Source organism: Staurois parvus, unplaced genomic scaffold (assembly GCF_062004578.1).
Source record: "Staurois parvus isolate SC_StPar_1 unplaced genomic scaffold, SC_StPar_1.0 ptg000003l, whole genome shotgun sequence".
Taxonomy (NCBI): domain Eukaryota; kingdom Metazoa; phylum Chordata; class Amphibia; order Anura; family Ranidae; genus Staurois; species Staurois parvus.
The window spans coordinates 1,125,157-1,264,833 of NW_028317799.1; the positions used below are offsets into that span (position 1 = coordinate 1,125,157).

A 139,677-nucleotide genomic window follows, 5' to 3' on the forward strand; every position below is an offset into this window, starting at 1 on the left:
ATGGAACAGCCGCCCATTCAAGGTGTGCGGAGGTGGGCGTTCCCTGACCAATCAGCAGATATGTGTGGGTGTTGCTAGGAGATAGGGTGATGTGATGACTGAGCAGAAGTGGGCGGGCTCCAGGCAGCCCAGCGATGATGCAAGCCGAGCATCTCCCCACCGAGTCCTATTCCAGGTCATTCACCTCCCCCGTGTTCACAGCCCCGCGGGGTTACTACAGTTCACTTCTTACCCAAAAGTGCAATGCAGATTTTTTTTTTTATTGCTCAGATTCGCCGGCCAGGGAAATGGAATGGGCTGAATCTGCGGGATTGGTCACTGGGTGCTCCATCCTTGTGGGGGGGGATACAGAGAGCCTTTGTTTGGGGGGGCCCTGATCTTGTTAGGGGTGGTAATGGACGTTGATGGTGGGAAGCGATCACTTGTCCTGTATGGGTCATCGATCGACCATGAGAAGAAATATCACACATGGTCCTAGATGAGATCGGTGAATGTGCCAGGACCTGAAAGCTGTCCATTCACTGTACAATCTGATTGTATGATCAATGAACGTAAGGCTAGGTTCACATGTATGCGTGTGTGGCTGATGCATTTTGGCAGCACGGTTTCAGGAACATTTTGAGGGTTTTTTATGTGCATTTTTGATTTTTTTTTTATACTCAATAGTTAGCACTTCTGCCTGGCAGTACTAGGGTCGTTGGTTCAAGTCCCAACCACGCCATCACCTGCCTGGAGTTTGCATGTTCTCTCTGTGCCTGCGTGGGTTTCCTCCCAGCGGTTCAAATCCCAACCACGGCCTCACCTGCCTGGAGTTTGAATGTGCTCCCTGTGCCTGTGTGGGTTTCCTCCTGGCGGTTGAAATCGCAACCACTGCACCACCCGCCTGGAGTTTGCATGTTTTCCCTGTGCCCGCATGGGTTTCCTCCCGGCAGTTGAAATCCTAACCACGACAACACCTGCCTGGAGTTTGCGTCTTCTCCCTGTGCCTGTGTGGGTTTCCTCCTGGCGGTTGAAATCGCAACCACGGCACCACCCGCCTGGAGTTTGCATGTTTTCCCTGTGCCCGCATGGGTTTCCTCCCGGCAGTTGAAATCCTAACCACAACAACACCTGCCTGGAGTTTGCGTCTTCTCCCTGTGCCTGTGTGGGTTTCCTCGCAGACACAAGAAGAACAGTGCCATTGATGGTGTCGGCGGGAAGAATAGTGCAATTGATGGCGTCAGTGGAATAGTGCAATTGATGGCGTCGGTGGGAGGAATAGTGCAATTGATGGCGTCAGTGGAATAGTGCAATTGATGGCGTCGGTGGGAGGAATAGTGCAATTGATGGCGTCAGTGGGCGGAATAGTGCCATTGGTGGTGTCGGTGGGAAGAATAGTGCCATTGATGGCGTCGGTGGGAGGAATAGTGTCATTGATGGCGTTGGTGGGCGGAATAGTCCCATTGATGGCGTCAGTGGGAGGAATAGTGCCATTGGTGGTGTCGGTGGGAAGAATAGTGTCACTGATGGCGTCGGTGGGAGGAAGTGCCATTGATGGCGTCAGCGGGGGGAATAGTGCCATTGATGGCATCGGCGGGAAGAATAGTGCCATTGATGGTGTCGGCGGGAGGAATAGTGTCCCATCATTGATGTCAGTTGATTAAATCGTGCCCCAAGGGCCAGATTGAGGCTAGTTAAAGGGCCACATCTGGTCCCCAGGCTGCATTTTGGAGACCACTGCATAGCAGAGCTATACAAAGCAGTGTGCCTACAGTGGAAAGCACAGACACAGCACAATGTGAAACAGCACAGTTAACCCTTTGATCGCTCCACATGTTAACCACTTCCTGCGCAGTGCCATTAGTACAGTGTCGGTGCTTTTTATTAGCACTGAGCACTGTATTGGTGTCACGGGGGATGTCAGTGACACCAAGTCAGTCCCCCCCCCCCCCCAGTGTCAGAATGCCTGCTGCAGTCCCACAGTCCCGATATAAGCCGCTGATCCCCGCCATTACTAGTATAAAAAAAAAAACCCAGTATATATACCGCCATTTGTAAACGCTATAACTTTCACGTAAACCAATTAATTTGCACATATTGGGATTTTTTTTTAGCAGACATGGAGCAGAATACATTTTACCCTAAATTTATGACGAAATTTGATTTTTAAATTTTTTTAATGGACATGTTTAATAACAAAAAGTCAAAAATATTGCGGTGAATCCTCTGGAGGGCAAGGGGTTAAGGAAGGGGCAGTGGGACAGGTGAGTATTTAGAGTTTTATGCTGCAGAATGTGATTATTTTGTTTCTCCTGCCAGTATTACATTAGTAAAATCCACTGAGTACAACCATTTATTACTAGAGATTATTACAGGAATACATTGTGGAGAGTCCAGCTACACAAAGCCAAGAGCGCCTCCTTGTTTAGTCCATGGGAACTGCAGAAAGACTCACCTATGTCTTGTTCTCGGTATCCAAGCAGCCGCCCATCTGTCTCATAAACCGTTTCTGGTTATCAAATATCACACAGGGAGAGGCTGCAAGGAGGACACGGGAGGTAATATGGAGTGTGCGGGTGAAAGAGAACAAAGCAGGAGGTTAGCAATGAATATCCCATAATACTAGGAAATAGGATTACTGGGGATTATTTACTGCAAACAATCACAATATTATACCCAACTTTTTTTTCTGAAATAAAAAAGAATACCAAACATGTCAAACCTTCAAGTTGTGCACGCCTGTGAAATCGCAAAAGATTGTGAAGCCTAAAATTGTCCACAGGCAACACTTTACCTTCACAGTTTATCCTTTTGGATCTTAAAGCGGAGTTCCAGACATTTTTGTGTTTATTAAAAGTCATCAACTACAAAAAGTGTGGCTGTTGGCCTTCACCCCCCGGTTCACATCTGTGTGGGTGGTGCCGCTGCGGATCCGCACGAAAATCCGTGCATCCGCACCACCCACACAGAAAATTGCAGACCCGTGGGCGGGTTCCATTAGATCTAACGACACGCCACCGGCACTGGGAAACGCAACCGTACTGGGAACCTCGGTTCCCATGCGGGCTGTGTTTTGCAAAGTAGTGCAGGGACTTCTTTCCCTGCATATCACGGGCATGGGAGTCCATTCAAATGAATGGGCTCTCGTGCCCGAGCAAAACGCGGCCCGCATGGTCACATAGGTGCATGGGCGGACTGACAACTTATGGGGCCCCCGGGCAATAGGGGATCATGGGGCCCCTGTGTCCTTGCCCAAACTCAAAAAAGCCTATGAAAAAGGTAGCAGGGGCATCTCATGGGGCCCCCTACTGACCCTGGGCCCTCGGGCAGTGCCCGAGTTTCCAAATAGTCAGTCCGCCCCTGCATAGGTGTGAACCGGGGGTTAATAAACACTCACATGTTCCGGAGTTCAGTGAAGTTCTCACCCGCACTGTCCCTTCTTTCCTTCTCTCCTCCACGGCACCGGCATCTCAACTCTGGGCACCAGGCAGTGTGACAGCTTGCGGCTTCACAGCCGGGTGCCCACTGCGCATGAATGAGTCGCGCCAAGCATCCTGATTGGTCCAGCAGTCTTCTGGGACCTGTGAAAGTTCCCAGGAGACTGCAGGAGGGAGGAGGGGGCCAAACTTCCGGCTCACTTCGCCGCAGCGAACTGAGCCGGCAGTGGGAGAGGGTACCTGTCAAAAACAGGTACCCGCTCCCCCCGAAAAGGTGCAAAAAATGGCAGTGGAGGGGGGGGAGGCAAATAAGTGTAGCTTCCGCTTTTGAGTGGAACTCCACTTTAACTATAAATTATGGCCCTAGAATTGTTGCTCCCGTTCTGCAGTCCTGTTTGTCCCACATACAAACTCCTAGGGTGGAAGCCCTAAGACTCACACCAAGGAAGGTATGCTGATGATGACAAACCTCGCAGGAATTATAATAATTTATTATATACAGTGGGGCAAAAAAGTATTTAGTCAGCCACCAATTGTGCAAGTTCTCCCACTTAAAAAGATGAGAGAGGCCTGTAATTGGCATCATAGGTAGACCTCAACTATGAGAGACAAAATGAGTAAAAAAATCCAGACAATCACATTGGCTGATTTGGAAAGAATTTATTTGCAAATTATGGTGGAAAATAAGTATTTGGTCAATATCAAAAGTTCATCTCAATACTTTGTTATAAATCCTTTGTTGGCAATGACAGAGGTCAGACGTTTCCTGTAAGTCTTCACAAGGTTGGCACACACTGTTGCTGGTATGTTGGCCCATCCTCCATGCAGATCTCCTCTAGAGCAGTGATGTTTTGGGGCTGTCGCTGGGCAACACGGACTTTCAACTCCCTCCAAAGGTTTTCTATGGGGTTGAGATCTGGAGACTAGCAGACTGGTGTACCACATTCACCTGCGCCACCCTGGAGCAGTGAGCATCACCAGAATGCCCTCCATCTTGATCCTGTAAAGCGGATGAGTAAGAAGCGTCAGGTGAGGAAAGGCAGTTTAGGGTGTACTGATTCCACTGAGCCACCAGATCATTCATTGCTTCTGCTAGGATGATCCCTGCACCTAGATACAAACCTAATTTTTTTGTTGAACCTGGAGGTCAGGAGGTTCACATCCAGGTTCCCACAACTATGACACTGATGCAGAAATGCCTCTTTTCTTATGGACTGCTCCCTGAGTCCAGAAACTGTCAGCTGAGGAAGCCTACCTGCCAATTGTCTAGGCCTGGGATGTACACCAAGGACATGGTGGAGATATGGAGTTCTGCTGATGGTTGATGTACGCCACAGCCATATTATGCAACTGAATCTAGATCACATGACCCTTCTGCAGGATGTATCAAAAAATGAAAATAGTAGGGTGGTCCAATGCTGCAAAGACAACCAAATCACCTACGTCCCAAGATGTTGATCAGGGGAGGGGAATCCTGCGGTGACCCAGTTCCCTGCACTGACAGGGTGCCCGGGAGTCTTAACCAGCTTGATGGGCCTGCATCTGTCATGAGGATCTTCCAGAAGACAGAAAAGAAAGACTCCCTTGATTCTAGAGCCTGAGTATCTGGGCCAGGCACAACCTGGTCCTCAGTGCCAAATGAGCTGGTTTGTCCATAGTTGATTGACTTCTCCCGTGGCAATAGAATGTTTTGTTGTATAGGGATGGGGTAAAACTGGGTAAATATAAGCACCTCAAAGAAGGCTATCATCAGGCCCAGGGGATCCTTCACCGTCCATCTGCCGGGACTGACCTCTGCACTGCGCGCTCCTCACTTCACCAGATAACCCTATAGACGCTACAGGGACCCGCATCGCGGTGTACACGGCTATTCCACAGGCACCACAGGAGAGTTACATACGTACTAGTGGCTGGAGGCGCAACAAGTATAAGGAGGAAAAGAGTACCACCATCATTACTAAGACCACCCAGGACTGGGAGGATCGTGTTTTTTGAGTGATTCATAAGGCTCATTGATCCTGTGGGGCCTGGGCAGGAAGGTGAGGGGGCACTCCAGCTACTGAGGACTGGCATGCTACCAGCAAAAGCACAAGAATTTACTTGCATGTGGATTAACTATACTACGGCATCCATGTTACAATATAGGATAGAGTACAATAGTATTGTCCAGTAGTGTTTTGCACGGTTCACTGTGTTACCACCTCATCCCCCAGGGGATGCACACTGTTTTGCACTTACTTATGATCCCTCAGTTGAGGATCCAGGAGGGGGAGTGTGTCCTTATTAGCACTTACCTACTTTTTACTGTGTGGAATTGGTATCGATAATATTATTTATGTGACCAGTTCTTGCCATTTTATTCTTCATATTGGTTTGACATCTCATGAATTATATGTAGTGCCGCACTACCTTGGTTTATATTGCTATCATCAGGCCCAATACTCTCATGCAAAAGCAGAGTGTAAGATGACTCCTGGACTGGAGAGTTTGAATCTTAGATCGGGGAGTCTGAGGTTTCGGTATCCAGGACTAGGCTCAGCTATATTGAAAAGTTCATGGGATGAAAGAGATATTTACATGTTAATGCTTAAATTACATTTTAATGATTGGGTTATAGTCCTTTAAGATGAAAAGCTAGATCTAGTGACAGGTCTACATTGAAGGTTACAAAACGGCTAACATATCAGCTTGTGCAGAGAGTTTATGTGATACATTCTGTTAAAACACTTTGAAGAAAAAGCCACAGCTACAGTACACAACTGAACAAAATAGAAGTCATATGCCATGACACGAGTAATGATCATTGCATGAAAAATACAATTTGAATTCATAATTTTTACTGTAGTATATGCTAAAAGCAGGGTGGATAAAAATCAATGATTTTTAAAAAAAAAAAAAAAAAAAAATCGTATTTTTTAAATTTAAATCTGATTTTTTTTTTATTTAAATTGGATTTTTTTAAAATAAAATGCTTTTTGAGGAAAATATATTACCACCCAAAGGTTATTCCATCATGAAATAAAGATTAGTTTTTTAATTATGTAGAATAAGGCTGTATATGTTTCATTTTTTTGGTAAATAAATTCCATGAATCCATTCACAATGTCATGCTCTTCCAGAGGTTTTTGTAAGATTATTGGGCAGTTTCTCTGCCTACAAGATATTATCACAGATGATTGGTTTACTTTTGCAGTTCTCAAAACTGAATTTGACTCAGCGGAGATCACATGCCTCTTCTTCACAGCAAAAATGTTATAACATGAACAGAGTTCAGAAAAAGACCTTCATCCTAACTTCTACAAACCTATGAATACAGAATCAACCCCTTCAGTGCTAAGTTTCAAGAAGTTCAGTGAATAGAATAGAAACAATATTTTTCTGATTGTTTGGAGTGGAATAGATCTGCACAAGAAGAAAGTGAAACTAAGTGTGAGGAGGAAGGGGCTGACAGTCTAAGTTTCTTCAAATATATATATTTTGTTTAGCCAAATTAGTTACCAAACATGGATGTTTAAGCAAATCACATATGCTGGAATGTTATTGTTTCAGTTGAATAAATCTATTTAAATTGTTATTATTAAGGTAATGATTATTTTTCTCCTTCCTAAGTACAACAGAAAAGTTGTCCAAATATGAATGTTTAACCTATTAAACTGGGGATAAAAAAACTAATATGAAAAGTTGTTATTCTAAAAATCTTCATCTACTTGCATATTAAAGTTATACCAGCAAGAATTAGTCTTTATGTAGAAAACTAGGATTTACATCAAGCCTTACTGACTAGTGATTTAAATCGTGATTTAAATCATGATTTAAATCAGTCTGATTTAAATCAAATCCACCCTGGTGACAGGTCTACATTAAAGGTTACAAAACAGCTAACAGATCAGCTTGTGTGGAGAGTTTATGTGATACATTCTGTTAAAAAAGTTTGAAGAAAATGCCACAGCTACAGTACACAACTGAACAAAATAGAAGTCATATGCCATGACACGAGTAATTATCATTGCATGAAAAATACAATTTGAATTCCTAATTTTTACTGTAGTATATGCTAAAAGTATATAAAAGTTAAATCCACACAGCACTGAGACCCTCTTATTCAACAGCCATTTAATGTAGTCAGTCCAAGGCGCCACAACCCCGTCTAAGCCGACAAGCAGTGAAACAGGGGAGCTTCCTTTGAATTGGGTTACAGTCAGTGGGAACATAGAGCCTCCTGGCAGGATTCCCAGAACTCCACTGAACAGAAGAGCTGCTCTGATAATGTCCACATTCTGAGAGAGGAAAATGAACTTTTCCAGCCTGTAGCACCTAAACAAAGCTGTGATTTCCTTCACAAGTTTAACGACCCCCATGTTCCATATTACCCTTTAGGGGGTTAGAGAGGAATCTGGACATTGTACTTTCTCTGCAATTCGTTTTTTTTTTTTTTTTTTTATCAAGTAGCTGAATGCATAATGGTCTCTATGTACAATGAGTTGAGCAGACCCAAGCACTGTAATAGTCTATCCAAGCATGTATTGGGTGGGAAAAAAGAGAGAAGGAAAGAGGAAAAAGAACTGACAGAGGGAGGAATAGAGAAAATAAAGGGAAAAAAGAGACAGAGGGAGATGGAAGGGATAAAAGGATGGAGAGAGAGCAAGTGAGTGGAAGGAGAGGGAGTGATTGGAGGGGAGAAAACAGAGAGAGAGGAAGAAAAGAAGACAGGAAAAGAAAATGGGAGGAAAAATAGGGAGAAGGAAAAAGAGAGAGGGAGAGAGGAAATGAAGAATGAACTGGAGAGGGACAGCAAGATTGTGGTTCTGCCATTACCTGGGAAAGCACTGAAGAGACGGCTCCCATTTCGAGGAGATGAAGGAATCTTTGAAGAGTCATTAATTGAAGAGCAACAACAAGGCTTGGAGCAATTTATAAAGAAGATCGCAGGACACCCGCTTGCCCAGAACGAGCGTTGCCTCCATATGTTGTTACAGGACGAAACGATCTAAAGGAGACTAAATGTCAAATATAAAATACACTATAGTTTAAAATGAACCTATCAAGGCAAAAAAATAATGAGTTTGCCATTGGTGAGTTGTTTTTGAAATATGAAGGGGATTCAGGACTGTGAATGGAAAGAGAGAGGAAGGAGGGAAAGAAAGAAAAAGAAAAAAGGGAAATAAGAAAGGGAGAAGGAAAGTGCTCATACAAAATGTAAGAAAAAGAGAGTGAATAGGAAAGTAGAAAAAGGTGGAGAAAGAATGGAGGAAAAGAGAAATAAAGGTGACGAAATGTCAAATGTAAATACTAAACCTGTGAGGACAGAAATAGAAAGGCTTCCATTGGTGACTTGAGTTTAAAGGATACGTTCACTCTAAAAACAAAATATTTGCTGTTAAAAAAAAAAATGTGCATTTATTATTTTTTCTTAGGAGCCTGCAGAGCATTGCACCCACAATCTGCAATGCCAGACTCCTGCAGACTCTCTGTCAGCTGTCTGCCCATACCTCCTATACAGGCAGGCAGTTACTGAAGTCCAGAAAGATCAATGAATTAAGGCGCTCACCAGCACCTTTGCAGTTCATTGAGAAGTACAATCCCTCAGCTGCATGTAACTGTGAATGAATGATGTGGTTGTGTGGGTGGTATTATGACAGAGGGCATGGGGAGAAGATCCCCTGCCCACTCTCACAATGGGGGATCAGGCCTGGGTGTTAGCAGGTGCTTTAGTAACATGTTACTCCCTGAATATGGGTGTAACATGTAAAATTTTACTAAAGGAGAACTTATTCTGTAAATATGAAGGCTCTAGAACTCACCATCTAGGCTGTTATTGACCTGGAACAAGCACACAAGCAGTGTAGTGGAAAAAGTCTGTCTCAATCCTACATACTTGTTAGGCAGTGAAAACAGAAACAGGATTGCAACCACAGAGCCTGAAATTGTAATAGCAAATCAGCAATAACAGCTTCCATAGTTATACCCCTTTAAGGGAATTAATATATGACTGATTTATTAAAGGCAAATATACTGTGCACTGCAAGTGTACCTTCTCCAGAGCTTAGTAAATGAGGTAAAGCTTCACTTTGCAATGAATACCCAATCAAATTAAAGGAATATAAAAAAAAACAGCATTTTTGCTTGCACACGATTGGACGATAGAAATCAGCAGAGCTTTCCCTCAGATCTAGAGCAAGTGCATATGCAGTGCACAGACTATTTACCTTCAGTAAATCAACCCCTATGTGTATTGAAATCAATACTAGAAACATATTTCTTTTAACAAAAAAACCTTTAATGAAACATGAACGTTACAAAAACTTTACAAAACTATCCATTGGATAAACAAAGTGCCATTCTCTGGGAGGATCTGCTCAATCTCTTATATTGTAGTTGCGGATTTTGGGGGTGCCTCTGCCCCTTGTTTGCTTTGCATTCCCTGGTCGTCCTGTCTTGTCTACATTTTTCTTAATTGCAGACGAAGGGACCTTCTTGTGATTGCCCATCTGAGCCTTACCAGGGAGTGCTGTGGGTTAAATGCAGTCAAATTAGCACACATCATTATGAAACAGTAAAAAAAAAAAAAAAGACTTCTGCTCTGATTACAAGATCAGTATAAATGCAACTTGATAAAATGTTTAAATATGAATAGCGCTTTATAAGTGTAAAAAACAGGATTCACTGAAATACTCACCTAATGACAGACAGACAGACAGACAGACAGACAGACAGACAGACAGACAGACAGACAGACAGACAGACAGACAGACAGACAGACAGACAGACAGACAGACAGACAGACAGACAGACAGACAGACACTTTTCTTTGCAAACAGTTTTTAGAAGGTTTATTTTAAACAATCTATTTAACCCCTTGCCTACAGGGCACTTATAACCCCTTCCTGCCCAGGCCAATTTTCAGCACTGTCGCACTTTGAATGAAAATTGCGCGGTCATGCAACACTGTACCCATATGACATTTGTATCTTTTTTTGAGACAGAGCTTTATTTTGGTGATTTTTAATCACCTCTGGGTTTTTTATTTTTTGCTAAACAAACCAAAAACCACTGAAATTTTTGAAAAAAAAAATTTTTTCTTAGTACCTGTTCTAAAATTTTGTAAATAAGTGATTTTTCTCCTTCACTCATGTGCGCTAATGAGGCTGCACTGATGGGCATTGACAGGCATCACTGATGGGTACTGAAAGGCAGCACTCATATATGGCACTGTTAGGAGGCACTGACTGGCACCGTAGGCAGCACTGATGGGCACTGTTAGGTGGCACTATTAGGCGGCACTGACTGGCATTGATAGGTGGCACTGAAAGGCAGCACAGAGAGCCACTGATATGTGGCATTGATGTGGCACTGACAGGTGGCATTGATGAGCAATGACAGGTGGCACTGCTGGGGCTACACTGATCATCAGGGAACACTGATCTTCAGTGCAATGAGGATCAGTGTAGATGTCCCCTCTGAGTAATGCCAATTACCGACTCTCATCACAAGCTGTCAGCGTGACAGCTTGTGAGGAGAGAAATGCCAATAACCGGCATTTCCTTATTTACATGCGATCGGCTGTGATTAGACACAGCTGATCACATGACAGAGCCAACGTCTTCGGCTCTTTCCATTGATCCGCTGTGTCCCAGGGACACAACACACCACCAATTGGCACGCACTTGTGGGTAGAGTGGGAGGACGTCATATGACGTCCTCCCAGAATGAGAGAACCGCCTTGCGCCCGTCATTACCTTGTATTGCGGGTGGGAGGCGGTTAAATAATACCTAAAATATGCATTTATTTGCCTTTTTCCATTTCTATATATTTTTTGTATACCTCTGTGTTTGTCTAATAGCTCTGAAGAAGTGGGAGTCTTTGTTCCCCTGAAAACAATTTGAATTGTCATACTTGTTGCTATTTCTAACAAACACCTTCAAACTCACCTTCCATCTTGCATTCACTGGACACCAGGTGCACCTTTTTACCTACTCTTCTTAGTCCTGTACTGACAGATGAAAGCTGCAGAGAACAACACTCAGGTCATTATGTTGTGCCATTGTCTGCAGCATTCAAGAACAGCCCACATTTGGAGGAAGACCCAAGGGGGTTTATTTACTAAAGCTGGAGAGTCCAAAATCAGACGCCCTTCTGCATAGAAACCAATCAGCTTCCAGGTTTCATTGCCAAAGCTTCATTGAACAAGCTGAGCTTAGAAGCTGATTGGTTTCTATGCAGAAGGGAGTCTGATTTTGGACTCTCCAGCTTTAGTAAATAAACCACATGGTGTCCCCTGTGATCAGACCATAGACCTACATCTTCAAATATCAACACCTGTTCTATGGACAACTAAGGGGAATTCCCATTACTTTGGAAATATTTTTTATTATTATTCCTTGTTGAATTTCCATGGCATGAAGTAAAGGGAAATTTCCCCATTGGAAAGCAATCAGCAAAAAAAAAAAAAAAATATTGAACAAGGTTATAACCTTTACTGGTGCTATCCTATTTGGTTCCAAAAGAGAGACAGCCCCTCCAAATGAGGAACAGCTGAGAGCCATTTTGGTGTCGGTTTTAAAGTTGCGGTAATGCTGAATATTCTGTGACAGGTTCTCTTTAATGATAAACACTTCCTATCTGACCACCATGCACAAGTCAGTCTATACACAGCAGATGCTGAGCAACCAGTGCAAACAGACGGCTGATTTACCAGTACTCAGCAATGTGTAGCATTTCACCCAGACAGATAACTCATAATAGCCCAATAGCCTGATGGGAACACTGTTGACATTGTGTCTGATGGGGAAGTGCACAGATAACCGAGGACAGCCCCATGCTGGGTGAGGAAATAATATAACAAACAGATGACCCTCCCGGCTTCTGCAATACTATTTTACTCTTTCAACACACAGGTGTGCTGGGTCAAAGCTGAAATCACAGAGCAGCAGGTAGGTAAGCTACCAGGCAGAGATTCAACTTAACCCCTCGCCTACTGGGCACTTCTACCCCCTTCCTGCCCAGGCCAGCTTTCAGCTTTAAGCATTGTCGCACTTTGAATGACAATTGCGCGGTCATGCGACACTGTACCCATATGACATTTTTATTTTTTTCACACAAATAGAGCGTTGTTTTGGTGGTATTTGATCCCCACTGGGGAAAAATTTTGAAAAATAAAACCTTCTTTGTTGCCATTATAAAATTTTGCAAACAGGTAATTTTTCTCATTCACTGATGTATATTGATGAGGCTGCACTGATGGGCACTAATAGGCGGCACTTCTGGACACAGGTGGGTGGCACTGTTGGGCACAGGTGGGTGGCACTGATGTGTACAAGTGGGCACCACTGCTGGACACAAGTGGGTGGCATTGTTGGGCACAGGTGGGTGGCACTATTGAGCACCACTGCTGGGCACAGGTGGGTGGCACTGCTGGGCACAGGTGGGTGGCACTATTGAGCACAAGTGGGCACCACTGCTGGGCACAGGTGGGTGGCACTGCTGGGCACAGGTGGGTGGCACTGATGGGTACAAGTGGACACCACTTCTGGACACAGGTGGGTGGCATTGTTGGGCACAGGTGGGTGGCACTGTTGGGCACAGATGGGTGGCACTGATGGGTACAAGTGGGCACCACTGCTGGGCACAGGTGGGTGGCACTGATGGGTACAAGTGGGCACCACTTCTGGACACAGGTGGGTGGCATTGTTGGGCACAGGTGGGTGGCACTGTTGGGCACAGATGGGTGGCACTGATGGGTACAAGTGGGCACCACTGCTGGGCACAGGTGGTTGGCACTGCTGGGCACAGGTGAGTGGCACTGATGGGTACAAGTGGGCACCACTGCTGGGCACAGGTGGGTGGCACTGCTGGGCACTGATCATCAGTGCCGATCACTTCTCTGACAATTGCTGGTTATCGGCAGTACTTTCCTCATGCTGTGACAGTGTGTGCAAAGTGCAGCCGATAACCGGCAACTGCATTTACCGGTGATCTGAGGTGTCATTGGACACAGCTGATCACATGGCAAAAGGCCACCGTGATTGGCCGTTTACCGTATCCCGTGATCAGCTGTGTCCGTAGGACATGGTGGCACTGGGGGGTGTTCTGGAATGATGTCCATGGACGTCGTCCCAGAGCCAGACAACTGAGCTGTAGCCATCTTTCGGCTATAGCACGGTAGAGAACTGGTTAAAAACCACAAGGCCTTATTTCAAAATACTAGCCCCCCCCCCCCCCCCCCACCATATACAATTTTTGGACAAACCTTAAAAATGGTTGTAAGCTTCTGAAATAGAAAATGTTTCTCTTCAGTGTACAAGCATCAATACAAAGCAACAAGTGTGATTTCTGTCTTCCCCCTGCTACCTGCATTAGTCATTTCTAACAGATTATCCTGACACTGCAGAATCTTGGAAGACGCACCCCCCCCCCCTCCAGCAAACCAAAGGTGATTGACAGCCTCAGCTATGCATGTTTCCCAATGACACTGGAGTCGTACAAATGTGAAGGAAGCCTGAACAAGCATTACAACACAGGTATATATGTATTGTGGGGCACTGCATTCATTTCAAATAGCACATATACAGTAAATAAAAACAAAAATGCGTTGTCCGTACAACAAAAAGATGTGAATTTGAAGCACACTGCTCCCCCCAAAAGATGTCTGCTGGCTGGTTTCCTTGCTTTGTCAAGGAGACACTTTATTAATATATCTTTTCCCTCGGATTCGAATTTCATTATTTTCCCTTTTAAATTTTGAGTAGCAATTGTTCTCATTTTTGAGTGTCACTATGATATTTACAATCTACACTGATCACATTTGTGCCCACTTGTACCTCTCAGAATGAAAGAAAAATTATTGTAATCTAGGGCGATTTTTAAGGCGCCAGTCCACCCAAAAGGGACTATTCATTTTTTAGTAGAAGCTGGAAAGTAAACCTGTCTCTAGATGGACCGAATCTCGGCCAGTTCAGCAGAGAATGTTGGATATTCAATACATCTATGGGCAGACTGGTTGTACTAAAGTCTGTCTATCGATTGACTTCAGTACAACCAGCCTGTTGGATTTTTTGCATGCGATTACTGTCGGCGCCTATAGCTGCCAGCAGGGATCACTGTGTTCTGCCTTCCCTGCCGGTGGTGCCCAACAGCTCTGGGGAAAGAATTCCCCCATCAATACTGACTGTATTGATTGGGGTATCAAGCAATTTTCTTTCCTTCCACTCATGGTGGAAGGAAATAAAATGGTCTGGTTCATGGCTTGCTTTAAGTTTCTTTTATCAATGAGGCACTCCATTAGTGAGATCTCTGCACTGAGATCCTGGGTCTGCACACCTATTGTCCCCCATTATGAGGGGTTCCCACCATCCCTGCTAGACTTGTATTTATATCATATAATGGAGGAAAGTAATGGGATCCGTAAGAACACACAAAGGTGGGGGGATAACTCATGACCCCCAAGAAGAGTGTCAGGAATTATCTCCGTGCTTTCGATCTCCTGCAGCCTGGCTTCCTGTCTACATGCACTCGCTCCAGTATCAGCTGCACATCATTGCTCGGGACAATTATTATATCAGTTGTTTAAAGCGGTTCTAAAGGCAGAAGGTTTATTATTTTAATACAATCTCTGCATTATGGTAAAAAACCTTCTGTGTGCAGCTCCCCCCTGAGCCTATTGCGATCCAGCGCTGGCCATGAGAGCAGCGGCTCTCTATGCTTTCTCCCTTTTTTGCCTCACTGATCATGGAAGCAGCAGCAGGATCCACTGTCAATCATAGCCTGTCAGGAGATCTCAGGTGTGCTTCAATGGACACCCCCAGCGTGGCTTGGGATCGAGCTTGCACGAGTGCCCTCATAGCAAGCGGCTTCCTATGGGAGCTCTTGGAAGGGTGGAGGAGCCAGGAGCATCATCAGGGGAACTGAGAAGAGCAGGATCAGGGATGCTCTGGACAAAACCATTGCACAGAGCGGGCAAGCAAGATCTGTTTGTTATTTTAAAAAAATAACTTTCAGAATCATTTTAATTCTAACTCAAAACATTTACTATTGTTTCTTCACCAATGATTAGTCCATTAATGTAAAAATACTAAACAGTTCATTCGAAGAAAAATCAGTCCTCTAAACCAATGTTTCTCAACCTTTTTTCAGTCAAGGTACCCTTTAAAATTATGGACAGTCCCGAGGCACCCTTTAGAACTATAAACAGTCTTGAGGCACCCCATTCTAAAATGTGAAAAACTATTCTAATAGTTTTATATAATGCAGCAACATCCACACATGTAGGACACCCAACATTACAGGTGATTTGTTCTTCCACTGGTACTGACTAGTATTCCAATGTTTCTCTTCTCCTTCAGTTTTTCTCCTATACTGAGCTAATGTGACCCCAGCACTGATGGAGAGGGGCGGGGGAGGATCAAACTAGGATGCTGTGCAGGCAGGTGACATCCTCCTTATCAACTGATGATGCCATTTGTCAGCATGCCATTGGCTAGAAGGTCGTAATGTTGCACAATGAAAACCTGTGGCTTTGTGTAACTAAAAGGTAGGCTTGTTCCACCTGCTGGATTGTATACAAGTTTTGGGAAATTTGTAGACATTTTGCCAAGGCACCACTGAAGAAACCTCAAGGCACCCCAGGGTACCTGGGCACCCTGGTTGAGAAAGGCTGCTCCAAACTTCGATTTGAAAAAAATAAATCCCATGCTGCTTGTATATGTTTTGCATTTTGTGTCTGCAGTGACATGAATTAGGACATTGATTTTGTCAGAAAGCCAAATGGGGAGGAAGGGATTGCAGCTCACACAGCTCTTGTACACAGATAACGCAAGTAATTTGTGTAATACAGTCCACAAAACCCTTAAAATAAACACAACTCATGAACTGAAGGCAACGACCTGCAGTAACACCTCTGGTCTGATCAGCTAGACATGCTCAGCAGTAAATAAAAGCAATTATAGTTACATAGTTAGTGTGGCTGAAAAAAGACAAAAGTCCATCCACTTCAACCGTAAAAAAAAAAAAATTATAATCCTATGCCCATAGTTGATCCAGAGGAAGGCAAAAAAAAACCCAGCAAAGCACGATCCAATTTGCTCCTGCATAGGGAAAAAATTCCTTCCTGATCCCCCGAGAGGCAATCAGATATTCCCTGGATCAACATTACCTATAAATGTTATATCCAGTTATATTCTGTGTATCCAAGAAAGAATCCAGGACTTTTATAAAGCAATCCAGAGCTGGCCAGAACCAACTCGAGGGAATCTATTTCACTATTCCACATTTGCATAGCTCTTACTGTGAAGAAATCTTTCCGTATCGACCCTTATGTATTATACATGGAGATCATATCCCCCTTATGTATTATACATGGTGATCATATCCCCCCCTTATGTATTATACATGGAGATCACATCCCCCCTTATGTATTATACATGGAGATCATATCCCCCCTTATGTATTATACATGGAGATCATATCCCCCTTATGTATTATACATGGAGATCATATCCCCCCCTTATGTATTATACATGGAGATCATATCCCCCCTTATGTATTATACATGGAGATCATATTCCCCCTTAATCTCCTCTTCTCAAGAGAGAATAAATTCAGTTCCTCTAATCTTTCCTCATAGCTGAGCTCCTCCATACCTCTTATCAGTTTGGTTGCCCTTCTCTGTACTTTCTCCATTTCCCGAATGTTCTTTTTGTGAATTGGTGCCAAAAACTGAACTGCATATTCCAGATGAGATTTTACTAATGATTTGTACCGGGGGAAATTATATACCTCTTTTAGTACAAGAGAGGATTTTGCTCGATTTTGAACCCGTAGCTTGGCATTGCATGCCATTATTAAGCTTGTGACCTACCAGAACCCCCAGATCCTTCTCCACCATTGACCCCCCCAGTTGTACCCCCCCATGTATGATGCATGCATATTCTTAGCCCCCAAGTCCATAACCTTACATTGATCAACATTAAACCTCATTTGCCACATAGTTGCCCAATTAAACAGTGCATTGAGGTCGGCTTGTAAGTTGGAGACATCCTGTAAGGACGTTATTCCACTGCACAGCTTGGTGTCATCTGCAAAGACTGAAATGGGATTTGTAATCTCAGACCCTATATTGTTTATAAATATATTAAAAAGTAAGAGTCCCAACCTTGGGGTACACCACTGACAACCCTAGACCATTCAGAGTATGAATCATTAACCACTACTTTTTGAACACGATCTTTTAGTCAGTTTTCTATCCATTTACATACAGATTTTTCCAAGCCCGTAGACTTTACCTTACACATTAGCCGTGTGTGGGGAACTGTGTCAAACGCTTTTGCCAAAACCAAGTAAAGTCAAGCATGTCCACCTCCACCCTCACTGACTTAGCACAAGCGTATGGCCAGTAAAGCGTTAAGTCCCACCAGTTAATCTGCATACTTGAGAGAGTCAGACAACTTGAACTTTCAGAAAGGTGTGTTCACACATTTTGAAAAACTGGTTTTAGCCTTGAAATGTAAATGGTGCTGGATCTCAATATCTACTCTGTAGCAGCCTTGAAACATCTAGCACAGTATCTGGATTCTCACCTTGTTCAATTCCTTCCTGGGAGCTAAGGAGTGACACACTTGACCCCATGTCCAATATCTTCCAAACTTCCTGCAAAGATGAATCACCCTCCGTCAGTGAGGCTGCTGAGCGCAAGGATCGGGCGCTGCTCACGTAATTTACACGGGGTGAAAACAGGTTCTCTTTCTGCATTGGTAGTGTGTCTTCGGTAGTCTGTGAAGCATTAACCTGTTCAATAAACAAGAAATACAATTTTGCTTACTGACAAAAAGAAAACAACAGCAATTTTAATACATTCATGTCAATGTAAGACCTGTGTGAGACTACACTGAGTTTGGATCGTTTAACCAGAGTCCCCATCAGAGCCCTGCTAACGATCTTCCTAATATGTTATAACCCTCACATTAGGCCTACAGTGCATCTAAATCCTGAAAGAGTGGTGAGGGGTTACACTCCCTTCCAGGTTCTTATTACCCTCTGTGTGCTGTTTTACATAATGTGCTGCGTGTGTTTTACTATTGAGACATGAAGCTTTGTATTTCTCTGATGTGTTGAGAAATACAAAGCAGCATGCCATTGCCGACAGAAGAGAGACCCGTGTTGTTTACACACAGGTCCCTCCTGTCGGTTTTCCCCGACGATCGCAGGGTGCCGGCGGGGAATCTCTGGTCGGTACCCTGTGATTGACAGCCCTAGCCGCCAATAGCGGCATGGGTAGGGCATGCGCCCCCCACCCAGAAATGCAAAATCATATATATACGCGTGATTTTGAGCAGTCCTGCCAGCCTTTAGCAGTACTTCTGCTGTAGGGCGGCGGGGAACTGGTTTATAAATATCAAGACATACATTTAGAGCTCTTATATTTCCTCTGTAAACTCACAAATATAAAAACATTTAAAATTACCTAGTCACATATGAGACTTGCATCCAAAAAAACAAACAAGAAATCAGGCCAACCGTCTGGGTGTAGGGATCACTCCCCTAGGACCAGTTGCTGCCAACTAAGGAACACTGTAAGCCAAATGTCTATGCCTGGAATGTACTGAGAAGGCTGGAATATAACATTCTCTCCAGGACAGGCTCCAATCTACCTTTCTTGACACAGTGAAATGTCCGGTTCCTCCTTGATGACTGATGTACGCCACCAACATGACTTTGTCCAACTAAATCCAGATCTGATGCTTCTCTAGCTGAATGGTCTACTGCTGCAGAAACAGGCAAATTGGCCAAAGTTCCAGGATGTCAATCAGGTGATTAGATTCCTTATCCGTGTCCCCTGTACTGAGTGCCCAGGACTCTTGCCAAGCTCTAGGGGCCAGCCCCCAAAAGATGGGAAAGAAAGGACTTCCCCCAACTTCAGAGCCTGAATCCCGGGCCATAAGGCCAGGTACAAGTGATAGACAAAGAAACAGTTGTTTTGTTTTTCTCTCTACAAGGAGAGAGAGAGATACAATGTATCTCTCTCCTCCATTCAGAAAAAAAAAAAAAAAAAAAACAGAGGCTGGCTTCACAGTGACTGATCACTGTGATAGCCAATCAGAGGCTATCACAGCGATCATGTGACCTGGAGTCGCGCGTCCCGGGTCTCGATCGTTTTAACGGGACCCGGGGCTCTCAGTGACACCCTGGTGTCAGGAATGGACTCACCATTAGTGGTGGGACTCATCTGCCGTGTGGGCTGCAGTACCAGGGCTGGCCAGCGGGTGCTCTCAGCAACCAGAAGCTCACTCCTGCAGTCGGCCATCACCTGAGGCTAATTGCAGGAGGCGTATTTAAGGAATGGCCAGACCTGCAGTCAGTGCCTTGGTGTATGTTTCCCATGAGCCCCTGTACCTGCATCCTGTCTGCTTCCTGCCCGATTCCTGATTCTGCTTTGATCCTGACTCTGAATGAACTCCGCCTATCCTGACCCCGGCTTTTCCTGACCACTCTCCAGCCTGCTCCTTTGGTACCTTGTCTGCCTGATTGTTCCGGACCCGGCCCGTCTGACTACGCTCTGCCTGCTCCTTTGTGTCTTGTCTGCCCGATGGTTCCTGACCCGGCCTGCCTGACCACTCCACCTCACCAGCCCTGACTGCTCTTGTCTGTGTACATTCCGTTATCAGTTGGAGGTTTGGTTTTGTTATATTGTGCGTTTTACATTTGTGTATAACCTTTAGGAAATTATATTGTTACACCATACTTGAGCCTGCGTTTCCCCGTGTCAGTTCACACATCTCTGGTCTTACCGGGAGCCCTGACACCTGGTCTTTGTGCTGGGAGCGCACTGTGCGGCACACTCCCAGCACAAAGACAGGTACGCAAATATGCAGCCCCACAGAAAAAGCCCAGTTCTGTGAGGCAGCATATTTGTGTGATGTCGGCGTCAAGGGGTTAAGTTCCAGGACTTGCAGGTGGACAGGGACCTCAGCTTGGGGATCTTCACACAGAAGTTGAAAAAATGAAGAAACAAAAGGAACGTTTCTTAACAGATAAAGATGGAGAAGACTTAGCAGCCTCTCCTTTAGGTTTCTTTTGCTGAGAAGAATGGGAGCTCTTGCCACCAGTAGCAGACAAGAAGGAGAACACAAGATGCAATACTCCACCCAACTGTTGAGTTCAGCGGTCAGTTCCACAATGCTAACACCTTCTGCGGTACAACCAGCAGGAACATAGAACAAGGGCATCCAGCAGCTTAAATAATGGAGGTAGCACTGACTGACTTCCACACCAAGTCAGTCTTCAGAGACAAGGCAAGTGCTAAGGCAATGTCAATGGACCTGGAAAGTGCTCCACAGCTAACTTTTACCAGAACAGAACCGGGAAAGCGCTCTAGGTGGAACACATTGCCCGAAGCTTACTACCATGCTATCTCTGCACCTCCTGTCCAGTAAAGTATGGATGTAGTACTGCAAAAGCCATGCTAAAGACGACTATGCCAGAAAGCTGCAATTGAAGAGGTGAAGTGCCAGCAGCAATGTAGAAAAGAGCCTTGATTGAAGAAAAAAAGAAAAAGGATGTAGCAAAAAAATGAGTCTTAACACAACAGAGTTGCAGGAAAGACATTCATCCTACTGGGATACAAGCTGAAAAATGAGGAATGCTAGTAATGGGAGGAGTTATGCTGGGCTAAACTACTGCTTTTTTTGTTTGCCAGTGTCCAATCCTCCTGTAGGTGGCAGCATAACCCAAAGGTTTAAAAACGTCCTGTGTCCCTGGATGAACAAGAAAGAAAATATAGACATATAATGCAAGTCCCTTGCAGCCGGTTTAAGTATCTTACTTGTCATTTAGGCTACCTTCACACTGCTCCATTGCAAAAACGTGAAACTGAATACATTGAATACATTTTTGCAGCATTTCTGGTGTATTTTGCACTTGTGAAAAAAAGGACACGTGACCAGGGGCGGACTGACCATTTGGAAACTCGGACACTGCCCGAGGGCCCGGGGTCAGTAGAGGGCCCCATGAGATGCCCCTGGTACCTTTTTCATAGGCTTTTTTGAGTTTGGGCAAGGACACAGGGGCCCCATGATCCCCTATTGCCCGGGGGCCACATGAGTTGTCAGTCCGCCCCTGCATGTGACTCAAAAAATGCAACTGCAGGTGCTTTTGGATGCGTTTTTCATTCATTTCAATGTGGGTTGAGTTTTTGGTGCATTGTTTTTTTTACAGCACCAAACATGCATCAAAACTGCAGTTTGCAGGACTTTCAAAAATGTAACGAACACCGCAACTGACCAGTGTGAAGAGTTCCATAGGATTTAATGGTCATGTGTTTGTCTTCTGCTTTTTTTAAATCAAAAACGGAAGAAAAAATGATCAGTGTGAAAGGAGCCTAATCTCAAAGTGAGCCCAATATGTCGAAAATCCTGTTACTTTCTTCATGGAGAGCAGTATGGTCTATGGAATGCCCCCAAGTGTAAATGCAATATTTTAAAGGGGCCCAGGGTATCAGAAATGGTTTTGAAACTCCAAGAATATGTTTCCCAGTAACCTTTGCAATAAATATCAAGTCTATCATCTTGGAGACCCTCCGGATTTGGGGTCTCTGTTCAAAGGTTATAAGCTTAGGGCCTAAACGGATTATAAGACTGATTATAACACAGACAGCAGTGTGGCAGTATTATAAAGACAGCACAGACTGTTCTAACTGCCAGGCCTTACACCACAGAACATGGAAATTTGTAGGTCAAGGTTTGAGGCAAAATAAGGAATCAGAGCTGCAATCAGAAGATCTTAGTATAGAGGAAGTATATGGGGTACTCTTGTCACAGTTGTGATAGTCGACCTTGTCAGACACTTGCAGTCTGTGCCAAGAAGAACAGAGGCGTTCCTGTAAATTCTGAATGAACAATCATACAATAGGCTCTTGGCTCCTCTATAGAAGTGGGAGACGGTGACACTGGAGACAAGGAGAATCTTACAGAATACTTAAAGTGTATGTAAACCCAACATCTTTTTTTTCATTATGGTTGGCATCATGCCTCTAAAACTGTATACAGTTTTAGCAATCTAATCAATTTGTTTTTGTGAATCTGTTTCTAACCTGGAGATCCTGACAGTAAAGAGCACTTCCTGTTGCAGGATGACAGCACTAAACCACTGCCTCACCAATAACAGCGGCGTTGTCAGCCTGCCATGTGTACTCCTTTAGTTATTCATTGGGATGCCTATTAGGTCTATTGTTTAGGGAGCCCAATGGTTCACATGGCAGGCTGACAACACGAATACTAAGAGGCAGAGCTGTTACTAGCAGGATCTCCAGGTAAGAAACTTCACAACAAATACCCTATTGTAACTGTACCTTATGAAAAACAGCTAAATTCAGCTTTACATATTTAAAGCTACATGTGAAAACCACAGTTGTAATGGTGTTTGCAATTATGGGCAAAAGCATCTTTTTATTTTAGTTAAGTGTTTCTAAAGGCTAAAGGTTTTTTACCTTCATGTATTGTATGCATGAAGGTAAAAAACCTTCTGTGTGCAGCCCCCCCCTTCCTCCTTACTTGAACCCCCTCCGATCCAGTGACTTTCCACTGTAAGTAGAATCTCCCTCCTCATTGGATGAGACACCATTGGCTCCCACTGCTGTCAATCACAGCCAGTGAGCCAATAAAGAGAGCAGAGGGGCAGGGCCAAGCTGCGCCTCTATGGGGTAGATTTACTAAAACTGGAGAATGCAAAATCTGGGGCAGCTCTGCATGGTAGCCAATCAGCTTCTAAGTTCAGCTCAGTCAGTTAAGCTTTGGCAATAAAACCTGGAAGCTGATTGGTTTCTATGCAGAGCTGCACCAGATTTTGCACTCTCCACTGTTAGTAAATAACCCCTTATGTGTCTTATTGATGTATAGCACAGAGGCTCGGAGACAAGTAGGCAGTGGTGCCCCCAGGGTGAGTGGCTTTCCCTGGGGGCACTGCTTGAGGGGGAGGAGCCAGGAGTGCTGGTGGGTACCCGAAAAGAAGAGGATCAGAGCTCCACAAAGCAGGCAAGTATAGATGTTTGTTATTTTAAAAAAAAAAAAAAAAAAAAAAGAAGCTTTAGTGTCAGTTTAATTTTGATACCTGAAGATCCAAAAAGAAAAAAAATACATTTTTTCCAATTCTACATTTACAGACGTGGTACTAGGGTGATGTATCCCTTTCTGGTTTTACACATGAAACTCATACTTTAAAATCTTAAATATACAGTCAAATTTAGAAGTGGAGTCATATCTCTGTATCGATCATCTACCTGCACTGCAAAGCTGTCACTGCATCCACGGGGTTTGGCTTTGGTAGTACTATGATCCTCTGTAGACAGTCTAGGAGATTTCTGGTACTGAGCAAACTGCAACTCCTGTAAAAAATGGGAAAATAATGACAACGCAAGCATATTGCTGCAAAGATGCTATATCAATTAATTAGCAAACTTACCTACTTAAGCCCGGGTTCACATACGGTGCGGTATATCGCATGTGATTCGCACAGGAACCGCACCGCATTCCTGTGCAGATCACATGTGATTTGTGTGCGGTGCGATTGGAGTCATACATTTTGTATGGCTCTAATTGCACCGCACCCGCACCAAAAACGTACAGGACCCTTTTTTGGGTCCGCGCTAGAATCAGATCACATGGGTACTCACACCTATGCAATCTGATTCTGCACATGGCACTGCGTTTTTCGGATCACTTTTGGGGTGTTGTTAACATACACACCCGCAGCGGTTCGCATGAACGGGGTGCAATTCTGATGCGGTGCAGAATTCGCACTGAAAACGCTGTGAATTCCGCACCACATCAGTGTGAACCTGGGCTTAATGGAGCAAATATAAAAAAAAAGACTTCTTAAAAAGCATTTGTATCTTCATTTAAATTGCTGAATGGATTTTTAACGATTTCTTTGTAAATGGCCAAAATGTATATTAAAAGCCCATTAATTACTTGCACACCAGAAAACAAGCCGAGAGTGGCAGTGTCTGCTGGAAGCCAGTTGCTGCAAGCTATAGTAAGTGGCTGTGCAAAGACTACATATCCCAGCAAACTGTTGCCCCAACAATTTTATGCACAGACCACACTGTTGCAGCATCATAGAAAAACAAAAAAGACATAAAGAAAAGTAAACAATACTATGCCAGCTAAAAATGATTGATCAGATCGAGGAGCAATTTAAGGGTCAGCCCACCCAGGTGTAATATTTCACTTTCTGAATAGTTAACTACCCTGACAGTCTCCATCTTCTGGGAACTCTATTTGTGAGATCTTTGAGCCCAGTCCCTGGAACTGTGCCCATTATGAGGGGTTCCCATCATTCCTGCTCTGAGTTCCCAGGTCTGTACACCTGCTGTGCCCATTATGAGGGGTTCCAACCATCCTTGCACTGAGTTCCCGGGTCTGTACACCTGCTGTGCCCATTGTGAGGGGTTCCCACCAATCTGGCTGTGAGTTCCCAGGTCTGTACACCTGCTGTGCCCATTATGAGGGGTTCCCACCATCCTTGCACTGAGTTCCCAGGTCTGTACACCTGCTGTGCCCATTATGAGGGGTTCCCACCATCCTTGCCCTGAGTTCCCAGGTCTGTACACCTGCTGTGCCCATTATGAGGGGTCCCCACCATTCCTGCTCTGAGTTCCCAGGTCTGTACACCTGCTGTGCCCATTATGAGGGGTTCCCACCATCCTTGCACTGAGTTCCCAGGTCTGTACACCTGCTGTGCCCATTATGAGGGGTTCCCACCATCCTTGCACTGAGTTCCCAGGTCTGTACACCTGCTGTGCCCATTATGAGGGGTTCCCACCATTCTTGCACTGAGTTCCCAGGTCTGTACACCTACTGTGCCCATTCTGAGGGGTTCCCACCAATCTTACTGTGAGTTCCCAGGTCTGTACACCTGCTGTGCCCATTATGAGGGGTTCCCACCATCCTTGCACTGAGTTCCCAGGTCTGTACACCTACTGTGCCCATTGTGAGGGGTTCTCACCAATCTTGCTGTGAGTTCCCAGGTCTGTACACCTGCTGTGCCCATTATGAGGGGTTCCCACCATCCTTGCACTGAGTTCCCGGGTCTGTACACCTACTGTGCCCATTATGAGGGGTTCCCACCATTCCTGCTCTGAGTTCCCAGGTCTGTACACTTGCTGTGCCCATTGTGAGGGGTTCCCACCATCCTTGCACAGCTGCTGTGGCCATCGTGAGGGTTTTCTTACCATCCCTGCTGAATTTTAAAAATTTATATTATGGAGAATGTAACAGGAGATGCTAGAACACACTAGGGTGGGCAGTAACACCCAAAATTCTCAGGTAAGCATTAACAGGGCTGGCAAGCAGGGAGTATTCAAGACTTATAATTCACAAGATGCGCATTAAAGTAGTATTAAACCCTCAGTTTTTTTATGTACTCGATAATGTCAAGCAGTGCAACATTACCCAGTACATTTTTCCTAATATCTGTGCACAAAAATGTACTTCGTATCCCAGCTCACAGTCCTCAGCGCCGCACCCACTGAACATCTGTAGTGGAATGCGCTCCCTGTCCTTCACAGGCACAGTGCAGCAAGGACAGCACAGACTCTAGCTGTTGTCAGTAGCTGGAGGGAGTAGCAGGACGTGGCTTGCCACTGGAGCTATGAGATTCTGTGGACCTTAGGAAACGTATCCACAGTGCCAACCAGGAGCATGCACACAAAGCTGGCTCCACGGGTCTCTGTAAGTGGATGGAGCCATCTGAAGACAGCAAACTTAGAGGGGGGGGGGGGTTTCTTTTAACAGAGGATTTAAAAGCAGTCACCGCAGTAAAAGAAGAACTGAACTGCAAACAAGGCAAGTGCTGATTCTGGGGCACTACGTATTTTTAAAAAAATTGGGTTCACACTATTGCGGCTCTGTGAGCCTTGTTTGCCTGGGCACAACAGTTCATTGATTTGAATGGGCTGCCGTACCTGAATTTCTTGCAGGAAAAAAGTTCTTGCCCATTTTTAAACCGCAGCAGCCAGGAAATAGCATGCAGCTTTTGTACCATGTGATTTCCCAGTGGTTCCCGCACTTATGCTAGTTTTAGATGCATGGGGGTGTCATTAACCTCCCTGGCGGTATTCCCGAGTGTAGCTCGGGGTAAAGTTTCAGTACCAAAAGTGGTAACCTGAGCTACACTCGGGCTTACCATGCAGTGCTGCTCCGGCATCTGTTCTTCACTTACCTTGTCCTGGGCTCCCGCGATGTCCCCCCTGCGGTGTCCCCGGCAATGTAATCCGGCGGATGCCGGCATCTGTCATCTGGGTTCCGTCCCCTGCAAGCGTCGGGATGTATGGGGGACGGAAAGGTGTGAAATTTGAAAATGACCAAAAGTGACATTCACTAAATACACTAAAATCACATAATATAACATTCCTGTATCAAACCATTTCACATACATTTTGTCCCGAGTGCTTTGTCCTGCGCCCTGCCTGCATTTTTACTGTTCTTTCTGCCTGGAAACTGAGAAACATCCATGGCGTCCAAAAAGCGTCCCTTTAGGTCAAAATTGGTTTTAGACCGGCTAGAGAACAGCGATAGTAAATCAGAACCACTTGCAGAATTGAGTGATAATGATTCGTGGGGGAAATTCCTCATCAGACAATGAAAACGATTCTGCGACTTTCCTCAGTGATGTGCGAACGTGGCGCTATATTTCAAATTTCAGTGTTTTTGGTTTGATTATATTATTGAATTACATTTATTATTATTATATTATTATTTTTTATGATTATTTATTAAATTATAATTTATGATTTTGTGTTTAAAATTTTATCATATCCGGGATGTTTACTAGACTCTTGTTCGGACAGATTTCAGTGAGTTATTCCTAAATATTACAGGCCTACAATAAAAAAACTATTTCCATGCAAAAAAATGTACCGCTTTGAGCACAGAAATATGGACATAATCAGACCGCTAGGGAGGTTAAGAATGAATGGTAGTGTGTTTTGGCTGCGGGCGTGGGAACAGCTGTGATTCCCACATACGCAACCACAGAACTCATGAGGGTTTCGAATGCAAATGGATTGATGGACGGAACAGTGCACATACCCTTATGGCCTTACTCCCTCTAAACACAGAATAATCAACAAATAGGCACAAAGATTTGCAATAATTCATAAGATTTCCTTTAGAATCATGTGCTTCTGATGGTCTATACCTAGGGTATCCTTAAGGCCCCATCAACACACAAGACGCCAGATCAGAGGAAGACTGGGCTTTTTATGCCGTCCTGTTTGTTTAACAGACTGGAAGATTTAAAGCAAAACTATCAATGCAGATGACAGTGTGGCTATCTGTCTTATACTTTACAGTTTAGTGATTCAAACACATTTCACCCTCTTGGAACAGGCAAAGGTGTCCCTTTAAAAGAGCAAAAGGATGCCCCTACCAGTGGGGTTATGCTGATTCATAATCCAATAAACAGATGGGTCAGTAGCATAAAGATCTGCAAGCTCTAAATAATGATGCTAACCCTTGACTGTACAGGCATTATCAAAACAGAAATAAGGACATAGCCATTTCTAACCGCTCCTGATGGGTGAGAGAAATAATAAAGATGTAGCAGGAGGAGGAATTTATAAAGCTCCTAGATTGTAAGCTCCCAGGATCAGGCCCTCTAATCCCTCTTGTATTGAACTGTATAGTTACTGTACACTATAATGTAAAGCGCTGAGCAAACCGTTGGAGCTATATAAATCCTGTATAATAATAATAATAAAGCACAGAACCACATGAAAAAAAGCAAAAGTAGTAGGAAGGTGGCAGCACAGCGGCTTATGAGTGATTAGCATTCTGCCTTGCAGCACTGGGGTTCGTGGTTCCAATTCCAACCAGGATGCTATCTACATAGAATTTGCATGTTCTCACTGTGCATGTGTGGGTTTCCATTGAGTACTCCAGTTTCCTGCCACACTTCAAAAACATTATGGTAGGTTAGTTGGCTCCTGATATTCCAAGATGGCTATCTCACCTCCTATCCACCCCAGCACTAGTATAATTAAAGTTTGAGTCCTTAGAGAGAAGAGCACTATAGAAATATTGTAATTAATTATTAGAAGCTTGTCTGCAGTTCCTCAGGTACAACTTCCTCTCCAGCAAGATCAATGAGCAACACAGCAGTGGCTTCACGTACATCAGAATACCAGCAGTCAAAGAAATCAGTGGCTCAGATGGTACCCCACTGCAAATATACAGTTATGTGGGCCAAGGCACAGGATTGCCTAGGTAGAGGGAGAGCACTGTTACTTTTCCAGTGAATTGTATCTGGCTATGTAGTATGGTTGGAGTGACAGAGGCCATGTTATAGCATTCCATGATCAGGAAAATACAAATTACCTGTGATGTTAGCTGGTATTGCAGACTCTCTAGTTCTGAAAGGCGGCTCAGAGGTTTTGGTGCTTGAACCTTGAAGGATGGTGTTACGGTAACCAAATGTTTAGAAGTCTTTGCTACAAAACAAAATATCAAATCTATGTCAAAAAGTGGAACTGTAAAGTAAAAATTCAGGGGACTGGTGCATTTGTAACATGTTACACCCTGAATATATGTGCAACATGTTACAAAAGGGGAACTTATCCTTTAATGCTGCACTGTCCCAACGTGATAATACATTACATTAACATGTGTGTTAACACAATGTATAGTGTGAATGGGCCCTGACAGGTGGAAGTACATGTACACAGGGCTTTGTGTCAAAAGAAAAAACAGAACACAAGCGCGCAAGTCCGTGAGCATCTCAGGACCACAGTAACAGTCACTCGCTTGGGTGCAGCCCTCTAAAGATTGGGGAATCTTGATTATACTGGAAGAAAGCAAAGAAGGGGCGCACTCTCCTCATGCATTACCGTGGTAAAAAAGGAATTTATTTGAAAATGACAAAAAATATATATACTCACAAATCAAGATTCATAAAACAAGCCAATGTAACAGTCCAAGCAACTGGTATGCTAACAGCAGGTTACTAATGTGTTTCGGGAGACGTACTCCCTTCCTCAGAGCTCTGAGGAAGGGAGTACTTTCCCAAAACGCGTTAGCACCCTGTTGTTAGAATACTGGTTGCTCGGACTGTCACATTGGTTCCTAGCTTGTTTTATGAATCTTGGTTTGTGAGTATATATATTTTTATCATTTTCAAATAAATTCCTTTTTTACCACGGTAATGCACGAGGAGAGCGTCCCCCTTCTTTGCTTTCTTACAGGGCTTTGTGTCTTTTAATAGAAACTGGCCATAATTCAGCTCACGTGTACAACAGGCTATCTGACAGAAGCCAGCCATTTGAAAAACCAGCATTTGATCTGTATCCAATCAGTGCTGGCAACCTGCTGTGTTGAATGAAAAAAAAAATTATATTGTGGGCACACAGCATTATAATGGTCATGTGGGCAGCACAGTGGCTTAGTGGTTAGCACTTCTGCCTGGCAGTACTAGGGTTGTTGGTTTGAATCTCAGCTACGGCACCACCTGCCTGGAGTTTGCATGTTCTCCCTGTGCCTGCGTGGGTTTCCTCCCACACTCCAAAGATATGTTGGTAGGTTAATTGGCTCCTGTCTAAATTGTCCCTAGTATGTGTATGTATGAATGTGAGTTAGGGACTTTAAATTGTATGCCCCTTGAGGGTTAGGGACAGATGTGAATGTACAATATATATGTAAAGTGCTGTGTAAATTGATGGCGCTATATAAGTACCTGAAATAAATAAATAAATAATGTGCAAACCAATGTGAACTGGGACATGGCGGAGAAATGCCACTACATGTTCATTGCACAGTACTGTGCTCTAAGTGGCAGCAAGATGGCAGTAGTGCTACATGCATCCTTTCCTGTCTTATGCAGCAATATGCAAGGTAACTAAATTTCTCTGAGCTAAAATACAACTTTGTTCCCACTTTCTAATGCCTGGTGCACACAATGAGAAAATCAGAAAAAAAAAAAACAAAAACACATTCGGAGCAATCATCTGATCATTAGTACACAGCTTTTGAGAGCTGATGGCGACAGTTCGTGCAAAAAAATCCAAAGGGACGAGCATGAACATTTTTCTTGTAAGATAACAGAACAAAATTTTTTTGTGACATTAGTATAGTATTTGTATGGAAAAAAAAATCACTCGGAAGCAAAATAATACATTACATCACTTCTGAAGTTGTATTCTGTCTTACGAGAATTTTATAACTTTCATTTTCAATATGAGACTAGCATGTGAACAAAAAACAAAACAGAGGATCATTCGTCCAATATTCTCATTATGTGTATTAGGCATAACATGCAATTTGTCTGCTCCTGTGGATTTACAGGTGCTGAGAAAAGCACCCAGCTAATGTGCTTTGGGTAATATGCAGCAAAACTCCCTTTTTATCACAACACATTGCGATTATGTCCCTAGAAGTTTGCTCAAGTTTTTATAAAAAGGAAGGTAGAAACTATAGTTCCCTTAAAGCAGAACTCCAGCCAAATTTTCTTTTGTTCCCATGCGATGGGGCTGTGCCCACACAGCATTGGTTAACTGCTTGTTTTGTCAAGGGTGATCAGAAAACTTTATACTCACCCAATCCTCTGTTCCAGCAGTAAACAGCGCTCCCCCACAATACAGCAGTGGACTGTTCCTGATGTCTTCACATCCAGGGCAGGTCTATGGGCATGATGACGTCAGGAATAGTCCACTGCACAAGACAACTAAACTGCTGGAGGGATGGAGCTGAAAGTATATTTACGCTCTCCTATCCCATAGACAAAAAGGAGCAGTTAACCCATGCAGTGTTTGCACAACCTCGCTGAATGGGAAAAAAAAAAATGTGCCCGCTTTAAATGCCAAACTGAACGAGCAAGTTCTCACTAAGTAGGAGAACCACTGTTACAGATAATAGAAAGGGCAACATCCTGAACAATATTCTTCCATCCTAGTGAGCCCCGTGATCTTCACCTTCTGCTGGGGCCACTTTTGCTCGTAGTCCGTTCTCTATTTCAGTCAGTTGTTGTGACTCCATGATGAGCCTAGAAATTTTTTTCTCAGCTTCTTTCAGTTTGGTCTTCAGTATGTAAGGGTTGGTTGATCCGTGACCCAATGTTGTAAGGGTGGCCATTTGCTGCTGGAGGGTCATCACCTCTTCTTGTAGCCGATTCACAGCTTCATTCTAGAAACAAAAAAATTAATAAATGCTGAACAATCTTTAAGGTCAATAAAACAGGATTTTGCACTCACTGCAAAAAAATAATTTTGTTGTTTCACTGAGGAACACAGGAAGTCTTTCCCCTACGTGGTATACAACCGCCTACAGGAGGATTAGACACTGGCAAACAAAAACTGTCCATCGGCCCAGGATAAACCCTCTTACTACCAAGCAGGCCTCAGTGTAGTAGCTAAGTAATTCCCGAGAGCATGATGAGAAAAACAGACAGTGACTCTGAACTTACTCTTGTGAAGGAAACAGTGTGATTTGTACTTTGTCCAGTACTAGACCCAGATACTCCAAAGGATAAGTAATTTCCAGCGACGATCTCTGAAGAACCATTTCACACGACTGTAATGTGTGGACAGTCAAAGCCATATTGTTCAACACAGTCTGTGTCACCTGTTCTTTAAGTATCCCAAAATGAGCATGACATGAGCGCGCAGGAATGTTAATACTAGGGCCAATACCTTGGCAAACACGTGAGGTGCAGATGAGAGACCAAAGGGCAGGGGCATGAATTGACAGTGTAGGAGACACACTGCAAAGTGTCGGAAGCACTGTTGTGCTAGAAAATGAAGGATATATGGATACATGTCCTTGATGTCCACAAAGGCCAGAAAGTCTCCCTGGTCAAGGGGGGCGATGACAGATCTGGGGGACTCAATTTGGAATTTCAGGAAAAAAATGAAGACACTCAGAGTCTTAAAGTGGTGGTAAATCCTTACAAACACCTTATAGCTTCCTTGGAAAAAATGTCCCGTACCCACCACCCCAGGCAAAGATTGGCGTAGGCAAGGGCACAAGTGCCCATGGCCATGCCCTGCACCTGGTGGTAGTGGGACCCCTTGAAAAGGAACCAACTGTGAGTCAAAATAAAAAACAAAAGCTTCAATAGGAACTCATTAAATTCTCATTTTCGAGTGTTCCTGTTCAAATAGGAATGTCACCTTGCTCATGAGGGATGCTAGAGTAGCGTGCCTCCACATCTAAAGTCACCAACAAGGCGTCAGGAGGTACCTACAAACCTTCGATATGTCTCAAGAAATCCAAAGTATCCTTGATATAGGATGGCAGTCGCACAACATGGGGCATAAGAAAGAACTAAATAAATCTACTAGCATTTTTGATTAAGGAACCTATCCCTGACACGATAGGTCGTCCTGGTGGAGTCATGGGATTTTTGTGGACTTTAGGTAGTACATAAAACATAGGATCACGAGGGTGTTTTGGATTGAGAAAATCGTAAGTGTCTTTGTCAATCAATGCCTCCAAATAGGCCGCACTGATTAGATCTTTGTAATCTAAGTTGGAATGGGTTACAAATCTACCCAATTTACCTTCCATTGCCTTCATGCAGATGCATGTACCTTAAAGTATTTTAGTTGTCCAACTGGTCTGATATGTATAAAAATGGTAGTGATTATAATGTGTGCTTATCAACTTATATCTCTTCATATAGAAGTCTCCTTACAGCTCCTGAAGAAGCGATATTATCGAAAAACATGTTGAGCTATCGCACTTACTACTATCAGAGTATCCTCTAACTTTTGCCGAGTTTCGGTATTTCTTACTGTGGGACCTACAAGCAGTACATGTATCTGCACTGATTATACATAGCTGTATGTTACAGGGGTGGTTCATACTCTGTAATCATTTTATAATTGTATGTATCATTGTATGTCTATGTATGCTTAATAAAGTGATATTCTTTTATGAACCATTGTTGTAGTGTCTATAAAGTTCATAAGGGGTTTTTTTTGCCAATACTTTTTGAATGGGATATCCAAAAAGCTTATATAGTTGTGATGGTAAGGAGGCCACAAACTATTACAGTGTATCTACATTGTATGGGACGCCCAGACTACATATCATTTTACATTTTAAAACCTCAAACTATAAATTATGCACAGTACATAAGCAATGGATGATACTACAATGCAAACATCACATTAGGAGCCCACTATGGCACTAGAGAGATTGATGTGCCACAACAGATCTAACTGGCAAATTGCCATGCTCCAGAAATGTCACGTGGGGGAAGTGGGAGACGACATTCCACCAAGTTTTTAAAGGATAAGTTCACCTTTAGGGTGGAACATGTAACATTTTTCCAAATCTGCAGCCGCCGTCCACTGCCTCCATCCCTAGAAGTTCCCGTACTAGCTTTCAAATTTGAAAAAAGCGTGGCCATGCACACACACAGCCACGTCATTCACTCACAGAGTTCTGTTAACGAATGAACTGCAAGTCCTGACAGCTTTAGCGGCTGTCAGTTTGTAGCTTTCAATGAACTACCGTGAAGCACCGTGGTAGTTCATTGAATCTTCCTGTCAGTGTAGCTGCTTGACCCTACATCCCATACAGGCAAGCAGATGTACTGACAGGTCTGCTGGAGACCTGCATGGCATCCCATTTCCCTATGTACATAGCAGCAGCGATCAGCAATACTTTACAGGCTCCTGCAGACAAAAATAAAAAATGACATTTTTACCTGCAAATAAATATTTTTGTGCAAAAGATGAATTTATCCCTTAACTGTCCAAAATACCACGTATTGATGGTCAACTTTACTTGACATTTTTTTCACACTGGAAAAGTACTGAGCACATTATTAAAGTGTTACTAAACCCATGACCCTGCATTCGCTATATCCGGTCTCCCACAGTACATGGAAATGCAATTATTTTAGTAAATATAAACTAATCAAAACCTTTTCTACTGAGAGAGAGGTGTGTGTGTGTGTGCGTGTGCGTGGTCCAACTGAGCACCGCTCTATCTTGTAGGAGGAATTTTCATTCTCCTGTCACTGTCCTTTAAGGCTGTATGACCCCTGACCCTCTGTCCAGACGGTGTTGATTGGCCTTGTGCTGATCACATGCAACCCCCCCCCCCCCAATACACACGAAACAGAGCATATGCAGACTTCACACTGTTGCTCTGTACTATGGCAGATGGATTTGGGAACAGTAAAAGGGAAGGATCAGAGAAGACAGGATCACACAGCCTTTTTTACACAATGTATGATTAACCCCTTAGGTTCCAGTGAGTATAACAAGCATGCTTTACTGCATCTACAGACTGAGTTTACTGTTTTTGCTTTAGTAACACTTTAGGGCGAAATGCTGACCTCATATCCTAGTCTGACTGACTCCAGGTTTTTCTTCAGGTTGCCTTTAAAATACTTTTCAGCCTCTTTCCAGGCTTCACTGAGCTGTGATTCCAGTTCAGACTGTCTCTGTTGGAGGCTAGAGATGCTGGCCAGGGTGTGACTAGCCTGATTGTTCAGCTGAAACTGAAGCTGATTGATTTCTGCCTGTTTATGCTGGACCTAAACAAACAGCCATTCAAAATAATATGCTTAGGTAATAATATGCTTATTCATATGATCACTTAACTATTATATTAATAAGCTTCTCCAATCCTATGGAACTCCCTACCCCAATCTGTCCAGCTTTCTCCTAATCTATCCACCTGTAGACGATCCCTGAAAACCTCTCTCCTTAAAGAAGCCTATCCTGCTTCTACCTAGTAAACTGCCATTTATTTCCTCCATCAGCTCATCCCCCCCACAGCTATTACCTTTTGTATCACTCAACTCTTCCTCCTAGATTGTAAGCTCTAATGAGTTCCTCTTGTACCAAATTGTATTTTAACTGTAATGTCTACCTTCATTTTTGAAAGCGATGCGCAAACTGTTGGCACTATATAAATCATGTATTATAATAATAATAAAAAAAAATTGTGCAGACATGGTCATCCCATTTCCCTATGTACTGTATGTTCTTTAGAACAAAGGTATACCGCTTAGGCCAACAATCCAGATTAATCCACAACAGGTGCAGGATCTGGTTAGCCACCACACACAATGCAAAAGAAAGAAGGGTCAGCCGCACAGCGGAGGATAGATGAATATAGTGTGTATTTATTGATCCATAGGACAAACAAAACACCAGGACATGAATACAGGACCTGATAAAGCGTCTCACACGATCTCGTGCTTAATCATAACCACTGATTAAGCGTGAGATCGTGTGAAACGCGTTAACAAATCCTGTATTCATATCCTGGTGTTTTGTGTGTCCTATGGATCAATAAATACACACTATATTCATCTGTCCTCCTGTATGTTCTGTAGCTGTGACATTGTAAGGATCATCTGGAAGGGCAGGAGCACTGTGGAGAAGATCAAATGTATGAAGGCCATATGGATCCTCAAAAATGTCTGTCAGAAGGGGCTTTCAGCTTGTAAAATATAATCTGTCAGTGCCGTCTGATGTGGGCACCATAGTTATTATCCACAGGACTAAGCAAACCTTTTTTTTTATTGAAACTCATTCTTAATTTCCCCCTTAAAATAATTAAAGGGATGTCTACTTTAGTTATAAAGCAGTTCAAGAGATGATTGGCTTAATTTACAGGGAACCTGTCTACAGCTATGTGTCACAGCCCAATCCCAGCAAACTATCACCTGACTTCTCAGGAGTGGTGCAGACCAGTCACTATGCATGCTGCTGCTGAAGTGTGCTCTGGCCTGGAACAAGCATCACTTTCAAATTTGGGAATGGTCATTGACAGCGTTCACAGCTATGACGTGTAACAGCTATTTTGGATGGGTCAACTTTTCAATCTATGACTGGTCACGATGTTACCTTTAAACACCCATTTTTAAGCCTGTGAATGACTTATGTAATCAGCACATGTCATGCTGCACAGATGGAACAGGCCAGAACAAATGGGACTATTCTATGTAAGTCTTCATGTCTTTTTACAGCTTTGTTTGTCTAACAAAAACATGCAGTACAAAGTGCTAGCTTAGCACATTTACAGTCAGGTCCATAAATATTGGGACATCTACACAATTCTAACATTTTTGGCTCTATACACCACCACAATGGATTTGAAATGAAACAAACAAGATGTGCTTTAACTGCAGACTGTCAGCTTTAATTTGAGGGTATTTACATCCAAATCAGGTGAACGGTGTAGAAATTACAACAGTTTGCATATGTGTCTCCTACTTTTTAAGGGACCAAAATTAATGGGACAATGTGCTTCTCAGCTGTTCCATGGCCAGGTGTGTGTTATTCCCTCATTATCCCAATTACAATGAGCAGATAAAAGGTCCAGAGTTCATTTCAAGTGTGCTATTTGCATTTGGAATCTGTTGCTGTCAACTCTCAAGATGAGATCCAAAGAGCTGTCACTATTAGTGAAGCAAGCCATCATTAGGCTGAAAAAACAAAACAAACCCATCAGAGAGATAGCAAAAACATTAGGCGTGGCCAAAACAACTGTTTGGAACATTCGTAAAAAAAAGGAACGCACCGGTGAGCTCAGCAACACCAAAAGACCCGGAAGAACACGGAAAACAACTGTGGTGGATGACAGAAGAATTCTTTCCCTGGTGAAGAAAACACTCTTCACAACAGTTGGCCAGATCAAGAACACTCTCCAGGAGGTAGGTGTATGTGTGTCAAAGTCAACAATCTAGAGAAGACTTCACCAGAGTGAATACAGAGGGTTCACCACAAGATGGAAACCATTGGTGAGCCTCAAAAACAGAGTTTGCCAAACAGCATCTAAAAAAGCCTTCACAGTTCTGGAACAACATCCTATGGACAGATGAGACCAAGATCAACTTGTACCAGAGTGATGGGAAGAGAAGAGTATGGAGAAGGAAAGGAACTGCTCATGATCCTAAGCATACCACCTCATCAGTGAAGCATGGTGGTGGTAGTGTCATGGCGTGGACATGTATGGCTGCCAATGGAACTGGTTCTCTTGTATTTATTGATGATGTGACTGCTGACAAAAGCAGCAGGATGAATTCTGAAGTGTTTCGGGAATATTATCTGCTCATATTCAGCCAAATGCTTCAGAACTCATTGGACGCTTCACAGTGCAGATGGGCAATGACCCAAAGCATACTGCAAAAGCAACCAAAGAGTTTTTTAAGGGAAAGAAGTGGAATGTTATGCAATGGCCAAGTCAATCACCTGACCTGAATCCGATGGAGCATGCATTTCACTTGCTGAAGACAAAACTGAAGGGAAAATGCCCCAAGAACAAGCAGGAACTGAAGACAGTTGCAGTAGAGGCCTGGCAGAGCATCACCAGGGATGAAACCCAACCCAGCGTCTGGTGATGTCTATGCGTTCCAGACTTCAGGCTGTAATTGACTGCAAAGGATTTGCAATAAAGTATTAAAAAGTGAAAGTTTGATTTATGATTATTATTCTGTCCCATTACTTTTGGTGCCTTAACAAGTGGGAGGCACTTATGCAAACTGTTGTAATTCCTACACCGTTCACCTGATTTGGATGTAAATACCCTCAAATTAAAGCTGACAGTCTGCAGTTAAAGCACATCTTGTTTGTTTCATTTCAAATCCATTGTGGTGGTGTATAGAGCCAAAAATGTTAGAATTGTGTAGATGTCCCAATATTTATGGACCTGACTGTATGTTGCTTGAAAACAGCATGGCATATGCTAAAATTCCCTTTTAAATCATACCAGGAAATCGGTCATATCAAACACATTGTAGAACATTTACATGTTAAATTTGTTGGTTCTGCTGCATTATTAATAAAGGTCCGGAGTTACCTTCTGGTTAAGTTCAGCAACCATTGAGTCTAGTTGGGCTGTTCTGGATTCCAGTCTCTTAGCAGCTCCTGCACATGCCACTTCATCTGCTCCTAAAGCACCTATAAACACAAAACCAAATATTGCAGGGAAATACACATTCTTGCTATTTTACACCGTATTAGCAAATGTTAAATGAACCAGAAATAATAATGCACAAAGCCATATGAAAAGTACTCTATCATCAACATGTCTTTAGCTACCTATGGTCTCATTTGAGTTCCTGATACGAGTTTGGATGTAGACGTTGTCAGGTAGTACCGGTTTTGAAGTGGTAGGTGGATCAGGAGGATCTTTAGGTGGGGGAGACAACTGAAGCTGAACTTCCATCTCCCTGTTCCTTTGTTTTACATCCTTGATCTCCTCCACAAAAGACTTCAAATAATCTAAACAAAAAAAAAAATCATAAAAACAAGGTTGGACAATGACATTTTTAAAAGGTTTTCCATAGTAAAGATGGAAACAATTTATTTTAAAAAGAAAGAAACTAAAGCAGAAGAGTAGAGAATTAAGAAATTAACGATGATCCATTTCATACAAATTGTTATCAAACACAAAAGTGCTTAACCGCGTCCCCAGCTCCCTATAGCAGAAATACTGCTACAGGGAGGCAGGGGTGTATATACGTGATTTTACATTTCTGGGTAGGGGTCCCGGCTGGTGATTACCCGCCAGAATCGGGGATTACCAAGGATCTCTGACAGGGAGGAGGGCTGCTTTGTTTACTAACAGTCCTCCTCCCTGTCGGCTCGGGCACATTGCTCTGGATGGCTGTGCATAGCTCGGGCACATTGCTCTGGATGGCTGTGCATAGCACAGCCATCCAGACCAGTGTGCTTACAGTGAAGCACCAACAGTCCGCCCCCCCCCCAGTAAAACCCTCCTAACACACAGTTAACCCTTTGATCACCCCTCAGTGCTCGGGCACACTGCTTTGGATGACTGTGCACAGCACAGTCATCCAAAGCAGTGTGATTACATTGACACACACTGACACCGTCCCTTAGTAAAACACTCCCAGCACGCAGTTATCCCTTTGATCGCCCCTCATATTAACCCCTTGCTGCCCAGTGTCAGTGCTTTTTTTTAAACACTTATCACTGTATTGGTGTCACTGGGGATGTTAATGACACCAAGTCAGTTCCCCCTCAGTGTCAGAATGTCCGCTGCAGTCCCGCTATAAGTACTAGTAAAGAAAAAATAAATAAATTCCAGTATATATAAAGTCATTTGTGAACGCTATAACTTTCACGTAAACCAATTAATTTACACGTATTGGGATTTATTTTAGCAGACATAAGACATTTAATTTTTTAAAAATTTTTTACTGCACATGTCTAATAACAAAAAGTCAAAAATATAGTTTTTTTTCTCAAAATGTTTTTATAGCGCAAAAAGTAACCACACAGGCGATTAAATACCACCGCAAAAAAGCTCAATTTGTGGGAAAAAAAGGACGTAAATATTTTTTAGGTGCAGCATTGCATGACTGCGCAACTGTAATTTAAAGTAACGCAGCGATGTAACGCAAAAAATGGCCTGGTCAGGAAGGGGAGGGGGGGTAAATCCTCTGGAGGGCAAGTGGTTAAGGAATACAGTGGTGTCACTTCCCTGTCTACAGCTTGCTGATTGGACAACTAAGGAGCAGCAACTGATAAGTCATCAACTCTGCTCTGTTTGCTCATTTTGCTGGCAATACATCGTCTAATCCAGGGGTGTCTAACCTCTGGCCCAAGACTGCTATGAATGCTGCCCAACACAAAATCATAAACTTACTTAAAAATGTTGTTTTTTGATGATTTTTTTGTAAAAATGTGTTTACAGTTAGCGAACACATGTGGCTGAAGAAGAATTTGACAGTGGAGTTGATTTACTAAAGGCAAAATAGTCTGTGCACTGCAAGTGCAGTTGCTCTAGATCTGTGGGGAACATGCAAGGAAAATAATTAAAAAAAAACATTTTTGCTTGCACACAATTGGATGATAGAAATCAGTAGAGCTTTCCCTCATTTCAGAGCTTACCCCCTCCCCCCCTCAGATCTAGTGCAACTGCACTTGCAGTACACTTACAGTATACTTGTAAATGCACACACTATTTGCCTTTAGTAATTTAACCCGTGGTAACATAAAAAAAAAAAAGCAATGACACTGTACTAATGGCACTGGGCAGGAAGGGGTTAATATGAGGGGCGATCAAAGGGTTAACTGTGTGCTGGGAGTGTTTTACTAGGGGGCGGTGTCAGTGTACTTCACTGTAATCACACTGCTTTGGATGGCTGTGCTGTGCCCAAGCTGACAGGGAGGAGAACTGTTAGTAAACAAAACAGTTCTCCCCGTTGGAGATCCTTGGAAATCACCGGACGCCAGGGAGCAATCAAATCAAAGGCCAGGACCCAGTGATTGACAGCTGTGGGTAGTGAGCGCTCACGGCTTGCACGCGCCCCCTACCCGGAAATGCATAATCACGAACATAGAAGTGATTTTGCACACCCGTGATGCCCTGTAGCAGTATTTCTGCTATAGGGCAGTTGAGAAGAGGTTAAAGTGATATTAAAGGCTTACATGAAAGAATAATAACAAACAAGTTATACTTACCTTCTCTGTGCAAGGGTTTTGCAGAGCATCCCCGATCCTCCCCTTCACGGGTCCCTCGCAGGCAATCTGGGCTCCTCCCCTCTGCCGATTGCCCCTAGAGCAAGCCGCCTGCTCTGAGGGCCCTAGTGTGTGCTCGCTCCCAAGCCAACCCTGTGTGTCCATAAGACAGACTGTGGCTCGGCCCCGCCCCCTCCTCACTGGCTGTGATTGACAGCAGAGGGAGCCAACGGCTCCCGCTGCTGTCTCTGAGCCAGTGAGGAGACAGAGAGCTGGGACAGTAGTCACTCTCAAGCACATCACAGGCTCGGGTAAGCATTGGGGGGGGGGGGGTGTCTTTACAACCAATTTAAACCTAAAATAAAAAATCGGTGTCACCTCCCATCTGTCTGCCAGTGATGAATTACAAGAGTGGCTGGACAGATATACAAATTTTTTGGCAGACAAGACAGTTCACATGTTCATTTCAACTTGTATTATGCAGTCTGCTTGAGGTCAGAGCTCTGGGGCTCTGATCTGAAAACGGAAAGCTATATTCTATCACTTTTGGGTGAACACACTTGTATGCCAATTGTGATATTTTTTACAATTTTTTGAACAGGTAGGAACCCAGCTGTTCTTCACCCCTTTATATCTCACCAGTAGAAGGCGCAGTCACACCAGTGTTGGCAGATGGAGGTTCTGTCCGTTCACCAACTGCGGGTGACATCTGCTCGCACAACATCTCCATCTCCTTCCTCATCTGGCCAATCACCTGACGCAGTTCTGAATTTTGCTCCTGCAATTTCTGAATCTCACTTGATACAAAGTCTGGCATTGCTGCCAGTGTCTGTGTGAATATAAATTGTCATTTTATCATTAGCTGGAACTGTGTATATAGAATGTTAAGCAACGGCTTAAGTACATGAACAAGAGAATGAAAAATGAAGGATTCTAAAATATAAGTAAAGGTGGATAGAGGGAAGACTGAGTGTAATCCTCATTGGGCAGTTTCACTGTCTCTCTTTGTCCTGTTTATCAATGAGAGTTAAAATGAAAGAAAAATCCCCAAATTTAGGCTGCCGCCAGAACAGGAATAGAGGGCAAATCTTCCAATGGGAACATTAGTTCTTGTGACCTTGGTGACAACCAGGGATTTCATCATTTTGGAGGAATTTCCTCTCACTTCCTGTTTTGGCTATTGGACATGAAGTGAATGGAAATCTCTCCAATGGGACACAGAAGGCAAAAATAAACACTGACAGGAGTTGTCACTGAAGATGGAAAGGCCTGGGAAAAAAAAAACTGAAAAGTTTTTTCCCCAAAGCTGTTTTTTGTTTTTATCCCGGAAAAACTGAAAAAAATAAAAGAAGTGTGGAATATTTTCTATCATAATAATAAGTAATATATTTATGACATGGTATTCATACTATGTAACATGAAGACCTTAATAAAGGATTTCTGAAACTTTATGTAAAGTCCTACATTATTGTAAGTTCTCTTAGCTGGTGACAAGCAAATCTTAAAATACAATTTAAGGCCCCTTTCACACGGCCAGACTAATCAGGTCCACCTGTCAGATTTTCAGGCAGACACTCCATTACTCTCTATAAAGTGGCGGAAGTAAACGGACATGTGTCTGTTTACACACACCTATATCAGATCCAAACCTATCTGCTAAAGTCGGACGGATAAGGATCCCTTTCCCATCTGTCTAGTGGATCGGATGATAGTCAGATGACAGGCTGTCCGCTTACATCTGCTGCTCAGGACAGAGGACTGTGTCTTTGTCCGCTCTGCATAGGCTGATTGGACATAGACCAACCATCCATTGTGCTCAGTGGGGATCAGTGGACAGATTCCTCGCTGAGCAAGCAGACTTCTATAGGAGTCCACCCTGTGTGGAAGGGGCCTAAGTAACACTGTACAGAGGTTAGAGAAAAATATGGAAACACCACGTGATTTGGGGGTGTGCAAGTGACACCATGGGGTTTATTTACTAAAGCTGGAGAGTCCAAAATCAGACTCCCTTCTGCATAGAAACCAATCAGCTTCTAACCTCAGCTTGTTCAATGAAGCTTTGGCAATGAAACCTGGAAGCTGATTGGTTTCTATGCAGAAGTGAGTCTGATTTTGGACTCTCCAGCTTTAGTAAATAAACCCCCATGTTTCACGTTGAAAGCAGAAGTGATGTAACACTCTCTTGCTTCCGCTGTGTGATGAGACACCTAGCTAACAGATGGGAAACCTCACTTTCGTCATTCACTGTGTGTGCTGCTAGTAATACTGAGTCATGACAGAGCTTCAAAGAGGGCAAATTGTTGGTGCCGCTTAGCTGGTGCCTCTGTGACTGAAGTTGACAATTTATCTGCTGCGTCACGAGCAGGGTGTATTTGATTTAAATCACGATTTAAATCACTAGTCAGTAAGGCTTGATATAAATCCTAGTTTTCTACATAAAGACTAATTCTTGCTGGTATAACTTTAATATACAAGTAGATGAAGAATTTTAGAATAACAACTTTTCATATTAGTTTTTTTATCCCCAGTTTAATAGGTTAATCATTCATATTTGGACAACTTTTCTGTTGTACTTAGGAAGGAGAAAAATAATCATTACCTTAACCTCCCTGGCGGTATGATTATTTCAGATTTTTGGTGCTGAAAGCGGTACCATTTTTTTGCATGGAAATATGTATTTTTTTTATTGTAGGCTGTAATTTTTAGGAAAAACTCACTGAAATCTGTCCGAACAAGAGTCTAGTAAACATCCCGGGTATGATAAAATTTGAAACACAAAATCATAAATTATAATTTAATAAATAATCATAAAAATAATATAAAAATAATAAAAAATTTAATTCAATAATATAATCAAACCAAAAACACTGAAATGTGAAATATAGCGCCAAGTTCGCACATTGCTGAGCTCAGTCGCAAAATCGTTTTCAGTTTCTGATGACGAATTTCCCCCACGAATCATTATCACTCAATTCTGTAAGTAGTTCTGATTTACTATCGCTGTTCTCTAGCTGGTCTAAACCGCTTTTGACCTAAAGGGACACTTTTTGGACGCCATGGACATTTCTCAGTTTCCAGGCAGAAAGAACAGACAAAATGCAGGCAGGGCGCCGGACAAAGCACTCGGGACAAAATGTATGTGAAATGGGTTGAAACAGCAATGTTTTACTGTGTAAAATGAAAAAAAAAAAAAATGACATTTTTTAAAATTTTTAAATTTCCCGCCGGCGGCGGCGGCCGTACGTCCTGACGTAACAGGGACAGGACACAGAAGCCGGATGCCGGCATCGGCCGGAGGAGATGGCCGGGGACGCTGCAGGGGACACATCGTGGGAGCGCAGGGTAAGATAAGTGAAGAACACATGCCGGTGCAGCGCCGCATGGTAAGCCCGAGTGTAGCTCGGGGTTACCGCTTTTGGTACTGAAATGTTACCCCGAGCTACACTCGGGAATACCGCCAAGGAGGTTAATAATAACAATTTAAATAGATTTATTCAACTGAAACAATAACATTCCAGCATATGTGATTTGCTTAAACATCCATGTTTGGTAACTAATTTGGCTAAACAAAATCTATATATTTGAAGAAACTTAGACTGTCAGCCCCTTCCTCCTCACACTTAGTTTCACTTTCTTCTTGTGCAGATCTATTCCACTCCAAACAATCAGAAAAATATTGTTTCTATTCTATTCACTGAACTTCTTGAAACTTAGCAGTGAAGGGGTTGATTCTGTATTCATAGGTTTGTAGAAGTTAGGATGAAGGTCTTTTTCTTAACTCTGTTCATGTTATAACATTTTTGCTGTGAAGAAGAGGCATGTGATCTCCGCTGAGTCAAATTCAGTTTTGAGAACTGCAAAAGTAAACCAATCATCTGTGATAATATCTTGTAGGCAGAGAAACTGCCCAATAATCTTACATAAACCTCTGGAAGAGCATGACATTGTGAATGGATTCATGGAATTTATTTACCAAAAAAATTAAACATATACAGCCTTATTCTACATAATTAAAAAACTAATCTTTATTTCATGATGGAATAACCTTTGGATGGTAATATATTTTCCTCATAAAGCATTTTATTTTAAAAAATCCGATTTGAATCAAAAAAATCTGATTTAATTAAAAAAAATCAGATTTTTTGATTTTTTTTAAAAAAATCATTGATTTTTATCCACCCTGGTCACGAGGTACAGTATCAAAGGGTATGACAGCATATACAGTTTCCAGGAAACCGTTGTCTGATAAGCAATAGCGCAGTCGAAATGGTCAGCTGACCAAAAAAAACAAAAAGGACATTGCGCAGGACTGTGACCCGGAATAGGAAAACAACTGCTGCAAAAGTGACCGCAGAGCTCAATCTCAGTCTTCACAGGACTGATGTGGTCATCTTCTGTCAATAGCTAACCAATAGGAATGGAGAACAACACAGCACAGCACAAGCACAGTTGTCATCAATCTTATCAGGTTGGATGAAATCTGTAGCACAAATAACAGTGAAATTAAAATACGATGTTTGTTCACTTGAAACTGATAAGGCACTACTTCAATAAAAACAAAGGACAATAGAGATTAGATAAAGGAAACAGTCATATGTTTTAATTATGGTTATCTGATAACAGCTAGGAAATGCCACTATTTTTACAGAAATTGTGTAACAAGACTGAACTGCTTCACAGCAACTGCAGCAACTATGCTGATGCCTACAGGAGGAATAGAAGCTGGCAAACCAAATTACACACAAAATAGGCCAGCTCAGAATACTACCCTCCTCAGTTTTTCAGCTAAGCAATACTGACAGCATGACCATGAACACAGAGGCGACAGACCTGTCCCTCAATGGACTCCAAGAAAATAATTTTATGGCGAGCACAAAATACTTTGTTTCTTTCTCAGCCAAAGAGGGGAACACGCTTGTGACCTCCAAAGGCAGTCCAATTGAGGAAGGTGGGCAACAGAACAAACACCAACAGGCCCAAGAAAAACAAGAAACTTGGAATTGCTTGCGGCTCAAGGAGATGCATGAAGTACCTTATGCCAAAAGCTGACTTCAGATGAGGTCTGAACATCAACCTGGTAGAACCGAGCAGCAGGTGTCAGCTTTACAAATTAGGGAAACAATTGCTTGATGCCGAAAATCCCAAGAAGAACTCACAGATCTAGCTGAGGTCCCCTTGACAGGAAAAGGTGGAACCTGATCCCTGAGATCTTGGATAATTGTTTGACTGAGCTACCTATAGATGGTGGAATGAGAAGCTGGTGCACCCTTAAGGAAACCATCTGGCATGACCAAAAAGGAAAGCAGTACTACCTCCTTTTGGGTAATTATATAGTGTGGACTTCTCCAATGGGTTCAAATGGTGGTTTCAGAACCAGATTCAGATAAACAGAGAGATAAATGAACAAAAGGAGTAAGGTAGGCCATAGATGGGCCATTTATCGGCCGAATTTTAGGCTGATAAACGAAAAATCAGGTCGGCTCCGTTACCGATGCTGCCAGCAATGTCCACGAAAAACGGACGTTTTACGTGGATTTTCCAGCATGACCAATAAAAATAATTGTGAAGATCCACGAAAAATGGCCAACGGCTGGCCCCACCAACAGCGTGAATATCGGCCGATTTTTCATGCAGACGAAAATTCGGTCAATAAACGACCCGTACCCTGCATCCACAGGGTAACCAAGTACCCTGCATCCATAGGGTAACCAGGACTGGCATCTGTGGAGAGGATCTTCCAGAAGATGAAAAGGAAGGACTTCTCAAATTCCAAAGGCAGATTCCTAAACCACCAGGCTGGAGACAACCCAGTCCTCAGTTTCTAAACAAATCAGTCTGTCCTGGGACTTGATTGACTTATCCCACGATAACAGGATGTTGCTTTGTACAAGTCAGGAGTGAAACTGGGTAAATGTGGCTGACTCGAAGGAGGCTACCATCGGGCCCAAGGCTTTCATGCAAAAGCAGAGTCAGACAACTGCTGGACTGCAGCGTTTGAAACTGAGATTGGAGAGTTTGACATTTCTCCTGTTTAGGAAACACTCTGGCCTGAGTTGTGTTCAGAACTAGACTGAGATACTGCCAACAATGGGTCTGTTCAAGTGATAATTTCTAACAGTTCGGGATCAGTCTGAACCACTGTAACATCTCTACAGCAAAGCCATATTGTCCATCAGGGCCATGCGCTGCCTGCTCCTTTAACAGGAGGTCCTTTAAGTATCCCACAATGGAGATGCCACGAGAGCACAGTAGGGCTAATACTAGAGCCAGCACCTTTGTAAACACCCGAGGTGAAAACAAGAGGCCAAAGGACACAGGCACAAACTGGTAATGTAGTGGCCCCACATAGGAAATTCTGAGGCACTGAAAAAATAGGTAAAAGTATGTACACATTCTTGATGCCTACAGCAGCCAGAAAGTCTTCCTGTGTTGCAAAGCGATGACAGACCTGGTGGATTCCATGTGGAATTGCTGAGATCAAATGAAGACATTCAGAGCTTTGAGATCTAAGATGGAGCATATGAGAACTGTGAATGTGTTAAGAGTAAAATTCTTGAAAACTCTCTGACCCAGGAACTGGGGCAAAGACACCTTAGTCCAGAAGACCTGAAACAGATCTGTTAATCTCTGCTAAGACACAGGAAGGTTGTAGGTGAAAAACAGGAGATGGGGGCAGGCAACTAAACTCCAGTTTGTAGCCCTGGGATACCACCTCCTCCACCCTAAGCACCTGCAACGGAAATGGTCAAGGCCCAGCCACCGAGAGGCCGCATATTTGCGTATGCTCGGTGTGAAGGGGTAAATAATGGTATCAAGAGTATATCCAAAGAGATATTGGTCATGGGGACCAGATCCCTTTTGGGTTCCAGTTCTGCAGTCCAGCACATTAACCAGGTGTCCTACGAATGTGTACCAACACAAGACTCATGTGGAGATAAGCCAGAAAGTTTCCAGCAAAGCATCACAATTGAAGTTTTAAGTTAGAGCCATTTGCTCTACATATTAAATGAGCGAGGGATCAACTGCAGAAGTGTTAATATTTTGACCAGACAGCCATGGTCGGAGAAAGTAAAGCCACTGCTAAGATACGGTGAAGAACAGTATAGAACAGATGTTCTCGAAGTGGCTTCTAACCTCTCATCAGTTTGGTCCTTCAAGACAGATATATCCTCCCCCAGTATGATGGTCACATAAGGCAGGACACTGCCAAATCCAGAGTGGAGATAGCCCACTTTTGTCCAAAATCCTCCCCAAACAGGTATAGTGCTAAGCCTTGAGCAAAGAGAAAACATCTTGTTAGTTTGTTTCTGATCTCCAAAGAGAAAGTACGAACAGTGGGTGCAATGGGAAGATTTTTATAGCCTTACGGGCTCTAAAAGTCCCAAGATTTGAAACAGTACTAGTAGGCACCAGGCTGATTTTCTAGTTTCAGAATTGTATGCACATCACTGATCAGAACTGAAATGGTCTCTTTTAATTTGGTACTACTAGCAGAAACCTGCTAGTATAAACTCATCCGGGAGTGACCTAGAATTACACAGTGGTTGATTTACTAAAACTGGAGAGTGAAAAATCTGCAGATGTGCATGGTAGGCAATCAGCTTCTAATTTCATCAATTTAATTAAGCTTTGACAAACAAACCTGGAAGCTGATTGGTTTCTATGCAGAGCTGTACCAGATTTTTCACTCTACAGGTTTTGTAAATCAACTCCAGAGTCTCTGCAGGCAGTTCCTCAGAAACTGCTAAGGCCTGAGGTAAATCAGATACCGATTCTGCAGGAAAGGCACAGGAACATATTTGTGGCACCAGCGGTGACTTGGCAAATAACTGGACTATTTGGGACAAGGCATTGCACAACTAAAGACTCTAGTGCAGGGGCGAACTGACCATTTGGAAACTCAGGCACTGCCCGAGGGCCCGGGGTCAGTAAGGGGCCCCATGAGATGCCCCTGGTACCTTTCATAGGCTTTTTGGGTGTGGTTTGAGTGTGGGCGAGGACACAGGGGCCACATGATCCCCTATTGCCCGGGGGCCCCATGAGTTGTCAGTCCACCCCTGCTCTAGTGACAGAAAAACTCTAGGAGCAGGGGGCAACAAGATTATAGGATGCACACATCAGCATTATAAGTAGGGGTACTTCAAGCAGCCCCAGTATCATTAGTAGAGCATGAACTGGGGGACACATAACAGCAGGACATTCCCTCTGTATCTAAAATCAGACATGTTGAGAATTTGTTATTTTGAATAACATAATTAACATTTTCCTCCTGCAGTCACTGAATGCCAGCAGGAGGGAGAAGCTGGGTTTTAACAGTTACAAGAGGAAAATGAAGAAGATCAGCTCCTGTATATGCTACCCCCTCCACCCCTTTTGTCCAAATATAAAACAAGCCCACTGAAGCATGGGGGAGAAGGGCGGGGGTCGCCACTGCAAACCCTGACAGTACACCTGTAATTGGGGTGTGTGGTAAAACCTTGTCTCAAATATGGGGTTTTACCACCCAACAAACCGCAAATGTAAATGAGCCCTTACTGTCCTGAGACCCCTATTCTTGCTTTCACTTTGATGCGCTGTGGTTTACCCACTCTGCCAGTGTAGCACAGTGCACCTACTGTTTAGCTGCACTTTTCTATAGACTTCTATTATATCTTCTGGGTGTGGTGCAATTTCTGAAAATGCACCAAATTCCCAGGATATAATAGATGTCTATTGCAGAGTGCAGCTAACCCGCAGGAGCATCAGTGAGAAAGCACTGTGGATCAGTGTCAAAGCAGCCTAATGGTTGTTAATCCTTTTATAGGTGCTAATATGCCCACTGCAAACGTGCAAAGTATCTGTTGTTTAACACACTGACATTCTTTTCCTCTTCTAGCTTCTGCTGGCATCGCTTTCTGTCTACAGGCTACTAGAAAGGTCCCAGGCAAAGCGCACTTGGTATCACTCCACCTAGGACAGGAGCCAGTGGTACAGCAGAAGCATCGGCTTATGCTCTCTCTGCAGATGTCAGCTCTATGCACTCTTGACACTCTGGGATGGAGGGGCGGCAAGCCCATATCGCAGTCAATGGGTTGCCAACCCCAGGTATGCGCTTCCCTGGTTTATGGTCAAAGCCCGCATTTGGTCCGAGGGTTGAGCACCACTGCAGTAAGGTAACGCTGGCGACTCTGGACTAGGAAAGCAAACCATACCTAACTTGTCACCAGAATGAAGTCTGGAAAGCATGTTGGCCTACAATTGTTTTCCTTGCCGTTGTCCAATCCTTATGTAGGTGGCAGTATAGCTCTGAGACTGTAGACCTCCTGTGAAAAGAATCTAAGGACTTTTTCGTATTTGTTTTCAATATAAAATATACATAATTCTAATCAATCAATCAATATTAAGTTAGTAATGCAGGCCATAGATGGGTCGAAAATCGGCCGATTTTTCGGCCGAAAATAAAATCGGCCGATTTTCGGATCGTTAGTGGGCTATTTGGTCGGCCGTTTTTCGGTATTTTGGCCGTTTTTTTTTTTTCTGTAAAGTTGGAAAAAAAACGGCCGATTTTGCCGATCGGCCGATTTTCGCGGCAATTCGGCCGATTTTTTGCCGATAAAAAATCTGCGCATGAGAAGTGACCTGCAAGAGGAAGACAAAAAGAAGAAAAAGAAGAAGAGGAAGAGGATGAAGAAGAGGATGAAGAAGAAGAGGAAGAGGATGAAGAAGAGGATGAAGAAGAAGAAGAAGAAGAGGAAGAAGAAGAGGATGAAGAAGAAGAAGAAGAGGATGAGGAAGAGGAAGAAGAAGAAGAAGAAGAGGATGAAGAAGAAGAAGAGGATGAGGATGAAGAAGAAGAGGATGAGGATGATGAAGAAGAGGATGAGGATGAAGAAGAAGAGGATGATGAAGAAGAAGAAGAGGATGAGGATGAAGAAGAAGAAGAGGATGAGGATGAAGAAGAGGATGAAGAAGAGGATGAAGAAGAAGAGGATGAGGATGAAGAAGAAGAGGATGAGGATGAAGAAGAAGAGGATGAAGAAGAAGAAGAGGATGAGGGTGAGGAAGAAGAAGAGGATGAGGATGAAGAAGAAGAGGATGAGGATGAAGAAGAGGATGAAGAAGAAGAAGAAGTAGGATGAAAATAAGAAGAATTCCAGTCCAGCAAAAAGTGTCTCTGCAGAGAGCTCCGCTATTTCTGACAGTTTTTTGACAGTTCCTTTACATTTACAGCGGTTGCAACAATGTATCTATTTGTTTCCGAATAAAAACATCTGTATCCTAAATGGAAACAAATAGATACAATGTTTCAACCGCTGTAAATGTGAAGGAACTGTCAGAGAACTGTCAGAAATAGTGGAGCTCTCTGCAGGGACACTTTTTGCCGGCTGTAGAAGGGATGAAAATCGGCCGATTTTTTTTACCATTGATGGTAACGTCGGCCGCTTGAACGACCGAATTTTCGTTTTTTAAAAGAAAAATCTGCCGTTTTTCTCCCCATCTATGGCCTGCATAACTCCATACATAAACTCACTATAAAAACAACATCATTTTCCTTTGTTATGTTTACATACAGGTGCTAGGATACATACAGAGTGCAGACTCATTCTCTTACCTTTTCTCCTATGTGAGTCAATGTTCCCTGCTTCCTGATAGTGGCCACAGCCTTGTCCCTTTCCCAAGTCACAGTGGAATTTACAAGCTGCAGCTCATTCAGTATTCTATCCTTTTCCTTTAGTTCAACTTCCAGCTACAACATAAATATTTCAATTAAAAAAAATAAAGTATACTTTGTCTTATTTCTTTCTTTCACACTTTGTCTTATTCCCTGTCATGCCAAGTAATTCAGGGTAAATATTTCAGGGTTAAAGAATGATTCCACCTCAAACATTCACCCTTGAATTTTTAGAACTTTTATATATTCCCCCCTTTTCATACTTCTGCATTTTACTGTTTTCTGCTAAAAAGTTACTGGTTCCCATGGATGATTAGCACATTAGAGCCCGTATGTGTATGTGAATGCTAGAGATCAACACACTGGTGTGAACTGGCCCTAAGAGAGTGAAGTACTGCTTTAAAATATGTAATTCCTTTATTTCTGACCATATTAACAAAAATAACATATTTACAAAGCCTCTTCTTATTTCTTTCAAGGTTTGGGAAAATCTTTAACCTCCTCGGCGGTATGATTCTTTCTGATTTTTTGTGCTGAAAGCGGTACCATTTTTTTGCATGGAAATATGTAGTTTTTTATTGTAGGCTGTAATTTTTAGGAATAACTCACTGAAATCTGTCCGAACAAGAGTCTATTAAACATTCCGGATATGATAAAATTTGAAACACGAAATCATAAATTATAATTTAATAAATAATCATAAAAAATAATAATAATAAATTTAATTCAATAATATAATCAAACCAAAAACACTGAAATTTGAAATACAGAGGCAAATTTGCACATCGCTGAGCAAAGTCGCAAAATCGTTTTCAGTGTCTGATGACGAATTTCCCCCAAAAATCATTATCACTCAATTCTGCAAGTGGTTCTGATTTACTATCGCTGTTCTAAAACCACTTTTGACGTAAAGGGACGCTTTTTGGACGCCATGGACTTTTCTAAGTTTCCAGGCGGAAAGAACATTTAAAATGCAGGCAGGGCGCCGGACAAAGCACTCGGGACAAAATATATGTGAAATGCATTGAAACAGCAATGACAGCAAAAATGACATTTTTTAAAAATCTCAAATTTCCCGCCGGTTCCGGTGCCCGTACGTCTCGACGTCACAGGGACCGGAACACAGAAGCCGGATGCCGGCATCAGCCGGAGGAGATGGCCGGGGACTCTGCAGGGGACACATCGCGGGAGCGAAGGACAAGGTAAGTGCTGCAGGGACCCCCAGAGCAACGCCGCATGGTAAGCCTGAGTGTAGCTCGGGGTTACCGCTTTTGGTATAGAAATTTTACAACGAACTACACTCGGGAATACCGCTAAGGAGGTTAAGTCACAGTTTTTATTGATCCTAGTCTATCCCCCTCACTGTCTGTCCAATGACAGCTGACAATGTAAGGATTGGGATTTTGCCCTCGCTCTCTGTTTTGGTGATAACTGTCATTGGAATAGAAAATAGGAGCAAACATTTGCAATGGGGACCAGTGAGCAATATAAATGTGATAGAGGTTCTACCCTTCCCTACTCTACTTTAAAAAAAAAATTGGACTAGAGGTCCACTTTAAGCCCAAATTCCTGCAGGGACAACATTAATTGAAGTAACTCAAAAGCAATCAATTAATCAAGTTTACCTTTTTATTTTCTAACATCACAGAAATGAAAAACAAAAATGGATGCTGCATTAAGCAGTCTGCTCCTTGCACTGTTTATTGAATAAGCCTGAACATCTAAGCTTCCAGTTGTACCTGATCCTTGGCTATGCTGAGACCTTCAATCAACTCCTCCAATCTCTGATACTGGGTTTTCTCTATTTCTTCACAGCGCTTCTGCCAGTCCAACTCCACCTGCACCCTGGCCTGTTCTAACAGACGCTCCCGCTCCACCGAACCCGCTAACTGCTGCTGGTACCTGGTTTTAAAAGAGTCAGATCTTGACAATAAAGGAACAGCACAGAAAGATATTTAAAAGAATATAAACACAGAACTCTTCCTTTTAAGAAAATGAGGATTTAATAAATAAAATTGTAAATACAGTTAATGCCTTTTCGATTTTTTGTAAATATTACCTGCATAATCATAAAGCATATTTCAAAGTTTTTTTGTAAAAAGTGAAAAAAAATGAAAATATTGTAGCTGCTGACGTTGAAAAATCAAGTATTTACCAGTGCCTGGAGTCCAGCACTGTCTTCCCACAGTCGGTTCTTCTTACTGCTGCGAGTTCCATCTTGGATTTGGGAGCCGCCTGTGACGTCCTGAGGAATCACAGCTGGCTGCCCACTGCGAGATAGATCCAGTCGCACAGCGCTGCCCAAAGTACAAGTCAATGTTGCCTGGGCAAAATTTGAGGAAGTGATAGCGGGTATCTGTTAAAAAAGTTACCTGCTCCCCATAAAAATAAAAAAACAAAACAAAAGAAAGTGTTAGGGGCAAAGCTATCTACCTCTAACCCCTGAATGAGTGCCTGAATGAGGGCCGGAACGGGAAATGACATCACTCCGGTCCTCCAAGGGCCATAGAGATATGTGCCGGCCATCATTCCTTCACTCATCTCTATGTCCAGCGTCGGGATTGAGGGTTTCTCAGGTAAGGCTGAACTACCGAGCAGCGGCCGGGGCACGGGGCGGGGTTTTTCGGCACCTGTATCGGTGCTTTTTTTTTTTCATTTCGGCCGACGGCCGACAGGGGTGTTTTTGGCCGAAATGTTTAGGCCACAGAAATTTTAGTGCATCCCTTGTAATGATGACAACAACAGCTGAGTTGATGTCTGACAATCTGCACTTACCTCTCTATATCCTTCTGGTATTTGGCTATCTGAACTTTCAGCTTTTCCTCCTTCTCCTGCAGGGACTGAATCTGAAGATCTTTGTTTACAGTTTTTTGAGACAATTGAGTGATGTGTGAATCCCAACCAGTCTTCAATGTGTCCACATCATCCTTGAGCCTTTAATGGTGAAAACAATTTGTTTTACATTTTTCTTTTCATTTGACACAAACTTATAAAGCTGTAATATTTTGGTTGACCTGCTGATGGCAGTGCTACTCAGTATTTATTGTATTTAGATGTACAACTAGCAGTGGCCTCGGCTGGGCAGGTTTGTCCTGAGGCTTCATTATACTTTCACCAACCACTTGTGCACAGATTTATTACACTTTTCAGCCCATGCAGGTGGCACGAAAAAAAAAAAGCAACAAATACAGACCAGGGGCGGACTGACAACTCATGGGGTCCCCGGGCAATAGGGAATCATGGGGCCCCTGTGTCCTTGCCCATACTCAAAAAAGCCTATGAAAAAGGTACCAGGGGCATCTCATGGGGCCCCCTACTGACCCCGGACCCTCGGGCAGTGCCCGAGTTTCCAAATGGTCAGTCCGCCCCTGATACAGATTTTACCACGCATCCCATAATATAAACAGTCTGCTCTATAAGCTGGAGCTGACAAATGTTCATTGCGGGATTAGTACCATGGGGAAGAGAAAGGGGACTAGCACAGCTCTTGACTTGGACTCCAAGTTGGTTGTATTAAAAAAACACTTATCCTCCAGAAGGTTTACCCCCCTTCATGACCAGGCCATTTTTTTTTTTATGGCACTGCACTACATTAACTGACGATTGTGTGGTCATGCAATGCTGTATGTAAATTAAATTTGTCATGTTTTTCCACAAATAGGGCTTTCTTTCAGTGGTATTTGATCACTACTGGGTTTTTTACTTTTTGCGCTGTAAACAAAAAACAAAACAGCATTTTTTTACTTTCTGCTATAAAACATATCCCATTAAAAATTTTAAAAAAAAAATCAAATTTCTTTATAAATTTAGGCCAATATGTATTCTGCTACATATATGTGGTTAAAAAATAGCAATAGGCATATATTGATTGGTTTGTGCAAAAGGTATAGCATCTACAAACTATGGTAAGTATACTGGATTTTTATTTATTTATATGCTAGTAATGGCAGCAATCAGCGACTTATAGCAGGACTGTGATATTGTGGCGGACAATCTGACACTGACTTTGTGGGAACCAGTGACACCAATACAGTGATCAGTGCTAAACAAAATGCAATGTCACTGCACTAATGACACTGGCTGGGAAGGGCTTAATCATCTAGGCCAATCAAAGGGTTAACTGTGTGCCTAACCAGTGTTTTTGTGTTTACTTTTAGGTGCTTTTACTAAGGGATGTGCTGGATCTTATTACCTGCTTTGCAGAAAAATGGAATCCAGCACATCACCATTGACAGGACGGAACTCTGCCTTGTTTACATATGCAGAGCTCTGTCCAGTGTGCCTCCTCACCGATCAGCAGGTGTCATCAGCCATCTATTGGCCAGCACACGCTGATCAGCTTCTGCTGTGACTAATCACAGGAAAAGCAGCATGCGCGCATGGTCCCTACAACTGGTTAATATGTAAAATGGTTTTGTCTACATTTTCTTTCTTTATATGATCAGGCCTAAAAAACAAAGAATAAAAAGCCATAATATTATGAAATACTGAAAAATACTAATCTTTATATTTATGTTAGCATTCCAGGTACACTTTCATCATACCTACTCTAATGTAAAAGTTTGCTGCGTACAGAGATGAATGGCTCAAGGTGAAATCCACACATACAAATGAATTAATCAGAGCAGGCACTACTTCCTCTCACTCTCCCATTCTACACACAGCTCAAGGTTTCAATAAGACAGAGAGAGCCTGAAAACAGGGAGATTCTGCTATGCCCTCTCTTCTTTTTTAATATTTTTATTTTTTAATTTTCTAAATGGTACAATATCAAGAAATATCCACAACTTACATCTCAATAGCTCTTGCATTATGAAACCATTCTTTTTACAATAAATAGAAAGAAACCATAGAAAAATTTGACAGGTACCCGCTCCCACTTCCACGGAGTTGTCCCCCCCCCCCCTCCCTCCCCGTAGTCTTGTGGGACACGTGACAGGTCCCAGAAGACTACGGGGCCATTCACAAATCGCAGCCGTTCTCGTGCATGCGCCGTGGGCACCCGGCTGTGAAGCCGCAAGCTGTCACAGCCGGGTGCCCACACTGAAGATGCCAGTGCCAGGGAAAGAAGACAGCCGGTGAAAGCAGGACATCGCTGGACCGAGGAACAGGAGCGGATTCTTCTGCACAGTACAGCCGAGTGGCCGGCCCAGTATTCTAACCCCGCGGCAGCGGGGATAACGGAACGGCCACTCCATATTCGCTCCATAAGACGCACAGACATTTCCCCCCATTTTCTTGGGGGAAAAAAGTGCGTCTTATGGAGCAAAAGATACGGTATATTAAAAATACCAAAAATTATAATTTCATCAACATATCTACCATCTCTTTACAAAACCTATAATAAAGACACCTCTGTCTCTCTGAAATAAAAAAATAATATCATACACTGCTCAAAAAAATTAAAGGAACACTTTTTAATCAGAGTATAGCATCAAGTCAATGACACTCCTGGGATATTGATCTGGTCAGTTAAGTAGCAGAGGGGGTTGTTAATCAGTTTCAGCTGCTTTGGTGTTAATGCAATTAACAACAGGTGCACTAGATGGGCAACAATGAGATGACTCCCAAAACAGGAATGGAGGCCAGGTGGACAGGTGGAGGCCAGTGACATTTTTTTCCGTACTCCTCTTTTCTGATTGTTTTTCACTAGTTTTGCATTTGGTTAGGATCAGTGTCACTACTGGTAGCATGAGGCGATACCTGGACCCTACAGAAGTTGCACAGGCAGTCCAACTCCTCCAGGGTGGCACATCAATACATGCCATTGCCTGAAGGTTTGCTGCGCCTCCCAGCACAGTCTCAAGAGAATGGAGGAGATTCCAGGAGATAGGCAGTTACTCTAGGAGAGCTGGACAGGGCCGTAGAAGGTCCTTAACCCATCAGCAGGACCGGTATCTGCTCCTTTGTGCAAGGAGGAACAGGATGAGCACTGCCAGAGCCCTACAAAATGACCTCCTGTAGGCCACTGGTGTGAATGTCTCTGACCAAACAATCAGAAATAGGCTACATGACGGTGGCCTGAGGGCCCAACATCCTCTAGTGGGCCCTGTGCTCACTGTCCGGCACCATAGAGCTCAACTGGCATTTTCCATTGAACACCAGAATTGACAGGTCCACCACTGGCGCCCTGTGCTTTTCACAGATGAGTGCAGGTTCACCCTGAGCACATGTGACAGACGTGAAAGGATCTGGAGAAGCCATGGAGACCGTTACGCTGCCTGTAACATGGTTCAGCATGACAGTTTTGGGGTGGGTTAGTGATAGTCTGGGGAGGCACATCCATGGAGGGACGCACAGACCTCTACAGGCTAGACAATGGCACCCTGACTGCCATTAGGTATCGGGATGAAATCCTTGGACCCATTGTCAGACCCTACACTGGTGCAGTGGATCCTGGGTTCCTCCTGGTGCACGACAATGCCCAGCCTCATGTGGTGAGAGTATGCAGGCAGTTCCTGGAGGATGAAGGAATTGATACCATTGAATGGCCCCCGCGCTCGCCTGACCTAAATCCAATAGAACACCTCTGGGATATCATGTTTCAGTCCATCCAATGTCGCCAGGTTGCACCTCCGACTGTCCAGGAGCTCAGTGATGCCCTGGTCCAGATCTGGGAGGAAATCCCCAAGGACACCATCCGTGGTCTCATTAGGAGTATGCCCTGATGTTGTCAGCCTTGCATACAAGCACGTGGGGGCAATAAACTACTGAGGACCATTTTGAGTTGCTGAATTGAAATTTCAGCAAAATGGACTAGCCTGCTCCATAATTTTTTCACTTTGATTTTCGGGGTGTCTTTGAATTCAGTCCTCTGTAGGTTGATCATTTTTGTTTCCATCAAACGATGGGACATCCTTACATTCCTAACACATTACCCCGTCCATGTCAGTATAGATATCCAGCAGGAGATTTTTTCTCATTGAGATCTGATGTGTTCTTTTATTTTTTTTTGAGCAGTGTTTGTGTGTGTTTACACACACACACATATATAATTTTGTGTGTGTGTGTGTGTGTATATACATATACACACACACATATGTATTCACACACTATTATAGCTTCCCTGAGTTTTGCTGGCATTTACATTTGTGTAGAGAATGTCAGAATCAGCCTCCGTGTACATTTATAATTTATTTGGCACTTCAAAACAGAGATCCAGCCAAGTGTCATCCCTCTGATGATGCCGCACCTCTGCTCACATTACCAGTGACGTCTTGAGAATGCTCCAGCTCACAGATATTCAGGAATACAGCATACAGACATCAGAGAACATTCACTGACATTTACAGAGGGACCTTGTTGGTGCTGTATATTCAAATTATGCTGCACAGTCAAATACTTGCAAAAGCAGAATGTACATCTATCACCGTCCACCCAAAGGGGCTGATTTACTAACACTGGAGAGTGTAAAATCTGGTGCAGCTGTGCATGGTAGCCAATCAGCTTCCAACTTTGGTTTGTTCAATTAAGCTTTCACAAAAAAAACAAAAAAAAAAAACCTGGAAGCTGATTGGTTTCTATTTGGAGCTGCACCGGATTTTACACTGTACAGTTTTAGTAAATCAACCCAAAGTGTTATTACAGTGCCTTGAAAAAGTATTCATACCCCTTGAAATTTTCCACATTTTGTCATGTTACAAGCAAAAATGTAAATGTGTTTTATTGGGATTTTATGTGAAAGACCAACACAAAGTGGCACATATTTTTTTTACAAATAAATCTGTGAAAAGTGTGGCGTGAATTTGTATTCAGCCCCCCGGAGTCAATAATTTGTAGGACCCCCTCTCCCTGCAATTAAAGCTGCAAGTCTTTTTGGGGATGTCTCTCCCAGCTTTGCACATCTAGAGAGGGACATTTTTGCCCATTCTTCTTTGCAGAATCGCTTAAGCTCTGTCAGATTGGATGGAGAGCGTCTGTGAACAGCAATTTTCAAGTCTTTCCACAGATACTCAATAGAATTTAGGTCTGGACTTTGACTGGGTCATTCTAACACATGAATATGCTTTGATCTAAACCATTCCATTGTAGCTCTGGCTGGATGTTTCGGGTCGTTGTCCTGCTGGAAAGTGAACCTCTGCCATAGTCTCAAGTCTTTTGCAGACTCTAACAGGTTTTCTTCTAAGATTGCCCTGTATTTGGCTCCATCCGTCTTCCCATCAACTGTGACCAGCTTCCCTGTCCCTGCTGAAGAAAAGCATCTACACAACATGATGCTGCCACCGCCATGTTTCACGGTTGGAATGGTGTGTTTAGGGTGATGTGCAGTGTTAGTTTTCCGCCACACATAGCGTTTTGCTTTAAGGCTAAAAAGTTCCATTCTGGTCTCCTCTGACCAGAGCCCCTTCTTTCACGTTTGCTGTGTCCCCCACATGGCTTCTCGCAAACTGCAAATTGGACTTCTTATGGCTCTCTTTCAACAATGGCTTTCTTCTTGCCACTCTTCTATAAAGGCCAGATTTGTGGAGTGCACGACTAATAGTTCTCCTGTGGACAGATTCTCCCACCTGAGCTGTGGATCTCTGCAGCTCCTCCAGAGTTCCCATGGGCCTCTTGGCTGCTTCTCGAATTAATGCTCTCCTTGTCCGGCCTGTCAGTTTAGGTGGATGGCCATGTCTTGATAGGTTTGCAGTTGTGCTGTACTCTTTCCATTTTCAGATGATGGATTGAACAGTGCTCCATGAGATGTTCAAAGCTTGGGATATATTTTTTTAAACCTAACCCTGCTTTAAACTACCTCACCACATTATCTCTGACCTCTCTGGTGTGTTCCTTGGCCTTCACAATGTGAAAAAGAAAAAACATATCCACAAGGCTCCAAACACAGATGGAGGCAGCAAGTGAGCAGAAATGGGGAGCAGTTTTGCTTGTGCACAAAAAAAAAAATAATAATAATAACAAACAAAATGTTTGCTATCTGTAAGAGAAGTCCCTGAATACTTACCTATTCAGTGGGCAGCAAAGATGAACTCCACTGCTGGCAAACAGTACAGTGGGGCAAAGTTTAAACATTCAGTGTTTTGGGAGTGTTGAATGCCCGAGACCCCCACTGTGTTGGGGATAAAAGGGTTGGTCAGTAATTTTTTTTTAGGGGATTGCTTGCATTCAGTTAGGGAAGACCCAATCTGTAGACTTTTATACAGTATACTAAAAAATGTAAAAAGACAATAGCTTCCCTCTAAGTACGTGTGTCTGTGTAACTTTGTGGCTGCTGCATTTTTACTCAGGGTGCAGGGTCTGACAGATGTCACCGCCCTTCAGGAGGTGAGGAGGTGATATAAAGCCTCCTTACTGCCTGTCAATTGCTGATCCAAACATGGATCGTTCTTCAGAGGGCACTCCACCGTGAGTGTGAAAGAGCCCAAAGAGTTTAGAGAAAAAAAATTGTGTAAATCACAACTCTTTGCTTCCCCTCTCAATTAAGCTGTGAGTGTAGACTCTCTCTTTGCAAGTCAGAATTGAAGCTCAGCTGATAATCAGGCATTGACTCACTTCATGATGGTGCTTTCCTTCTCTTCCAGTACAGCCTGATGATTGTATGTCGCCCTCTGCTGCTCCATCTGCAGAGTCTCCACACACCTCTGTAGCTCCTTCTTCTGATAATCCAGCTGCTGGATCTGTTCGTTGTGAGCTTCCTTCATCGAAGCCAGAGCTGACTCTTTCTCCCGTGCACCGTGGTCTAGTTGCTCATGTCTATAAATGGCCAATGAAAGACTCTAAAATTAATATTACAAATTGATGCAAATGATCTGATAATCATTGCCCTGACTAAGACCTGACCTCACAAGCCTCCCAGCTCTTTAGCACATATAGTTACATATCGTATTTTTCGCTCCATAAGATGCACTTTTTTCCCCCCAAAAAAGGGGGGAAAATGTCAGTGCCAGAATACTGGGCCGGCCGCTCAGCTCTGCAGTCGGACCTTACCTGTTCCTCTATCCAGCGGCGCGCTGTCTTCCCAGCTTCTGTAGTGTGTGTGACAGCCAGGTCCCAAGTGCGCATGCGCAAGAAGCGGTGCTCTTTGTGAATGGTAAGGCGGTACCTGGGACACATGACAGATCCCAGAAGCCGCCGGACCAATCACAAAGTGCAGCGCTTCTCGCTCATGTGCACTGGGCATTTGGCTGTCCGCCGAGCGCCCACACTACGGAAGCCGGGTAGACAGCGCGCGGCTGGATAGAGGAACAGCTAAGATCAAAGAACAACTCCGCGGAAGTAAGAGCGGGTACCTGTCAAATTCAGGTACCCGCTCCCCCTCCCTCCCCAAAGGTCAGCAGTCATCTCCTGTACTGTCTGCAGTCTCTGGTCATCTCCTGTACTGTCCGCAGTCTCTGGTCATCCCTGTGCTGTCCGTAGTCTCTGGTCATCTCCTGTACTGTGTCCGCAGTCTCTGGTCATCTCCTGTACTATGTCCGCAGTCTCTGGTCATCCCTGTACTGTCCGCAGTCTCTGGTCATCCCTGTGCTGTTTCCGCAGTCTCTGGTCATCTCCTGTACTGTGTCCGCAGTCTCTGGTCATCCCTGTACTGTTTCCGCAGTCTCTGGTCATCTCCTGTACTGTGTCCGCAGTCTCTGGTCATCCCTGTACTGTTTCCGCAGTCTCTGGTCATCTCCTGTACTGTGTCCGCAGTCTCTGGTCATCTCCTGTACTATTTCTGCAGTCTCTGGTCATCTCCTGTACTATGTCTGCAGTCTCTGGTCATCTCCTGTACTATGTCCGCAGTCTCTGGTCATCTCCTGTACTGTGTCCGCAGTCTCTGGTCATCCCCTGTACAGTGTCCGCAGTCTCTGGTCATCTCCTGTACTGTGTCCGCAGTCTCTGGTCATCTCCTGTACTATGTCCGCAGTCTCTGGTCATCTCCTATACTGTGTCCGCAGTCCTGGTCATCTCCTGTACTGTGTCCGCAGTCTTTGGTCATCTCCTGTACTGTGTCCGCAGTCTCTGGTCATCTCCTGTACTATGTCTGCAGTCTCTGGTCATCTCCTGTACTATGTCCGCAGTCTCTGGTCATCTCCTGTACTGTGTCCGCAGTCTCTGGTCATCTCCTGTACTGTCCGCAGTCTCTGGTCATCCCTGTACTTTGTCAGCAGTCTCTGGTCATCCCTGTACTGTGTCTGAAGACTCTGGTCATCTCCTGTACTATGTCTGCAGTCCATTAGTTCACAATTTATTTTTTTTCCTGTTTTCTGCCTCTAAAACCTAGGTGCGTCTTATGGTCAGGCGCGTCTTATGGAGCGAAAAATACGGTAGTTTGGCTGAAAAAAAGACAAAAGTCTATCCAGTTCAACCATAGAAGACAATACCTTATAAAGCAGAAAACCAAAGTTGTTTACATTCTTCCCAAAGTGAACCTGTCGGAAAGGTGGGCAATTGAGCTTATAATACAATTGCATCAGCAGTTCATTTTCAGTGAAACCACATGTCAGAACAATCAGTAGGATCCTGAGATATAGGCAGCTGAAGTTATAAGCTAAGCTGGACTTTCTACTAAAAGTTGAGTATGATCTTTCCCTCTTCTACCCCCAAACCACTCTATGGTTTCTTGTTGTGATAGGTGTCTCTATCGAACAATATGAAGGGAGCAAAGCAAACCTTATCTTTTTAAATGAAAAGTCCATATTTGCCTATAGCTCTGAATCCAATGATCATATTGACATGCGTTTACACCCTATTTCAGTTGTAAAGGTTTCTGGCAGGTCTATTTTGACAAAGGATTCAATTACGTAATACTGTTATGTACACAAAAAAGAAAATGAAGGCAACCACTACATCTAAGGGCTAGTAAGCTGTAGTATATTACAATTTTTATATTTAAACACCTTCCCTGCTCATCCTCTCCAAAACATAAGGGGAAGGTGTTCTGTAGTCCACAGAGAGAACTGGGAACAAAGTAACTGATAAGAGTGCAGCACATGAATTTATCAGCTCACAAGATTTCTGGTAGGATAAACTGGCATGTTTTGCACATATCAAACAGATGTAACAAAACGCTTTCTATATTCAACCACTTGAGCTCCAGGCCCTTTTTAACACATTTTGTTTACATGTAACAATTTGTATTTTGTGTTAGAAAATTAGTTAGAACCCCCAAACATGATATATTTTTTAAAGCAGAGAATAAATTGGTGGCTTTTGCAATTTTTTTATGTTCCACGGTATTTGTGCAGTGGTTTGCAAACGCAATTTTTTGGGCAAAATGTTAAAACAAAAAAAAAACAAACAATACATAACCAATTTTTGGGTAAAATGTAAAATTCTTTACAGATTACCACTTTAGATTTACAGGAGGTGTAGTGCTAGAATTACTGCCTATGATCTGATGTTTGTGGCAACACCTCAATGTGGGACGATCACTGTCTGAGCGCATATGGGACCGATACATGCGTTTGCACAAGCGGGGGGGGGGGGGGGAGGGGGCGTTTGAGAGCAGGGGCTACACTAATTTTTTTTTTCACACTGTTACTTTAAAAATTTCTTTTTGATCACTTCTATTGCTGTCACAAGGAATGTAAACATCCCTTGTGACAGCAATAAGCACCTGAGAGGTACTTCTTATGGAGGGATCTGGCGTGCACAAGACCCCAAATCCCTCCTCTGCCCTCAGAAGCATTCAAAACACCAACACTGGCATTTTAAAATGCTTTTGATTTTTTAAAAATGGCGCCATTGACATCCAGGTTAACCGGAAGTGATGTACGGTCATTGCTCCCAGGTTACCATACCGGAGACGATCCCAGCTTTGTTCGGATGCCCGCCCAGAAAGCAGATATGCCGGCTGATTGCTCAGGTCTTACGGTGGGATAGGAGAGCCCAATGGAGCGTCGAAAGATGGGATTGTCCCCTCCCGCTGCTTGTACAATCAATCAAGCGGCTTACTTAGATACCGCTACTCCTGTGATCTTCACTTGCCTTCAGGTCCTGGCCACCCTAATGCCTTGTGAACACAGGAGACTGGCCACTCAGCAAAATGCTTTGTATGTTCTGAATGAATGCAAAGCATTCTTTGAATGGATGAGCTGCAGAGAGTGACCTCACCGCCCCACCTCATCCAAACAGAGAATGCTTTGCATTCATTTAGTAAATGCAAAGCATTCTCCGAATGGCTCCCCTACTGAGCAGCTAACCTCCTGTGTTCTCAATACATCAAGCCAGCCGCTCATCACAGGACCAGGAAGAGGCGATCAGTGGAGTAGTGGTGTCTGCTTCAGTGATTTCCAGCTACCAGGGGCATCAGACAAGTATGGTATATATACATAGTTGCACTGGTACAAACTGGACCAATGAAACTATGTAAAAATATACAATGCTTGAAATTCATCTTTACTAAACTTAAAAGGACTAAATAAAAGAAGTTTACGGTTATGATTTGCATACACTTTAATGATGTGATCTGCATTCTCTGCCACAATGAAAAAAGAGATAGGGAGCCCAGCTGTCCAAATTGTCTGATACCAGCTATTACTACAGAACACGTACAGCAAAGCTGATTGGCTGTCTTCCAACATTCCCATGCCTGCCAATTCTTACCATAATTAATTATGATACCCTCCCCCACTATCTCAGGCACACAGTGTAATTAGTTATCCAGCCTACTTGGCCCACACTATTATCAATTAGTTGTAACATTAATGGCTTATTTACACTGGCTTTGCCCTCTTAAGATACATTAGAAGTGGATTGCTCTTCAATGGGTGTTTGGCAGTGTAAATGAGGCCTAATAAAAAGGGCCCCACTTCATCATCATGAAACGGTGCATTTGGTGATCACCAGTGCAGGCTACAAGCCAAGAATCTAAAGAATCTGATTGGCTGTTGTGACAGTACAAAAGTTTAGTCCAACTTTGTGATCATGTTTCTTCTTCCTCCCACATTTACAATATTACATAAAACATGCTCACATCCCTCCCCCATGCTTACCTGAATTTTGGGGTTCTTCTCCCTGAAGCTTTCGGTCTGCATTTGACTTTTGTGGGGCTGTGTGGCTCCACACACACAAATGCATCATCCATGCACAGGTCCAATCAAAGGGATCTGTGAATGCGAAGGCTACAAATCCCATCTGCCAACACAGCAATAGCCTTGTAGAGCACAAATGTGGTCACTGTACTTGTAGTCCACTTCCTCCAGTCCAGTAGTTTTAGGACCACACCTCCAAACAGGGCTGGGTGAAAAGTCTGCAGGAGCCTGTATTTTACACACACAGGACGTACTGATTGCAGCTGCAATGCTATGCAGGCCTGTATGCAAAAAATTAATAAATGCATTTTTTTCTTTGATCAATGATTGTGTATTTATTAAGGCCAAAAAGTGAATCTTATTTCATTGATGCACTCATGATGCACTCAGTAGAATTCCAGGCAAACAATACATAAACACCCCTTTAAAAGGGAACCTGTGTTTTGCCCATGCAGGGCAAACCAACAGGTTCACTTGAAAATGTATGTATAGCAAGCATTTCTTTTTGTTTTGGATAGAATAGGGAAAAATTAAAGTGGTTATAAAGGTAAAATATTTTTTACCTGATTGCATTCCCTGCATTATGGTAAAAACGTTTTACCCCTTGCTGTACACCCCCAAGCACTTACATGAGTCCTGTATCGGTCCAGCGCTGTGCTGGCCTGCATCTCCTTTTCCTACAGCCACAAGACACAGAGGCAGCAGTGGGAGCCATCCTGCTGCTGTCAATCAACCTTTGCGAGGAGGGAGTAGGGGGTGGGGCTGAGCCGCACTATGTGTGTCTAAGGACGCACACAGCCTGGAATGCATGGTGTAGAGGAGGAGCAGACAGAGCTGGCAGGGGTCCCCAGAAGAGGAGTTAAGGATCTGCTCTGTTCGGTACCATTGCACAGAGCAGGCAAGTATAACATATATTTTATTTTAACTAAAAAAAAAAAAAAAAACAGCCTTTATAATCAATTTAAAGCCCTTGTCAATTTATCTCTTGCTGGCTGTGTCCTGTTGGAGAGATTGCTTGTCACAGAGACACAACATGTGAGATGAAATCTCTACAAAATGAAGGGAATTCCCGTGTTGGATAATTGTTGCCATAACATTTGAACATTTGTCCCCATTGGAAGATTTACCTTCACCTCTTTCTAGTGGCAAATCTATAATTTGTCTTTTTCCCCATGCTCTGATTCACCGGCAAAAGTCAGTAAAGCAATGAGAGAAAGTGAATCAACCTGGGTGGATGTACAGACAGCAATACAAAAAAATAAAAATACCTTCTGCATTCCAGTGATGTATGACATGAACTTACTTCAGTTGAAAAGCTTTCTTCTCTCTCTCCAGCTGATGCTGTAGTTTCTGTATATTACCCTCCAACTCTTTTATTCTACAACACAAGATACGGTCCAAGTTATTTCTTATCACAATAGTCTAGGGTGGGAGTACAGTCTTTGCCTTGGGCAACATCTTTTTGTTTGCTTTTACTACTTACCTTGATAGGCCACAAAAATGCCAGCATATGAAAGTTCTATAGTCTCTGTTGCAAAACTAGGAGGTATAGTAAGCCTCAACAGTGGCTTCTGATCAGGGTGGATAAAAATCAACGATTTAAAAAAAAAAAAAAAAAATCGGATTTTTTTGATTTAAACCGGATTTTTTTTATTTAAATCGGATTTTTTAAAATAAAACGCTTTTTCAGGAAAATATATTACCATCCAAAGGTTATTCCATCATGAAATAAAGATTAGTTTTTTAATTATGTAGAATAAGGCTGTATATGTTTAGTTTTTTTGGTAAATAAATTCCAATTAAGATTATTGGGCAGTTTCTCTGCCTACAAGATATTATCACAGATGTTGGTTTACTTTTTGCAGTTCTCAAAACTGAATTTGACTCAGCGGAGATCACATGCCTCTTCTTCACAGCAAAAATGTTATAACATGAACAGAGTTAAGAAAAAGACCTTCATCCTAAGAATACAGAATCAACCCCTTCACTGCTAAGTTTCAAGAAGTTCAGTGAATAGAATAGAAACAATATTTTTCTGATTGTTTGGAGTGGAATAGATCTGCACAAGAAGAAACTGAAACTAAGTGTGAGGGGGAGGGGCTGACAGTCTAAGTTTCTTAATATATATATATTTTGTTTAGCCAAATTAGTTACCAAACATGGATGTTTAAGCAAATCACATATGCTGGAATGTTATTGTTTCAGATGAATAAATCTATTTAAATTGTTATTATTAAGGTAATGATTATTTTTCTCCTTCCTAAGTACAACAGAAAAGTTGTCCAAATATGAATGATTAACCTATTAAACTGGGGATAAAAAAACTAATATGAAAAGTTGTTATTCTAAAAATCTTCATCTACTTGCATATTAAAGTTATACCAGCAAGAATTAGTCTTTATGTAGAAAACTAGGATTTACATCAAGCCTTACTGACTAGTGATTTAAATCGTGATTTAAATCAGATCCACCCTGCTTCTGATGTCACCAAGGGTAGCATATAATATTTAGCATATGTAATGCTACAGAAGAATGTCAGAGAATGCAGACTTGTTAGAAGAGATGGTCAGACTGTGGACATGCTACAGATGTCGTAGACACACCATAGGATAGAGTCAGAGACTGGGGGGCACAAGACAACTAGAGATCAATGCCTTTGTACTGCATACCACATTTCTTGCAATGAACAATACTGGCATTGAAGTCCCAGCACAAGAAATTCTTGCTTTGCTACTTGTAATCTTAAACCCCTTTATTCTTATAACCCCATTCTGTGTCACTGCGTGGAGGGACTCCGGAGCTCATAACTTGCACTGTGCATGCTTGACATATAAACAAGCCTCTCGAATATTTAAGCTGCTCAAAGTAGAGCTCTAGTCTCCCCATAAAACATTAAAAGTCTGCAGCTACAAATCCTGTAGCTACTCACTTTTAAAGTGGAATTAAAATTTTTTTAAATTTGCTGACAGACAGGGAATTTATGACAGAAAAGATCCTATCGGTCTCCTCTACCATAAATGTATCCTCTTGCCTGTCATGTTCATTGAGTTAAGCATGCGCAGCTCAGCGAACATTTACGCCCCCAATCTGTGATGTGGCGATGTGACTTCCGTACACATGCGCAGGAGTGACATCATTGCGGCCCAACCTATCAAACGGCCGAAAGCAGGGAACCTGGAAGGAAGACCGGTGAAGATGGAAGCACCCGAGGCCCGCTGGATTGACCCACCGCAGCACTGAAGGGCACCATTTGACAGGCAAGTCTGCTATAATGTACTAATATGCCGTGTATACTAGCACATTATGGCATAATCCACCTGGGGGCCCTAAAAAAAATTAAAAATTATGTAGTGGAGTTTACTACCGCTTTAACATAAGGACACTTACCTGTCCAGGGATCCAGCGATGTCTTCACCTGAGCCGAATCTTCAATCGGCTTTAGGTGCAGGCACAGGCATCTTGCAGCCAGTTTAACGCTGCGTACTTTGTGCATGGTCCCAGTCTTCTGGGGGCCTGTGAAGTGTCCCAGAAGGCTGCAGGGGAAGGGGGGGGTGAAACGTCCAGCGCATCTGACTGGAAGTGGGAACCTGTCAAAACCAGGTACGTGCACCCCCCAAAAGTGCCAAATGTGGCAGTGGAGGGGATGGGATACAAACAAGCAGAATTTCCCCTTGTAGTTGAAGTTCTGCTTTAAGAAGGTCCTTACCACAGTGTGGGTGGTACATTCCTCCCGCAATTTAAAAAAAAAATACTGATTTGTTATTTATCTGCTAATTAAATTGGAGTGTTTACTTGTTTACTGTAGAAGGAACATTACACTGTACAGTTCTCTGGGGCCAGGACAAGGCAGCATAATATGCTTGTGCTATGTAAATGCTGACAATAAATTATTAGGTTTGTCTTGTGACTACTCTATAGAAATCATTACATAGGCCTCACTTTCTGCAGTACGTACCTTGCCTCTTTAACCACCAAAACATCTTTCATTTCAAAGTCTTTATGTCTCAGGGCCTCATGCAGTCTCTCGATGGCCAATTGTGCTTGCTGGAGAGATTCTGTGCCTTTCAGTTCCTTTTCCCTCAAAATATTCAATTCCTTAGTCAGCAACTTCACCTTACAACACAAGCCAGGCAAAGAAGAGGCCACATGTCAGTCTAAATAAGCTACAAGTGCAAGAACAGCAACACAGAAAGGAAGGGGGTTGATTTACGAAAGGTAAACAGATTTTGCACTCTGCAATGCAGTTTCTCCTGAGCTCAGTAAATGAGCAGAAGCTTACTCTTTGCAAAGAATACCCAATCACATGCAAGGAAAAAAAAAACAGCATTTTTGCTGGCACATGATTGGATGATAGAAGTTGGCAAAGATATTTCTTATTTAATAGGCTCTGGAGCAAATGCACTTGCAAAGTGAACAGTCTATTTGCCTTTAGCAAATCAACCTTAAGGTGTTTATCGGGACAGGAAGTAAAGGTAAATTGCATTGGCCAGCAATAAAAACATGGAAGACAGAAACAGGCCAACATATGGAAAATCAAATTTCAGTTTTACTGGGGTCTCATACCACAAGAAACAACAAATATCCATCAACTTTTCAGGGGCATGTGGATTCTCTCTCTCAAGATGACAGACATGAAATTGTCAAGTGGTTCATGTCTTTCACTTTGAAAAAGGGATCCCCCTGCCAGTTAAACATTTGCTATGTAGATTTATGACCCCCGTCAATTCTGAAGTTTGATTTTCAATATGCTGGTCATTTTCTGTTTTTCGAGATGACCATTGTAGGCTGTGCACTCGCCAGATTGGTTCAAGAGGTGTGAGCAGTGGCTGATTTGTGTACACAAGCAACAAAAACATGTCAGATAACACATTATCCTTTTCTATTTGTCTAGAAGCTGTTTTTATTACTTTTTTTGTTCCTGTGATGGATTTGGTACAATGCCTATTCGGTTTCCTGTTTAAAATATACATTTTATATATATATTTACTTTTATACTTTTTCATATTTCTAAATATATGTGTTGTGCGTATATATTTTCTCTGCTGGGTTTTGCAGTCCTCCTTAACTTGTTTGTTCAGAGCGATGTTCTCAACCCCTCCCTTCGCACTGAGAGGATCTTACTTAGGCTTTGAATATGTGAGGGGGAGTGAAAAGATAACGGGCGAGAAGCAGGCTTCAAGTTTCTGCACTTCTCCCATATTTCAGCCAAGCAAAATGTGCCTTTTAGAATGTGACTGTATTTACATAATAGTGACGTATACCCCATCGTTCTCCTTGTATAACAGGTTAAGCACCGCCCTGCAATAAACAGAGATGATGTGAAAGTGGTTGTACTGGACAGTTGTCCGTGTAATTATTCTCCAGCGTGCACGCAATCCATATCTCAAAATTAGGAACAGCAGCAGAAATCCTACCCTGAGCCCGATTGTGGTTCCCAAAACCTTTTTATTCCCTTGAAGAAATTTTACATACTTCCTATCCTGGAGAAGGAGGGCATGGAGCAAGGAGTAATCTCCCCAAACGGGACACAGGCAGCAATAAAAAGCAACAGATGATTTAACCCTCACACAAAGGGCTGCATACCTTGAGCTCATGAGACAAAACCACGGTGTTCATCTCATCAAGACCTACACGAAAGTCATGTTCCCGTTTCTTCAGTTCACAATCAAACTCCAAAGACAGCTCCTGCAAACAATTATTATAAAGTAACAACAAAACATTGCAATCATAAATGAACATAACTTGTATTCAGAAATGTATACAAGTCCAAAAGACAGAACACAACTTGATGAGATTTCACAAGCTCCACAAATAAATAGTTAAGACCAGAAAGAGTACAAATCATTCCATTAATAGCAAATTAACATTAAGTAATTATAAGTACCGTATTTGCCGGCGTATAAGACGACTTTTTGACCCTTGAAAATCTTCTCAAAAGTCGGGGGTCGTCTTATACGCCGATACACGTTAGGGGGGCTGCGGCATTAAGTACAGGGGTTTGCAGGGGCTGATGTCTCTTACCTGGATCCAGTCCCACGACGATCCGGTCCAGGAAGCGCGGCGTCTCCTTCAGTTCGGCCACTGGATGTTCGTGCGGCTGCTCGGCTCCGCCTCCTCACCGGTGATTGGCCGCCAGAACTGTAGCTCAGGAAAGGCACACAGGCGGCCAATCACCGGCGAGGGGGCGGAGCCGAGCGGCCCAGCGAAAATTGAGTGCCGGAGCAGCAGGTAAGTGTTCTGTGTAGAGGTGCTGCTGCAACCACATATGCTGGCTGCAGCAGCACCATACGAGAACAGGGTCAGCAAGTCTCAGTGGGAGGAATAGTGCCCCATCATTGGTGTCACTGATACCAATGATGGGGCACTATTCCTCCCACTGACACCAACGATGGGGCACTATTCCTCCCACTGACACCAACGATGGGGCACTATTCCTCCCCCCCCACTGACACCAACGATGGGGCACTATTCCCCCCCCCACTGACACCAACGATGGGGCACTATTCCCCCCCCCCACTGACACCAATGATGGGGCACTATTCCCCCCCCCACTGACACCAATGATGGGGCACTATTCCACCCCTCACTGACATCAATGATGGGGCACTATTCCTCCCACTGATACCAATGATGGGGCACCATTCCTGCCACTGATACCAATGATGGGGCACCTATTCCCCCCACTGATACCAATGATGGGGCACTATTCCTGCCACTGATACCAATGATGGGGCACTATTCCTCCCACTGACACCAATGATGGAGCACTATTCCTCCACTGATACTAATGATAGGGCGCTATTCCTGCCACTAATACCAATGATGGGGCACTATTCCTGCCACTAATACCAATGATGGGGCACTATTCCTCCCACTGACATCAATGATGGGGCACTATTCCTCCCACTGATACCAATGATGGGGCACTATTCCTCCCACTGATACCAATGATGGGGCACTATTCCTCCACTGATACCAATGATGGGGCACTATTCCTCCCACTGACATCAATGATGGGGCACTATTCCTCCCACTGGTGTGCATTGGAAGAGGGGTAGTCTTATACGGCGAGTATAGCCCAAACACTACATTTTAGCAGGAAAAGTAGGGGGGTCGTCTTATACGCCCAGTCGTCTTATACGCCGGCAAATACGGTATTTATTCCATCCAAAGACGCTTGTAGCCGCTGCGATCCTTAACAACTGAATGAGGAAATATAACCATTTATTCATCAACATTACCGAATAACCTGTCAGAATAAAACAATGTTTAATAAAACAAGATAAATATAAAGTGTGTACACACACATACTTTGGCAAATTTGGTTTGAATCTAGGAATGAGCAAAAAAAAAGTTAGGAGCCAGTTTTTTTTAGTGTAGTGTGGGTTGTCAGCGCCCGGGGCTATGCATCTTTTGGGTGACAAGCTTCACGGGATGTGATTATCACAGCAAAACCACGCCATGTTTTAGGGGCCATTAAAAATAATGGCACCTGAACCTGCATTTTGCGATCACAGCGATTTTAAGGGCCAAGAGAAAGTCTTATCTTTTTAGACTATGTCTGAGATAGATACACTTCCTTCCCATACACAACATTCACTGACATCAGAAACCACTCTGTCGAATATATTATTATTATTATACAGGATTTATATAGCGCCAACAGTTTGCTCAGCGCTTTACAATATAAAGGGAGACAATACAGCAACAATACAGTTCAATACAAGAGGGATAGGAGGGCCTGATCCTTGGAACTTACAATCTAGGAGGGAGGGGCTAATGGTACAAAAGGTAGTAACTGTGGGGGATGGACTGGTAGGAAGTGTAGAAGATTCCATTATAAGCTAATGGCATGATAGGCTTGGGTTTTCAGAGATCGCCTAAAAGTGAGCAGAGTAGGCGATAGTCTGATAAATTGGGGTAGAGGGTTCCAGAGGATGGGGGAAGCTCTGGAGAAGTCCTGGAGATGAGCATGGGAGGAGGAGACAAGGGAGCTAGAGAGCAGGAGGTCGTGCGAGGAGCAGAGAGGACGGTTTGGGTGATATTTGGAGACAAGATCAGTGATGTAATTTGGGGCAGAGTTATAAATGGCTTTATATGTTATTGTTATTGTTTTGAATTGTATCTGCTGGGCAACTGGGAGCCAGTGGAGGAATTGACAGCGGGATAGAGGACACTGAGTGGAGGCCAGTGGAAGGATTGGCAGAGAGGGGTGGAGGACACTGAGTGGAGGCCAGTGGAAGGATTGGCAGAGAGGGGTGGCAGATACAGAACGGTTAGTAAGGTGGATGAGTCTGGCAGCAGCATTCATGATAGACTGAAGAGGGGATAGCCTGCGGTTAGGTAGGCCAATGAGGAGGGAGTTACAATAGTCAAGGCGAGAGATAACCAGGGAGTGAATAAGTTGCTTAGTGGTTTCCGAGGTTAGGAACGGGCGTATCTTGGAGATGTTGCGGAGGTGAAGTCTACAAGATTTGGACAGTGATTGGATTTGGGGTGAAAGGACAGATGGGAGTCTAGGATTACACCTAGTACCCTGGCATTAGGGGAGGGACTGATGATTGTGTTATTGATCGTGATGGAGAAGTCAGGGGATATATCAACCTATATGGGCCCTACGGCCACACGGGCCCTTAATATTATGACGACACCCACATCTGCTTCACAAGTCACACTAACTGTATCCAATTAAAACACTAACACTAAACAATCCGTTTGTTCACAGGATACACTAGGTCACAGCACAAATGATTTTTTATTGCCCAACCAATACAATCAAGGGGACAAGCAAAGTACTCTCGACACTTACATGACACGTACGATCCCCCTCACAGATCAGACATCGTTCCACAATATGCCAATGACAACCAACTAAATGTAATTAATTTAACTACTAAACACCTTTCTAAACATGAAATAGCTGTCCTAAGTGTGGGGTTAAGTTTTTGTCCTACTGCTAGAATTGAGAAGTATGAAACTATTAAGGATTTATATTTGTTTACGAGGAAACTCGCATACAGATATATCTTCGATTCGGATCGCATTAGAAACAAACAGGAAAAGGATCTTATGGAACGCATGAAAAATTTTACTATGCAGGATTTTAGAATCCTTCAACACTTGATGCTATTGCTTGATGAAAGTGAACCAGATAACCCAACGTCTAGTACCACCTGTACTGACCATGTTCCTTTATCGAAACATTTTAAACCGAAGTCTACTAAGTTCCCTGAACTTACAACTAATCCATGTATTTGGACATTTTTGATGGCTACTATCAATGATGTCAAACGTTTAACCCCTACAATTTTAGATAACAACATTACTCCTATACAGAAGGAAGCTTTGAATCATCTTAAAAATAGAACCAGTTTGGTTATTAACCAATTCAATACCGGGCACTTTTACCCCCTTCCTGCCCAGGCCATTTTTCAAGTTTCAGCGCTCTCACACTTTGAATGACAATTGCGCGGTCATACAACATTGCACCCAAACTAAAATTTTACCATTTTCTTCACACAACTAGAGCTTTCTTTTGGTGGTATTTAATCACCGCTGGGATTTTTATTTTTTGCTAAATTAACAAAAAAAGACCAAAAATGTTGAAAAAAAAAGGGTTTTCTTTGTTTATGTTATAAAAGTTTGCAAATAAATAATTGTTCTTCATAAATTTAGGCCGAGATGTATTCTGCTACATGTCTTTGGTGAAAATAACCCAAATTAGGATGTATTATTTAGTTTGTAGGAAAGTTATAGAGTTCACAAACTATGGTATAGATCTGAATATTGATCAATCCTGAAGTACTGACAGCCAATCTAATTTCTTGAGGTCCAAGAATGTCAGAACAGTACAAATATCCCCCAAATGACCCCTTTTTGCAGAGTAGACAGTCCGACGTACTTCATAAGAGGCATGGCGAGTTTTTTAAAGTTGTATTTTTTTGGTCATAATTTTTCGGAAAATGAGAAAATTAAAAAAATTAGTTTCACTTTTTTTTTTTACACATTGTCACCAGTGCAGTACAGCGTCATCATATAACTGGCATGGCGGTGATCAGGGAGACTGACTGGTGACAGTATGAAAAAAAAAATAAATATATATATATTTTTTTTTTATTACATTTTTTTTCATATTTCACTATGACCAAAGTAGTACAATGTTACCATAGTAACATTGTACTACTTTGGGGAAGTGATCAGTATTTTTTTTTTTGTTACACAATTTGCTTATAGCAAAGAATTACTTTGCTATAAGCAATACATGACCATATTTATTATTCCCCGAATGCCAAGATGGTGACCCCTACTAGCCACCACCTTGGACTTTATCATAAATTTGATACTTCACAGGCAAAATTTATGGGCTTGATGGTAGTTACTAAGGATCCACGTGGTGGCAATTGGGATCAAAAATTACTACTAGTATGTGTATGTATGAATGTGAGTTAGGGACCTTAGATTGTACACCCCTTGAGGGTTAGGGACTGATGTGAATGTACAATATATGTATGTAAAGCGCTGCGTAAATTGACAGCGCTATATAACTACCTGAAATAAATAAATAAATCTGTCCCTCCTCACTGCGGAGAATGATAGCAATGGGAGCCATTGGTCATTACCAGCTTTATTGTGTGAAAAATAAAGATACAAATTTCAGATGGGTAGTGTTGCATGACTGAGCAATTGTCATTCAAAGTGTAACAGTGCTGACAGCTGGCCTGAGCAGGAAGGTGGGTGAAAGTGTCCAGTAATGAGGTGGTTAAAGATCTTCCCAATCGTTAATTAGCTCAGTATGAAAGTTGAGACTGTGTCATAGAAATTTGATGAGGTCTAATTACAGCACCATCACAATTCAACTAGTGCTTGCTGACCTTTACCAGCTCTGTGTTGAGATGACATTTGTACCCCGGAGAGAACTATGAATGCCATAACAACACATGGGTCACGGGGAAGGTCTGTCCTGTTCAAATATACCTCAATTAAATGTGACCTTCCAAGGTGACAGGGATCAGTGATCTTGGAACAGCCTTTTCCAGTCTGGATTCCTGTCTATTTACATTCACCACATACGCTGTCACCCAGCGCTCTATTTAGTACACTTGCCAGAATGGCTGCCCTGAGCACTAATCCAGACTAGGCGATTGATTAAACAGCCAAACAGCTAAGTGGGGGGGAGATGCTGGATGAAGCAAAAGAAGATCAATAAATCTCAACATGCAATTAATAGCACACCACACTGCTGCCTGCATCTGACCAGAAATGAGACATCGAACCCCTGGACTGCCACATCTCAGCATTCAGTAAGAATGTTTACCCTCCCATTGCTGGCAGACAATGTATAAATAATGTGCTAATAATTTATTTATTTCAGGTATTTATATAGCGCCGTCAATTTACGCAGCGCTTTACATATATATTGTACATTAACCTCCCTGGCGGTATGATTATTTCAGATTTTTTGTGCTGAAAGCGGTACATTTTTTTGCATGGAAATACGTAGTTTTTTATTGTAGGCTGTAATTTTTAGGAATAACTCACTGAAATCTGTCCGAACAAGAGTCTAGTAAACATCCCGGGGATGATAAAATTTGAAACACGAAATCATAAATTATAATATAATAAATAATCATAAAAAATAATAATATAATAATAATAAATTTAATTCATAATATAATCAAACCGAAAACACTGAAATTTGAAATAGAGCGCCAAGTTCGCACATCGCTGAGCAAAGTTGCAAAATCGTTTTCAGTGTCTGATGAGGAATTTCCCCACAAATCATTATCACTCAATTCTGCAAGTGGTTCTGATTTACTATCGCTGTTCTCTAGCCGGTCTAAAACCGCTTTTGACCTAAAGGGACGCTTTTTGGACGCCATGGACGTTTCTCAGTTTCCAGGCAGAAAGAACAGACAAAACGCAGGCAGGGCGCCGGACAAAGCACTCGGGACAAAATGTATGTGAAATGGGTTGAAGCAGCAATGTTTTACTATGTAAAATTTGTTTGGAAAAAAATGAAATTTTTTAAAATTTTCAAATTTCCCGCCGCTGGCGGCGCCTGTACGTCCCAGGGACCGGAAATCAGAAGCCGGATGCCGGCATCGGCCATAGACGCTGCAGGGGACACATCGCGGGAGCGAAGGACAAGGTAAGCTCTTCAGGGAAACCCTATGCAGCACTGCATGGTAAGCCCGAGTGTAGCTCGGGGTTACCGCATTTGGTACAGACATTTTACCCCGAGCTACACTCGGGAATACCGCTAGGGAGGTTAACATCAGTCCCTAACCCTCAAGGAGCGTACAATCTAAGGTTCCTAACTTACACTCATATATAGGGCCAATTTAGAGAGGATCCAATTAACCTACCAGCATGTCTTTGGAGTGTGGGAGGAAAATCAGAGTACCTGGAGGAAACCCACGCAGGCACAGGGAGAACATGCAAACTCCAGGCAGGTGGTGCTGTGGCTGGGATTCAAACCAACAACCCTAGTTGTTGGCGGAAGCGCTAACCATTTAGCCACTGTGCTGCCCCATATAATAATGACATCAAAGCTAAACCCCGGGCTGAACACACAAAAATATCCCTGCAGTGGGGTGGGGGGGTTTCTGCACTGCAGCGGTTACATTTTCATTATGTCCAGGGTTCCCAGAATAAGGAGAAATGCTGCCTTCTTCCCCGCTCCAGGAGTCTCTAGCTATTTGCAAGATCAGTCCAGCGCTGCCTCCTCTCTAGGCCACTCACAGCCACGGTCGCACACTCAACCCATCCACATACAATGCAGGGTTAGTAGCCCTGCATTGTATATGATGATGCCAAGGGACCGCCCACAGCTTTGTGGAAATGACAACAGCTCTGGAGCCTGCTGGAATGGAGAATGGGGTAATACTGCCTGTTTCTCTACCCCCTAGAAATAAGGGGCATTTAACTCTTTCTGGGAGGGAGGGACCCCACTACAAAGGGTTCAGCATAAGTAGTTGTAAACCATTATATAGACCCAGTGAAGTGACTGACCTCAGGTGATACACAGAGTTGAATGAAATTCTCCTACACAAGTTGAACCTGTTAATCTGCAGTATTCTCTTCTCTAGTTTTCAGAAAGAGGGGACAGGGAGCTGAAGTTACACTCTGATTGAAGGGAAAGGACACACTCCTCTCCATACAACACACACCAACTGAGCTGAGGCTGTCAAGCACAGGTTGTGTGCTGGAGCTCCCTCCCCTATAACCTTTTTTCACGTAGTGTCAGGAAAGCTTATCAGAAGTAATTCATGCTGATAGCAGAGGAACTAGACAGCAGATAGAAATGACACTTAGTGCTTTGGATTGAGACAAGTACACACTATAGAGGGATATGGTTTATTCATATTATATGTCAGAGGTTTACAACAACTTTAAAGCCTAAGTAAAGGCAAAACTTTTTTGGGGGGAGGTTTGGAGAGGTTAGAACCACTGTCAGGTTTTTACTGCCGTCTGTACCCCGTCAGATATGTTCACTTTCCCTAATTCCCCTAACACCCATGTCACAGTGAATGAGAGTGCAAGTAATTCCAAATGTGGGGATGCTTCTTCCCGTGACAACCATCTAAGAAGGAATTTCACTCTCAGGGCCCATTCACACTAGAACTCCGTGTGGGAAACCCACGCTCCATGTTCGGTTCCAAATTGCACTGCCCTTGCGGTCTGCAATGGGTGTCAGTGCAAAGTTATTGACACCCCAATCACAGGTCACAAACACAGCGAATTTGCCTGCACTGGGTCACAAAAGTACCACGCAATCCGGTTGCAATATGTTTTTCAAAATGAATGGGCTAAAACCGCACTGCGCGTGAAATCGCACAGGAGCACATAGCACATTCCTGTGCAATTCACATGCAGTTCCTAGTGTGAGCAGGCTCTTATTGAAAAGATTTCCTCTGATGTCAGGTTAGGTCTTCTGGAAAGGAACTAAAGGGAAATTTCCCTAATTAGACACAGATAGCACAAGGAACAGTTTTTAAAGCCCCCCCTACTCTATACGAAAACAGCAATGGAGACCTTTTAGCGCTGGGGATCTTGTAGACCTGGAGATCTTAAGGCAATGGGAATCTTGTGGCACTGGGAGTCTTCTGGCACTGGGGATCTTGTGGCACTGGGGATCTTGTGGTAATAGGAATCTTGTGGCACTGGGGATCTTGTGGTAATGGGAATATTGTGGCACTGGGGGTCTTGTAGACCTGGAGATCTTGTGGCACTGGGGGTCTTGTGGTAATGGGAATCTTGTAGCATTGGGGGTCTTGTGGCACTGCGGATCTTGTGGCACTGGGGATCTTGTGGTAATGGGAATCTTGTGGTACTGGGGGTCTTGTGGCACTGGGGGTCTTGTGGTAATGGGAATCTTGTGGCACTGGGGGTCTTGTGGCACTGCGGATCTTGTGGCACTGGGAGTCTTCTGGCACTGGGAATCTTGTGGTACTGGGGGTCCTGTGGCACTGGGGATTTTGTGGCACTGGGGGTCTTGTGGTAATGGAAATCTTGTGGCACTGGGGGTCTTGTGGCACTGCGGATCTTGTGGTAATGGGAATCTTGTGGTATTGGGGGTCTTGTGGCACTGGGGATCTTGTGGTAATGGGAATCTTGTGGTACTGGGGGTCTTGTGGCACTGGGGATTTTGTGGCACTGGGGGTCTTGTGGCACTGGGGGTCTTGTGGCACTGGGGATCTTGTGGTAATGGGAATCTTGTGGTATTGGGGGTCTTGCGGCACTGGGGATTTTGTGGCACTGGGGGTCTTGTAGACCTTGAGATATTGTGGCACTGGGGGTCTTGTAGACCTGGAGATCTTGTGGCACTGGAGGTCTTGTGGCACTGGGGATCTTGTGGCACTGGGGGTCTTGTGGCACTGGGGATCTTGTGGCACTGGGGGTCTTGTGGCACTGGGGATCTTCATAAGATACCACAAATAAAACCATCAGTGACATGACTTTGCTCTTACCTGTTTCTGTAGGGCCAGGTCTCCTTCTAATTCTTCAATTCTCCTCTCAAGCTGGCGCTTTAGTTTCTCATATTCTTCCAGAAGCCGATCGATATCACTATTTTTAGAGCTTAAACAACAGTAAAGATACATTTTATGTGTCTGGAATAGAAGGTCACTGATTATATATCATTCAGTCAATGGCAGAGTACACTTAACATGGATAGCAGCTATAGATTAGCGTTCTTCCACTGCAGTGGAACAGGCAAAGTATATATAAACCAAGAAAGAAAATGGAATATATTGCCGTTACCAATCCTTAGATGTAATGACTGCAATAATTCTCTTTTTTCAGATTTTTTTCCCTCTTTAAATTTCATCTGGTGATCCTGCCAGTAACACACTTCCTGTACAAAGGGTGACAACACTCATGCACTGTACTGTGAAGGAAAAGGTTTGTTATCATAGGCAGCTTGATTCTGATTTGGACTAGAAAACACCTCCACACCCCTATAACATGGAGAGAGGTGTTCTGTTTGGAAGGCAACTGGGCTAGGCTGATAACAGTGCTTGGGATTTCAGTACAACAAGCCAGCATTGTCATCTCGTGTCAGGAACCCAGGAGTTCCCTGGATTTCTGGCAGGATCAACAGGGATTTTTTTTTTTGTGCTTATTGGACAGATACAACAAAATGTTTTCAGTGGTATATTAAGCAAAGGGGAGCAAATGAGGGGCATTCATTGTTAGGGCTTACTTACACTTTGAAGCTGAACTGCAGGCAAACGACTAAATACACAGATATGAACTATTTTTCCCTACCAAAGAATTTGTACTTTTCTCCATCCAGTTCTTAGATTTACATAGCTCTGCAACATAACAAAGTTTTATCTGGCAGGCACTGAAAAGGTGCTGCTCCCCTCCAGTATAGGCCTTGGTAGTTCCTAAACTCTTGTGTTTCTCCAGGGCTGCAGGAAAATGCCCTAAGCTGTTTTTCGGAAGGAGATTGATTAGCATCCGTTACGCTACTCTACAGTGAATGATTCCCAAAGCTGCACGTAATACGTCACTTCTGGGTATACAGTCGTCATTGGGCTACTGTAGGCCAAGAAGCAGTTAAAGTGTCACTAAACCCTGGACTCTGCATTCACTATATCCGGTCTCCCCGGACCCTGCATTCACTATATCTGGTCTCCCCGGACCCTGCATTCACTATATCTGGTCTCCCCGGACCCTGCATTCACTATATCTGGTCTCCCAGGACCCTGCATTCACTATATCTGGTCTCCCAGGACCCTGCATTTACTATATCTGGTCTCCCAGGACCCTGCATTCACTATATCTGTTCTCCCCAGACCCTGCATTCACTATATCTGGTCTCCCCGGACCCTGCATTCACTATATCTGGTCTCTTCGGACCTTGCATTCACTATATCTGGTCTCCCAGGACCCTGCATTCACTATATCTGGTCTCCCAGGACCCGGCATTCACTATATCTGGTCTCCCCGGACCCTGCATTCACTATATCTGGTCTGCCCGGACCCTGCATTCAATATAACTGGTCTCCCCGGACCCTGCATTCACTATATCTGGTCTCCCTGGACCCGGCATTTACTATATCTGGTCTCCCAGGACCCTGCATTCACTATATCTGGTCTCCCCGGACCCTGCATTCACTATATCCGGTCTCCCAGGACCCTGCATTCACTACATCCAGTCTCCCCGGACCCTGCATTCACTATATCTGGTCTCCCCGGACCCTGCATTCACTATATCTGGTCTCCCCGGACCCTGCATTCACTATATTCGCTCTCCCAGGACCCTGCATTCACTATATCTGGTCTCCCTGGACCCTGCATTCACTATATCTGGTCTCCCCAGACTCTGCATTCACTATATCTGGTCTCCCCGGACGCTGCATTCACTATATCTGGTCTCCCCAGACTCTGCATTCACTATATCTGGTCTCCCCAGACTCTGCATTCACTATATCTGGTCTCCCCAGACTCTGCATTCACTATATCTGGTCTCCCCAGACTCTGCATTCACTATATCTGGTCTCCCCGGACCCTGCATTCACTATATCTGGTCTCCCAGGACCCGGCATTCACTATATCTGGTCTCCCTGGACCCTGCATTCAGTATTATCTGGTCTCCCAGGACCCTGCATTCACTATATCTGGTCTCCCAGCACACTGCATTCACTATATCTGGTCTCCCACAGTACAAAGAACATGGAAATGCAATTATTTTAGTAATTATAATCTGTTAAATACCTTTTCTCATCAGCAATTGGAGTCTTGTGGCTTCTATCAGTGTCCAGCAGAGCATATGTGAAAGCTTGTAGGAGTTTTCTTTCTGCTCTAGGATGCAGAACCCCTGACCTCTGTCTGGACAGTGCTGATTGGTCCTGTGCTGATCACATGCACTCTCCCAAGAAAAAAAAAACCTACACACTAAACTGAACATGTGCAGAGTAACTCCACATGATATGTCTTATCAGGAGATAAGAGGGGACACTGAAAGAAGGGGAGGATCAGATAAGGCATGATCAAACATCCTTTTTACACAATGCAGAGGATTAACCCCTCAGGTTCCACAGTGAGTATAACAAGCATGCTTTACTGCATATACAGACTGATTTTACTGTTGTGGGTTTAGCAACACTTTAAGCTGCAGACAGTCAATGTTTTTTCTGTTTTTTTTCTTCGCCCCGTTAGCGATTGTTGTTTTATCCACCCCTCATTTGGACTACTTTTGGATACAATCACAGCCCAGAGCTCTGTGTTGACATTCAACACAGAGCTCTGTACAGAGGGAAGGCAGGGATGAGAAACTTAAGAGATCGCTTAGTAAAAGCAGCACACTGTAAACACATTACAGTTATGTACACACATTTAACCCCTCGATCACCCTAGATGTTAACCCCTTACCAGCCAGGGTCATTAGAACAGTGACAGTGTATAAATTATCAGTGTATTATTGTCACTGGTGATGTCAGTGGCAGTTAGTCAGTTCCCCCCAGCGTCAGATTGTCCACCACACTATCGCAGACCAGTTAAAAGTCGCTGATAACTGCCATTAGTAGTATAAAAAAATTAAAAAATAAAAATTCCAATGTATATATACCAAAGTTTGTAGACACTATACCTTTCTTGCAAACCAATCAATATACACTTATTGGGATTTTTTTTTATTCAGACATGTAGTAGAATACATTTTGGCCAAAATTTATGAAGAATGTTTTGTTTTTTTGTTTTTTATTGCATGGTTTTATAGCAGAAAGTAATACCATTTTTTTCTCAAACTTTTCAGATTTTTTGTTTATGTTGCAAAAACTAAAAAATCCCAGTGTTGATTAAATACCACCAAAAGAAAGCTCTATTTGTGTAAAGAAAATTATATCAATTTTGTTTGGGTACAGCATTGCATGACCGCGCAATTATCACAGCGCGGTATACAGTTGCAAGAAAAAGTGTGTGAACCCCTTGGGATTACGTGGAGTTTTGCATGAATTGGGCATAAAATGTGCTCTGAACGTCATCTAAGTCACAACAATAGAAGAACACAGTCTGCTGAACATAATACTACACAAACATTAGATGTCGCCATGGTGTAATTGCACATAACATGTAAACATTCAAAGTGCAGGGAGGAAAAAGTATGTGAACCTTTGGACTTAATAACTGGTTGACCCTCCTTTGGCAGCAATAACCTCAACCAAACGTTTCCTGTAGTTGCAGATCAGACCTGCACAACGATCTGGGGTCATTTTGGACCACTCCTCTTTACAAAACTGTTTCAGTGTAGCAATATTCTTGGGATGTCTGATGTGAATCGCTCTCTTAAGGTCATGCCACAGCATTTCAATTGGGTTGAGGTCAGGACTCTGACTGGGCCACTCCAGAAGGCGTATTCTGTGCTGTTGCAGCCATTGATTTGTTGAATTACTTGTATGCTTTGGGTCATTGTCCTGTTGCATCACCCATCCTCTGCGGAGCTTCAGTTGGCGGACAGATGGTCATACGTTTTCCTGCAAAATGTCTTGATAAACTCTGGAATTCATTTTCCCATCAATAACAACAATCCGTCCAGGCCCTGAGGCAGCAAAGCAGCCCCAAACCATGATGCTCCCTCCGCCATGTTTCACAGTGAGGATGAGGTTTTGATGTTGGTGTGCTGGGCCTTTTTATCTCCACACATAGTGTTGTGTGTTCTTCCCAAACAACTCAATCTTGGTTTCATCTGTCCACAGTATATTTTGCCAGTAGTGCTGTGGAACATCCAGGTGCTCTTTTGCAAACTTCAAACGTGCTGCAATATTCTTTTTGGACAGCAATGGCTTCCTCCGTGGTGTCCTCCCATGTACTCCATTCTTGTTTAATGTTTTCCTTATTGTAGATGTGTCAACAAAAATGTTAGCATGTGCCAGAGATTTCTGTAGGTCTTTAGCTGACACTCTGGGATTCTTCTTTACCTCATGCAGCATTCTGCGCTGTGCTCTTGCAGTCATTTTTAGAGGATGACCACGCCTAGGGAGAGTAGCAACAGTGCTAAACTTTCTCCATTTGTAGACAGTCTGTCTTACCGTGGACACATGAACATCAAGGCTTTTGGAGATACTTTTGTAACCCTTTCCAGCCTTATGCAAGTCAACAATTCTTGATCGTAGATCTTCTGAGAGCTCTTTTCTGCGAGGCATGGTTCACATCAGACAGTGCTTCTTGAAACCAGTAAACCCAAAACAGGTGTGTGTTTTTTAAGGGCAGGACAGCTGTCAGCAACACATCCAATATCATCACACTGATTGGAGTCAAGGTTGGCTCACTCCTGGCTCCAATTAGCTCTGGGAGAAGTCATTAAGCTAGGGCCTCACATACTTTTTCCTCCCTGCACTGTGAATGTTTACATGTTATGTGCAATTAAACCATGGCAACATCTAATGTTTGTGTAGTATTATGTTCAGCAGACTGTGTTCTTCTATTGTTGTGACTTAGATGACATTCAGAGCACATTTTATGCCCAATTCATGCAAAACTCCACGTAATCCCAAAGGGTTCACATACTTTTTCTTGCAACTGTAGCAAAAAAATGGCCTGGTCATGAAGGGGGTAAAATCTTAAAATCTTCTCAAGTGATTAATGTTATTATCAGCGAACAAAATTAAGACAAATGTAACACTCTACCCATGTACTTGATCCAGTTCTATCTGGTGCTCTTTGATTTTCCGCTGACAATGATTCTGTAAATCACTGACGTTTTTCTTTTCTCTCTGCAGCTCTTGCTGAAGCTTTTCGATCTTTACTTTTAGTTCGCTTACTTCGCAAAGCTTTGCATTCGTCACCACCTTCAGTTGGGAGAACATCACTTCACACCGCTCCAGCTCACGTTCTCGCTCAGCCAGCACCTTTAAGTTATGGGTGAAATCCTTCTTAAGCCTATCAAATTTATCTTTTTGCTCCTGATAGTTCTTCTGCTCATCCTTGAGGGTCTGCTGAAGGAAAAAGATCTGACGCTGCTGCAGCTCCTTCCATTCTTGCTCTTTTTTGACCAGAAGGTCTGTTAGGTCTTCAGCCATCATCTTGTATTTTGTGAGTGCTATCCTATTCAAGGAAAATAAAAATCAAGTTTGATAAAGTGAGAAGAAAGTAAACAGAGCACATGGCAATTACTTTTTTTTTTCTTTTTACTTTAGATTGTTTTTTTTTTTTTTTGGTACACAAGTAGAAAAGTCAACAACAATGCAAGCAATGCAGCTCCTAATCGATAGAATAGCATGTCCATACAAAAGTATAACATTTCAGTATGTGACAGGCACTTGTAAGATCTAGTACAAGATCCCTAAAGTAGGGGTAGAGAACCAATATACATTACCATTTTGTCAAAAAAGTCAAGTACATACCCCATCCCAGGCTCCACCTCCGCAACATCTCCGAAATACATACGTTCCTAACCCCAGATACTACTAAACAACTCGTTCACTCCCTTATTATCTCACGTCTGGAATACTGCAACTCCCTTCTCACCGGCCTACCTCATCACAGACTATCCCCGCTTCAGTCTATCCTGAACCGAGCGGCCAGACTCATCCACCTTACCAATCGCTCCGCTTCTGCCACCCCCCTATGTCATTCCCTCCACTGGCTTCCGATAACGCATTAAATTCAAAATACTAACACTGACATACAAAGCCATTCATAATGCTGCCCCAAACTACCTCACCGACCTGATATCCAAATACCACCCTACCCATAATCTTCGCTCCTCACAAGACCTCCTACTTTCTAGCTCCCTGGTCTCCTCCTCCCACGCCCGACTGCAGGACTTCTCCAGGACTTCCCCCATCCTCTGGAACTCACTACCCCAATCCATCAGACTGTCACCTACCCTCCTCACATTTAGGCGCACCCTGAAAACCCATCTCTTCAGGGAAAACTACCCACCCTCACTTAACAGCTGCTCTCTTCCACTCCCCCTATCACTCCATCCTCCACAGGCACTTCCTCCTGTACCACCTTCCCCTCCCTCCTAGATTGTAAACTTGAAAGAGCAGGGCCCTCGAACCCCTCGTGTATTGTTTTGTTACTGTATTGTCTCATGTTCTGTCCTCCACTATAATGTACAGCACTGAGCAAACCTTTTGGCGCTATATAAATACTATATAATAATAATAATAATCCCAGAGCAGTCAACACCATAGAAAAAAAGAACAAAACAAAAAAAACACCTTTCATTGGTTACAGTAGATTTGTCATTCACCCAAACTCCCTGTACTTTGTCAAATTTGGGTGGTACTCTGCACATGTCGCCTTATACAAAGGTAAGGCTGGCCATACATTATCCAATTTTCTTGAGATTTTTGGTTTAGATTTACCAAAAGCCATATAGTAGGAGGTCAAACCTAACAACACTTTCAATTGTATCCAATTAGGCAGGCTCTTGCATTACATAGTTGAAGGTGAATCTAAAGGAAATTGGAAAGAAATTGGACAGAAAATTGTATAGTGTATGGTCAGCTTTACGCCTTAATAATTAACACCTTCCAGGCCATTATGGGAGGGGTTACAGATTTTTTTTCCACGAAAGACTAATTATTTTCCTGGCATAGTAAAAGAGCAGAGTAAGTAGCATACGTTTTACCTTGGTAGGAGCCAACGGGTCAATCAGGCCCAGTAAACAAATTTTAAAGGAAGGGCGAACACTGATGGTCGTGACCAACCATACAGTTTGTTTGTTCATACAGAGAATCACACCTCCGACAGTTGGATGATTGGGTGTGAAAAATCTTTGGTGATTTGACGGGGTAAGGTAAATTCCATGGAGAAATGTAATAAGATAATCTAGTGTTGACACCAATCTAGTGGAAGAAGAACCAGAGGATGGGATCTGGATAAGAATAAAAAATGGGGCAGCTGAGGGTTTTTCCATAATGGCATATGAGGGGACACCACGCTATCATCATCAACTTTCGCCCGCCTAGTTGCCTCCCACGCTTGAATAGTAGCGCGCATAGACACTAAGAGGGTGAGGAGCCCTGCTCCCTCAATTCTAAGTGGGATAGTGCTTCATATGAACCAACAGCGGCTGCCTCTAGTGATATAGCCGCATCATCTTCTCGTTGCTTCAACCACCTATACACAGAAAGTAAAAAAAAAAGTAACAAAAAGATATTTGGTACCGTGAGCACTCCTTTCTTCCACGGTTGTTAAAGTAGCTGCAATTTAATGCAAAGCGGACCCCCACAGACAGTCACCTACTTTAACCGCTTCCCGTCCACCCTATAGCAGTAATACCCCTCCACCCCCCACAGATGGAAGAGGAGAGAGAAAGCTGGTTCTCCTCCCACCCTCTCCTCCTGTGTCTGCCCCGCCCACACTCCCTGGCAGTCTTGTGTCTTCTCTCTTTCTTTCCCTCTCTCTATTTCTCTCCTTTCTTTCTCTCTCTTCTTTCCTTTTCTCTCTCTTCTCTTTCCTTCCTTTTTTTCTCCCTATTTCTTTCTTTCTCTCTGTCTTCACTTACATTTTTTCCTTCTTTCTCTTTCATTTCTTCTTTCTCTTTTTCTCTAATTATCTTTCTTTCTCTCCCTTTCCTTTTCTCTTTCCTTCTTTCTCACTCTCTCTCTTTCCTTCCTTCTTTTTCCAATTCTTTCTTTTTCATTTTCTCTCTCTTCTCTTTCCTTTCCCTCTTTATTTCTCTTTCTTTTGCTCTGTGTCTTCTCTTTCTTTCTCTTCTTCCTTCCTTCTCACTCTCTTTCCCTCTCTTTTTCTTTCATGCCTTCTTTCTCTAATTATCTTTCTTTCATCTCTCTTTCTTTTTCCTTTCCTTCCTTCTTTCTCTGTCTTTTCTATCTTTCTCTATTTCTCCTTCGTTCTCTCTCTATCTCTCTTTCTTTCTCGCCTTTCTGTTTCTTTTCTTCTTTCTCTATTTCTGTCTTTTCTTTTTTCTCTTTTCTTTTTTCTCTATTTCCCCATATTTTCTCTTTCCTTCTTTCTCTCTCCCCTTCTTTCTCTATTTCTCTTTTTTCGTGTCTTTCTTTCATTCTTTCTCTCTCTGTTTCTTTCTGTCTCTCTCTCCTTCTTTCTCTGTTTCTCTTTCTTTTTGTCTTCTCTTTCATTCATTCCTTCTCTCTCTCTCCTTCCTTCATTCTTTTTCTCTCTCATTCCTTCCTTCTTTCTCTCTCTCTCTGTCCTCTCTCTTTCTTTTCTTCCTTTTCTCTCTCTCCCTTTCCCCTTCTTTCTCTATTTCTCTTTCTGTCTTCTCTTTCTTTCCTTCTTTCTCTATCGCTCATTCTTTCTCTTCTCTTTCTTTCTCTCTTTCCTTCCTTCTCTCTGTCTTTCTTTCCTTCCTTCTTTTTCTAATTATCTCTTCTTTCTTTTTCCTTTTCTTTTCTCTATCTTTCTTTTTCCTTTCTCTCTCTTTCCTTCTTTCTCTATTTATCTTTCATCCTCTTTCCTTCCTTTTTTTCTGTCTCCTTTCTTTCCTTTTTCTTCTCTCTCTCTCCTTTCTCTATTTCTCTTTCCTTCCTAATTTATCTCTCTCTTTCCTTCCTTCTCTTTCTCCATTTTCTTTCCTTCCTTCTCTAATTTTTTCTTTTTCCTTTCCTCTCTATCTCCCTCTTCTCTCTTTCTTTTCCTCTCTCTCTCTTACCTTCTTTTACTATTCCTCTTTCTTTCTCTCTGTCTTCTCTTTCTTTCATTCCTTCTTTTTATCTCTCTCTTTCGTTCTCTATCTGTCTTTCTCTCTCTCCTTTCTTGATTTCTCTTTGTCTTCTTTCTTTCTCTCCCTTCCTTCCTTCTTTCTCTCCTCTCTTTCTTTCCTTCCTTCTTCCTCTTTCTTTCTGTCTCTCCTTCCTTCCTCTCTGTTTCTTTCTTTATCTATCTCTCATTCTCTCTATATCGCTTTCTCTCTCCTTCTTTCTCTATTACTTTCTTTCCTTTCTTCTTGTCCTTCTTTCTCTCTCTCTGTCTTCTCTTTCCTTCTTTCTCTCTCTGTCTTCTCTTTCTGTTTCTTTCTTTCTCTCCTTTCCCTTTTCTTTCCTCTCTCTCCCTTCCTTCTCTGTTTTTCCTTTCCTCTCTCTCCCTTTCTCTCTCTATGTCTTCTCTTTCTATCCTTTCCTTCCTTCTCTCTTCCCTTTTCTTTTTCTTGCTGTCTTCCTTTCACTTTCTGTTTTTTTCTCTCTTTCTATCTCTCATACTTTCTCTCTCTCTTCTCTTTCTTACTCTCCTTCCTTTCTCTCTCTTTCTTTCCTTCCTTCTCTAATTCTCTCTTCTTTCTTTTTTTTTCTCTCTCTCTATCTCTCTTTTTTCCTTTATCTCTCTTTCCTTCTTTCTCTACTTCTCTTTTGTTCTCTTTCTTTCCTCCCTCTTTTTTTTCTCTCTCTATTTCTCTTTTTTTCTCTGTCTTCTCTTTCCCTCTCTCTCTCTCTCTCTCTCCTTTCTCTATATCTTTCTTTCTCTCTCTTTCCTTCCTACTTTCTCTCTTTCCTTCCTTCTCTTTCTCTATTTCTTTCTTTCTCTTTTCCTTTCCTCACTATCTTTCTCTTCTTTTTCTTTTCCTCTCTGTCTTTCCTTCTTCCTTCTTTCACTATTTCTCTCTCCCCTTCTTTCATTCCTTCTTTTTCTCTCTCTCCTTCTTTCTCTGTCTTCTCTTTCTTTGCTTCCTTTCCTTCTTTCTATTTGTCTCTTTCCTTCCTTCTTTCCCTCTCTTGGTCTTCTCTTTTTCTTTCCTTCTTCGTCTTTCTTTCTGTCTTCTATTTCTTTCTCTCCTTCCTTTCTGTTTCTTTCTTTCTCTCTCATTCTCTCTCTCCTTTCTCTATTTCTCTTTCTTTCCTTTCTTCTTGTCCTTCTTTCTCTGTCTTCTCTTTCCTTCCTTCTTTCTTTCTCTATTTCTCTTTTTTTCTCTCCTTCCTCTCTTTGTTTTTAATTCTCTCTTTCTGTTTCTTTCACTCTGCTTCTTTCTTTCTCTCCTTTCTCTTTTTCCTTTTCTTTCCACTCTCTCTTCTCTTTCCTTTTCTCTCTCTCCCTTCCTTCTCTCTTTTTCCTTTCCTTTTCTCTCTCTCCCCTTCTCTATTTCTCTCTCTATGTCTTCTTTCTTTCTCTCCTTTCTTCTCTCTCTCTTCCCTTCCTTCTTTTTCTTGCTCTCTCTTTCCTTCCTTCTTCTCTCCTTCCTTTCTCTTTGTTTCTTTATCTCTCTAGTTCTCTTTCTTTTTATTTCCTCCTTTCTCTCTCTTTCTTTTTCTTTCCTGCCTTCTTTCTCTAATTCTCTCTCTCTATCTTCTCTTTTTCCTTTCTCTATCTCTTTTCTTTTCCTCTCTCTCCCTTTCTTTCTCTTCTTTCCTTCTCTCTCTCCCCTTCTTTCTCTAGTTCTCTCTCCTTTCTCTATTTCTCTCTGTCTTTCTCTCCTTCCTTTCTTTTTTTCTCTGTGTTTCTTTCTTTCCATCTTTCTCTCTCTTTCTGTCTCCTGTTTCTTTCATTCTTTATCTGTGTCTTCTTTCTTTCTTTTTCTTTCCTTCATTCTCTCTCTTTCTCTCCCTCTCTTTCTTCTTCCTTACCTTTTCTCTCTCCCCTTTTTTCTCTATTTTTCTTTCTCTCTCTGTCTTCTTTCTTTCCCTCTCTCTCCTTCGTTCTCTATTTCTCTTTCTTGCTATGTTTCTTTCTTTTTCACTCATTCTGTTTCTTTCTTTCTCTATCCTCTTTCTTTCTCTCCTTCCTTCTTTCTCTCTCTGTCTTCTCGTTTCTTTCTTTCTCTCTCTCCAATTCCTTCCTTCTCTTCCTTTCTCTCTGTCTCTCCTTCCTTCCTTTTCTTTCCTCCCTTATTCCTCTCTATTCTTAATCTATTTCTCTTTCTTTCTTTCTCCGTCTTCTCTTTCTCTCTTCTGCCTTCCTGTCTTCCTGTCTTTCCCTCTCACCAATGCCCCCCAAATGTTAAAAAATAATAAAATAAAATTGTAATAAAAAAAAAAAACAACCTACTGAGACTAGTGGTGGAACTACCAGGGTCGCAAAGGTCGCTCTTGTGACAGGGCCCTGGCGTTCCACCACCAGGCTCTGCGCCTATTTTTGTCTCAGTCCGAGCATGGCGCAGGCAGAGGCATGCACGCAGTCGCATGTCAAATCGTGACATGGCCAGGAGCGGGCGCTCCCTGGGAGCGCGCAGCACCGCGATCCGGTGCCTGCTGTGTCCTCTGGACACAGTGGAACACCGGTCATCGGACGGGACCTCTGTGCGAGGTCCCGATCATGTGATCACTGATTGGCCAATCAGTGATCACATGCAAAGTAGTAAGCAAGATGTCACTTGTGACATCATTGCTTACCACTAGTGAAATCTGTGAATGATCACAACAGCCTTGTACCATGTGACAAGCTGTGACCAATCACAGCTCACTCAGTAGTTCTCAATGGGTGCAAGAATGCAGCCAGAGAGAAGGAGAAATGATTGCTTCTACATCCTTTATGGGTGTAAAAGCAATCAGTGTAAAAATAAAAAAAAAATCTTCATCACCCCCAAGTAGTACAGTGTCACCATGGTGACACTGTACTGCTAGGGTGACAGTGTGTAAAAAAAAAAAAAATAATAAACAAAAAATGTAAAAAAAAGTTTAAAAATTATAATTTTGGTTATAAACTAATTTGGGTTATTTATTTTTTTTTTACTAAAAATATAACGGAATAAATTTTGGCCAAGATTTATGATGAAATACTATTTATTTGCAAAATTTTATAAGAAAAACACTTTTTTTCAAAATGTTTGGACTGGAAGGGGGTGAAAGTGTCCGGACTGGAAGGGGGGTGAAAGTGTCCGGACTAGAAGGGGGTGAAAGTGTCCAGACTGGAAGGGGGGTGAAAGTGTCCGGACTGGAAGAGGGGTGAAAGTGTCCAGACTGGAAGGGGGGTGAAAGTGTCCAGACTGGAAGGGGTGTGAAAGTGTCCGGACTGGAAGGGGGGTGAAAGTGTCCGGACTGGAAGGGGGGTGAAAGTGTCCGGACTGGAAGGGGGTGAAAGTGTCCGGACTGGAAGAGAGGTGAAAGTGTCCAGACTGGAAGGGGTGTGAAAGTGTCCGGACTGGAAGGGGGGTGAAAGTGTCCGGACTGGAAGGGGGAGAAAGTGTCCGGACTGGAAGGGGGTGAAAGTGTCCAGACTGGAAGGGGTGAAAGTGTCCGGACTGGAAGGGGGGGGAGGAAGTGTCTGGACTGGAAGGGGGGTGAAAGTGTCCGGACTGGAAGGGGGTGAAAGTGTCCGGACTGGAAGGGGGTGAAAGTGTCCGGACTGGAAGGGGGTGAAAGCGTCCGGACTGGAAGGGGGTGAAGGTGTCCGGACTGGAAGGGGGTGAAGGTGTCCGGACTGGAAGGGGGGGGAAAGCGTTCGGACTGGAAGGGGGTGAAAGCGTTCGGACTGGAAGGGGGTGAAGGTGTCCGGACTGGAAGGGGGTGAAGGTGTCCGGACTGGAAGGGGGGGAAAGCGTTCGGACTGGAAGGGGGTGAAAGCGTTCGGACTGGAAGGGGGGGAAAGTGTCCGGACTGGAAGGGGGGGAAAGTGTCCGGACTGGAAGTGGTTAACATATATTTTTACATAGATTTGTAAATGAATTCCAAAAATGTAGATTTGTATTTTTAAAGACATACAGTATATTTGAAATGTATTTTTAAAAATATTTTTCATATAATTTGTAACAAAAACGCATTTCAACATGCAGTGTATATACATATATTTTAGTTTATTTTTTTTAAATATATTGAATATGGCCAAAATTGTAGTATTTCAAATATATTTTTCTTCCATGTGGACAGAGGCACACCTGAATGAGCCCTAAAGGAGGTTTGTACAATCAGATTGTATAGTGTATGGCCAGCTTTAGATGTATGTGATCCCTGCCTCTTCTCGAACAATGAATTTGCGATTTTGGTTGGAGTTGGAGGAGATGGGCATCTGGGAAGTCTTACATCTTGTGGTGGGTGCCGTGGGGTCAAAGGTCGAACGGGTGGGGGGGGTTCACGGCCTAGCTGTAAATGTACACAATGACCGATTCTGCACCCCCCCCCCCCCCCCGCCCATATACTGCCAGCCCCACACACACCTTACCACCGCTGGCGGCACAAATTGCTTCTCTCACAGCAAACTGTCCTCCAGAAAGCTTCCATTACGGTCCATTCTCCCCCCCCCCCTTTCCCCCCCCATCTCCGACACAGTTGACGGGAACGCTATAGAGGACACATAAAGTGAAAGCACGGCATGCTGGGGGCTGCTCACCTCCCCGGACCCGCTACGGATGTATATACAGCTCTCTGCATTCATTTTCTTACTTTATTCCAGGCCGCACCTCCACACGGAAGGCTCGTCTCTATGGCAACCGCAACGCCAAGACAGACTTCGCCACTGCTGCCTAGGCCTCGTCTCCGCGACAACCGCACTTCCCGCCACAGCTTTGTCGCGTCCTCCGCAGCTATGGATTCTGGTGCTCTTTCCGCTCTCGCTAATAAAGGGACGATAGCTGTCCTGGCTGCCTGTGCTCATTATTATGAGCTGTTGACACTTTTCTGGTGGGTTCCTGTACAGGCAATGTGAGGAAGAAACAGAAAGGGCGGGAGAGAAAGAAGCCTCACTTATGGAATGGTGGCAGAGGCTGGGCCCCCAGAACCCCACACTCCCCATTTATGTGCTAGCTGGCCCCCCAGAACACCACACTCCCCATTTATGTGCTGGCCGGGCCCCCAGAACCCCACACTGCCCATTCATGCGCTGGCCGGGCCCCCCAGAACGCCACACTCCCCATTTATGTGCTGGCCGGGCCCCCAAACACCACACTGCCCATTTATGTGCTGGCCGGGCCCCCAAAACACCACACTCCCCATTTATGTGCTGGCCGGGCCCCCAAAACACCACACTCCCCATTTATGTGCTGGCCGGGCCCCCAGAACACCACACTCCCCATTTATGTGCTGGACGGGCCCTCAGAACCCCACACTCCCCATTTATGTGCTGGCCGGGCCCCCAGAACCCCACACTCCCGATTTATGTGTTGGCCGGTCCCCCAGAACCCCACACTCCCGATTTATGTGTTGGCCGGTCCCCCAGAACCCCACACTCCCGATTTATGTGTTGGCCGGTCCCCCAGAACCCCACACTCCCGATTTACGTGCTGGCAGTTCCCCCAGAACACCACACTCCCCATTTACCTGTTGGCTGGTCCCCCAGAACCCCACACTCATTTATGTGTTGTGGTGCCTCTGTGTGGGAGCTGTGCTGGCGTATGTTGGCGTGACGCTCACAGCGAATAGGGCCACGTCACGCTTAGCACCCAATTTGCACCCTGAAAAAATGCGTTATACGTGCGTTAATGCTTTTTTTTTTGCACGTCAACATGCTCTGCATTTAGCCATGGTTCACATATGTGCGGGCCGCGAATTGTGTGGGCACGAGAGCCCATTCATATGAATGGGCTCCCGTGCCCTGGGACACGCAGGACCCTGCTGCACTACTTCAGAAATCACAGCCCGCACGGAAACCAAGGCTCTCAGTACAGTTAGGGTGTGCGGGCTGCGATTTGCATGGACATGAGAGACTATTCATTTGAATGGACTCCCGCACCCCGCGACACGCAAGGAAGAAGTCCCTGCTGCACTTCTTTGGAACTCGAAGGCCACACGGGAACCTCGCTTCCCAGTACGATTGCATTTTCCAGTGTGGGCAGCATGCCATTAGAATTAATGGCACCCGCCTGCAGGTCCTGTATTCTGTGTGGGGTGTGCAGCTGCAGGCATTTGTGCGGGTCCCGCAGTGGCACCACCCACACAGATGTGAATCGAGGGTCAGGCCAGGTTCACATATGCGCGGGCTGCGATTTGCGTGGGTATGAAAGCCCATTCATTTGAATGGACTCCTGGGACACACAGGGAAGAAGTCCCTGCACTTCTGAAATCGCAGCCAGCACGGGAACTGAGGTTCCCAATATGGTTACGATTTTCAGTGCAGGAGGCGTGCCATTAGAATTAATGGCACCCGCCCGCAGGTCCCGCATTCCTCTGTTTGGGTGGTGCGGCTGCAGGTATTCATCCCACACCGGCACCACCCACACAGATGTGAACCGAGGGTCAGGCCAGGCTCACATATGTGCGGGCTGCGATTTCCGCAGACATGAGAGCCCATTCATTTGAATGGACTCCCGCACTCCGGGACACACAGGGAAGAAGTCCCTGCTGCAGTTTTTCAGAAATCGCAGCCCGCACGGGAACCGAGGTTCCCAATACGATTTTGATTTTCAGTGCGGATGGCGTGCCATTAGAATTAATGGCACCCGCATTCCTTTGTGTGGGTGGTGCGGCTGCAGGTATTCGTCCCACAGCTGCACCACCCGCACAGATGTGTACCGAGGGTCAGGCCAGGTTCCCATATGTGCGGGCCGCGCTTTGCGCGGACACGAGAGCCAGTTCATTTGAATGGACTCTCGCGCCCCAGAAATCGCAGGAAAGAAGTCCCTGCACTACTTCAGAAATCGCAGCCCGCACGGGAACCGAGGTTCCCAATTCAGTTACAATTTCCAGTGTGGGCAGCGTGCCATTAGAAATAATGGCACCCGCCCGCAGGTCCCGCATTCCTCTGTGTGAGTGGTGCAGCTGCAGGTATTTGTGTGGGTCCTGTAGCAGCACCATCTGCACAGATGTGAACCGAGGGTCAGGCTAGGTTCACATGTGCGGGCCGTGATTTGCGCAGACATGAGAGCCCATTCATTTGAATGGACTCCCGCACCCCAGGATACACAGAGAAGGAATCCCTGCACTACTTCAGAAATGGCAGCCCGCATGGGAACCTCGGTTCCCAATACAGTTGTGATTTCCAGTGTGGGCAGCGTGCCATTAGAATTAATGGCACCCGCCTGCAGGTCCTGTATTCTTCTGTGTGGGTTGTGCAGCTGCAGACATTTGTGCGGGTCCCACAGTGGCACCACCCACACAGATGTGAATCGAGGGTCAGGCCAGGTTCACATATGCGCGGGCCGCGATTTGAGTGGGTATGAAAGCCCATTCATTTGAATGGACTCCTGGGACACACAGGGAAGAAGTCCCTGCACTTCTGAAATCGCAGCCAGCACGGGAACTGAGGTTCCCAATATGGTTACGATTTTCAGTGCAGGAGGCGTGCCATTAGAATTAATGGCACCCGCCCGCAGGTCCCGCATTCCTCTGTGTGGGTGGTGCGGCTGCAGGTATTCATCCCACACCGGCACCACCCACACAGATGTGAACCGAGGGTCAGGCCAGGCTCACATATGTGCGGGCCGCGATTTCCGCAGACATGAGAGCCCATTCATTTGAATGGACTCCCGCACTCCGGGACACACAGGGAAGAAGTCCCTGCTGCAGTTTTTCAGAAATCGCAGCCCGCACGGGAACCGAGGTTCCCAATACGATTTTGATTTTCAGTGCGGATGGCGTGCCATTAGAATTAATGGCACCCGCATTCCTTTGTGTGGGTGGTGCGGCTGCAGGTATTCGTCCCACAGCTGCACCACCCGCACAGATGTGTACCGAGGGTCAAGCCAGGTTCCCATATGTGCGGGCCGCGCTTTGCACGGACACGAGAGCCCGTTCATTTGAATGGACTCTCGCGCCCCAGAAAACGCAGGAAAGAAGTCCCTGCACTACTTCAGAAATCGCAGCCCGCACGGGAACCGAGGTTCCCAATTCAGTTACAATTTCCAGTGTGGGCAGCGTGCCATTAGAAATAATGGCACCCGCCCGCAAGTCCCGCATTCCTCTGTGTGAGTGGTGCAGCTGCAGGTATTTGTGTGGGTCCTGTAGCAGCACCATCTGCACAGATGTGAACCGAGGGTCAGGCTAGGTTCACATGTGCGGGCCGTGATTTGCACAGACATGAGAGCCCATTCATTTGAATGGACTCCCGCACCCCAGGACACACAGAGAAGGAATCCCTGCACTACTTCAGAAATGGCAGCCCGCATGGGAACCTCTGTTCCCAATACAGTTGTGATTTCCAGTGCGGGCGGCGTGCCATTAGAATTAATGGCACCCGCCCGCAGGTCCCACATTCCTCTGTATGGGTGGTGTAGCTGCAGGTATTTGTGCGGGTTCCGCAGCGGCACCACCCGCACAGATGTGAACCGAGGGTCAGGCCAGGTTCACATATGTGTGGGGCACAATTTGCACGAATATGAGAGCCCATTCATTTGAATGGACACCCGTGCCCCGGGACACGCAGGGAAGAAGTCTCTGCACTACTTTGGAAATCGCAGTTCAAACGGGAACCTCGGTTCCCAATACGGTTACGGTTTCCAGTGCGGGCGCTGTGAGTTTTCAGCGCGTTTGCATTAGTGTGTAGCGGCATGTTGCCACTTTTTTAGCGTTTTTTACCTAAATAAAGTCCAAAAACACTAGTTTGCTACATTTTGCCGCGTTTTTCAGTATTAGAGCGTTTTTACAGCTAAAAAAACTCCTCTAGAAACCCACTAGTTCTGGGTTTTTTCCAGCCAAAAAACGTCCCTGCCAAAAAACGTTGATTCCAGTCTATGTGTGCATGGATACATAGGATAACATGCTGAGGAGTTTACTGGCTGTAGAAAAAAAATGCCAAAAGCCAAAAACAGCCGCTGTAAGTCCTCATGTATACGGGACATTTTGATAACGCTGGTAATGTTAGCTGTGTAAAATCACATTAGAAACATGAGTTTTTCAGCTTTTTCTAGTGTATTTGCGTTTAGCGCATTTTCCCACGTTTGCGATTTTTAGCATTTTTTGCCATTTGTTTACCTTTTTGGAAAAAAAGTCCCAAAAACGCTGGTTTGCAGCGTTTTACTGCGTTTTGCCGCCTTTTTCAGTGGTAGAGCGTTTTTACAACTAAAAAACTCCTCTAGAAGCCCACTACGCTCCCATCAAGAAAACGTCCTCCTTAGATGCTTGTATGCTGGCCTGCTGCAGCTCACAGTCATGTAGGCTCAACCCGGAGAACCCGACCTATGTGAGTAGACTTGTGTTCTCTGACTTCCTATAACTGGTACGAGGCTGGCAGTTCCAGACTGGCACATCTGGTTAGGAGTTCAGCTCAATGGAATCCTGCGTGTAATGTGTTGGTACATAAGACTCATTTTTGTAAAATGAAAAGTGTCTGACAAAGTCCGTGACCGAGAGGCTCATTGGAAGGCAGACTGCATCTCTCTTTGTATATGATGTAATCAGTCTCCGGCCCAGGAGAGCCCCAGCCGCTTTCTTATAAACCGGTTTGTGTCTGGAACACGTGGCAAACGCAGCTCTTTGCACAAACCACTTGCCTACCGCCCTATAGCAGATATACTGCTACAGGGCGGCCACTCTGCGCAAAATCATGTAAATACACTGTGTTCCAAATTATTATGCAAATAATATTTTTCTCATTTTTTACCTAAATGATGTAAATAACAGTCGGCATAATTCTCATGTTATCAACTATTAAAAGTACAATTCACATTTTATTGAACAAACCTCCTAATGATAACAGGATTTTTGTTCCAAATTATTACGCACAGTAAGTTTCAAAACACTTTATAGGTTGTAAAGAACTGAAAATTGTCATTTGTTGTGTTCGCAGCATATTTACTGAAATCAAAAGCTATTTCAATCAAACTTTTAACAACATTTTAACTTTTTAAACATTTTAACCGGTCACTTTACATTGTAACATAGGACCCCTTATTTGTTAGCAGCTTCACAAGTCTTGCATCTATTGAACTTGTGAGTTTTTGGACAGTTTCTGCTTGAATTTGTTTGCAAGATGTCAGAATAGCCCCCCAGAGCTGCTGTTTGGATGTAAACTGCCTTCCACCCTCATAGATCTTTTGCTTGAGGATGCTCCAAAGGTTCTCAATAGGATTGAGGTCAGGGGAGGATGGAGGCCACACCATGACTTTCTCTCCTTCTATCCCCATAGCAGCCATTGATGCAGAGGTATTCTTTGCAGCATGAGATGGTGCATTGTCATGCATGAAGATGATTTTATTACAGAAAGCATAGTTCTTCCTTCTGTACCAGGGAAGAAAGTGGTCAGTCATAAACTCCACATACTTTGCAGAGGTCATCTTTACACCTTCGGGGACTCTAAAGGGGCCAACCAGCTCTTTTCCCATGATTCCGGCCCAAAACATGACTCCACCACCACCTTGCTGACGTCGCAGCCTTATTGGAACAGGATGGCCGTCCACCAACCATCCACTACTCCATCCATCTGGACCATCCAGGGTTGCACGGCGCTCATCAGTGAATAGGAATGTTTGAAAATTAGTCTTCATGTATTTTTCTGCCCAATGCAGCCGGTTTTGCTTGTGAGCATTAGTTAGTGGTGGCCGAATAGAAGATTTGTGCACAGTTGCAAGACTCTGGAGGACTCTACAACTTGATGTCCGTGGGACTCCAGAGGCACCAGCAGCTTCAAATATCTGTTTGCTGCTATGTAATGGTATTTTAGCAGCTGCTCTCTTGATCCGATGCATGGATCTGGCAGAAATCTTCCTCAATGTGCCTTTATCTGCAGGAACCCGTCTGTGCTCTGAATCAGCCACAAATCTCTTAATAGTGCGATGATCACGCTTAAGTTTTCGTGAAATATCTAATGTTTTCATACCTCGTCCAAGGCATTGAACTATTTCACTCTTTTTGGCAGCAGAGAGATCCTTTTTCTTCCCCATATTGCTTGAAAATGGCGCTCTGCGTAATAATGTGGAACGCCCTCCTTTAGTAGTTTTTCCTTAAATTGGGCTCACCGGCCAATCTAATTATCACAGGTGTCCGAGATTGTTTTCAGTGATCAAAAGAGCCCTGACACACAATGCCATCCATGAGGTAAACTGAAAAACAAAATATTTAATCTTTGTGACACTTAAATAGAATTTGCATAATAATTTGGAACACGGTGTATACGTGATTTTGCTGTTCCAGGTAGGCGGCACGCACGCGTGATCACCGCTAAAGCGGAGAGGGGAGATCTGTGAGTGTAAACAACACAGATCTCTCTCCTGTCAGCATGGACATGCTGCTCTCTCCCTCTCTCTCTGCACAGCAGAGAGATACAAAGCAGCATGTCTCCCTAGTAAGGCTCCATGCACACGGGGTGTTTTAATAACACTGGTAACAGCTGTGTAAAGTCACATTAGAAACGTGAGTTTTTCAGTATTTTTCAGCGTTTTTGCATTATCGTTTAGTGGCATTTTGCTGCGCTTTTTATTTTTACCTAAAAACAGTCCAAAAACGCTGATATGCCGCGTTTTTCAGCATTAGAGCATTTTTACAGCTAAAAAAACTCTAGAAATCCACTAGTCCTGGGTTTTTATCCAGCCAGAAAACATCTCAGCCAAAAGACGTTGATTCCAGTCTATGTGTGCATGGACACATAGGATAACATGCTGGAGGGTTTACTGGCTGTAGAAAAAAAGTCAAAAGTCAAAAACAGCAGCTGTAAAAACGTCCCGTGTGCATGAGGACTAAAACAGCACACAATGTGTCAGTTCCAGACTGGCGCATCTGGTTAGGAGTTCAGCTCAATGGAATCCTGCGTGTAATGTGCTGTTACATAAGACTCATTTTTGTAAAATGAAAAGTGTCTGACAAAGTCCCTGACCGAGAGGCTCATTGGAAGGCAGACTGCTTCTCTCATTGTATATGATGTAATCGGTCTCCGGCCCAAGAGAGCCCCAGCCGCATGCTGATAAACCGGTTTGTGTCTGGAACACCTGTGGCAAATGCAGCTCTTTGCACAAACCACTTGCCTACCGCCCTATAGCAGATATACTGCTACAGGGTGGCCACTCTGCGCAAAATCATGCATATATACGTGATTTCGCTGTTCCGGGTAGGTGGCACGAACGCGCACCCTACCCAAGCTACTATTGGTTGCAAGGGATGTCAGTCACCGGTTCCTGGTCGCGATTCTTGGCTGGCACTCAGTGATCACCGCAAAAGCTGAGAGGGGAGAGATCTGTGAGTGTAAACAACACAGATCTCTCTCCTGTCAGCACGGACATGCTGCTCTCTCTCTGCACAGCAGAGAGATACAAAGCAGCATGTCTCCCTAGTAAGGCTTCATGCACACGGCGCGTTTTAATAACTCTGGTAACATTAGCTGTGTAAAGTCACGTTTGAAACGTGAGTTTTTCAGTATTTTTTTTGCATTTAGAGGCATTTTGCCACATTTTTCCACATTTGCGTCTTTTAACCTAAAAAAAATCCAAAAACGCCAGTTTGACGCGTTTTTCAACATTAGAGCATTTTTACAGCTAAAAAACTCCTTTAGAAACCCACTAGCCCTGGTTTTTTTTCCAGCCAAAAAACATCTCAGCCAAAAAACGCTGATTCCAGTCTAGTTTTTAGTGTTTTTGCATTAGCGATTAGTGGCGTTTTGCCGCGTTTAGCAGCGTTTTCCCACGTTTTTCCAAGCTTGCAGTTTTAACTTTTTTTACCCAATAAAAAATTTTTTTGGGGGTCAAAAAAAGTCCTAAAACGAAAGTTTGCGCCATTTTACCGCGTTTGACCATGTTTTGCCGCGTTTTTCAGTGTTAGAGCGGTTTTCAGCGTTAGAGCGTTTTTACACCTAAAAAACTTCTCTAGAAACCCTCCAGTCCTGGGTTTTTTTTCCAGCCAAGAAACGTCCCTGCCAAAAAACACTGATTCCAGTCTATGTGTGCATGGACACATAGGATAACATGCTGGGGGGTTTACTGGCTGTAGAATAAAACGTCTTTTACAGAGAAGGAGGAAACTCACAATCTCAGCAATAACACTATGATTTCAGCATAAATGTCTGCAACACCCACTGTCACCACAGACAGGGATATTCAGAGGATTATTATCAGTAGCACTCTTCAAGAGACAGAGATTCTATAGTTTGCATTAAAAGCCTTAGAGACAGTTTTAACACTTTTCAGAATATGGTTTATTAACCTCCTCGGCGGTATGATTCTTTCCGATTTTTTGTGCTGAAAGCGGTACTTTTTTTTGCATGGAAATATGTAGTTTTTTATTGTAGGCTGTAATTTTTAGGAATAACTCACTGAAATCTGTCCGAACAAGAGTCTAGTAAACATCCCGGATATGATAAAACTTGAAACACAAAATCATAAATTATAATTTAATAAATAATCATAAAAAATAATAATATAATAATAATAAATTTAATTCAGTAATATAATCAAACCAAAAACACTGAAATTTGAAATACAGAGGCAAATTCGCACATCACTGAGCAAAGTTGCAAAATCGTTTTCAGTGTCTGATGACGAATTTCCCCCACAAATCATTATCACTCAATTCTGCAAGTGGTTCTGATTTACTATCGCTGTTCTAAAACCGCTTTTGACGTAAAGGGACGCTTTTTGGACGGCATGGACTTTTCTAAGTTTCCAGGCAGAAAGAACAGTCAAAATGCAGGCAGGGCACAGGACAAAGCAGTAGGGACAAAATGTATGTGAAATCCATTGAAACAGCAATGACAGCAAAAATTACATTTTTTAAAAATTTCAAATTTCCCGCGCCTGTACGTTCCGACGTCACAGGGACCGGAACACGGAAGCCGGATGCCGGCATTGGCCGGAGGAGATGGCCGGGGACGCTGCAGGGGACACATCGCGGGAGCGAAGGACAAGGTAAGTGCTGCAGGGACCCCCTGAGCAACGCCGCATGGTAAGCCTGAGTGTAGCTCGGGGTTACCGCTCTTGGTACTGAAATTTTACCCCGAGCTACACTCGGGAATACCGCTAAGGAGGTTAATGAAAAGGTCAAAATGGTGCAATGAACCACTTCCTGTCCGGACACTTTTACCCCCTTCCTGTCCAGGGCAATTTTCAGCTTTCAGCGCTATCACACTTTGAATGACAATTGCACGGTCATGCAACACTGTACCCATATGAATTTTTTACCATTTTTTTGAGACATAAAGCTTTATTTTGGTGATATTTATTCACCACTGGGATTTTAATTTTTTTTACTATGTAAATGAAAAAGTCTAAAAATTTTGAAAAAAAGTGTTTTTTTTAAATAAAATTTTGCAAATAAATAATATTTCATCATAAATCTTGGCCAACATGTATTCCTTTATTTTTTTAGTAAAAAAAAAATCCAAATTAGTTTATAACCAAAAATTATAATTTTTAAACTTTTTTTTACATTTTTATTTTATTTTTTTTATATTATTTTCTATCTTTATTTTTTTTTTTACATACTGTCATGGTGACACTGTACTACTTGTGGGGGGTGATGAAGATTTTTTTTTTTTTTTTTTTTTACACTGATTGCTTTTACACCCATATAGGATGTAAAAGCAATCATTTCTCTTTCTCTCTGTCTGCATTCTTGCAGTCATTGAGAAGTACTGAGTGAGCTGTGATTGGTCACAGCTTGTCACATGGTACAAGGCTGTTGTGAATAGCCTTGTACCATGTGACCTCGGTGATCATTCACAGATTTCACAGGTAGTAAGCAATGATGTCACAAGTGACATCTTGCTTACTACTTTACATGTGATCACTGATTCACCAATCAGTGATCACATGATCGGGACCTCACACAGAGGTCCCGTCCGACGATCGGTGTTTCACTGTGTCCGGAGGACACAGCGGGCACCGGATCGCGGTGTTGCACGCTCCCAGGGAGTGCGCACAGCTAGAAAAGGCGGGTGCCGTTTAGGAACGGCAACCCCCCCCTGGACTGCCACCGCCCTGCCGTTTATAAACAGCAGGCGGATGGCAAGAGGTTAAAATATTTACAGAATATGATGTTACAAAGACATAAAGAGAACAATAATGCAACAGAGAAAAAACATCAAAAGCCAAAAACAACAGCTGTAAAAACGTCCCAGGTGCATGAGGACTAAAACAGCACACAATGTGTCAGTTCCAGACTGGCACATCTGGTGAGGAGTTCAGCTCAATGGAATCCTGCGTGTAATGTGCTGTTACATAAAACTCATTTTTGTAAAATGAAAAGTGTCTGACAAAGTCCCTGACCGAGAGGCTCATTGGAAGGCAGACTGCTTCTCTCATTGTATATGATGTAATCGGTCTCCGGCCCAAGAGAGCCCCAGCCGCATGCTAATAAACCGGATGGATGATGTTGGAGTAATGATTTACTGGCTGCGTCCTTGCTGTTTTTCCCTTTTGTGTTTGAGGTCATGTTTGAAAATAGGACTGAGGTCTACTTTAATGCTTCCTTGGCTTAGACATCACATTCAAATGTTTTCTGTACTATACCAAAGTCTTGAATATATAAAAGAGCAGAGGTCCAAAGATTGTGCTGCATTAAGTGCCTGGTCATACTGAATGTCCAGTCATTGCGAATTGAAATCGCGTCTAATGAACGTGAATGGCAATGTGCAATTTCACATACATAGAACATAGTGGAAATCGCAAGAAATCGTTGAAAATTTGAAATAGAGTGCCAAGTTCGCTCATCACTGAGCTCAGTCGTTTTCAGTGTCTGATGACGAATTTCCCCCACGAATCATTATCACTCAATTCTGCAAGTGGTTCTGATTTACTATCGCTGTTCTCTAGCCGGTCTAAAACCGTTTTTGACCTAAAGGGACGCTTTTTGGACGCCATGGACGTTTCTCAGTTTCCAGGCAGAAAGAACAGTAAAAATGCAGGCAGGGCGCCGGACAAAGCACTCGGGACACAATGTATGTGAAATGGTTTTATACAGGAATGTTTTACTATGTGATTTTAGTGAATTTAGTGAATGTCAAATTTTTACACTTTTTAAATTCCCGCTAGTTCTGCCCCCATATGTCCCGTACATCACGACGCTCACAGGGAACGGAACCCGGAAGAGGGATCCTGGCATCAGCCGGAGGACATGGCCGGGGACACTGCATGGGGGACATCGCCGGACCGCAGGACAAGGTAAGTGCTTGAGGGATCCCAGAGCAACGCTGCAGTGTATTCCCGAGTGTAGCTTCTGGTACTGAAAGTTAACCCTGAGCTACACTTGGGAATACCGCCAGGGGGGTTAAAGGATAAGTTCACCTTAGGAACGTGTTACATGTTCCACCCATTTATAGGATGGAACATGCAACATGTTCCCATACAGGGGCGGACTGACCATTTGGAAACTTGGGCACTGCCCGAGGGCCCGGACAGTAGGGGGCCCCATGAGATGCCCCTGGTACCTTTTTCATAGGCTTTTTTGAGTTTGGGCAAGGACACGGGCCCCATGATCCCCTATTGCCCGGGGGCCCCATGAGTTGTCAGTCCGGCCCTGTTCCCATAGCTGCAGCCACACCTGCCACCCCCTCCCTCTGACAGATAGTACGGGGAAAAGTTTCTCTATCTCTATCTGTCAAATTTGAAAACCGCAGCCGTGCGGGGCTCCGCCCACATGGCCACGTCATTCACAGACTTCTGTGAATGAATGAACTGCAAGTCCCGGCAGCCTTAGCGTCCGTCAGCTCGTAGTTTTCAATGAACTACCATGGCGCTCTGGAGCTCCATGGTAGTTCACTGAAGCTTCCTGAAAGAATATCTGCTTGACCGTATATCCCATTCAACAAGCAGATATTCTGACAGGTCTGCAGGAGACCTGCATGGCATCAGCAGTCTACTGATTGCTGGTGTAATGCATTCCTGGCTCCTTTGGACAAACATAATAAATGCACATTTTTTTACCTCCCAAAAAATGCGCATTTAATATTTTTGTCCAAAAGGTGAACTTATCCTTTAGCCCTGGTTCACATATATGCGGCCGCGTGGGCCCCGTTTTGCATGGGCACGAGAGCCCGTTCATTTAAATGGACTCCCGTGCCCCGGGACACACATGGAAGAAGTCCCTGCACTTCTTTGGAAACCCCAGCCCACACAGGAACCTCAGTTCCCAGTACAGTTGCGATATCCGGTGCGGGCGGCGTGCCATTAGAATTAATGTCACCAACCCGCGGGTCCGCATTCCTCTGCATGGGTGGTGCAGGTGCACAGATTTTTGTGCGGATCCACAGCGGCACCACCAACATATATGTGAACCAAGCCTTAAAGTGGTTGTAAACCATTACATATATCCAGTGAGGTGACTGGCCTCAGGTGATACACAGAGATGAAACAAATTGTCCTGCATAAGTTGTACCTGTTTATCTGCAGTATTCTCTTCCCTACATCCATTCAAAGTACAGAATTTATACAGCCTGCCAGAAGTTTAAGAAGAGCTTAAATTACACACTGTATAGGTCAGTAGACAGAGCTCTGAGAGCTGATTGGGGGGTGGGGGAGGAACAACCTTCCCCCCTTCCACACAGCACACAGGAATTGATCTGAGACTGTCAATCTGCTGGAGCCCCCCCCCCCCCCTTCAGTCAGCATTTTTCTCTTGGTGTCAGGAAAACTTGTCAGAAATGATTCATGCCGATAGCAGAGGAATGAGAGAAATGACACTTAGTGCTCTTAATTGAGACAAGTACACACTATAGAGGGATATGCTTTGTTCATATTTCATGTCTTATTTCATGATTTACAACCACTTTAAGCAACTCTTGGTATTTTCCAGACCATCCACAGTCTGATAACCGGAGGACGGATGTTGGGTTATGTCGGTGACATCGTAAAGGAAACTGATATTCCTTGGTAATTCTTCATGTTATTATAGGGACAGATGTAATTCTTTCTCTTCTTTCATCCGGTGGCAATGATCCCTATAAAGTACAGGAAGGTTCTTTTCTATAAAAACTGTATTTTTAGGAGAACATTGAGAATTGGGCAGCACAGTGGCTAAATGGTTAGCACTTCCATCTGGCAGTACTAGGGTCGTTGGTTTGAATCCCAACCACGGCACCACCTGCCTGGAGTTTGTATGTTCTACCTGTGCCTGCGTGGGTTTCCTCCGCGTACTCCGGTTTCCTCCCACACTCCAAAGACATGCTGGTAGGTTAATTGGATCCTGTCTAAATTGGTCCATGTATGTATGAATGTGAGTTAGGGACCTTAGATTGTACACCCCTTGAGGGTTAGGGACTGATGTGAATGTACAATATATATGTAAAGCGCTGCGTAAATTGATGGTGCTATATAATTACCTAAAATAAATCAATAAGTTATTTAACAACTTCTGCTGCTGGCTGGAAACTTCCATTCGAATGTTTACTAGGACACGGGATGGGATCATGTCTATCTCCAGTTATCAGAAGGATGATATGTGTCGGTACTTTATATCCTGGGGTGGATGCACAAATGAATTTTGACCGGCCTTACTGGTTTCTTCTAAAGATCTGCTTCCAATATTAGGTATTGTTGCCTAATGTGCCTTCTGTTGAGTCTCACAGCAGTCTAATAACAGATGGAGGATTATGTAGATGACATTGAAAAGGAAACCAATACTCACTTGCTTATGTTATTGTAGAGACAGATGTACTGATAGGACATCCCTCTACTGTTGGTGGCACGCAATCACCCATTATGTGCCTTTCATTTCAACGTTCATTCTTGAAGAGATGGAGAAATTGTTTTTTTCAGCCAGAAAGGCTATGAAGATATAAATTAGTAAACAGTCTGGAAAGATACCCTGTAAGGCCACTTGATGGTACAGAAGTATTATGTTGTGGAGGTATCTGATGTGTATGTGATAGCAGTGGACTGATAGAAATTCAAATTGGTTCTGATCCACATAATGTAAAGTGCATTTTAAAAGAAGCAGATCCTATAATTATATTATAGTCTGGGTGGACTCTGTTCTGGGCATAGGCTGTGAAAGTGACAATGGAAGTACTTGCCAGACAGTAAATTCTTCGACGTATACTGAGACGAATCTGGTACAAAAGTTCATCTCACTTGAAGGACTTTTTGAAACCTTTAATGGTTAAGAACATCATACACAGCCAACATGTTTTGGGGGGAGGAAGCCTCCCCCCTCTTCAGATCTTGAGCAGTTGATGTTAATAAAATCGCAACTGAATGCATTTAAGGACCCATGTTAAGGCTTGATGAAGACTTGCATGGTGGCACTACAGGTGGAGACTCTAGTTTACATCAAGCCTTAATGAAGGTTCCTACAGTCAGGTCCATAAATATTGGGACATCAACACAATTCTAACATTTTTGGCTCTATACACCACCACAATGGATTTGCAGAATTGTGTCGATGCCCCAATATTTGTGGACCTGACTGTATATGCATTCTGTTGTGATTGTGTGTCTCTCAAAGTCTCTCAAGGGAGATAAACTTGAATGAGATGTACACATCCAGGAATCTACCATGGTGGAGGTATGGAAATTCCAACTGATAAATCCTTGGAAACAGTTGATGCAGATGTGCAATCACATAAAGACACTGTGAAGGCCAGTAATGGGGGGGCAAAATTGTCTGCTAATGAAGTCATAATAGGACTTTGTGTCACTGAGGAATGGTGCCCTTTTCTCTTTTCAGATTGTAATGGTATACAAGTGGTTGGTAGGTCACACCATCCTTTCTCAACCAGGGTGACCAGGCACCCTGGGGTGCCTTCAGGCCTTTTCAGGGGTGCCTTGGCAATATGCTTAAAAACTGTCCATAAATTGTATACAAGACAGCAGGTGGATCAAGCCTGCCTTTTAGTTACACATAGCCATAGGTTTTCATTGCGCACTTTTACAACCTGCCAGCTGCCGGTATCCTAACAACCAATTACATCATTAGTTGATAAGGAGGACATTGGGCGCCTGCACATCATCCTTGTTTGCCCTTTCCCCTGCCCCTCTACATCAGCAGTGGGGTCACAATTGCTGAGTGAGGGAGAGAAACTAAAGGAGAAACACTAGTATACTAGTCAGTACCACTTTGCAAAGAAATATTTGTTTGGACGAATAAATCAACTCTTTGGGTGTCCTACGTGTGTGGATGTTGATGCGTTATGTATAACTATTAGAATATTTTTTTACATTTTAGAATGGGGTGCCTTGAGATTGTGCAGAATGTTTAAGGGTGCCTTGACTGAAAAACGTTTGAGAAACAATGGATTACACCATCTTTTGGGACCTTCCCCCCAACTAAATCAACTCTTGTGCCCTTAGGACGATGCACCGTATCAGACTTGCATTGGATAAGCAGCTCATACAAGACCGGGCGCAATTGTGGTAATTTTGTAAGCTGACAAAAAATATTTTAAACTGAAAGCTAAAATGAAATGTTAGAATATGCATTTATAAGATATGGTTTTAAACCCATTTTAAACTCTGTTGATCTGCGTGTTCCTCATTTTTTCATATATATTGCACAATTACTTGATCTGTGTTATAGCTATCCAACCAGGGGCGGACTGACAACTCATGGGGCCCCCGGGCAATAGGGGATCATGGGGCCCCTGTGTCCTTGCCCAAACTCAAAAAAGCCTATGAAAAAGGTACCAGGGGCCTCTCATGGGGCCCCCTACTGACCCCGGGCCCTCAGGCAGTGCCCGAGTTTCCAAATGGTCAGTCTGCCCCTGTATCCAACCCATGACTTTGTGCAAATGGATGATCATACCAATAAAAACCTTTGTCAAAATTTTTTTAGAATATGCAAGCAATCACCCCTGTGCAGTCCTACTCAGAGCCGTATAGGCTTTACCCCAAAACTGGTAGATTTACACTGGGCATACATGACACAGTCCCAGCCATATTCATGCTGGGTGCCAGTGTTTGCTCAGAGTTTGGCTTTTATGTAGGAATGAATGGTGCTGTGGTGTGCATGTACAGTATAAACAGCCATTCTGTGTGGCTCCAAATGACACTACCCAGTAAGGATGGCTAGATAGTGGTTGAAGGTAAATATTTGTCCTAGTGGAATGCACTCAGAGGTGTGGGGGGAATTTACTAAAACAAAACTGTACAGAGTACAGGAGTCCTTTAAAAAAAGCTGTATTCTCTGAGGTATGATCCCAAACATATACTGGAAATGAGTTTACATACACTTTCATAGAAAAAAACTTGTAAACGTGTGTTAATGTTTTGTTTCATAAATATTTTGTATTTTTCACAAAAGGATTTCAAGAGCACTATGGGTTACCTAAGGGGACAGCACAGCAGAATTTGTTTCCTTCTAGACACTCTAAGGGATATTTATCAATTCTGTTGAACAGCAGTGCAATATTAAACAAGATGCAACACCCGTAATGCGAAAGATTTACTGCATGGTTACAGGTTGAGTCAGAAAGTGAAAATCTGTCTTATTAATAAATCTTTCTCAGATCTATTGCAGTTTGTTGCCCAGAATTACAGGTGCAGGGGTTTCATATGTGGAGGAAAATTATAACTTAGACCTGAGACAGGTAGCCTGGTTTGCGTCTGAATTGCTAATTTAATAACATCTGGGGCGATCAAAGGGTTAACTGTGTGCTGTTTTACCATATTGCCTATGTGTGCTTTACTATGTAAGCATACTGCTATGCAGAGCAATACAAAGCAGTATGCTGGTGCTGACAGGGGAGAGATCTGTATTTTTTGCTGTATATATGTGTGCGCTGTGTGTGTTTAACTTGGGAAACATACTGCTGTGTATTTCACTACTGTGCAGAGAAAAACACAGCAGCATGTTACTGCTGGCAGGAGAGAGACTGGTGTTGTTTACACACAGGTCTCTCCCCTGTTACTGATACTCAGCAATCGCCGGGTGCTGGCGGGGTATCTCCGGCCGGGACCCAGTAATCGACAGCTGTAGCCATCAATGGTGGCGCGGGCAGAGCAGCGCACACCCGCCCCCTACCCGGAGATATATACCTGATTTTGCACAGCCCTGCGGCCCTGTAGCAGTAGTTCTGCTATAGGGCGGTCGGGAAGAGGTTATCCCCTTCCTGCCCAATGTCATTAGTACAGTATCAGTGCTTTTTTATTAGCACTGATCACTGTATTAGTGTCACTGGGGATGTCAGTAGCAGTTAGTCAGTTCCCCAACCCCCCCAGTGTCAGAATGCCCGACGCAGTCCCGCAATAAGTTGATGATTGCCACTATTATTAGCATAAGAAAATTGAAAACAAAATTCCAGTATATATACCACCTTTTGTAGACGCTATAACTTTCACATAAACCAATTAATTTACATGTATTGGGATTTTTTTTGTTAGCAAAGACATGGAGCAGAATACATTTTGGCCTAAATTTATGATGAAATTTGATTTTTAAAATTTTTTACTGCATATGTTTTATGGCAAACAGTCAAAAATATTGTTTTTTTTATTCAAAACTGTTGTTTATAGCACAAAAAATTACAAACGCAGAGGTGATCAAATACCACCGAAAGAAAGCTCTATTTGTAAAAAAAAAAGGACATAAATGTAATTTGGGTGCAGCGTTGCATGACCGCGCAATTGTCAGTTAAAGCAACGCAGCGCCATATCGCAAAAAATGCCCTGGTCAGGGGGGGTAAAACCTCTGGAGGGCAAGTGGTTATGGACATATCATGGATTTTTTAGACCTCTTCTACCCTCTAAAACCACTAACCAAACATATGGCCTGCCTAGCTAGAAAAACTCGAAAATGATGGGTCTGAAACATTCCTTCTCCCATCTCCTCTTTGGGCAACTGTCCCAAACACTTACCATGGTCCCGAGCAGTTTGCTGTAAGGTTCCATGCAGACTAGGAGCTGAAAAAACCCCAGCTGACAGTTAAACGTAAACAAAAGAATTGCTAGCAATTAAAATTTCAGGGGGAAAAACACAGCATGGGGGTTCCCCCCCCCCCCCAATCCATTCAGGTCTGGTATTGATTTAAAGGGTAATCCCATGTTGAAAAAAAAAAAAAAAAGTGTGTGGTGTCCCCCCAAATCCATACCAGATCCTTAGGTCTGGTATGGATTTTGAGGGGAACCCTACATCAAAATTTAAAAAATGACATTGGGGATCCCTCTCAAAATTCATACCAGACCCTTATCTGAGCATACAGCCTGGCAGGCCAAGCCCCCCCCCCTCCTGGACCATATAAGGCTGCATGCCCTCAACATAGGGGGGTGTTTTGGGGTAAAGGGGCTCCCCCCAAAGTACCTTGTCCCTTTGTTGATGGACAGGGGCCTCTTCCCCAGAACCCTGGGTGGTGGTAGCTGGGTATTATCAGAATCTGGAAGCGCCCTATAACAAGAGAGCCTCCCTGCTCATGTGAATGAGTATAGGGTACATTGTACACCTAATCATTCATCAAAAAAGTGTTAAAAGTGACTAAAAACATAGAGATGTGTCCTTTATTCTTAAACCAAAAATAAATAAATAAATAAATATCCAAGCATATCCAACCTAAATCAAGGGGAACGCTGGCCCGAACCCGAAAAAAAAGCTCCGAACCTGACACTGGATTCCGCTGATTGACAGCTCTGCTGCTAAATAAACGAAGGCATGACGTCGGGGCGGGAGGGGGGTGACATAACTGAGTGGCCCTGCCCCTTAGTTTGTTAGGAGCTATTTTTAAGCTAGTGCGCTTGGAGCCTACACTTTACAGCTGCCCAAATCCATATGACAGCCGATACAATGATGTGTATACAAAAGTCATAGAAAAATGGCAGAAAAAAAGACAGAGTAGTGCTATATATATATATATATATATATATATATATATGTGTGTTTATATATATTTGTTTTGTATTTTTTTGTTTTAGTTTTTTCTTTTTTTTTCAACAACTTATGTATTAAAAAAAAGATCTACATTATGTTTGTCCCAAGCATGTTTGAAGCCATTTACTGTTGACTGGCTCACTACCTGTGCTGGAAGTTTATCCCAAGCATCAACTACCCTTTCAGTAAAATAGTACTTTCTTGATTTTGATTTCATATTGAAATAAACTGTCCTCCTGAACCCTATTCACCACCCAGAATTCTTTATGAGACAGAACAATAGCAAACTAAATGACATTCAGTTAGGGCTCACTGCTACTGTGAATGGCAAATTATTCCCAAAATTTGTATACCAGTAATTCATATGCCATGCATAGTTTATTTCTTTTATCTTGTTCTGCAGCTGTGAGATATACTTGTCTATAAATATATCATGGACCATCCTTTTGTTGCTCAATACACAAAGCTTCTGGTGATGCTGTCTGTACCATATGCATATGAAAGGGACTTCATAAACTGAATCTGAACTGAGCCCTGGGGCCAAGGATATGTAATATAAAGACATTTTTTAAAAAACATTGTCTTAACTGTCAGGAAAGGTCTAAAGTGTCATCATGGGTTGGGCTGTATCCACACCCTGACCAGTCCCAGACTCTAGACAAAAGACATAGGAAGTACTCAAGCAACCCAACCTCATTACAGTAATATATACAGTTCATAGTACACTTTAGCTTTTATTATGCAAATTCGGTCCTAAAGGACCTTCTTAAGGGCAAACAGGGCCTGATAATATATAACCCTTATTAACCAGAAAAGCTGGCCGAACAAGAGAAATGTATTCATGTATGGCCGGCTTAAAGACGAACACTGGACACACAAAACCATGTCAGTGGGAATTGTTAGTGGTTGACTCGCTTAAGCTCCTAATTAAATCACTTTGCTACATTATATACTACTTGCAGGTTCTCATAACATATTTTAGGACACCCAAGAATCCTACAAAGAGGAACCTTAACATCCAATAAGCTTTCTTCTAACAGCACAATTATTCCACGTAATAGGACCCCTCCTGGGTGCAGAGATTGGCAGACTGAAGCTTCAGGTCCTTGACCCGTTCCAACTGAAGGGTTGAGACTGCAACTAAGTCATAAATGTCCCTACACAAGGCAGGGTCCTGTCCCTACCCAACACTTCCTGGTATAGGGCCCCTTAATAATGCTGGAAAAGCTGTATATAGCTCTTCTGTGTTCCAAGATAACCATCAAAATCTTACAGGATCTCAGTATCAAAATGTGAAGCAGGCTCCCCAATATGGCACTCAGAACCCATAGTAGAGGTACTTTAGTCCTATGCAGAGCTCTCCCTACTGCCTGTAGTAAACAGCAGTCACGTGACTACTCTCTTTTCTCTGAAAGAATAGATAAAGTTACTTAGTGATCATAGTACAACTAACCCGATCGTAACGTACCTGATAGAAGTCTGAATTGATGAGGTTGGTATCTCTTGAATCTCCAGCCCAAGCCCCACTGAAGGTGGAACAGATGGTGCTGAGGGAAAAGAGGAACACGAGTGCCTGAAGATGGTGACTGCAGAACTTGCGAGGAGGTGTAAACTCGGTAGATCAAGCAGGGCATCTGGTCAGGAACAAAGGAGATACAGGAACGACCAGCTGAGGTTACAGGAACACTCCACCTGAACTGCAAGATCTGGACGCATAGCTTGCTGGAACTTCTAACAAGCATGAGGCTGGAACACACCATCACAACCAAAGCTGATATGATGGATAGCCAGGGCAAGCACTCGGCAGAACTGAAGAACCGATTTTGAGCCAGAAGCGTAGTCAGAGTGACAGCTAAGGTCGGCAACGAGCAGACGATGAGGAACATCAGACAGGAACGTGGTCAGGAGAAAGCCAGGATCAGAAACCAATGAGCAGAAGAATGAACAGGATCCAAGAGCAGGTCAATGGCAAGCCAGGTCAGTAACAGGTAATACACTGGATACAGCAGGACACAGGGAATTAGCTGAAGAGCAGTCAGCACTGACAGAGAGTAAGAGCCTCCTTTAACCAATTCAATACCGGGCACTTTTACCCCCTTCCTGCCCAGGCCATTTTTCAGGTTTCAGCGCTCTCACACTTTGAATGACAATTGCACGGTCATACAACATTGTACCCAAACTAAAATTTTATCATTTTCTTCACACAACTAGAGCTTTCTTTTGGTGGTATTTAATCACTGCTGGGGTTTTTATGTTTTGCTAAATTAACAAAAAAAGACCAAAAATTTTGAAAAAAAAAACGTTTTTCTTTGTTTCTGTTATAAAAGTTTACAAATAAATAATTGTTCTTCATAAATTTATGTATTCTGCTACATGTCTTTGGTGAAAATAACCCAAATTAGGATGTATTATTTAGTTTGTAGGAAAGTTATAGAGTTCACAAACTATGGTATAGATCTGAAAATTGATCAATCCTGAAGTACTGACAGCCAATCTAATTTCTTGAGGTCCAAGAATGTCAGAATAGTACAGATATCCCCAAATGACCCCTTTTTGCAGAGTAGACAGTCCGACGTACTTCATAAGAGGCATGGTGAGTTTTTTGAAGTTGTATTTTTTTTGTCATAATTTTTCGGAAAATGAAAAAATTAAAAAAATTATTTTCACTATTTTTTTTTTACATACTGTCACCAGTGCAGTACAGCGTCATCATATAACTGGCATGGCGGTGATCAGGGACACTGACTGGTGACAGTATGAAAAAAAAAAATATATATATATTTTTTTTTTATTATTTTTTATTACATTTTTTTTATTTTTTTTAAGATTTTTTTTTTCATATTTTACTATGACCAAAGTAGTACAATGTTACCATAGTAACATTGTACTACTTTGGGGAAGTGATCAGTATTTTTTTTTTTTTTTACACAATTTGCTTATAGCAAAGAATTACTTTGCTATAAGCAAGCATTTACCTGAATTACATCGATTCATTCAGGGTTTTTTTTTTTTTGTGCTTAGCTGTGGATTGGCCACAGCTAATCACATGACATGTGCATGTGACCTGCTGTGACCATTCACAGCTAGACACTAGTATACAATGGATGACATGAATGAAGCCATCCATGTTATACAACTGTCATGTGACCTGCTGTGATTGGTCACAGCAGGTCACATGGTACCGGCAACAGGGGCTGGTACTCAGATCTGTCATCGGCCGTGTCCAAGGTACAGGGCCGGTGACAGAGCGCGCCGCTGTGCGGCTCATCAACCGCGTGAACTGTGCATGTGCGGGAGGACGCCAAATGGCGTACACCCCGGAAAGGTAATGCATTTTTGCGGCCGCCAAACAGCTATAGGCCGGGCGGCAAATGGTTAAATAGTCCATCTGGCAGCAGAAACTGTGGGCAAACTCCCGTGTGCATGCATATTTTCACGAATGCGCATACCTATGCTTATTCTTTTTAGCAATGGGCCTGTGCTCATTTCTATGTGTGATGTTGCACGCATGCGCATTTCTATGCGCCAGTCGCTGTACAGGAATTCCCTTAAACTGATGTAGCAATACTATCACTCCTTTGGGGTCTGGTGACTGCTGTTTACCGCCACCAGACCCCACCTGCATACATACATAATATGTGTGTTGTAATTCACCAAATAAATATATGAATATGTATTTCACAAAGTAAATAAATACCAAACCTGATAGCACCTATAAAAAACTTACTGTGAATAATGCCTTTGCAAAAATTGTGAAAAAATACATATGCCCAAAAATCAAACAGCCAAATAATAAAAAATAGAAAAATCCAGAAATATTAAGACTTCAAGAAGGAGAAAGGTAGCATAACCTGGATCTGTTCTGAATCATAAAGTACTGTATGGGAACTAGTGACAGAGAGCTCTACGTGTATCACAAATCCAGCTGCTTCATCAGGAGAAAAATGCTGGTACTTTGTGACTGGGCACTAATATGTGTCGCTCTCAGGAGTACTTTGCGATGCTTCTAGTTTAGAAGAGCACTACAGTGCACAAGTACAGTATGTGGTTGGGGCTTAAGGTGCCCTAGTGGGGCCACTGCGTTACAACACTTGCTAATGCCTGTATTACAGGCAGGAACAGCGGTGAATTCATAATTAAGGCAGCACTCCGGACTTAGAAGCAAACAACTTGGAGGTAACGCTTTGAAATGCATTGTCAAACTTCTACACTGTTGACACCAATGTATTACGGACACTTCTTCTGTTTGGGAGTACCTCTCCCGAGGTATGCAACATTTCTGAGCCAGCACCGCGGAGCGTGTATCTGTCTTCAATACCTATCAGATACAGAAAATGTAATTCTTCATAACTCCATGCTTTTTCTCCTCCAGGGGCCCCTCTACATCCCCGTGACACCAAGCTAGGCTTTGTTTTGAGGTTGGTTCCATTGTGTGGGAAACTGGTTGCTACTGAAGGGGCCCTTTCACTACCAGAATTTCCATTACCCTTGCCACGCCAACAGGGGCGGACTGACCATTTGGAAACTCGGGCACTGCCCGAGAGCCCGGGGTCAGTAGGGGGCCCCATGAGATGCCCCTGGTACTTTTTTCATAGGCTTTTTTGAGTTTGGGCAAGGACACAGGGGCCCCATGATCCCCTCTTGCCCGGGGGCCCCATGAGTTGTCAGTCCGCCCCTGCACGCCAACTGTTTCTTGGCTGCTTTGGCAAGTGATACAAATACGGTAGTCATTAGCAATGGCAAAATAGCCCCTTTAGGGCAGCTTCTCTCTTCATTAACTTCTATAGTCCCCCATTGTAAGCCCTGTTCTTTGATACGTCATGCATGCACCTATTTGTTGACTTCAGACCAGACAATTTAGAAGAAGAACAGTAAAGATCTTTTTCTGAAGTAGATAAAGCTGACAATTGAACAGTTCTCAAAGACATCTTCCACACACATTCCAGACAAGGTTCTCCAAGTGCCCCATGAGATAGTCATATCTTTATAAAGGCGAGAAAGTCCATTATGAATTATTTGCAAGGCAGGAGTCCATCATTGGCAGTAAATCCAAAAGAGATAGTAATAAACCATAAAGAGGTGTTAGGGACCAGCCAGTGGTAGCCTCTAGCATTCCACAGACCAGAATTCCCCAGGGCGCGGAATCTAAGTTCTGACCTGCTTGTTCACCAGAGCCCCTGATGGTGGGGATGGACTTGGAGCAAGCCGAGACCAGGTCGCGACCCCTGGGTGCAACCAGCTGTGGTAGAGGCACCTGTCGGTGGTACGCAGCAGGTGAGAGTCTGATGTGAGGAGGTAGAGTAAGCGAGGTCAGACAGGCCGGGTCGGTAACAGAGGAGCAGGTCGGTAAAAAAGAGCAGGCAGAAGAATAAACGGGTCACGGTCTGGGTTTGGCAACAGGAGATCAAAAATGCAGGAGCAGGCAGGAGAATGGTCAGGCAAGCCAGGGGTCAGAGCAGGAGAAGTCAGCAGATCAGGATCAGGCAGGGTCAGCAGCAAAGTAAACTCACAGGAACACAGGAAAGACCATACGGCACTTGAGCATTGCAAGAGCTGGGTTTAAATAGCCCGCCCGACTCCTGACAGGCGCTCCTGGGTCCTAGTGCTTGCCCAGCGTCGTCATTGGTGACAGGCACGCCTGGGTCCTAGTGCCCGCCTGTCTGTACGTTTTGTCAGGACTCCACGCATGTGCGGATTCGATCACCGCAGCGATCTTTCCATTCCCTGACAGAGGGTCCAGCAACTGTTGGTTATAAGTCCATATAAATCCACAGGCTCCAACCCCGTGCCAAAGCAATGAGTACGTGGTACCTATGTGTCACTAGTTTATCATTGTTTTCTTGCTTTTTAGACTCTATAGCGTTGGAGTGGGTCAATTGGTATAGGTGTGTTAGTTGTTCCTCAGAGAATTCAAACTGGAGATCACGCTCCCACTCGCATTTGTAGCGGCTTGAATTTTACATTTATAATAAAATGCACTATGCAGTCAAGAGGCCTCATTACTTTTAAAACAATGTGTAGCTTTAAAAATTGAAGTTTAATTTAAAGCGGAACTTAACCTCCCAAATAAGTTCCACTTGTTGGTGTCAGATGTAAAGGAGACTGTCCAATCAGTTTGTATCATGTATGGTCAGCTTTAGGAAGGCCTTTTTATTGTGAAAATCTAAACAGGTGCGTTTTAAGTCTTTGAAACAAGAAAATAATCACTACACGTGCTTGTAGCAATCTTTCTCATAATACTTTATTATGCTAACACTGTAGTAGGATCTTTGGTTGGCAGGAAGTATTGGGATAATAAAGATTTATGAAGAAGTGAGACTACCTATCTTGCTTGCAGCTCTTACAGAGCAAAGTTACTGGGGACACTTGGCCACCTGCTAGGGAGCTGTCACCAACCCTGGGAGTAAAAGCAATGAAAGATTATCAGCGCTGTCCATGCTCACATTACCTATGATGAGTTGTAATTCATTTTAGCACATGAATGAAATGCCACAGACCCAGCATAGTTACTGACTGTTCCTTGGAAGATTTGTACTTGGAAATGTTTGTCACTGGAAACATTCACGGCTAATAAAAACTACCTAAGTGCACGTATCTCCCTTTCAGGGGCGGACTGACAACTCATGGGGCCCCCGGGCAATAGGGGATCATGGGGCCCCTGTGTCCTTGACCAAACTCAAAAAAGCCTATGAAAAAGGTACCAGGGGCATCTCATGGGGCCCCCTACTGACCCCGGGCCCTTTCCCATGGGCGGCCAAGGGGCAGTAAAAACAGCCAGCTGAGCCATGGTTTTACTGCCCCCAAGCTGCCCGCCTGAATGCTAATGTTACAGCCTGACAGGACTGTACACATGCCGCAATGCTTTGCAGCCATGGAATTTTTTTCTCGGGATGTAGAGTTTGACAGGTATCAGCCGCTGCTCTGCCACCCTCTGAAAAACAATCCACTGCTTGTTCGTTTGTCTTTTTTCAACATTATTTGAAGTGTCAGACATGGTCTGTTTATTACAGATTCATTACGCAAATGTCAGAAGCATTCACACAAGTTGGAAAAAATGTCCCATTTTGTTTCTAAGATAAGAGAAGTATGGGCTCTGTAATGAGAACGAACACAGCGATTGCTCATTTCTTCTCCTCCGCTATGAGCAGTCACTGGCTCTCTGCTCTGTCCCTCCAGCCAGGGGCGGACTAACAACTCATGGGGCCCCCGGGCAATAGGGGATCATGGGGCCCCTGTGTCCTTGCCCAAACTCAAAAAAGCCTATGAAAAAGGTACCAGGGGCATCTCATGGGGCCCCGTACTGACCCCGGGCCCTCGGGCAGTGCCCGAGTTTCCAAATGGTCAGCCCGCCCCTGCTCCCTTTTTTTTTTCCACATTGGATCCAAGGCTTTTATTTTATTTTTTTAAATATTTTTATTAGTTTTGAAAACATTTTTAGTACAAAACAGAGCCTTTGGGAATTCTCGAGCTCAATGCAATACAAAACAAAGTTAAGCTTCCAACCAAAATCTGCTCAGTGCCGTAAAGCAGTAGACAGTAATGGTATTAGTAATTACCAAAATAAAAAGGGAAAAGATGTCTCTGAAGTCTCCCAAGAACAATAGGATAATGTATTCTTCTGACAATAGAAAATGTACCCTATCTGCCCACTCAGGCAGCTATTAGTGGCTTACTAATTAATCACTTCCCTAAGTCTTAGGGAAAGGTAAAGGCCCAGGCAGTCATGGGAGGAGCCAATGTCTTAATGATGTGCCAGTGGACGGGGATTCCAGCCAGAGGTCCCAAACCTTGTTAAACTTCAAGGGATGCCCACAAGAGATGTATGTGGCTTTATATAGGGGTAACACATTATTGATCAGGGTTTTCCAGAAATTCAGAGTTGGTGCCTCCCTTGACTTCCATTTTCAGGTGATAACCTTGTGTGCATAAAATATATATATAGTATATATTGTGACAGTGTGGCAATCTGTCACCCAGGATTCTCAACAAGGCAGGTTGAGGGGCTACAGGGTAAGTGTTTGATACGGAGGAAAGTGGCTTTTCACTTTCCTCCTTTGTTTGTAAGGTCCATTTTGGGATCTGGGGCCTGGAGATTTCAAAGAGATCTGGGAGGGATGAAATCTCCAATCCTGGGACCAGGTTTTGGAAATGGCCAGGATACTGATTGGACAGGTGTGTGCGGGCCTTTTCCTAGAGTCAGGACCAGGGTTCTGGGCTCCACCCCGGCAGACAGGAGTCAGGAGGGCTCCACCCCGGCAGACAGGAGGTCTCTGCCTTGGAGTCAGGTGGGCTTCACCTAGTAGAGGTGGAAGCCAGACAAGCTGTGTGCTATTGGCTAGCTGTGTGCGGGAAAGCCATTTTTGGATAGAGTCTTCAGGAGACAGATGGAAATCAGTGTACCAGGCAGAAGGCTGAATATCATTTGCATTTGTTTGATGTGGATACCCCTGTGTGGGAGGATTTATGGAACTTTTTCTTTCAAATAAAATTGGGCAAAAAGGCCCTTAAGAAGAAGCGACTTGCTGTGTGCTTTGAAGAAGCTCTACCATTTTTGAAGCGAGTTCCCACAATATATATAGTAATTATCCAATAAGAGTCAATGCTTTTATTTTAAAGAGAATCGATCATGATTGGCAGAAATCAAAACATTCAGCCTTTAGGTATTATAATCATTGTATATTTATGAAAGGTTTAAATGTCTGCATTATCACTTACTTTATGTTACTTTACTTTCAAATTGAAAATGCTGCTGATTCCTGATCCGCGGTGGATTTGCTTTGTCAGCAGGAGCTGGGCCGCAGTTAAAAGATGATCAGAAGGCTTGTTTGAAGGAGGATTTCACACAGAAATCACTCTTCATTACATCTGTTGGACACAGTTGCAGTACGGTTGTTGTTTGCCCCCAAACACTTCCATTGGACACGTTGGCGGGCAGTATTGCTTGCAAATGCAACATGCCCTACCTTAGCCCAAAGCCTTGTGGCTGCCCAATGGCCATTGCCAGGTTTTGATTGGTGGCTGAGGTGCATTAGAAAACACTTTAATCGGCTGTTTTTGCTACACCGACAACATCTGGGCTTGACACTAGCTGTAGTGTCAAAGGTCTGAGGTCATTTATGTTGTATTCTCCCCTTTTTTAACTTCACTTATGTAGTCTAAGCCTGACACTTTAGCTGGAGTATCAGAGTTTAGAGGTCAGTTATATTCCTCCCTTATTTAGCTTTACTCATCTAGGCTAGGCCTGATACTTTAGCCAGAATGTCAAATGTTTATTCCCCTGCCCCCCCCCCCATTTAGTTTTACTTATCTAGTCTAGGCCTTTACTTTAACCTCCTTAGCGGTATTCCCGAGTGTAGCTCGGGGTAAAATTTCTATACCAAAAGCGGTAACCCCGAGCTACACTCGGGCTTACCATGCGGCGCTGCTCTGGGGGTCCCTGCAGCACTTACCTTGTCCTTCGCTCCCACGATGTGTCCCCTGCAGCGTCCCCGGCCATCTCCTCCGGCCGATGCCGACATCCGGCTTCCGTGTTCCGGTCCCTGTGACGTCGGGAGGTACGGGCGCCGGAACCGGCGGGAAATTTGAAATTTTTAAAAAATGTCATTTTTGCTGTTTCAATGCATTTCACATATATTTTGTCCCTACTGCTTTGTCCGGCGCCCTGCCTGCATTTTGAATGTTCTTTCTGCCTGGAAACTTAGAAAAGTCCATGGCGTCCAAAAAGCGTCCCTTTACGTCAAAAGCGGTTTTAGAGCAGCGATAGTAAATCAGAACCACTTGCAGAATTGAGTGATAATGATTCGTGGGGGAAATTCGTCATCAGACACTGAAAACGATTTTGCGACTTTGCTCAGCGATGTGCGAATTTGCCTCTGTAATTCAAATTTCAGTGTTTTTGGTTTGATTATATTATGAATTAAATGTATTATTATTATATTATTATTTTTTATGATTATTTATTAAATTATGATTTATGATTTTGTGTTTCAAATTTTATCCTATCCGGAATGTTTACTAGACTCTTGTTCGGACAGATTTCAGTGAGTTATTCCTAAAAATTACAGCCTACAATAAAAAACTACATATTTCCATGCAAAAAAATGGTACCGCTTTCAGCACAAAAAATCGGAAAGAATCATACCGCCGAGGAGGTTAACTAGCATGTCCAGCAGGGGTTACAGGGCATTTATATCCCTCTGTTATTTAGCTTTACTTATATAAACTAGGGATGATACTTTAGCTGGTGTGAAGGGTCTGAGGTCATTTATACCTGGTCTATCCCTGACAAGTGTCAAAGGTTATTCAATCTATGACAATTGCTGCCAACTGCTTGACTTAGCACCTCAGAAATACTTGTAGAATCTTGCAGTTCTTTGTGCTGCTTATCACATGGTCACTGTGAGGCATTGGCCACGTGTTTGGAAAGCTGAACATTATTCGCATGCCATAGTTCTACCTCCACCACATACAATCACAACATTGCTCCCCTGCCCAGAAATCCTACCACAGATGCTTGATTAATACAGCATCAGTAGTAATACCCAGACATTGGCCAACCACAAATATGCCAGCTAGAAAAGGAATTCACCAGTTTAATTACATCTGTGAAATGGAAGAATTAATATTTTTTGAAAACAAGATTGGCTACAAAAATTCAATATATTGTGGTGCTGCTAGAAATAATTCACATTCAACTAAGAATATAAGGATGAAAAATGATTATTTGGTCTATTTACAGGACCTCATTGTCTGGGGTATGAGGGGATCTGGCCGTATGTGCGGATGTTCATCTATGACCATTTTAACCGCTGTGTGGATGCTGCTACTCTTTATTACAGCAAATGTTGACATGTGAGTTTGTGGAGAAGGTTTCTTTTTTGGTAAAATTTGTGTAATTATTACATTATTTAATTAATGTTTGTATATATATATGTACAGTGGGGATCGAAAGTTTGGGCACCCCAGCTAAAAATTTGTATTAATGTGCATAAAGAAGCCAAGGAAAGATGGAAAAATCTCCAAAAGGCATCAAATTTCAGATTAGACATTCTTATAATATGTCAACAAAAGTTAGATTTTATTTCCATCATTTACACTTTCAAAATAACAGAAAACAAAAAAATGGCATCTGCAAAAGTTTGGGCACCCTGCAGAGTTAATATCTTGTACTGCCCCCTTTGGCAAGTATCACAGCTTGTAAACACTTTTTGTAGCCAGCCAAGAGTCTTTCAATTCTTGTTTGAGGTATCTTTGCCCATTCTTCCTTACAAAAGTCTTCCAGTTCTTTGAGATTTCTGGGCTGTCTGTCACGCACTGCTCTTTTAAGGTCTATCCATAGATTTTCAATTATGTTGAGGTCAGGAGATTGTGAAGGCCATGGCAAAACCTTCAGTTTACGCCTCTTGATGTAAGCCCCGTGGATTTCGAGGTGTGTTTAGGATCATTAACCATTTGTAGAAGCCATCCTCTCTTTATCTTCAGCTTTTTCACAGATGGCATCAAGTTACCATCGAAAATTTGCTGAAATTTTATTGAATCCATTTTTCCTTCTACTCGTGAGATGTTCCCTGTGCCACTGGCTGCAACACAACCCCAAAGCATGATTGATCCAACCCCATGCTTAACAGTTGGACAGAGGTTCTTTTCATTCAATTCTGTGCCCCTTCTTCTCCAAACGTACCTTTGCTCATTCCGGCCAAAAAGTTCAATTTTAACCTCATCGGTCCACAGAACTTGTTTCCAAAATTCATCAGGCTTGTCTATATGTTCATTTGCAAAGTTCAAACGATGATTTTTGTGGTGAGGACGTAGAAGAGGGTTTCTTCTGATGACTCTTCCATGAAGACCATATTTGTACAAGTATCTCTTTATAGTGGAATAGTGTACCACAACTCCAGTGTCTGCCAGATCTTTCTGGAGGGATCGTGCAGTCAAACGTGGGTTTTGAATTGTTTTTCTCACAATCCTGCGAGCTGTTCTGTCTGATATTTTCCTTGGTCTTCCAGATCTTGCTTTAATTTCCACTGTTCCTGATGACTGCCATTTCTTAATTACATTCTGAACAGAGGATATTGACATCTGAAAACGCTTTGCTTATAGCCTTCTCCAGCTTTGTGAGCATCAACTATTTTCAGTTTCAGTTTTCTAGACAACTGCTTAGAAGAACCCATGGTGCTGATTGTTGGGGCAAGGTCAGATGAGTCTGGGCATTTAAAACCTTTGAGATTGACATTACCTGGTCTTCCCAGACGATGATTGAGAACAATCCATGAGACTGGCAGGTCTCAGCTTGGCAAAGGGGGCAGTGCATGCTCTAAATTCTGCAGGGTGCCCAAACTTTTGCAGACGCCATTTTTTTGTTTTCTGTTATTTTGAAAGTGTAAATGATGGAAATAAAATCTAACTTTTGTTGACATATTATAAGAATGTCTAATCTGTAATTTGATGCTTTTTGGAGATTTTTCCATCTTTCCTTGGCTTCTTTATGCACATTAATACAAATTTTTAGCTGGGGTGCCCAAACTTTCGATCCCCACTGTATATATCTATCTTCCAGCTAGGGCATTGGACTTCTTTGCATCCAACTCTTTCGGGGTCCTGAGGAAGCTAATAAGCGAAACTCGTCAACCTCTGGACTTTTTGTTGTCATGACATACAATGCTATATACTATTAGGCTGACTAGCCAAAATACTGTTTTTATGGTCAATTTTTGGAAGATATGTTTCAATAAACATGTTTTTATACAATAATATGATGTTGTCCTTTTTCTGTACCAGTAAAGTCTTATTTGTTTTTTTCTGTGGTTCTTTATACGATGTAGGAGGGATGGGGTACGTTTGCAGTCTGATCTCTATATAATAAGAATATAAGATACTAATGTCTTGATCATGCCAGTTTTGTTTATAGCATCATCTATTTGGTTCTTAGGAACCCTGTCACCTCCTCAGAGAGAAAAGAGTTGACATAGAGATCATGCCCAATTGACATCCCTGCCCTAGTAGGGGGACCCCTCCAACCTACTTTTATATTTTATATCCCCTCTCCACCTGCCCATCCTATTACAAACCTCTACCCTAGGTCTGGCATTTTATAGTCCACTCTTCTCCAAGCCCCCTATACCCCAAATACTGCTCTTCCCAAGATCTTCCCCATTATTTTGAATTATTTTGGTTTGGGACTATAGATGGAGGGGGTCATGAAACAGATAGAACAGTGACTTTTAGCTCGCAAATCATTCTTACTCCTCTCACCCCTTTTTCTGTACACCCTAGGTCAGTGATGGCGAACCCGTGGCACGCGTGCCACAGCCGGCACGCCGAGCGTTATCTGTGGGCACGCCAGGAGAAAACCGTATTTTTCGCTCCATAAGACGCACTTTTTTTCCCCCAAAAAAGGGGGGAAAATGTCAGTGCGTCTTATGGAGCGAATATAGAGCGGCCGGTCCGGTATTTCCACCGCCGCCATGTCAGAATACCGGGCCGGCCGCTCAGCTCTGCAGTGGGACCGTACCTGTCCCTCTATCCAGCGGCGCGCTGTCTTCCCGGCTTCTGTAGTGTGCGTGACAGCCGGGTCCCAAGTGCGCATGCGCAAGAAGCAGTGCTCTTTGTGAATGGTAAGGCGGTACCTGGGACACATGACAGATCCCAGAAGCCGCCGGACCAATCACAAAACGCAGCGCTTCTCGCGCATGCGCACTGGGCATCCGGCTGTCCGACGAGCGCCCACACTACAGAAGCCGGGAAGACAGCGCGCGGCTGGATAAAGGAACAGGTAAGATAAAAAAAAACTCTGCGGAAGTAAGAGCGGGTACCTGTCAAATTCAGGTACCCGCTCCCCCTCCCTCCCCAAAGGTCAGCAGTCATCTGTACTGTCCGCAGTCTCTGGTCATCCCTGTGCTTTCCGCAGTCTCTGGTCATCTCCTGTACTGTCCGCAGTCTCTGGTCATCCCTGTACTGTCCGCAGTCTCTGGTCATCCCTGTACTGTCCGCAGTCTCTGGTCATCCCTGTACTGTCCGCAGTCTCTGGTCATCCCTGTACTGCCCGCAGTCTCTGGTCATCCCCTGTACTGTGTCCGCAGTCTCTGGTCATCCCTGTACTGTCCGCAGTCTCTGGTCAGCCCTGTACTGTCCGCAGTCTCTGGTCATCCCTGTACTGTGTCCGCAGTCTCTGGTCATCCCTGTACTGTGTCCGCAGTCTCTGGTCATCCCTGTACTGTGTCTGCAGTCTCTGGCCATCTCCTGTACTGTGTCTGCAGTCTCTGGTCATCTCCTGTACTGTGTCTGCAGTCTCTGGTCATCTCCTGTACTGTGTCTGCAGTCTCTGGTCATCCCTGTACTGTGTCCGCAGTCTCTGGTCATCCCTGTACTGTCCGCAGTCTCTGGTCATCCCTGTACTGTTAATTAGTTTGCACTACTGTACGAGTTGTTTTTTCTAAACCAAAAGCTCGATATTCAGGTTTCATTGCAGTGTTGGCACTTTGAAAGAAATAAGTTGGTTTTGGGTTGCAGTTTGGGCACTCGGGCTCAAAAAGGTTCGCCATCACTGCCCTAGGTTGATAGTTTTTGTGAAACTCTGAGCTCCACCATGATCTGACAGTTTTGAGTATATGCTGTTTATGATGCCACATTTATGTCTAACACTGTATACCTGAGAACATGAAACTGTGTTGCATGCCTGTTATGTATCTGTTATTGAGAATAATTTTGTGTCATTAAAAACATCAATAAATAATTTTTTTTTTATAAAAATAGAAATGACTTAGGAGAGAATAGACTAATAAACACACACAGCCCCCTTCCTGACTGTTACACTTAAATGATTCAGATCATCAATCAAAGTTTTATTATTACACAAAGATAACACGAGTAAATACAAAATGCAGTTTTTAAATGATGATTTCATTTATTAGGGGAAAAAAGCTGTCCAAACCTGCCTGGCCCTATGTGAAAAAGTAATTGCCCCTTAAACCTTAATAACTGGTTGTGCCTCCCTTGGCAGCAAGAACTGAAATCAAATGAGTCTTTTACATCGCTGTGGAGGAATTTTGTTCTACTCTTCTTTGCAGAATTGTTTTAATTCAGCCACATTGGAAAGTTTTCAAGCATAAATGGCCTTGTAAAGGTCATTCCACAGCATCTCAATTGGATTTAAGTCCAGACTTTGACTAGGCCACTGCAAAACCTTATTTTTGTTTTTTTGAGCCATTCAGAGCTGGACTTGCTGGTGTGTTCTGTATCATTGTCCTGCTTCATAACCTAAGTGAGCTTGAGCTTGAGGTCACAAACCGATTGATGGATATTCTCGTTTAGGAGTTTCTGGTAGAGTGCAGAATTCATGGTTCCATTATGGAAAGTCATTCAGGTCTTGAAGCTGCAAAGCAACCCCAGACCATCTTTTGAGATCTTTTAGCAAGCTTCACTTTGTCAGATCAGCTATTTAAGAGATTTCTTGATTCACCAGGTCTGGCAGTAATCAAGCTTGGGTGTGGCAAGTGAAATCTAATGTGGTTTTCCGAAAAAAATGTGGATAATCACAGTTCATTCATGATTTAGCGTCTGTGTGGGGAATCACTTTCTTACATAGGGCCAGGCAGATTTGGACAGCTTTTTTCCCTTAATAAATTAAATCATCATTTAATAACTGCATTTTGTATTTACTTGGGTTATCTTTGTGTAAGTATAAAATTTGTATGATGATGTTAGAAATCAGCAAACACTTTGTCACAGCACTGTGTATATATATATTTATTTATTTCAGGTACCGTCAATTTACATATATATATTGTACATTCACATCAGTCCTTAACCCTCAAGGGGTGTACAATATAAGGTCCCTAGCTCACATTCATACATATACTATGGACAATTTAGACAGGATCCAACTAACCTACCTGCATGTCTTTGGAGTGTGGGAGGAAACTGGAGTACCCAGAGGAAACCCACGCAGGCACAGGGAGAACATGCAAACTCCAAGCAGGTGGTGCCGTAGCTGGGATTTGAACCAACGACCCTAGTACTGCCAGGCAGAAGTGCTAGCCACTGTGCCGCTATATATATATACGTATATATATATATATATACATATATATATATATATATATATATATACATATATACATATATATATATATATATACATATATATATATATATATATATATATATATATATATATATACTAGCCATGCTCAACTAACTACGGTTCCTCCAGAGGTATAGACGTCCCTTGAGTTGTTGCTGATTAAGAGAGACATTCTGATTACTGTAATGGGTGCGTTCTTTCCATTAGCCCCCAACGTAAAGGGCATTTCTACTGACACCACAATGAGCTGATATTAGCAGGGGTTTCCCAGGATCTGAAAATTGTTTGAGCCTAAGCTTTGTGAAGATGCCACAGAAGGAAATCTGTCTGTTACATCCTGGGCCATAGACAGAAGTGAGTTGAATGATGTAGGCCTTCATTCAAACTGGAAGACTGAGGACATCTAACTGTGGGCAACTCCTGATTTACTTTTGTAGTGTTCTAGTTTTATCAGAAAAAGGTCAACAATGAAAGCCCCCTTATTTATGTCAGGACTGCCAGTGGGATGCATAACTAACCATACATCAGCCAGCTGTCAGTTACAAAATCCCATATCTGAAAAAAAGCTCCAGAGTGTCATGTTGCCTGGCAGGGAAGTCTGCCTAGGTCCTGATTATTGATGCTCCTGTTTTTGTTGGTGGAATGGTGACAATATCAGTGGGGCACTACACCCAGAGCTGGACTTCCAGCAGAGCAGGGTGACAGTTGGCAGCACTCTTCGAGTCATAAAAATGTAGTGATATGCTGTAATACTGTAGGCTTGGCTGTCTGTTTCCTTCATCCTCTATAAACTCTGAGGCATGCTTTGTGTGACCGTGTTCACATATCAGCCAGCACCACCCACAGCCAGTATGGACAAATGTTACCATGTTCAGGATCACTGAATGATCAACTTTTATTCAGGATGGAATCAGGGGCGGACTGACAACTCATGGGGTCCCCGGGCAATAGGGGATCATGGGGCCCCTGTGTCCTTGCCCAAACTCAAAAAAGCCTATGAAAAAGGTACCAGGGGCATCTATTGGGGCCCCCTTCTGACCCCGGGCCTGAGTTTCCAAATGGTCAGTCCACCCCTGGATGGAATACATTACAAAGGAGCCAAAAATTGGCTGTTAAACCCAACTGGTTTCGTGCATAAAAACAAGGTCACATTTAAGCATGGGACATCCAAGGGTCATCCCTATAAGGCAGTATTTCTTCTGTGAGTTCTTGTATGACCATGATGTCAGATCCTGTTAGTGGGATATTAAGACCAGGGATTCTACCAAGATATGAAGGGGCAGCACAGGACTGTTGGCCTAGAGGGTCATGAATAATACATGATCTCTCCTTGCATTACCACAGATGCATCTAATTTCCTCAGCCTATACTTCCAGTATCATTCATTCAGCCCATGGCTACAGTATATGCAGAGATAGGGACATAAACCAGGCTTTCAATCTTCAAAGCTTCAAAAAAGAGTTTTTACAAAATTGCAGCCATTGAATCCGCAATTTGTCAGGATTTTGCTTCTTCTTAAAGGTAATTTATTATGATTTTTTTTCCTTTTATTTTCGGTCTTTGTTATTGTCAGGATTTGAAGTGATACTAAACCCAGGACCCTGCATTCACTATATCCGGTCTCCCCGGACCCTGCATTCACTATATCTGGTCTCCCACAGTACACACAACATGGAAATGCAATTACTTTAGTAAATATAAACTGCTAAATATCTTTTCTCACCATCAGTTAGAGCAGTCTTGTGACTTCAGCAGAGCACTGGTTAAAGCTTGTAGGAGGAGTTTTCTTTCTGCTCTAGGAGGATGTCAAAGTCCTGACCCTCTGTCTGGACAGTGCTGATTGCCTTGTGCTGATCACATGCACTCTCCCAAGAAAAAAAAAAACCTCTCTATCAATACACACCAAACTGAGCATGTGCATGTGACTACAGATTCAATCTGTATCAGGTGGTCATTTGAACAAGAGGAGGGGCAGAGAAGAAAGGGTCAAACAGCCTTTTTACACAGTGCAGAGGATTAACCCCTTAGGTTCCACAGTGAGTCAGCAGTATATAGCAGTCTTGTGACTTCTATCAGTGTCCAGCACAGCACTGGTTAAAGCTTGTAGGAGGAGTTTTAAGTTTACTCTAGGAGGATGCAGAACCCCCTACCTCTGTCTGGAGAGTGCTGATTGGCCCTGTGCTGATCACACAGCACAAAAAAAACCTCTCTATCAATACGCACCAAACTGAGCATGTGCAGGGTGACTCTACACAATATGTCTTATCAGGAGATAAGAGGGGGGGCAATGGAAGAAGGGAAGACAGGATCAAACAGTGTTTTTACACAATGCAGAGAATTAACCCCTTAGGTTCCACAGTGAGTATAACAAGCATGCTTTACTTCATATACAGACTGATTGTACTGTTGTGGGTTTAGTAACAGTAAAGGTTATAGAAAGAATATTTTGTATTAGTCTGGTGAATATGTAATATTACAGATTCATATTTCCTATTCCTTTTAGCCAGCAGGTGGAGCTTTAGGATTCTTTTCATATATTTTCCACTTTGCCTCTTGTTATAAAAAAAAAAGTCTGTTGTATATATAGCTGAATAGCTCAAGCAGAAATTTACATGCAGCTCTTTGTGGGATTTCAGCAAAAGACTTTGTGTTTGCAAGGAGACAACTACTGCTGCAGCAAGCAATATGATGTAGACGTCCAGTGATTTCTGTTCTATAGCAATACTCTGTAAACACAGAATTGCAAGTGGAGTCCCACCACCTCCGAAACAGACATTTTGTTATAAGGGGTCCAAGACCTCCACTGCAGCTAACTAAGCACAGATCGTGATTGATTAGCTACCCCCCTAACTACAATAGCTAGGGAATGACAGCTGTGACCTAGAAATTACATAATACATGTAAATGGTTTCTTCAATTGCAGAGGAGATTGGGAAATGGATGTTCCTTGATCTCTTCCTGAACAATGGCTTGGGACATTTAACTGCTAACCGGAGGAATGGCAGAGCCCAGGAACCACCACAGCCAGCACCAGGAGGGTTGGAGGGCAGAAACTGTACTGTAAAAGTGATCAGGTGGCTTTGTAGGCAACCAGGTTGCTATTACGCGAAAGCCAATCACTGGCTTGAAAAAACAATACCAAGCTCATAAATGCATTAGCAGTCAAGAGCTTGTTTTAACCCCTTGAATCCCAGAACACCTTGTCATTTATAAACATACCCCAATACACAAGAAATGAATTACTGCCAATTCTTAATCTGCAAACTGAAGGTAATTCTTTAGGAATCTGTTGAAACAACAGGGCCATCTATTATTATGGCAGTCATAAGAACTACCTGAATTATGAGCGGGCAGTTTGAAGGGAACTACTGCCAACAAATTGTCATAATTGCTTTATTGATTTCCCCAGTCTGCCCCACCATAACCTGTAATGTCCAGGCACCAGTCCAGAATAGAAACTTCAGAAAACCACACAGTAAATGTTGGAGAGAAATGGACCCAGCCCATTCGAGTTACCTGGCTACCTGTAACAAACGTACATTATACATCTTGGACTGCCTGAAAAGTGACATTCTGTCTCATATCATCTCAGTAGAAGGTAATTATAATGAATTGCTTCCTGTTTTGTATAAAATATGGCAGTAGATGGATTTACACACAGGCCTTGTACAGGATGAAGGATTTTGCATACGTACTTGCTGGAACTAGAAATGTGTCCGTTACTCTATCTATCTATCTATCTATCTATCTATCTATCTATCTGTCTGTCTGTCTGTCTGTCTGTCTGTCTGTCTGTCTGTCTGTCTGTCTGTCTGTCTGTCTGTCTGTCTGTCTGTCTATCTATCTATCTATCTGTCTGTCTGTCTGTCTGTCTGTCTGTCTGTCTGTCTGTCTGTCTGTCTATCTATCTATCTATCTATCTATCTATCTATCTATCTATCTATCTATCTATCTCTCTCTCTCTCTATCTATCTATCTCTCTATCTCCTATCTATCTATTCCATATCTATCTATCTATCTATCTATCTATCTATCTATCTATTATCTATCTATCTATTATCTATCTCTCTCTCTCTCTCTCTCTCTCTCTCTCTCTCTCTCTCTATCTATCTATCTCTCTATCTCCTATCTATCTATTCCATATCTATCTATCTATCTATCTATCTATCTATCTATCTATCTATCTATCTATCTATCTATCTATCTATCTATCTAGCTATCTATCTATCTATCTAGCTATCTATCTATCTGTAATGACTTGACAAGTTTATAATGGATTTTCCCCTAGCTGAATTCCCTAAGGCCCAGCTGCCTTTCAAGCAGTAACTGGCACTGGAGACCTTCTGTTCTCACAGTCTGGAATCTAGTATTACTTGGAAAATGCTGTTGTTGTTGTTGTGTATATACAGTATATCATTATAGCACCAGCCGCTCCCGATTCCTAGAGCAATCTCTTGGCTTATGCAGTGGTGTATTTAGCTCTTGTGCTGCCCTGGGCAACACTAATATTTCCCACCCCCCCAACACCTGCCACCACTAAAATTTGGAGCCCCCCACCACCTCCAGCACCAAAGACCCCCCCCCCAGCCACTTTCTGCCAACCCCACAACCCCCCCCCGGGTCTCTACCAAACACATCCCATCCAAGCACTAACCAGGGGCAGACTGCCACCACTAAAATTGGGAGCCCCCCACCACCTCCAGCACCAAAGATCCCCCCCCAGCCACTTTCTGCCAACCCCCCGGGCCCTACCAAACACGTCCCACCCAAGCATTAACCAGGGGCAGACTGACAACTCATGGAGCCCCCGGGCAATAGGGGATCATGGGGCCCCTGTGTCCTTGCCCAAACTCAAAAAAGCCTATGAAAAAGGTACCAGGGGCATCTCATGGGGCCCCCTACTGACCCAGGGCCCTCGGGCAGTGCCCGAGTTTCCATATAGTCAGTCCACCCCTGGCACTAACCTTAACCTCTTTGCAAAGCAGCCAGTCACATCTAGAGCCAAGCCCAGTGTCTTCCTTCCTTGTGCGGGAAGCTTACACCCTCCAGCAGCGTGCAGCCTCCTCGAATTCTATGGTGGAGGCTCACCAGGTCTCCATTCCTGCCACATGTGTCTCTTCTTCTGGAGGGTGCAGCGTTTCCATTGAAGTCTATAGAAACAAAAACTTCTCACTTAAAGAAGTCCCTGACCCTTTCCAAAAAACGCACAAGTGTCAACATGTCCTATAGGAAATCATGTTAAATAGACTGTTCTCTGTTTCTGGAAAACATTGCAGAAGACACTTAGGTGTAAACCTGGGGTTAGGGTTGCCACCTCACCCCTTTAAAACTGAACACATATTAATGGACCAGGTTCTGGGGCTGATTAAGGTGGTAATTAAACTCACTTAGTGCCTTATCTGCAAATCAGCCCCATAACCTGTGTCATTAATATGTGTTCCATCTTAAAGGGATGAGGAGGCAACCCTAGTATATCTAACTGATATATGGCATTTGAATACATATCCACATGGTACAATCATCAAAACAATAAAATATCATTTGCTTATTGGCAGTTTGTGCCTTTGAGAAGCCCAGCATGTGCATCCACATAACGCGGTTGTCTTTTCTCACCTTGCTGTAATTGGATGTATTAGCAGCTCCTCTGGTCATCTGCCCCCCATTGCCCAGAGGGGACAGGTTATATGCACCACAGGTCACATGTTCTCATTCTTGTATTGATTTGGATGTGTCATTTCCTTTCTCGCACACCTGGTAGAATTAAATTGCGCCTATGTGTGTTCTTATTAATGCTCTTTTTTGATGGGAAAGCTTCTATTTTAAATTTAAGACAAAAAGCATTTAAAGAGGACCTACCATTAAATTCACACAGATTAGTACGGCATTTAAATATCAACCAAGCCCCATTATTATTAGGTCATGTGACCTCTGGCTGGTAATCATTACTGCTGAGAGTCTGTTGTCTTTAGTCAACAATGAGATAAGAGCTGGTTTCATGTGCCTAGATAATTGCAGGCTATAAATAGAGACAGGGGATTGCATAGATCAGTTCATATATAGGAGTCAGCTCCCCCCAAACCAATATGTCATTTCTTGGGGGGATGTGGGAGGGTTAAGCCTCTTGACAGCCTCTGTATCTTGGAGACTTTACTGGAGAGATCCTTGTGCTGAGATCCCAGCATTAATATTTATTTTACATTATAGAGAATGTAAAAGGAGGAGCCAGAACACACCCAGATGGGCGGGGACACCCAGATCTCCCAGGTGAACAGGAACAGAGTCAGGAATGATACCGAGGAAGTGAGCAAGATCTCACTGCCGGATTATCCAAGACGTAGAAGAGGCCAGGGGTCAACACAGATGACCAGGCTTCATCTAGAACTACAATATCATTTTTAGATGGACAGATGGGCGCGGACACCTAGATCTCCCAGGTGAACAGGAACAGAGTCAGGAATGATAACCGAAAAAGTGAGTGAGATCTCATTGCCAGATCATTCAAGATGTAGAAGAGGCCAGGGGTCAACACCGATGACCAGGCTTCATCTAGAACTACAATATCATTTTTGGATGGACAGATGGGCGTGGACACCCAGATCTCCCAGGTGAACAGGAACAGAGTCAGGAATGATAACCGAGAAAGTGAGTGAGATCTTACTGCCAGATCATTCAAGATGTAGAAGAGGCCAGGGGTCAACACAGATGACCAGGCTTCATCTAGAACTACAATATCATTTTTGGATGGACAGATGGGCGCGGACACCCAGATCTCCCAGGTGAACAGGAACAGAGTCAGGAATGATAACCAAGAAAGTGAGCGAGATCTCACTGCCGGATTATCCAAGACGTAGAAGAGGCCAGGGGTCAACACAGATGACCAGGCTTCATCTAGAACTACAATATCATTTTTGGATGGACACATAGGCGCGGACACCTAGATCTCCCAGGTGAACAGAAACAGAGTCAGGAATGATAACCAAGAAAGTGAGCTTGATCTCATTGCCAGATCATTCAAGATGTAGAAGAGGCCAGGGGTCAACACAGATGACCAGGCTTCATCTAGAACTACAATATCATTTTTGGATGGACAGATGGGCGCGGACACCAGATCTCCCAGGTGAACAGGAACAGAGTCAGGAATGATAACCGAGAAAGTGAGTGAGATCTCATTGCCAGATCATTCAAGATGTAGAAGAGGCCAGGGGTCAACACAGATTACCAGGCTTCATCTAGAACTACAATATCATTTTTGGATGGACAGATGGGCGCGGACACCTAGATCTCCCAGGTGAACAGGAACAGAGTCAGGAATGATAACCAAGAAAGTGAGTGAGATCTCATTGCCAGATCATTCAAGATGTAGAAGAGGCCAGGAGTCAACACAGATGACCAGGCTTCATCTAGAACTACAATATCATTTTGGGTGAACAGATGGGCGCGGACACCCAGATCTCCCAGGTGAACAGGAACAGAGTTTGGAATGATAACCGAGAAAGTGAGCGAGATCTTACTGCCGGATCATCCGGGATGTAGAAGAGGCCAGGGGTCAACGCGGATGACCAGGCTTCATCTAGAACTACAATATCATTTTTAGATGGACAGATGGGCGCGGACACCCAGATCTCCCAGGTGAACAGGAACAGAGTCAGGAATGATAACCAAGAAAGTGAGCGAGATCTCACTGCCGGATTATCCAAGACGTAGAAGAGGCCAGAGGTCAACACAGATGACCAGGCTTCATCTAGAACTACAATAACATTTTTGGATGGACAGATGGGCAGGGACACCCAGATCTCCCAGGTGAACAGGAACAGAGTAAGGAATGATAACCGAGAAAGTGAGTGAGATCTCATTGCCAGATAATTCAAGATGTAGAAGAGGCCAGGGGTCAACACAGATGACCAGGCTTCATCTAGAACTACAATATCATTTTGGATGGACAGATGGGCAGGGACACCCAGATCTCCCAGGTGAACAGGAGCAGAGTTTGGAATGATAACCGAAAAAGTGAGCGAGATCTCACTGCGGGATCATCCGGGACGTAGAAGAGGCCAGGGGTCAACGCGGATGACCAGGCTTCATCTAGAACTACAATTTTGATTTTTGGGTGGACAGATATGTGGGGACACCCAGATCTCCTAGGTGAACAGGAACAGAGTCAGGAATGATAACCGAGAAAGTGAGCGAGATCTCACTGCCGGATAATCCAAGACGTAGAAGAGGCCAGGGGTCAACACAGATGACCAGAATACATCTAGAGCTACAATATCATTTTTGGATGGACAGATGGGTGGGGACACCTAGATCTCCCAGGTGAACAGGAGCAGAGTCAGGAATGATAACCGAGAAAGTGAGAGAGATCTCACTGCTGGATTATCCAAGACCCAGAAGAGGCCAGGGGTCATCACAGATTACCAGGCTTCATCTAGAACTACAATTTTGATTTTGGGTGGACTGTCCCTTTAACAAACATTAAAGCAGAACTTACAAATGCTGGGTACCCCTATGCTTTAAACAGGGCTGGGGCAAGAGGGTAGGCAGGAGGGGCAGCCTCAGTGCCCTCATGCAAGGGTGGGGGGGCGATGCATACATGCTGCAGATTAGCAGCTAGCAACCAGTGGGCCACACACACTCTGCCCCAGGCAATGCAAAGAACACAGGATGCATGTGCAACCAACTCCCAACTGTCATAAAGGAAGTGATTGTCCATGTATGCCAACAATGGGCAGCCTGATAATGGGAGTGAAGTACGGGTGTAGGGTGGTATGCCCAATCTACACCATGCATTAGCAGTGGAGAAGGGGGCAGCAGTTTCATATCCTTGCCCTTGGCACTGGACTAACTCTACCCAGTGTTGACTGTAGACACCCTACACCACAGATGTCAAACACAAGGCCCGAGGGCCAAATCCAGCCCTCCAGGCCATTTCATGTGGCCCTTAGCTGTGGTAACCCCCCCATCTCAGCAATCAGCAGAAGAGAGGAGTACAGAACTCCTCCACTAGGTCCAAGCAGCCGCGGAGAGGCTCAATTCTGCAATCCCACACCCCTGGTCTCAGCAGTTGGCAGCAGAGAGGAGGACAGAACTCCTCCTACAGATCCTGCACCTCTCTGTGCAACTGCAGCACCCCCTCATCTCCAACTCCCCTGATCTACAGATCCTGCACCTCTCTGAGCAGCCGCAGCACCCCCTCATCTCCCATTCCCCTGGTCTCAGTATTCAGCTGACTCCAGCCTTCCTCTGGTCATCCTTCAGACCCTGCACTTTCTGCTTCGCAGCTCCGCCTCCAGCAGGTAAGGGGAGGTGCGCTGTGATGTAAGGGAGGGTGGGGTGCTGTGGCCATCTAGTCTTACAGATACAACCGGTCCTTTGAAGGCAACCATAATGCTAATGTGATCCGCCATGAAATTGAGTTTGACACCCCTGCCCTACACCCATGGAAAAATATTAATCAAAAGAATGAGGAGAAACCCCAGTGTCTGTGCCTAGGCGCTAATGATGTCATTCAGCCTTCCAATGAGATCCCAAATCACACCGCACAGGAGCACATTCTCATTAGATTTTGGGATCCTCAACCACAGGACCCCCAATGAGAAAGGATGCAAGATGTGACATCACTGGTGCCTAGGCAACAACAAGGTTTTTATTCTCCTGGTTTTTTTTGTATTTTTACATGGGGGGGGGGGGGGGGCTCTAGTGTTACATTTCAATTTCAAGGAAGATCCACTTGAAAAGTAATTACTGGGACTTTTCAGGTACTACATTGATATATTACTTTATAAAAAAAAGGTCTTCTATGTATGTAGCGATTGTGATTTGCAACTTTATACATACTGTATATTGTACATTCACATCAGTCCGTGCCTTCCAGGAACTTACAGTCTAAGGTCCCGGACTCACAAACTAAGGCCAATTTGGATCGGATTCAATTGACTTACCAGCGAGTCTTTGGAGTGTGGAAGGAAACCCATACAAGTACAGAGAGAACTTGCAAACTCCATGCAGGTACTGAGGTTCCCAGTGCGGTTGCGATTTCCAGTGTGTGTGGCGTGCCATTAGAATTAATGGCACCCGCCGCCCGATCGCGCATTCCTCTGTGTGGGTGGTGCGGCTGCAGGTATTTGTGCGGGTCCCGTAGCAGCACCACCCGCACAGATGTCAACCGAGCCTTAATTTTAATATTGTTAACATGAAAA

The 139,677-nt window shown here is 43.6% G+C and overlaps 1 protein-coding gene and 1 long non-coding RNA gene across 4 annotated transcripts; one reads left to right on the top strand and one right to left on the bottom strand.

The window, feature by feature from the left end:
* Positions 1 to 9,671: 9,671 nt before the first annotated feature.
* CCDC57 (coiled-coil domain containing 57) lies at positions 9,672 to 94,458 on the bottom strand. 3 transcript variants are annotated; one of them, XM_089670847.1, is made up of 19 exons: positions 94,201 to 94,458; positions 85,586 to 86,002; positions 80,422 to 80,530; positions 71,036 to 71,137; positions 69,408 to 69,565; positions 66,756 to 66,830; positions 60,990 to 61,190; positions 54,273 to 54,431; positions 53,237 to 53,399; positions 51,438 to 51,572; positions 41,486 to 41,675; positions 38,459 to 38,641; positions 38,217 to 38,317; positions 34,741 to 34,941; positions 31,364 to 31,574; positions 28,779 to 28,891; positions 23,681 to 23,785; positions 17,988 to 18,195; positions 9,672 to 9,924 (listed from the first exon to the last, which is right to left on the bottom strand). In XM_089670847.1, the coding sequence occupies exons 2-19, from the start codon at positions 85,978 to 85,980 to the stop codon at positions 9,773 to 9,775; spliced, it is 2,961 nt and encodes a 986-aa protein (XP_089526973.1). In that variant the 5' UTR covers positions 85,981 to 86,002; positions 94,201 to 94,458; the 3' UTR covers positions 9,672 to 9,772. The 3 variants fall into 3 exon arrangements, with proteins under 3 accessions (XP_089526973.1, XP_089526891.1, XP_089527059.1); XM_089670765.1 differs by having other exon boundaries at positions 94,148 to 94,458; XM_089670933.1 differs by lacking the exon at positions 34,741 to 34,941 and having other exon boundaries at positions 94,148 to 94,456.
* On the top strand, positions 76,537 to 86,052 carry LOC149474705 (uncharacterized). The gene is made up of 2 exons (XR_016311814.1): positions 76,537 to 76,752; positions 85,678 to 86,052. It is a non-coding gene; the product is annotated as an uncharacterized LOC149474705 (long non-coding RNA).
* Positions 94,459 to 139,677: the final 45,219 nt, after the last annotated feature.

Bases quoted from the DNA above. Each gene is read 5' to 3' on its own strand.
- CCDC57 (XM_089670765.1), bottom strand. From the start codon at position 94,188: ATGCAGAGAGCTGTATATACATCCGTAGCGGGTCCGGGGAG. The intron at 38,318-38,458 runs GTAGCTAAAGAC...TTGTGTTTATAG, and splicing joins GAACTCAAATGAGACCATAG to GTGCTTTAGGAGCAGATGAA. The intron at 23,786-28,778 runs GTAATTTGTATT...CATTTTTTACAG, and splicing joins AATACCAGCTAACATCACAG to GAGTTGCAGTTTGCTCAGTA.